The 144,179-nt window shown below is 40.8% G+C and overlaps 8 protein-coding genes across 16 annotated transcripts; 5 read left to right on the top strand and 3 right to left on the bottom strand.

The window, feature by feature from the left end:
• Positions 1-3,845: 3,845 nt before the first annotated feature.
• LOC132707335 (RNA-binding region-containing protein 3) lies at positions 3,846-5,523 on the bottom strand. The gene has a single exon (XM_060679145.1). It carries the CDS (start codon positions 5,375-5,377, stop codon positions 4,109-4,111), a length of 1,269 nt encoding a protein of 422 aa, XP_060535128.1. The 5' UTR covers positions 5,378-5,523; the 3' UTR covers positions 3,846-4,108.
• A 30-nt stretch (positions 5,524-5,553) lies between these two features.
• On the top strand, positions 5,554-6,991 carry LOC132707337 (mitochondrial thiamine pyrophosphate carrier). The gene is made up of 2 exons (XM_060679149.1): positions 5,554-6,067; positions 6,118-6,991. The coding sequence occupies exons 1-2, from the start codon at positions 5,692-5,694 to the stop codon at positions 6,675-6,677; spliced, it is 936 nt and encodes a 311-aa protein (XP_060535132.1). The 5' UTR covers positions 5,554-5,691; the 3' UTR covers positions 6,678-6,991.
• Positions 6,992-8,485: 1,494 nt separating this feature from the next.
• LOC132707338 (uncharacterized protein DDB_G0286299-like) lies at positions 8,486-10,541 on the top strand. Its single transcript, XM_060679151.1, has 3 exons — positions 8,486-8,786; positions 8,966-9,557; positions 9,610-10,541. Exons 1-3 carry the CDS (start codon positions 8,604-8,606, stop codon positions 9,669-9,671), a joined length of 837 nt encoding a protein of 278 aa, XP_060535134.1. The 5' UTR covers positions 8,486-8,603; the 3' UTR covers positions 9,672-10,541.
• A 3,161-nt stretch (positions 10,542-13,702) lies between these two features.
• LOC132707333 (coiled-coil domain-containing protein 66-like) lies at positions 13,703-17,884 on the top strand. Of its 3 annotated transcripts, none has more exons than XM_060679141.1 (4): positions 13,703-13,801; positions 15,984-16,061; positions 16,112-16,505; positions 16,555-17,884. In XM_060679141.1, the coding sequence occupies exons 2-4, from the start codon at positions 15,998-16,000 to the stop codon at positions 17,882-17,884; spliced, it is 1,788 nt and encodes a 595-aa protein (XP_060535124.1). In that variant the 5' UTR covers positions 13,703-13,801; positions 15,984-15,997. The 3 variants fall into 3 exon arrangements, with proteins under 3 accessions (XP_060535124.1, XP_060535125.1, XP_060535123.1); XM_060679142.1 differs by having other exon boundaries at positions 16,115-16,505; XM_060679140.1 differs by lacking the exon at positions 13,703-13,801 and having other exon boundaries at positions 13,808-16,061.
• A 20-nt stretch (positions 17,885-17,904) lies between these two features.
• Positions 17,905-18,853, top strand: LOC132707339 (uncharacterized). The gene is made up of 3 exons (XM_060679152.1): positions 17,905-18,263; positions 18,315-18,469; positions 18,524-18,853. Exons 1-3 carry the CDS (start codon positions 17,905-17,907, stop codon positions 18,724-18,726), a joined length of 717 nt encoding a protein of 238 aa, XP_060535135.1. The 3' UTR covers positions 18,727-18,853.
• Positions 18,854-18,991: 138 nt separating this feature from the next.
• On the bottom strand, positions 18,992-27,607 carry LOC132707334 (protein cueball). 2 transcript variants are annotated; one of them, XM_060679143.1, is made up of 4 exons: positions 27,357-27,607; positions 25,251-25,480; positions 22,272-23,600; positions 18,992-19,818 (listed from the first exon to the last, which is right to left on the bottom strand). In XM_060679143.1, the coding sequence occupies exons 1-4, from the start codon at positions 27,427-27,429 to the stop codon at positions 19,738-19,740; spliced, it is 1,713 nt and encodes a 570-aa protein (XP_060535126.1). In that variant the 5' UTR covers positions 27,430-27,607; the 3' UTR covers positions 18,992-19,737. The 2 variants fall into 2 exon arrangements, with proteins under 2 accessions (XP_060535126.1, XP_060535127.1); XM_060679144.1 differs by lacking the exon at positions 27,357-27,607 and adding an exon at positions 26,530-26,663.
• A 328-nt stretch (positions 27,608-27,935) lies between these two features.
• On the top strand, positions 27,936-99,394 carry LOC132707214 (supervillin-like). 6 transcript variants are annotated; one of them, XM_060678967.1, is made up of 14 exons: positions 27,936-28,056; positions 51,543-54,096; positions 66,092-66,171; positions 66,237-66,413; positions 69,192-69,315; positions 69,848-70,780; positions 70,842-71,457; positions 73,326-74,024; positions 89,735-90,044; positions 91,926-92,259; positions 93,875-94,195; positions 94,961-96,573; positions 97,978-98,299; positions 98,355-99,394. In XM_060678967.1, exons 2-14 carry the CDS (start codon positions 51,612-51,614, stop codon positions 98,885-98,887), a joined length of 8,547 nt encoding a protein of 2,848 aa, XP_060534950.1. In that variant the 5' UTR covers positions 27,936-28,056; positions 51,543-51,611; the 3' UTR covers positions 98,888-99,394. The 6 variants fall into 6 exon arrangements, with proteins under 6 accessions (XP_060534950.1, XP_060534948.1, XP_060534946.1 ...); XM_060678965.1 differs by lacking the exon at positions 27,936-28,056 and adding an exon at positions 28,091-28,260; XM_060678963.1 differs by lacking the exon at positions 27,936-28,056 and adding an exon at positions 31,030-31,254.
• LOC132707215 (juvenile hormone esterase-like) lies at positions 99,318-104,551 on the bottom strand. The gene is made up of 7 exons (XM_060678968.1): positions 104,326-104,551; positions 102,711-102,863; positions 102,482-102,656; positions 102,243-102,428; positions 101,622-102,190; positions 101,280-101,569; positions 99,318-99,657 (listed from the first exon to the last, which is right to left on the bottom strand). Exons 1-7 carry the CDS (start codon positions 104,521-104,523, stop codon positions 99,441-99,443), a joined length of 1,788 nt encoding a protein of 595 aa, XP_060534951.1. The 5' UTR covers positions 104,524-104,551; the 3' UTR covers positions 99,318-99,440.
• Positions 104,552-144,179: the final 39,628 nt, after the last annotated feature.

Here is a 144,179-nt window from a genome sequence, read left to right on the forward strand (position 1 = left end):
ATACATAAATCATTATTTCGACATATGGCAGTAAATCCTGGACTCTAAATCAAATAGAAATAAATAAATTGTTGCTATGGAATCCTAAAATACTACCAAGTAGTCTGTGTAGAGACATAAACACTAATGAATAGAGACGCAGACACAATGAAGAAATGGAGGGATTGTATGGAAGGGAAAATATTGTAAAGGCTAACCGCCTAAGATGGGCAATATGGCAGACTTCAAGAGTAAGAATTCATCTGGCAAATCCTTTTATGGAAAATAGAAACCAGACAAGATTTGGTAAGCTTAATTTTTCAGTTTATAATCATAAATGGTAGGAGATTCACGGTAGGAGAACCACGTCTACTTATACCAATTTCCAACACAATAACAAATAATGAAAGAGAGTATAATCGTAGGAATACATCTATTTTGGGAAAGGTCAGACAGTAGGACGTTCTTGTAAAAAGTGGAAGGATGCAATTGCTGAAGACCTTTGAAAATGAGAAATAGGCAATGGGAGATCAGCGCATTGGATCGTCAATATTGGAAGATTTGTAGTGCTAGAGAAGAAGAAGAAGCAACCAATCTTTAATAGCTCTAAATACTGCTAAATACCCTTGGCTTCCAGGCCAGCAGACTCATTGCATTGTATTGTATTGCATCGAGTATTATCAAGGTGCCATTTGCTACTACTCACTGAAAGACTCCATTCCACTTATGACTGAATGGCTCGTGTCCGGATTGCATCTGTTATGTTCTACTTAAAGCCCCAGTTCATACTACATTCCTAGTAGCGACCAAAAGGACATCCCAACCTCCCTTAGGCCCACCATTCACTTACACTTCATCGGCCGACAAAATATAGCCATACAGCAAGATTTAGTGGGTCTTTCAACGTTTTCCTCCACCTTCACTACTGCAATTCGAAGTCAAATGGCCAGAGCTCAAATACATAGGATCTGCGAGTTAAGCGCAAAGGTTCAACTTGTGGAACGCGCCCCGTATATTCGCGGCCTGCCAGGCTACTATTTTTAAGATTACGGCATAATTTTGTTGCGGCGACTCGGTCGGATTTATTTAATGTGTACACGCCATAAACATTAAACGCGAGGAGTCGTAAACACGCGCCGCCAGAAATATATTCGGCGGCCACGCACAAAATCCCAACGGAAATTATGTCGGTGTGACTTTGTAGACGCTCGGTTTAGGCACACAAATTTGCCTTGCCCACAGAGGTATCCTCAACTCGATTGATTCACTGCGTTGATCACTGGCGACCTTGAAACCCTTAAGCAGGATCAATGGACGTCACTTGATCAGACATTAGACTACTCTAGAAAAGCCTCGTGAATTGACCATCCAGTATTCTGCCAGCGTATAAATTATCATTTTCATGATAGTGGTTTCTTTAAATCGATAGCTCAAAAGCTGTGGCATGTGTTTTCCATTGTAACTTAGCTCTGGCTCATGTGACAGTAGCAACATAGACAGCTTGCTGAATCAGTCGTTCTCTGTCTACGATCTTATCGAGTTCAACGAACTGAGCTTCCAATAGAACTTTCTGATGTTTCGCCAATCATCCTGATGGTTTCTTCAGAGCTTAACTAAAACTGGTTTGCATTCTTCTTCTTTTTCGCTCCATTAAAGACAAAATTGCAGCAGTTGCCGAATACCGAATACCAATATGACAGTCATCCGAGGCAATGTTCTTCTATACACTCTGATCACTTTAGCCGTGAAGTGTGCGCGTGGTACCGAGTCGAATACCCAATTTCCATTACGCTCGTGATTCCCGAACAAATGGCGGGGCAATTATTAATGACAAATAGCCGACAAGCACTGACCAATTAAAAGAAATTACAGAAATTAAACATATAGGTAAAATAAGGATAACGGACACTGGGCCAAACTTAACAGTTTCGTTACTAACGAGGCTTTGAGTAAAATCGCTAAGCTCTGTGGCTATTTGAAGATAAATTTAAACCTAGCCGATACTGTTTTTTATCTAGAAGGCCAAATCTATCGATCGATAGTGACAGCGTCTCGTCTGAAAATGAAAATGAATCAAAAATTTGATGTTTTAATGTTTTAATTCGCCCTGTATATAGTGAAAAAACAACGTGTTCTCAAATACACGCGATATTGTTGCTGGTGGGCGGAGCGACAGGTCACGCCCCACGGGCGCGACCCGAAGGCTCCTCCCCCTAGGTCACGCCCGCGGGCGATGATTTCGTCGCGTCGCCCGGTATAAAACGTCGTAGCGACTCGTCGGGATCGCTCTACGAGCTTCTAAATCTGAATATCCATTTGATTAAGAGGATTTGGACGGCGGCCAGGAGTGCCCCGCTTATTTGTTTAACTTTCGCTAAGAATAAGGCGGCGCTGTCCGCGTTACAATTTCCCCAATTCGCGAGGAATCTCCTCCCGACCCAAAATTTTTAATTTTCGGTCACTTGGACCGAGCGTAAACTTTTCCTATCTCGCTACAACCCAAAAGTGCACAATCGGATATGATCAACACTAAGAATAAGTTTCAGACTGTTCAAATGAGCATATAACATTAAATAGCCACTAAATTATATTTGAAAATCTTCTTTACACGCCACGAACATATTTACAAAAAAACGCCGTGGCTTCATATTAGTAATATGTAGAGATAATTTGAGCTGTCGCACTAAATATATTGATAGGAGTTGACTATGGTATAGCAACTTTCATGGTCTTCCTGGGAGTCTAAGATCGAAGCTAAGATCGACCTTCACCTTAGTGTCAACCGGATGAATTACATTTTATCAATTAAAATAAGTTTCTGTACTTGACATGATATGAGTGAAAAGTATTTACTATACATAATATGCAACACCACAGTAGCTTACCTTTTTTTGGTATACTCTGTTCATAGATATAAGAAAGTGACTAACTGATACGAATTAAGGAAAGACCCGGGCAAGCTGAAGAATGCAATATGGCCGTACTTTGCTTAAAATTTAATTATTTGGGGTTTTCTTAGGAAAGATGCTAAACAATAATTATTTTTATTACCTACTTAAATTACTTAATTTATTCACATAATATATCAGTATCACTATCGCTATCATCTTGCCCCGGATTTTTTAATTTAAATGTCTTACAACTAGCATCTATGCCAAATTTTTTGAGTCAACCTTATACTACATTATTTATAATTAAATTACTTTTATTTTAAGACTAATCACGATGGGTTGACAAAACGGTGCAATTACTAATATCAACTTACCTGTTTGACCACAGCTAGTTTCGTATCGTAGACACAACGGTGTAAGTTAAAAAATCTTTGAGGTTGCCATATCAGGTCATGTTCAGAAACTTATTCTATTTGACAAAACGTTATCTTTATCTTACATTAGACTCCCTCGTATTGGACACAAAAATGCATCTTCTAAAGACTAATACCAGCAAATCGATGATCATTTCGTTTAGTCCAGAAAAAGGAAGGTTAATACTTCTGGTAAATTAAATTAGGACGATAATTTAATAATACTTGGGCACCATCTCAATCACAGCACAAAAAAAATGCCATGTGATTGACGAGTCTGATAATAATGGAAGTACACAGAATTACCAATATTAGTCTGATCTTGATCTTCTGAATTCGTGAACCTAAATTCGCTGTTGTTATTATACTAAACATAGAATGAAACTATCTCAACGATCTTTTGCATACTGCATATCTCGAATTGTAAAAAAATTATATTATTTCTATAATTTACTTTGGTCCTGTAACAGCACCTGCACAAGGATGTGTTCTTGTTTATTTATTGAAACTTTTTTTTTCTTTTCTCGGTTTAATTATTATTATTATAACGACTTTGAGACACGCCGTATAAGCCGGAGGTTGATTGATGGGCGCTATGCGAGACCGCGAATCACAGGTGCGAGTGACGTCAGGACGATGCCGTCGTTTCTGGCGCCTCCGACGACGTCGTGGGAGTAACACGAGTAATTTTGGTTCGGTTATTGGGTTAATTAAATTTAACCGTCGGATAATTTCAAATTTTATCAATAAACGCAACTGGTCACAGTAATTACACATAATCTGAAAGCAAATAACGAATCCTTCTTTGCTCCTCCAGGCCGATTATTATTTCTTCAGGGTGGCCGACTTGCCGAACACCACCACCAAAGGCTTGTCCTTCAGGATGAACCCGTTGGTCTCCTTCACTGCCTTCTGGGCCATCTCGACCGTATCCAGGGTCACGAACGCCTGGCCCTTCATGCGGCCCTCCTGCATCAGCCTGATGTTAAACTCGCTGGGCCTCTCGTCGCCTCCCTCCTCCCGGTACCTGTTGTAGATGTACTCCAGGTCCTGGAGGACGACCGTCTTCGCGCAGTTTTTAATGTACAGCTTGTTGGTGGGCGGGCCGGGGGCGTAATTCTTAAAAATGGGCAGCGCCGCGAGGTCCGTGATCTGATTGGCAGCGAGCTCCTCCAACGAAATGCACGGTTTGTCGTCTTCGGGCGAGGACTGCTCGTCGAGTTCGGGTGCCACCCGACGCTCTTCGACAGCCGGCGCGAGCGACTCCGACGTCACTTTCAGCTCGATTTTTTTGGGCGGCGCCACAGTCGCCGTTTTCTCGAACACGTTTTCCACCCTCTCAGGGGGCGGTTTCGGCGCTTGCCGCACCGCCGCCGGCGCTTTGATAAACTTGGGTCGTTTCACGGGCTTTTTCTCTGGTCCGGGTCGTTTTTCGGGTATAATTTCTTTGGGTTTTCGGGACTCGTCGTCGCTCTCCAGCTCAGATTCCGACGACGACGCTTTCCGCTTTTCGATGGGTTTCTGCGAGACCACCGGATGGTGCTGCTGCAAGGGCGTGATCGTGCGTATCGGCGGTTCCGGGACAGCGAACGGAGGCGGCAGATTCATCTTGTTCATCAGATGCAGCACCTGGACGTAGAACCGAGGCACCGTCGCCAAAGCGTGGGCAATGTTATTGATCGTGGCGCGATTCGCTTTCGGGTAGTTATACTTGAGGTGCGACGGCGGCGGCTGGTGGAACCCGGCCGAGTCGTTGAAAGCGTTGATCTTGTTCAAAAACGTCTTGAAAAACCTTTGGCCGCTAACGTCCGCCTCCTCGACCTTCTTCAGCGCCGGTTTGCCGTGGAGGATGCCGTTTTCGGCGTACTCCACGCACAGGCGCGAGTTCAACACCGAAATCTGATGGAGACGGTGCATCACGCTCCTCGCCATCTCGGGCGATTCGAATTTCGCGTACACGACCGCTTTTTCTTTCGCTTTCGACGTCAACACCTTCACTTTGACGGCGCCGAAGTGCCGTGCGAAATCCTCCTTCTGGTGCTCCGACAACTCCTTTGGAAGGTTTTTGATGCGTAGCGTGTCGGTGATTGCCATCGTGACGAAAAACCCGAATACGGTTTTAAAAATAAACAATTCGCCGATTCGAGGTTAGACGGTGGCGCCTCTTCTTTCGTTATCGTGGTCTTAGCACTTACCACCTGGCCAGAAGTTATTACGTCTTTGGACGAAAAGATGAATCGTCGCACGCTAAGCTAACCTCACTTTCCGCGTCAGTTTCGAGGACGCCTACCGCCCCCGCTTATCGCTCCGACCTGGGCATGTTCGCGTTGCATTCCATCCGTCTACTAAAAATAATTCCGCGACATTGCGTGCGGCGATAACCCTCACAAGGTGACCGATGTTCTCAAATGGTGGGCTGGAGCAAAACAAACGAGAACCTAAGCCAGTTCGACTTTGCGCTGGCCGGGGGCGGTTCCGGGCTCATCACCCGAGCTCTGTGTCAGCCCCTGGACGTGCTCAAAATCCGATTCCAACTGCAAGTGGAACCGATAGCCCACGGATCGGTGTCCAAGTATAGATCATTGTATCAGGCCGTGCGTTTGATACTCCACGAGGAAGGTGTTAAGGCGTTTTGGAAGGGCCACGTGCCCGCCCAGTGGCTTTCCATCAGTTACGGCGTCGCCCAGTTCTGGGCGTTCGAAGTTCTGAGCCGCAACGCCCATCATTTGGGTTTGTCCGGCAAATGGTCGCCCTTGTTGAATTTCGCTTGCGGATCAGTTGGAGGTGAGCTTTAAGGCAATTGATAGGCGCCGCGACGCGCGCTTTTTGTTTAGGGGGCGTCGCTACCGTAGTGTCGTTCCCGTTCGACGTGGTACGCACCAGGCTGGTAGCGCAGAGCGATCACAAAAAAGTGTACCATGGCACTCTGGCGGCGACTCGCGAAATCTGCTTACGCGAAGGGCCCTTGGTACTCTACCGTGGCCTGTGGCCGACCGTGCTCCAAATAGGGCCACACGCGGGCGCCCAGTTCATGTGCTACAAGCTTTTTGATGACTTGTACAAGTACATCATCGGCACCAGCCGTACCACGCTGTCCAGCAGCTTGGTGGCGGGCAGCATGGCAGGACTCTGCGCCAAAACCATCATCTACCCCTTCGATCTGGTCAAGAAGCGGCTCCAGGTCCAGGGGTTCCAAGCGGCCAGGGCGCACTTCGGAAAGCATTTCACCTGCCACGGACTGGTGGATTGTTTTAGGAAAATTTACAAGGTGGAAGGGCTGATGGGGTACTTCAAGGGACTATCGCCCAGCTTGCTGAAGGCCATGTGCTCGACGGCGCTGCACTTTAGCAGTTACGAAATGATCTGCAACCTATTAGCGTACAAGAGTCGATGACGCAAGTTGTCCGGTTAGTTTTAAGGTTACCTGGGGAAAATGTCTAGTCGGATTTATTTATTTGGCCTCGCCTTTATCGAATCTAGTCAATTTCGTTTATTCCATTGTTATACTAAATAAGTAAATAGAAATGTTAAAAACACGGGGGGTTTCATTCACCGACAAACAAGGGGCCCTGCAATAGGCAAAGAAAAAAAATGTTTTCCTTAAATTGCATCACGATACATGGTCATATTTTCCAAAACCTGTAATAAAACGAACACAAGCATTCTGCAACCTTTACACTCGTTATCAATAAAAAAAAACACAGTAGTACATCACAGTAGTTAAGTTGAGAGAATAAGTGACTCACATAATTGTTTCCTTAGTCTAAAATTTAAAATATGCCTGTTACTATATAACATTTTTAGTGAGAAATATGCCTTTTGAAAGATAGTTTTTAAATATTCACGGAATCTTAGATCACAATCTATGATCACCCCCAAATTTTTTGCTGAATCGACAGCGGAAAGTTTAATATTATCTAACATTATATTAATATTTTGTTAAAGTAGCTTAAATTTATTTTTATTTCCAAATATCATTAAATGCGATTTTGATGGGTTTAGCTTTAAATTATGGGCACCAGAGTGTTCACTAATCCTGAAAAGATCTTGATTTATAAATACCTCTGCATCCATGCTACTATTAAAATCCAACCAGTAATACAATTGAGTATCGTAGGCAGATGCATGAACTTTGCAAAAATTTAAAGATATTAAAATGTCAGAAGTGTAAATAAAGGAAAATACCGGCCCTAAAATGGAACCTTGCGGCACCCCAGAGAAAATTTCAATTTCTTTCGAATATCTGCTGTCACAGTACATTTTCTGATGTCGATTTGAAAAATACGATTTACTCGGCGCGCGCGAATTAGAGGAAAAGCCATAGAAATTCAGCTTGGAAATCAATAGGTCATGGTTCACCGCATCGAATGCCTTCAAAAAATCCAAAAGTATTAAGCCACTCATTAGTTTTTTGGCAGTGGCTCGGACAATATCATCAATGACACTTATAAGAGCATTCGCAGCACTTGACTTTCGTTTAAAACCGCACTGACTTTCTGGTACTATTCTATTATCCATTATATAGGTGTACATTTGATTATAAAGAACTTTTTCGTATATTTCCGGGGCATTATTTTTAGCTAATGGTTTTCCAAGTGACATTTTTCAGCTTTTTAGAACATAGTTTACCTCTATGTGAGAATTAATAATGACATAATTGTCATGTAAAAATATATAATTTCGTGAAAATCTAAACTTTTAGTTCTTATTGTTTAGAGTTTAGAGTTATTAAAATTGCACAGTAAATCTAGACATATCCCCTTTTCTCTTCTCATTGTAGACAATTTAAAATTCCTTAGATTTTTATATAAGAGCCAATCGTTATTATTCCTAGTTCTTTTAAATCTTTATATAAGCACAAATATTTTAACATTTTCCGTCAACCAAGGAGCGTTTGGTTTACTTATACGTGATTCTTCAATTGGAGCATGTGCATCAAATAATGTTAACAGTAAATTATTAAGTATAGTACTTTTCTCATCAATATTGTTTTCATAGATGATATTGTCCCACGGTAAGTTGCACATTTCTAGGAGAATCGGCAACAATTCAAAAGTTTGACAGCGCAGTAAGGTGCATGAACTCTATTGACACTTTTTATCTATGGGCCTTGCGTTTAAAAAAGAAGAAGCGACGGGGAGCGTGACCAGGGGCCCTGCGTTCGGAAAAGAAGAAGAAACCAAGAGCGTGACAGATGGCGCCAGCGCGACAAAACGTCACGGACGCGTCATCAAAAAATAATCGGTGGCAAGCGCCAGGGCTAGTGTTTTGACAATAGCGAGTTTTCTGAGTCCGGAACGTGCGAAATCGAGGCGTCGCGATGGAAATCGTCACCGAAATCACCCAGAGCCAGTTCGCTGTGTACGTGCCGATCGCGTTGGCGATCGTGGGGCTCATCGCCGTGTTCGCCTTCGGTTTCGGTACGGCACAGCAGCCCAAGTTCAAGCTGACGTCGCTGGACGACCGGAAAACGGCCGCGAAAAAAAGGAAAACCAAAGACAAGGTAAGCGCGACCGATTTTCGAGACATCGCCGGTAAATCCCGCGGCGTCCCGGGCGTCTTTTGTGTAAACATATGTTTACCATGTTGAGGCTGTTTTTAGGCAATTAGTCGGCAATCGTGGTGCGGTCAAGTCGCGATCCGTGCTATCGAAAAGCTAACCTAGCTTTGTTTTCGGTTCAGAAAGCGCCAGTGAACGGTCACATAGCGTCGGAAAAATCCCCTTCGAAGGATAAGAAGTCGCCTGTCAAGGAAGCGAGTGAAACGAGAAAGGAGAAGAAGTCGGACGCCTCGGCTAAGAAGCCGGAAGAAAAGCGGAAAACCAACGAGCCCCAGGAACAGGCGAAGAAGAGACCGGCCAAAAAGCAAGTCGCCGCTCAGAAACCAGACGATTTTGACGAGGGAGATTGGGAAAAGGTGCTGACGAAAGCGGACAGAAAGAAGAAGAGCGACCAGTCGCCCAGCAAAAAGGAGAAGAAGGTGAAAAAATCGGAAAAGAACGACGCCGAGCCAGAAAAGACGGAAAAAGAGGAGACCCCGGTTGAGGAAAAGATCGAAAGCAAACCGGAACCGGTAAAGGAGAACGCGGAGGAGAAAATCGAAGAGAGCGAGGCGGTCGCGCCCGTCGTCGAAGAAAAGAAGGAGAAAAAGAAGGAGAAGAAGCCCAAAAGGGAGGTGAAGGATGCGGAGGGGCCGGCCATAAGCGAGGTGAACGTCGTCGCCGAAGAGAAATCGGTCGAGGTCCCAGCGGCGCCGGTTTTCGACGAATTGGGAGGTGAGTTTGGGGCTTCTGCTGCATGTGGGGTTTGACAGTCGTTTTTTCGTAGATACCTGGACAGAAACCAAGCAACCCAAGAAAGGAAAGAAAAAGACTAGAAGGGATAATTAAGGGGCCAGGATCCTTGGTGGAAGTGTAGAGCCGAACTCGCGGGGGGCCCCCCGCGCAGAAGGAAGCCATCGGGCCATAGGAATGACATGTGATGGTGATTAGTTGCTGTAAGGGACACGGGGGTGTATAAAGACTTGCGTGTTTGTCGTGATTGGGGTGCATTTTGCATGTTTTTTTTTTTAACTTGGGGTAAGCATTGTAAATAATTCGCATTATTATTGTACATTCCATCTGTAAGGATAAGGATATGTTCCGCTTTTGGAGGTTACTTATTTAAGGTAAAAAAAAATAAAGGGTGTGCCAAAAAAAAGTCCGTCGGTCACGTTTCCGCTTCAAATTTTGCGAAAAAGGACAATAAGGACAAACTGTAGGGTGAAAATCAAACTATGTTATACGAAACTTATCCATTGAACGTGCATGGCCTTAAGTGCATCATCGCGTATGTATATTTTGTAACGATATATATATTATATTTTTTCGACGAATCTAACGCGAATGCAATCGCAGTTTCGAGATCATTGTATTGTGTGTCTTCCAACTGGTCTTAAACGTTTTTTTTTTTTAAACGTTGCTACTTTGTAGTTTTTTTAACTTTCCACGTTTTTGTTATTATTTCGCGTTTACTGTATTTTATTTGGAATTTTATCGCGTTTGAAATTGATATTTAAACGTCGCTCGCGCGGCCCTTAGTTTCTAAGCGTTTTCGATTTTGTAGTTTGTAATCGGTGATTTTGGTAGTTCTTAAAAAGTTGTGATACTCGGCGACACATTAAGACGGACGCTTCCACGGCCGGGTGGATTGTTTTGTATTTTTTTCAGGGGACCATGTTGATAATATATATATTTCGAAAGCAAAATGGCCGCTTCTAATTTACAGATAAAATCCTACCTTAGGGATCAGCTGAGCGGTCATCACACATCATCCACGATATGAAGTCCGTAGTCATTTACACGCTATATCTCACTTTACTCACGCGCACGCAATTTTTGCACTTAATTTTGGCGAAACCTTGTGAAAATTACCGACCCTAACCACGGAACAAAAAGTTTTGGTAAGGTTCCGCCCATGCATAATAAAGGAACTTTCAAAGCCGCCGTGAAAAAAGCCCCGTTCCACATGTTTTCGACCAATAGGACCAGAGATTTCAAAGGAACCAATAACAGCCCGCGACGTTCGACAATCAACACGGCCGCCGAGAGTTTAACAATTCGTTCCGATATGACGCTTCTTCACCCGTGTGTCTTCGAAAAGTGCAACGATCCCGTTAAATTAGTCAGAAAACGGGCGCAAAGTGCAGGTTATTACGTGAACCTTAGGGGGCATGCGCGGAAATGTCATGGCAGTCTAAGACGCGTCAGTTTGCATGCTATTTATTTGATATTTTACATAAAGCCACAAAAAGTAGGAAATTGAATTTTTAAATGGATTTTCTTCAAGTAAAAGCCACCCCAGTTCAATTTTTACAAAAAACTATTTATTATTAAACAAAACACTACTACTACATATATGTTGAAATTACATTGGTGGTAAATATAAAACAAATTCAAAATATCTGCGTTTGCATAATTATGTGCCATCTCGCTTTCTCAAACAAATGCAACTTTTAACTATGAGAAATCCGAATACATCTAGACATGTCAGTTATTTTTTTACAGGAAACGTCACCATGGCCGGTCAGAGCCTACTACCCAGATGGAAAGTGGTTACTTTAGTTCGCTTCTATTGCAATATTTTGTTTTTTTGCTGGTAACTCGAAAACCGGTGAAAATAGATATACCATAGTTTAAATTAAAATTCCCACGTAACATATATTTTCCAATCTTGCCAACCAAAAATTCAAGTGTACCGGTTGCGAAAATAATTATCATTTTATATCGGGTATTTTGTAGCCAAATTTTTAAAAAAACTATTTTTTACCTCTGAAAATGTTCAAGATCGGTATGGCACATGTTACATAAAAAGTTCCAGAATGTTTCGCAGAATCTAAACATGTAATGATATACAGGTGAAAGTTGATATACGTTACGAGTCTATCTGGCAGCACCGCATGGCTAAAAATATTTTACGTAGGTAGCTCACAAGACATACGTTCGCCAAAATTATCGATCGCACGTGGTCGTTTGTGACGTAAGCGAAGTCCTCTAACAGTTTTTGTGTATTCTGTCAATGCATTTGAAGGCGTATTAAACCGTTGTATTTTGTGTTCTTTGAACAATTAAAATAATTTAGATTAGTGAGTATTGTATTTCTGTAAAACAAACTTGGACAAAACAGTGTTTTTAAGCTTTAACATATACTTTAAAATTGTATGTGCTTGAGTGGCGAGAACTGAGAAAAACAGTATTTTTAACCTTAAACAAAAACTAAGTTTTGTGTTCGTGCTGCTTATTAGCAGTTAGTTAGGAGGTAAGCTCAAAATATTACACGTAATAATATAGGTGAAGATAAGAAATACATTTCTTTTACCTTTTTCAGTGGGATAAGTTACATCAAAAAATAGGTAGGTATGCATGGAACGAGATGTGCGATGTATGGGTGGAATAGCAACTATTTTGATGAAAAAGCAAGTTCTCGAAAATGTAGTTTTCATCGCTTTCCCAAAGGGAAAGATCTAGTATCCCGAACTATTCGGAACTAGTGGATAGTTCGATGTAGAAGAGAGGACAAACTTATTCCAGATAAAAGCTATGTCTGTTCAGTTCATTTTACTGAAAATGATTACGAAGGAGACTTACAAAATGAGTTATTAGGTATTTTTTTGTCTTGAGTAACACATTAAATTCACCACAAAATTTAAATTTTACGTTTACCTTTAAAAAAGATTTAAAAAAACTGCTGTTCCCACCCTATTATTATACCAGAAGCTACCAACAGAAGCAGGATTATCTAGATCAAAGAGACTCCATTCCAAAAATGCCAAAAAAGAAGCTCAGCAGGTATTGTCTGAGCTTTTAGCAACAACATCGAATGCCACAAGTGAAATTCCATGCCAGAACCCATCTCCGAACCCCAAATAATAAATTATAATGCTAAGTATATGGATTTGTTGGATGGTTTTAATAATTTAACCAAAAAATATTCTGCAAGTTATCACAGTAGACAGTTGACTAAAACCCCTTCCTCATGTGACACAAAAGCAATACTCCAAAACTACATGTATAATGACGACATTTATTTTCACGAATATTATACCAAAAAGTAATTAATTCAGGTTCTTCAAAGCTTGGACCTACAAAAGGAATACGTTTGCACCAACTAAAATCTGCCATTCTTCGTAACAATGTTTTTCCCCGTGTTAACTCCAATGTCCTCAAACTTATAGAAACCGAAGTTTTTAACATCCCTCCACAAAGTTGGGCAAATTCTGTTAAACATATAGAAAAAGCAGAACAATCGTATAACCATATTGCAAATAATATAGAACAAATAATAATTAGAACAGGCGATGATAGCGATAGTGATACTGATTTAAGTAGGTGATAAAAATAATTTGTAATTTTATTTTAGATTTAAACATAAATACATACATAAATAAATGTTGTTTAGTATCTTTCCTAATAAAACCCTAAATAATTAAATTCTAAGCAAAGTACGGACCTGTTCGGCCATATTTCATTCTTACAGCTTGCCCAGGTCTTTCCTTAATTCGTATGAGTTAGTCACTTTCTTATATCAATGAACAGACTTTAGCTCATATTCCCTTAAATAAGTAACCAACATTTAAGGTTTTTACTGTACATTTATTTATATTATACTTATATTTATTTTTCTCCATACATTGGGCTCATTTTTTTTATCAAATATAATTCAGTCGTAGGGTGTGTTTGTCAACCCATTTTAATTTAATTGGCCCCCGTGGATCGGGGGCTAATAATTACGTCACGTAAGCGCCTTGACCCGGATCCCGGCTTCTGGTTCCGCGAACCGCAAGATCCTCATTTGGGCGTCGTAAAAGGGTGAACAACCCGCATTGTGTATGCTTTCGCGTATCTTGGCAACCGTTTCGATCAAATAAGCGCTGTGGATTTGCGGTCTCTCAGTCAGTCCACCGCGCTCACCCGACGCGGGTCCCGGTGACTGGTTTTCCTCGTCGGGCGAATTTCCCTTCTTGCGTCGCGGTAACCTGCGGGTAAGTATCGTCCATGGCGACGTTACACCTTCCGGTTAAATAATGACAATATTTATATTTACGGGCGACAAACCGATCAATCGTTTAGAATTACGGTCTCCGTCTTTGTATTCCAGCGTGACGTAGCGTTATCGCATAGACCGATAAATCATTCAACACATCGTTCCAGAGAAAAAGTGAGAGAAAACTCCCGCCCGTCGAAAATAATCTGAAACATAATCCAAAACCAATTTCTCAACCTTTTTCGCGTTCCACCTCTGAGACCACCTCAAGGAAAAGCATATTCCTTCAAGTTTCTTGCAAAAAAACTCACCTTAACCAAAATAGGAGAATTACTTTTAAACGTCACTACCAAACTCCCAGCATCATTTTGAACTTCTTTGGAAGTGCCCTTAAAACGATATAGAGCTTTTTTTTGTTGCATCCACAAATACATTTATTTTTTAATTTACTAAACTTTCGTGTATAACTTTAACTGTAAAATCGTATTCCACATATAGAAAGCAATGCTTTGATGTGCACGGCTTCGATTTCGATTTCTTCCGGTGTTCCCCACGGCAGCCATCTCGGGCCTCTATTTTTCAATATACACATAAAAAAAATGAAAATCTCTCCTTTTAACTGCGAAACGCCCCTTTGTTATGGTAATTTTAAAAGCCACTTTAGGATTCACTACTCAGCCGAGAGTCCGATCTTGACAGATTTGTAACTGTCAAAGTGAAAACTTATTCTCAATCTTGGAAAATGTCAAACTGTAGAAACACTACTATAACTTTTGATCCTTAAAAAGCTGTATAATTCGTTACTTTAAAGCAAACCTAGCTTTGGTCCTTCTGTTTTTAACTCGCAATAGCAAAAATACGAGGTGTGTTCGAAAAGTGAAGTGACTTTTGTAATTGGGTCGCAAAATCAAGCGACAAAAAATCACTTTCACTTGAATAACATCAATTGGCGAATTGACGTCTTAAAATGTCGTTTAACAGTTCTACCAACTCATTGAATTTGAAGGTTATGTGTGACGAGTCTCGTTGTTTTGGAACAGTATTTATTTATAATAATTTATAGTGAATTGAAATGGTTAAGCCCCAGCTTGAACTAGTCCGTCTTAGTTAATGAAATGTTTAAAAGACCAGCTTTTTGGGAAAATACAAGTATGGAATGGAAGAAGAACAATTCCTCTTCTCCGGTGGCAACAACTTAACATCATAGAAAAAGAGTTTCTCTACTTGGAAAAACTCTAAACACGAAATTCACACCACAGAAAACCAACTGTATTACATAAACGTTCACAAATAAAAGGCTCGAAGCTATACATACACCGTTTGTCTAATTACGCATTCGAAATCTACATCTCAAGAGTTTTATTTAAGGCACGAACCTCGCAACATCTCATTAATTTTATAAATGGTCATCATTTAACGAACCCTTTTAGCAGTTGATGTTGATGATCACTTATGGAGCCCGTTTCCGAATTTAAAAAATAATAAGCTTGCATCGCGCACGATCCTTTGCTGATAATAATAATAGGAGCCACGTAACCATCATCACTTGTACCACCATCTGCGATTTCATTCTGCTTATAACAACAATAACCTTAAAAGTTTTGAATTTCATACAAGCCTCAACTTTAGTTTTCAAAAAATATACAAAGGCCGTCTTGCTATGATCATCCTTGAGAATCGTAAAATATTTTGTTTCTCTCAATCACTTGACTTTCATAAGGCTATACAAGTCAATGTGTCTCTTGAACCCTTGTTTAGCTCTAAATCTCCTATGCTTTTATTCATTAATTCGAGATCTTTGGATCCTTAGAAGTCCTAACCTCCGGTGCCAAGTTTTGCCTGAGATACCAATTGAACTGCTCAATAAAATTGTATAATTTTGTGTTTTCACATTCCTTATTGAAAATCTTACAACCACCAGGTTCTAATGCACTATATTTCTGGTCGAAGCATACTTAACATGAAGGTTATTTTTAAAATTTAGTTATTTCAATTAACCAATATTATAAGAATGTTAAATTCTCAAATTCGAGATATGTAAATGAAGCTTCGTGTATGTGTAACCCGTGCCAACGATCCATTTTTCCGCAAAATGGCGCCATCGCCCGCATACGCGGTGACGTAACGACGTGTAGTAAAAGTGAAATCGGCCCTGATCACGCACCGACGCTTTGAAACAGGTGGAGGTCGCGATATGACCGCCTCCCGCGCCCTCTCTCTGGTCGAACGGAAGAAGCTCCAATGGGCCAAAGAACGGGGTATAAAGACCGACTCGTAGCCGTCGCGTAGCTTCACGGGTTTGTTTTAGAAGAGCTGGCACGTTTGGGAGCTCCTTGGGGACCCGCCGCGTCCAGACGTGGCAGCCTGCCCCCCCTCCACAAGAACCAGTTCAGCTCGTCGGGGGGCTGCGACGGGGGCGGCGAGACCTCCGGTTACGGCAGCGACAACAACCCCACGCCCGAAACGGGCAGAGGGTACGAGTCCTCGTCGAGTTGTCGCGACGACAGACCCAGGTGGGGCGACAAGGCCAAATTCTGGAGGGCGCCGGACGATCACAAGGCCAGCGAGCCGCCCAATTGGGTCAAGAGGGGTCTCCAAGACGGCGCCATAGTGGTCGCGAATTCTTCGCCCTCCGTTTCGCCGGAACAGAGGTACGAAGAATGCGACAGGCCCGGCACGAGCTCGACCTTCAGCAACCACAGGTATGCGGGTAAAGTTGTAAGAGGAGGCGACGCGGCGAGGGCTTTTCAGGACGTACATCAGGGGTCAGAACATCCCGTTGGACGCGCTCGAGCTGGCGGAACGCGAACGACGCAGGCAGATGGCGCTCGCGCACCAGGAGGCCATCAGGCAGCAGCTGGAGGAGCGCGAAAGGAGACGACGGGAGGAGAGGGAGAGGCGTGAAAAGGAGGAACGCGAGGAGGAGATGAGGATCGAGAGGGAGCGCGAAAACGACCGCCTGCGCAAGCTGGAGGAGGAGAGAGCGCTGCAGGAGAAACTGCAGAGGGAGAGGAAGAGGAAGGAGGCATTGAGCGAGGCCGTCGAGGTGGCCGAGAAGGAGGCGAAGCTAGAAAAGATGAGGCTGAGGTTGCGAAAGATCGAGGACGCAGAGGAGGTGGGGAAAGCGACCGTCGCCGACGTCAAAGAGGAGGACGCGGCGAAACCTGCCAGCCCCGCGGATGAGATCATTAACAACCTCCAAGAGACATCGGATAACGCGTTGGCCAAAAGTTCGCCCCGTCGGAACAGTACGCCCGTGATCTCTACCCCCAGGGTCGACAATAATTTTGCTTTCGTCATGCATCCGTCGCTGGAAAACTTACAGTACGCCCTGCTGATTCCCGCCACCCCCCAGCTACCCATAGCCATCCCCATGAGTATTCCTACGACTGCCAGAACGATAGATACCAGGGTGCTCACCCCCACTAGGTTCAGGACAAAGTGCGACAGCAGTACCCAAACCGACCTCAGCATATCTTCCGCGAGGTCCTCGTCGGAAACGAACGACTGCTGCCGCGAGAAATACCTGCGCGAAAAGTTGACCAACCTCGAGCTCAGCTACGAGAGATCGAGGAAAGGGAGGAGGAGCCGGAGCGAAAGCACAGAGGAGAGGCCCAAGTGGGGGGTGAACCGACCTCCGACGAGGTACCTGAAACAGAGCGAGAAGGACCCGCTCTATCAGCGACGCAAGCTGAGGCAGAAACAGCGTCGGGAGAGCGAGAAGAACTCGAGCGACGAAAGTCAGACGGGAACCCCCAAGTCGTACCGGAAAAAGATCCACGGGAGGGCCAAGTGGAGGACGCGGGAGGAGATGTTCACGAGGAACGTGGAAATGTACCAGCTGGAGGCCGACGGCGATCGGATTTACTACAAGTGTTGCTGCAGGTGCAAGTGTCGGAGGCGCGACTGCGCCGACGTGTTAAAAATCGCGGAGGGTTCCCCCCGCGGGGGTTGCGATGTAGATGCAGACAATAAAGTCGATATCCTGAGCAAGTTGTCTTCTTTGCGTTCCGGCCTCCTGTTGGAGCGGGAGCGGTGGGAGAACTCCCCCAGGTCCCCCGCCGCGACCCACCGAGACTGACGTCGGCGCGTTTCCTCAGAATGGCCAAGCTGGACGACTTCCTCGGCAAAAAGAAGGAGGCCGCCCCCATCCTCGACCTCTCGAAGACGGTGGTCGGTAGCAGCGAGGAGTTCAGACGGCTGCTCGAAAAAGTGCCGGACTTCAAGATAAAACCGGAAAAACCCTCGACGGAGGCGGTCAAACTGCGAGACAAGGGCTGGAGGTTCAAGTCGGGCAAGAAGGACCTGAAGCGTAGCAGGGAGGCGTACGCGTTCGCGAACCCCCTCCCCGTCGAGATGCAGGGTTTGAGACTGGACGACCTCTCCGCGGTGACCATCGACTGGAAGATGCTGACCACGGAAAGGCCCAAGACCAAGACGGAGGAAAACTACTTCTCCAGGTAAGTCTCGGGCGTGGTACGACAAGGTGACGTTGAGGACTGGCGGTTTAGGTTGGTAGAACTGGGCAAGTCGCAGCGCAGGACGAGGGCTCAGGAGAAGCGACAACTTCAAATGGACCCACAGGTGCGCAGGATCAAAAATAAATCAGGGGTGCTCGAGATGAGGGTCGTGTCTTGCGCAGAATGCGGCGAAGACTTTTGCAACGGTAAGATGGCGCTTGTAACCGTCAACCTTTGGAGGTAAAACTCGTGGTTTCCAGGTAAAGTGTGCTGCAAGTTCGGGTACGATTCTTTCGCGAGGACGCCCGAGACGCCGACGACCGCGCAAAAGGCGAAGTCGCCGACCGGTGCGGATAAAGTCAAGCGCAAGATCAAGAGGAAGTCGAGGTCGAAGAGCGGGAAGAAGGGCGGGGCGAGGTCCAAGTCGCCGAGGAAGCGCAGCCCTTCTAAAAAGGGAAAATGAACGGTTTCGCAGTTGATTCCAGGAAATAAAAACGAACCACGAGCTGTAGTCTTTTTTCCCGCGGTTCGCTACATTTTTCAACAACCGGCAACGTCGCTTTGACGAATTCAGTGTTCGGTAAGCACAAGGATACGTGTTGGCATATTTTTCAAACTTTTTAACATTTTCTTAAGATTTTCGAAAAAAAAAATTTTTTTTAACTTTATTTTTAAACATTGAAAAATTGAATTGAATTGGAATTGAAAAAAGTAATAACATATTGTGTGCTCTATTTAAAATAAGCAAGTTGACGTCAACTGCGCACATTACCGGAAGTGTTCCCATCTTCAAAAGGATTTTGAGTAGAGTACGCAATTTTTTGTAGCCCAGCACTAAGTATATTAAAGTTAATCTCTTTTAGTACATTGTTCACAGTCATTTTCTCCTCAATTTCCGCAGACACAAAACAAGTGTAATTGACTGACTGTAATCGCTTTGGATTGGCCAGTTTTGAGGAGACAGGAGTGAGGAAGGGTTTACTAAAACCACCTATTTTGCAAATACGTTTTATAATACCAATATAAAACTATATACAGAGTGTATCAAATCGGCTAGTATTATCACATTTTCGACGTAGATATTGGTAAGCCACATATTTTGCTCGATGCAAAAAAAAAATAAAACGGTAAGTAACTCAGCTAAGCGAACCGTATAAGTACTACTCGAAACTCAAATAAAAATACCCTAAGAAACGAGGGGAGGGGGAAAAACCGAATAAATATCCCTAAAAATTAAGTATAGCTGCGCGACCATAAAACTGGCTTGGGATCGTCTTACTTTTTCCGTTTTCGAAAAAAAACTTTGGCACGAAAAAATCGAGAAAGATGCGGGCGCGGCGCCGACCTCGGATCCGCCTCGAAGGACCGGATAGTCGCCCGAAATCCCGCGGCGTTTAAACACTAACAAACTTAACAACGTTTTTTAATACTATTCACGTCACAGCCTGTCTCTCGGATGGGGAACCCCGGGATCCTAGTAGGCCTCCTCGCCGCCCTCCATGTGAGCGAGGAGCTGCTTCTTGTCGTCCCGCCCCCGTCTTGGCTCGAAGCAGGGCTGCAATGGAGACAGTTTTGGTTGGTTGCGGAACCAGCGAGACAAATTTGCAGTAGTGTGTACAGGGTCTTTTCTAATGTCAATAATTTAGGGGACGATTTTTGGGTCCATTTTTTTAAGGGCGGTAAAAGAATAAAATATATTTTTTTTATATCTGTAATACCACTTTAGATATTTTACTGTGTATTAAGAGGCATTCTTTATACCACAATTTTTTAAAAATAAACCAGTGGCGGGCGCACAGAATTTCACCTGTCTATTTTGGTAGACATTGATGGTATGCCACTGATTTCTCTTAAAATAAAAATTATTCTTAAAAAAAAAACAAAAACCTCCTCTCTGCATGATTATAACAATGCTAATATGAGAGCAAGCAGAGAAATTAGTTTTTATTTTTAAGTCAAAACTGCTCATATGCAAATGCCGTTATTATTTTTAAGGAAATCAGTGGCGTGCCATTGACTGTCTATGAACAGATAATATTTTGGTTAATTAGGTCGCCAAGCAATATCTAGTGTTGAGTTATCAATTAGTGTCTTTCAGGGAAAAAATATTAGAAGACTGTTCATTTTATTTTTACGGTTTTAATGAAATAACATCCTAACGACAAGATAAATAATAAGCGATTCTTATTTTTTAAAAAACACTACCTACTATTAATAATTTTTAACAAAATTGTCCGTTAATAAATTAATGGCAACCTTTTTGAAAAAAAGTGGAACATCGAAACTTGATAACTTGTTGAAAGTGTCCTCCACGCTTCATCTCTTTTCCTCATATTGCCGCGCATTCTTTGAAGTATACCTCCAGTCTCACTCTCACTCGCTCACTTTTTAGATGCCCCCTATAGGAAAAAGTCCAAACCATTTAAATCTGGAGATCTAGGGGGCCCGCCACGACCTACCCATCGGTTATTGAATATGTGGTTTAAATATTTTTTCTTTATTAAATATGGTACTTTTTCTAGTAATATTGGGAAATCCTCTTCTAAAAATCGGCGACAATTATATTATTTCCGGCCATACTGGCAGGAAAAAGGGTCTATTTAATAATTTCTAACAATTCCGGCCAAAGCATTTACCGAAAACTGTACATCGGATTGAAAAAAATCAAGAAATTGCTTTAGGAATGATGTGCCAAAATGGACAGCGGAAATTCCACTTCAAAAAGATGGGTACAATAAATAAATATATAAAAAAAATTTTTTGTTTAATACTTTGACAAGAACGTCACAAGATGTGCCAGAATCCACAGAGAGTAGTTAAGACCCAAAACACAACGATAACTGGGCTGTTTAACTGGAAGAGACGACGAAGGAATTGGCGACTCGCCTAATATCAAGAACGAAGAAGAAGAAGAAAGATCAGAATGTTGTCATATGTCGTGGAAATGGATTTTCTTAGAAGATCGCGAGACGAGATTAGATACCGTACAAATCGATTGCACAGAACAACCAAATTGAAACAAAACAACTCGTACAAATGAAGGAAAATAAATGGGCCGAGAGAAGCTTTTGAATATGCTCCACCAAAATAAAAGAAAACGAGAAAACTGCAGAGATTGGCATGCCTCTGCATAACGGGCGCCACGAAGACGGCACCCACGAGGGCCCTAGGGGCTCTGGTGGGTTTGCCCTCTCCGGCGGATCGGGTGCGGATGGAGGCGGCCAGGACGGATGTCAGGCTAGCGAATTGTGGGCTCTGGAGAGAGGGACCCTTCAAGCGGGGCCCGTACGACATTTTAGAGGGCTGGCCCGGCGATCGCGGTGTCATGGGCATCCCCGAGATGACCTTCTTTGACAAATGGACCTTTGTCTTCCCATCAAGGTAAGACTGGAGAGAGGGCAGACGCACCGGCATATGGGACCGGAGCCCCGCTGGGAAATCGCCCCGTGCGTGAAGCGGGGAGCTCGCGAAGCCGTGGTGGGCTGGAGGGTTGCTCTGGGAATGAGGCAGGCGAGGCTTATGATGGATGGGCCCGCCCTCCCTCGGACCAGGGAGCTGCTTAGACTGACCAGAAGGGAGTGTAGAGCACTAACAGGGGTCTACACAGGACGTTGCATGCTTGCTAGGCATTGGAAACGACCCTGGGTGCAGCTGGTGCATGGAAGGGGAGGACACCCCGTATCATCTGCTCACCCAGTGCCCTGCTTTGACTTGGGCAAGATTTGGAACGGCCCTGATCGATCGAGGGGCGGCATTCTGGACGCCCTCTAGCGCGATCTGGAGGCACAACGGGCCCATCTGGTTAATACCAATTCCAACGCTCCACCAAAATGAAAGAAAACGAGGGAGACCGGTTACCACATGACTGGATGGAGTTAGGACTCTAAGGGGCAGGGCAATAAATGAAGTGGCCCGCGGAATTTATAAGCGGTGTTTTCAAATCGAGCGCCAATATTTCCTGGGGTGATTTTTGCGCAGGTGAATATGTCAGAAACGCGTGGCGCTCACCGTTTCGCAGACGTTCATGTTGCAACAGTTCTCGATGGTGATCTCGCAGTGTTCGGTAGCGGCGGGCCGCGGCCTGTACGTCAACGGCGTCACGTTCTTGTTGACGATGATCCTCTTCTTGATGGTGGGCCGGCGACGCCTGTTCACCGCGATGTAGGCGGCCATCGCGCCGATAATCACCACGCAGAACGCGACGAGCATCAGCAGCGTCGAGTAGGCGGGGTCCTCGACGACTTTCGTCCAAAAGGTGCGCTCGGGCGGCGGGGCTACGATCCGTGCCGAAGTCGCGTTGCATCCGCAGACCGACCCGAAGTCGTCCGAGGTCGAAACGTCGTCGCAATAGGCACGACACAGTTCTGACAGCTCGGCGGAGATCTCGCACCTGGTGCCTGCGAAGCCGCTTCGACACCGGCACTCGGGGCCGCCCCGGGTGTGGACGCACGCGCCGTCGTTGAGACAGTAGGCGGAGCAAGCGTCCGCTTGGCACCTGGCGCCTCCGTAACCGCTCGGGCACCGGCACTGGGGGTAGCCCGTCGGGGACAACCTGCAGGTGCCTCGGATGCAGAAATTGTGGCAGTTCTCGGTCTCGCAGTATCTCCCCGTGTACCCCCTGCGACACTGGCACGTCTTGCCGTCTACCAAGTCGCCGCCGTTGAGGCAACGCGGCGCCTCCTCCGTGCCGGTCTCCACCTCGAACACCTCCGCCTCCGCTTCGCCGCCTTGGCGTTCTATCGCGAGCTCCAGCTCCTTACAGTCGGGGTAGTTCCTGACCTGCAGGTTCTTGGCGACGAGCCCCATCGGTTTCTCGAGGTACTCTCGGATCTTCTCGGGGGCGGCGCCGCGCCGCCTCTTCGCGAACCGCCACAGCGCGTTGTCGTTGACGTCGGTCCAGTAGACGGCGACCTCGTCGACGGCGACGCCGAACGGTTTCGTGTGGGTCCCCTCGTAGACGATTTCGCGGTCGGTGCCGTCCAAGTTAGCGCTGTCTATGCGATAGTAGATGCCTTCCCGCATGTCCGCCCAATAAATCCTGCGCTGTGTGTAGTCGATGGCGATACCGGCGGGCATCCGCAGGTCCGAGTCGACCAGCACCTGGCGAGCGGTGCCGTCGAGTTTCGCGCGCTCTATGGTCGGCCGGTCCAGGTCCGAGTTGGTCCAGTAGACGTAACGGCGGCACACGTCGACCGCGATGTCCTGCGGCGACTGGTCGCCGAAAGCGAACAACAAACGCGGCTCGAACGAAGTGAGGTTAAGTTTGACGGAACTGATGGTGCGGTTTACCGAGTCCGTCCAGTAGAGGACGTCCTCGATGGGGTCGACGGCCAGGCCCTGCGACCAACATTAAAAAAAAATGTCGCAATGCCCTCAGAAGGTACTGGCATTTGGATAATAATCACATTTAATAACTACCGGTGAAGTATGGTTAAGTTTTTTGGGACGCTTTTCTCACGGGGTTGTTGTCTAACTTAAAAGAAAGCCATATCGTTGCAACTCTTTTTTTTAGAAAATTAATTTCATTGCGATTATGTAGGGAGACGCCAGCTCGTGGAAAGATGAGCAATCGCACCTCCCACGCACGATTTGTAGCCCCTTTACTACAATGTGTCAAGAGTTTTTTATTTATTTATTTACATACACCGTTCAACAGGATAAATCCAACTACAGAACAGGGACACCAAAGGGACAAATTAAAAAAAAAAATGCTAATACAACGTAAAATAAAACAAAAATAATTATATGCCATTCCTTAAAAAACATATTTTAACATCATATACAGAAGAGAAAATTTATCAAGGTGGAAACTTGCCGAGCTAATAATAATAATGTTTATTTCCATTGACTTTTAACAAAAGTATCGGATAATGTCAACAAGTAAGAAAAAAAATAGATACTGAGAGATCGGCATTACTACAATCAAAGTATTCTTGGCTTGGGCTTATTTTCGCTGACAATTGACAATTTTAAAAACTTCTTGAGTAATTTTGTGGTAAACTAAAAACGGTTTTGTAACTTTCCATTTCCTTTCCGACCTATTCGGTGCCCTTCGAAGGTGTTGGAAAAGAACTAACTTATTTGTATTTTAGGTTATGTTATGTTACGTTTAAAAAGAGTCATATAGTTACATTTTTTTTCAGAAAATTTATTTAATTGTGATTATGTAAGAAGACGTCAGCTCGTGGAAAGGTACGTTTTGTACGATTTGTAGTCCAGCTCTTTCTGGCGCCTCCAAAATTACTACAAAAAAGGTTTAAATTTGTCTCTACTTTAAAACGGAAAACAAAAAAACGGAAATTATCAATTTGATTTTAAGATATAATCAACATTTGTGAGCATCATTGAGAAATCAATATTTTTGAAAAATATATTTTTTTAAAACAATAAAAATCGTGTGCAAATAAGTGTTCTCTGCCATTTTCTGACAAATAGATTTTTTGAAATATTAAGAGAGACCATATTGTGTGATCCCAGATAATCATGCTTATTGCTAGCTTAAAGATTCTTGCCAAGTAAGGATAACGATCATGTTTGTCCAAATTCAACGTTCTCAAATATCGGTAACGGTGCATTACCAAGTCATTAAATTTTCTTGGGTAATTTTGTCGGTTTTGCTAAAACGGTTTTGCAACTTTCGAGGCATGAATTTGACAGGCGCAGATTTTTATGTATGGAAAAGGAATCAGTAAATTTTGAGGTTATTTAAACAATTCTTGGAGAAAGAATATTGGAATATCAATGTAGCAATCCTTATGAAATGCCAAGGGAGAAATGTATTAATTTATTTATACTTCATACAAGCTCCACAACTAAGATAAAATTCCCCTCCATTGCCAGGAAAACAAAAAGGGCGAAAGCATAATTAGGATACTATTTCATTTCATCGACTTTATCTATTGTAAAACTTCCCTTACTTTTCGTTCAATTTCATCTTTGGATCAAGTGGGCAGTATTACGTCACATAAATGTTTTGTTATGTTGTACCTGAACGTCATCTGGAAGATCCGGTATTATGGGCGTGATTTCAGTCTCCTTGGTCAGTTGCACGGCGAAGATGGTGTCGTTCTCTTGGTCCATGTCGCTCACGACGAACTGGTGACGCACGGCGTCGAACGTCAGCGCCTTGAGTTTGGTGAACTGCTCTGTAGTGGCACCAACCACGGTTCCGTTGGCCTGGAGCAGTTCGATCCGGTCGTTCACCACCACGGCCAACTCTGCGACACGGACGCTCTTTTTACCTTCACGATTATCCGTAAACTTTTATTTATACAGTATATTATAGGATTTCCTGTCTCCTCGTTCCTATGTTTAGCGGTTTTTGAGAAACTAATTGATTTCCCCTATGTTTTGCGCAAAACGTAGAGCACCAATTAAATTAAAGTAATCAACAGGTCACAATCAACCAGCAATTAGCAAATAAAAAAAGAACACGTACACAAAGCTGAACGTGCTACTTTTTAATCATTAATTATAAGTTTTACAAATATGAGCAAATGGCATATGTACGGTCTACTAATACATATACAAAAAATGGCACATGTTTCCGTCTTTTTTAATTACAGTTACCAACAAATGTATATGGATTTTTTAAAGCTAGCTAAGAAATAAGAAAGTCGTATTCATTTCTGAGAAAACAGAGAACTGTAGAAAAAATCTGAGTACGTCACTGCATTTGCTTTAAAAAAAAAGTAATAATGTTTTTAAAAAAGTTACGGGAAATTTTCAAAAGGGCCGAAAACTGAAAAACGCTCTATATCTCGCGGTTGGTAGTGACGCTTTGGACATGCGGTTAAATGTTTCTCAAAAATCGAGGCATTGGCGTTTAAGTCGGTTTTGCACGATCTAGTTCAGAAATAGTTTTTTCCCGTTAAAACACTCCGATTACGACCACCCTGTACATGGTAAGTTACGGTTATTAAAATTTGAAGCTTCGTATATTATTTCAAAAAGTCCTCGCACGCAACAAACTCGATGCTACTTTTTCGACGGAGCGGCAACGTCGCATCGCTGTAAATATGTTAGATCGATATATGAAAGGCCGAATTTTCAGAACATTTACTACGTCCCGTTCACCGAAAATCTCGCCGTTTCCGAATGTCGAGTATTTCATCGTTATTAGTTAATTAAAGACGATGAAAAAGTGAGGTTACGCGCGTCGCCAATCGACCGCGCGCAAAAACTTCTTCAAATCGACAGCGGCGCCGATTTACAATTTTGAATTTTATTATCGGCGAAAAAACCGAATAATCCGCGTCGCACCTACTTATTATTGCAAAGGTCAAGCGTTCCGATTGACGTTTCGCGATCGACGCACACTTTTTACGCAATTCCACTCGAAACGAGCGAGATTATTTTTTAAGTTGTTTGCCGAAGCGACACGCGCATTTATCAAAACGCACTCGCGAGGCCGCCTCGATTTCCTCGACGGTAACGGCTTCTCGGTCCGTGATGCATAAAACACGAATTTTTCACGAATCGCTACCGCGCTACGTCACACCTGTAACCCGCGCGCGTGTTCAAAGCCGCCCGCGATCGATGGGCCACGTGGACCGCGGAGGCCCTTCTGCGTGCCGTTAGTCACGTAGGCCGTACGGCCGAAGAAACTCGACACCTCGCCGCGAGCGTCAAGGCACTTCCGCGTCGGAAACTTCCGGTCGAATAATTAATTAAAACGAAAAAAAAAAAACGCGACTATTTAACCGAGAAACGTCACTTTTTTTTGTTACGCGGACCTTGCAGGGTCAAGCGGCGTGACGTCACCTTGACGCGTCCTTTAATCAAAGCACGACCTGAGCGGGCTTTAATCGGGGCAAAAAATTATTTGCGGTCTGTGTTCGAGGAAAAAAAAACGCCGTACAGTCTTATTCGAAGATTCTGATTTTCTCGCAACTTTTTCCGCGACACCGCTCGTTTATTTTATTCTCAAAACAAACGCGCGCGCCTTATCAAATTGCATTTTCGCGTTACGTAACGTCGATTACGCGAGAAAATCAAAAACGGTCGGACGCGTGTCGCTCGGGGAGCCTACGTGACCAGGATTCCCGGCCGCATGGCGCGCCAATTACACGCTCGCCGACCGGCCAAACTTACCCCAGTCGCTGTACTCTTCGCTGGCGGCGGCAAAACACGCCAAAAACCAAACGGCCGCCACTTTATCAAACATTTTTCCCCGTCGTTAATTATTCGACAAAATACTCGCGAAAAACGGCCAGCGGGTATCGAAAGCACGGCACATGCGATCCGCGCGGCTCCACCAGTCAACAGCACGAGGCGACGGCGCTCTCTCCGATTTTAAAACGGCCCACACCGATAGTTCGGTGTCGTTCCTTTTTTAGCACACGGAGCGTCTCTGTCCGGCGTACGCCAGCGGCGGCGTATTCAGAGCGACGAGGCAAGTGCTCCGGCGCTTATTTAATTATTTACTGAAAATTGACAGCGAGGGCGGACGCACACGTCGAGCGTACCAATATAGTATTCTGTGGTACGAGTCGGCGCTAGTGACGTAAGTGCCCTAGATCTAGCCGATCGGACACGCTCTTGCGTATTTCGGCCCCGCTGACGCCGCCGCCCTAGAAGCCGACGATTTACCTGAAAGTGGAAGCGCCTAACGCGCGCGGTGTGAAGCCGCCTTGCGCGAAACCGTCGACTGTCAAACGCCGCGTGACAGAAGGTTTTCGATTTTTCGGAGTTGTGCGAGAAACGGGATCGTAAGGAACGCGAGTGTTTGGGAGCTTTTCGCGTGCGTTTCGGTGTTTCGTGCGAGTGATTCGGGGCGTCAAAGAACACCCAGGTAAGTGTTTGCGCTGCGAGCGAGTCAAATGCAACACGACGACGTGCGCTACCTGTTGTCGTCGGCATGGTAGGTTAAGCGGTTGTTTGTCGGTACATCAGTGTTGAACTAACGCCCAGTAACCGTGCGAGTTTGTGCCTGTGATAACCGTGATAACACCCAACTAACCACGCACGAGCACCGCCGAGGACGGGATGGGAACAGGTGAGTCAGTAGGATAGTTTTGCCGTGTCGGTTGGGAAACTGGGGGCGGCCGCATGCAAAAGGGCCCGGCGCACGCGGATTATCGCGCTAAAATCCGCTAAAATTTGCTTTAAATTCCGTTAAACGCGTTTTTTTTGACGTCGGGTGCCGAAGGTAGGCAACACAAAATACGCGGCAGTCGCCATCGAAGGTGTGGCGAAGGCGCGGCGCCAAGCGGTCTCTCTCGCATCGGGAGTCTGATGTAAAAACGTTGTTTTGCACATTGACGGTTTGATTTGGGAAGTCTCATTTCATATGTAAACATATAAACATAGGCGGGTATAAGTATTTTTTGTTATTGCGAAAATACTTAACAATTTCTGTTTTCTTTGACGTATGGTATTTATAAGTCTTTGCACAGCAAATTATAATAACAATAATAGTAAATAGTCTTTATTAGCATTACATGGGCGAAATCTGGCATTAAGGCCACTCACATTTAACCCATTTCTAACTACAACTACATATAAATTTCAAGTGATATACATGCTTTCTAAGGGATTATTTTACATTAAGTTCAGTAACTGTTTTTTTAAATGTAATCTAAAATTTGTACATGAATCAAGTAACTTTGATTTGAGGCTGCTATTTCAGGAGTTGAACAAGCTTACAGCGTTATATGTAAAAGAACATCGAATTTTTTTTGTTTTGTGCAATGGCATAGTGAGTGATGATTCAATACATGAATGGATTTCCTAAATACTAATTTGTCATTCAAATATTTTGGATTGTTGGAATTTATTACACGTTTCAAACAGCATAAAAAGTTGTATTTGAAAACATAAGATTGTTGTCAACGTATAATTTCATTTTGGACTTCAAACTGTTTCTTTTCCTCTTAGGTGCAAAAATAATGACACTACACTTTGATGGATTTAAACGTAAATTGTGACCCTCCGCCAAGGTGACTATGTTTTCCTAATCCTTATTTACGCTGTTCACTGTCTCCTCGCAACGGTCGAGTTCGAAACTATGGAACAATTGCGTATCATCGGCAAAAAATTGTACTTGGCAACTACACCGCCCAAATCTGCTGTATAAATCAAAAACCATAATGGACCTAATACTGAACCCTATGGTACCCCTGATGGAATATCTAGAGTAGTTGATAGCCGGTCCTGCAACAGAACTTTTTTACGCCTGTTACGACTCAAAAAAGCTTAACGTTTTGTCATCAAATCCCATATACCGACACTTGGCAATCAACAGTCTATGATTGATAGTATCATTGATAGTAAAATCCAGTAGGACCAGAGCCGTCACCCGCCCTCGGGATTTCATCACACAAGTTTAATAGCGAAGTATCCGTGCTATGCCCTTTCCTAAAACTAGATTGGTGGGCTGCGAGTATGTCCTTTACAGCAACATATTCATTTATCTGCCTGTACACCACTTTTTCTAGAATTTTATTCAAAAGTGGCAACAAGCTTATCGGCCTTAAATCTCCAACTACGGACGGATCAATATTCTTGGGAATAGGAACGACCAATGCCTCCTTCCACGTAGCTGGGAAGTATCCAATTTGAAGACAACAATTCACTAGATCGCAAAAGTATTTATCTGTTGCTGCCATGTACGACCTTACCACCTTCAAGGTGATTCCGTAGACGCCCGTAGTACCTGACTTGATCTCTGATACAATTTCAGTAATATGAGAAATTTCAGTTAATTGAAAAGTAAAATTGTATTCGTTACTAATTTTGTGTGAATTATAAAAATCTACGGTGGATGAACATTTGTAATCACTGTTAAAAAGAGACAAAATAACGATTAATCTCTTCTGGATCGTCTAAATTCGATGGTATGTCCACAGTTACCTTGTTTTTCTGAATCTTTTATTCTTTTATACCTTTGTGAAATAGAGAAGAGCTTTTTTGTCCCAAAAACTCTAAATATGCTCTTTTTTCCTTTTGCACCGCACTTTTTGCAAAATTGCGGGGCTGTCTCTAAAGTTTCCAAGTATCGGGTGTTTTATTTTTTTTATAATTCGATAGTCTCTATCTCTCTGTCTCTCGTCTGTGATAACTATGCAAAAAATGTAGGGCGTAAAATTTTAAGGCGTACCACTGTATATTTAATACCATTGAACATGTTCGGCACCAACTGAAATCTGCCATTCGTCGTAACAATGTTTTCCCCGTGTTAACTCCAATGTCCTCAAACTTCTAGAAACCGAAGTTTTTAACATCCCTCCACAAAGATGGGCAAACAATCCATATAAATATCCATATTGCAAATAATATAGAACAAGTAATAAATAGAACAGGCGATGATAGTCATAGTGATACTGATATATTATGTGAATAATTTTAAGTAATTTAAGTAGGTAATAAAAATAATTTGCAATTTTATTTTAGATTTAAACTTAAATACATACATAAATTAATATTGTATTAAATAGTATCTTTCCTAACAAAACCCCAAATAATTAAATTCTAAGCAAAGTACAGACCTGTTCGGCCATATTTCATTCTTACAGCTTGCTCGGGTCTTTCCTTAATCAGTTAGCCACTTTCTTATATCTATGAACAGACTTTAACGCCTATACGGCGACGTACGAGTGCAATTGCTACAAAAAAAACTTCATGATAAAAAAAAATCGATAGTTTTTAATTTTTTTAAATTAAAATCAAAGTTTGCCCAACACTGAGTGCACAGTGGCGAACAAATGAGGTGTTCGGGACTCTGCTAACTGGCGGATTAAAATAATTCAGTCCCGTAGGCGTCAGTGCGCCCGGACCTTCGACGGCGTCGTCGTCGTCGTCGTCGTCGCCTCCGTAGTCCACGATAGAACGTGGTCGTCGGGCAGTGTTTATACATATTTACGTCACGTCCCAAGTCGGCCGCGGACGTTCGTCTCTTGTTTTTTGTTTCGTGTCGGTTCTTTTGTTTCCATAGTCGCTCCATTCGCGTCGCAATTCGAAGGGCATCATCGCCAAGCGTTCCGGGCGTTACGTAAGTAACTACAAGAGAAAGAAAAGTTGGATTCCTGTTTTCCCGTTGTTTGTTACGTTGAACGTAATTGAATTTTGATTCTGATCGATTCCAAAATTTTCGTCAAAGCGACGATAATAACATCTGGCAACGCCGCACGCGCTTTAAGTCTCGGACATGTGGCGCGTAGGGAACACCACAGAGTGTTTGAATCTCGGCTAGTGAACGGACAAGGATAAATGATACAGTCAAGTAAACTATTTTGAACAATTCAATTTTTTTTTGTAGATGTAAAGAATAATAAATACATATAATAAAAAAATGTTTTGAAAAAAAAAACAAAACAAAAATTACATTTACCCCGACAATTTCGGGGTAATTGTAAACATCTGTATCAAAAACTAGAGGAATTATGGAGATCTTGGGATATATCAGATATCTGGTATGGTTTTCCCTGGACAATTAGATGTGCTCTCATCTTTTTGCAGTGCTACTATTTCAGATGTGGTTAGCGAAATTATTGGTGTTTTCCTTGTTATTGGTGATGTCTTTTCATTTATATAAAGAAGCGTTTGTTCTTGTGAAGCTAATTTTTCAGCATTTATTAGAAGGATTTGGAATGTTGCTTGTTAAAGGAGATTGTCTCGAGTTTTTGTATATATTTCGTTTCTTTTGCAACGATTGTAGCCTTTGATCTTCAACAAATTCACATTTTGGCAACCGCCGAGTTCCCTTGCCCACATTCTTTTTGCCAAAGTTTATCAATTCCTTCTTCCAAAATGTTTTCATTGGACCGAAAACACATTTATCCAACGGCTGTAACATGTCGGTAAGATGGCTAGGAAGTTGAATCAGTGTAATATGGTTAGAGATAGCTGCTTCGATTATTCTAACGCTGATATCACTGGCATGCCCATCATAAATTAGAACACATTATTGGTTTGGTAGAGATTTTTCTTCTCTAATTCTCTAAATGCTTCAGTGAATCATGTGCAAAACTGTGACTCCTACATCCATCCATTTTTAGGTACCGAGTACACAGTACCAAGCTAAGCTTTGCCTGATGTCCAACGGGCACCCTTAAAAACTATAAGTGGTGGCATAAAGAGCCATCTGCTCCAACACATGCTAAAACCTTAGTTGATTCTCGTCCAGATCCTCCAGAGACTCTTACTAATGGTTTGCCTTTTCGTCCCATCGCTTTTAAACGACTGGGATCGCTCTTAAAGCCCGATTCATCGGCATTATAAACAAAACTAAATTTATCTTCAGTATCAAGTTGGAATCGTTCCAGGGTATTTTGGAGATCTTCATCAAAAATTATAAATGATATTGAGTTGCCTCGCATCTTTCCTGGATTTCTATAGATCCTCAGGTCATTAGTGAAAGGAGTTGATATACTTTTGGCCCCAAATCTTCTAGTTCTACAGGAATATTCGATCGCCTCCACCTCTGCATAGAGTTACATACTGAATCGAAGGGAACTGTATTTGGTCCTCCAAGTGTTCATGATTCTGTTGTCCCTTCCTTAAAATGAATACGTCTTTCTCTTCAGCCTTCTCTCATGCTTGATATTGAATATATGTATTAGCCCACAACCCATAAAGAGTGAACTATTGTAAAACATTAAATCAATTTTACCTCGTTTCACTACAATACATAAATTGTTAAGTTAATAAGATAAACTATTTAAAATAAGTATTTATTTATTATTATTATTTATTTAAAAAATTTTCCTCAAAGCAGTGATAATGCGCACCATCTGGCAACGCCGCACGCGGTTTAGGCCGCGGACATGTGGCGCGTATCGCGGATAAAGCCTAACACATTGTCGCTCGCGTTTGGGCGGTGGGGGAAGGTCTGTTTTTTCGACGTTGCCGCTTCGACGACTGTCGGAGAGCTCGGGAAAATCGGAAAATTGAAAAGTGCGCCCCGCGGGAAAGTCTCGTAACGGCTAGTGCCCCGCCGCCGCGTAGTCGTTATAATGGTAGCAGTTAATTAACCCAATTGCGTCGGCCTTTTAAGGTTTAATTAATTTAAATAAACAGTCACGCGGATCTTTGTACCGTATACGCATATTTGTGTAAATTTCAAGGCGTCGGTCGCCATAAATTCACGATAATACGGCGAAATGTGAAATATCGAATAGTGAAACACGTCACTTACTAGTATGTAGGTTATCTAATAAAAGATTACGTAATTATCAATAATAATATTTTTTTGAAACTGTGAAAATGCTTATTTTTTATATGATAATATGTAAGTGAACGGTATATATGAGAGTACGGTTCTAATTTAATCGAAAGTATTTATGTACGGTGTGTCCCATTTTTGATGGTTTCACGGCGTACTTTGGTATAGAACTTAAACTTTTTTTATTGATATACTCTTTTAGTAATATTATGAGGCTTGTTATGAGCTTTAAAAAAAATTAAATGGTGCAATTTGAATGGAATGGAATTAAATATTAATAAATGCAAACTAATGAACTTCTACCGCAGCAGAAACTGCATGCATTATACTTATAACATAAAAGGGTTACCTGTATTGTAGGCCTCCGTAATAAGGGACCTTGGAGTGTTACTCGATATTAAATTGACTTACGCACACCATCTTTTATTTTTTGTATCTAAATCAATTCAGATTTTGGGCTTTATTAAGAGTTGTACAGTGGACTTCAACTTACAACTCTCCAGATTCGTCGCATGCATAGGCATCTTACCATTTTTTACAATCTACTGCACTCAAATTCTCATGGACTTGAGCTTTTACGTAACATTGGTAAGATTGGGGTCGGACTGATTTTAATCAAGTGATTTAAATCACGATTAAAATCATGATTTAACTCAAACTCCTTCTAAAATCTTTTTTTATCGAGACCAACACAAAAAGCACAAAGCCCCACAGAAAGTAGTCTAGCGGTGTTAAATCACAAGATCTTGGAGGCCAATTCACAGGTCCAAAACGTGAAATTAGGCGGGCACCAAACGTGTCTTTCAATAAATCGATGTGTGACATGTTGCGCCGTCTTCTTGAAACCACATCTCCTGGACATCATGGTTATTCAATTCAGGAATGAAGGAGTTAGTAATCATAGCTCTATGCCCATCACCATTGACTGTAACGTCCTGGCCATCATCGTTTTTGAAGAAGTACGGACCAATGATTCCACCAGCCCATAAAGCTCACCAAACAGTCAGTTTTACTGGATGTAACGGTGTTTCGACATACACTTGAGGATTAGCTTCGCTCCAAATGCGACAGTTTTGTTTGTTGACGTAGCCATTCAACCAGAATTGCGCTTCATCGCTAAACAAAATTCGCTTATGAAAATCGGGAACAACGACAATCTCGTTTTGGGCCCATTTGAAAGCGTTGTTCAGGCTTGAGTCTATTCATGATGAATTTCCAAACCAAACTGAGAATAAATCACTTGACAGCTGTTAAATCGGTAGCCATCTTGAACAGTAATGCCAACTTAAAGTTCTATACCTCGAAAATTAGTAGGGAAAATTTGCTTCTCTATTTGTTTGTCACTCTTTTCTTTTTCCCCTGTCGATTAAGGAACTATTCAAATCAGGCTGATTTTCAGTTTTTTTTTCTTTTTCTTTGTTTGGACTTTGCGCAGATTTCTAACGGCCTTACAAATCTGTCGTGAGTGTTGTGGAACTCGAAGCAAATGATGTACTAGCAATAGAGCGCCCGAAAAGAAAATAAAAATATTTAAATGTTAATAAATGATAATCCAGTCTTTCCTAGAGACGGACGCGGTTGTCCAATAAATGTCACAAAAAAGAGATACTTTGTCAGCGGACTAGTTTAAATTATTTTTTACCAGCTCAATCTAAATTTAAAGGCGTCAAAGCTCAGAGCAAATATAAGTTGTATTTACCAGTTAAGATGGATTGATTGTCTAGCGAAAAGAGGGACTCGCAAAGATCGGGACGTGATTTTCAAAATATCGAAGGAAAACCATCTAAATAAATATAAATTTAAAAAAATACAAATTTGTCGTGTCATTTCCACAACTAACTACTACCATCCGAAAGAAGATTTTACCACTTCATCGAAAACGTCCGAATTAATTTTCCAAAGAAACCATCTTTTCATGATATTAACAGCCTTCATTAATCGGCGTCTCATCATAATAGAATGTTTACGTCAGACCTTTTCGGCACTGCTTTATTATCAACGGAATATTGTCATCCTGGCCCAGTTCAACGGTCGCCATTTTATTAATATTCTCGTGATACTGAAAACACTACTGCTTCACAGCAAAAAATACTGATGAATTAATAAACTCTAAACAAATACACTTATAAACCAAAAGTATCATTCTTTTCGCTTTACTGGTCCTAAAGGAGTAGTAAAGGGCACTCATCTGGTAAGATGGTGGTGCAAAATGACATTTCAAAATATTTGTTTTTTCGGTTGATTATAGTTTTGGACACGTGGGATGGATGTTTGCGATCTTAAATCTCACGCTCGGTTTGCGGAATTCCGAATTTTTTACCCGACCGCCGCAAATAGATCGGCATTCAATGTCTCCTATTTTTAAAACGATCGTTCCGTCGGTCGCGGGGGTCGTGGGAGGGGGGGGGCAGGCGTCCCTTGTTTTGACAATTATCTCCGTTGCTCCTCGCTTAACCCATCGTGAAGCGCGTGGAGCCCTTCCGGGAAATCCCTTAGCTTCCATTTTTGTCACCTTACATCATTTTCCTCGGTGTATGCAACCAACTACACGCTTGATAACAGATTGAGAGATTGTGGCAAGATGTTCCAACAGAAATTATTAGTATAGACGTCATCCTGTTAAAACATCGCCTTCGAAGTATGCAACCAAGTTTACGCTTGTGTATTTTGTATAGACATGCTGAGGTTGCGTTTTAGCTCAACACTTCGTTCACTGGTTTTTCCTTATAAAGGTTATGGGTAAGGATTTCCTATTCCCTCAACAATGTTGCATATTCGTTACATTTAAAAGAAACGTATAAAAATTTACGACTTCTTTTGAAGAAAATAAACTACCAAGAACATCAGTGGACCTTGTTGAACCTAGTGGTGACCTTAAAGTGCTCATAGGATAACAGTGGGATAGTCGGGCAAGATATAGACATTGGACCCGAATAGGATGGCCCTCTAGAACAAGCCTTACACCTTAGCACTGCTTAGTTGGCCCCAAAAAAGTTTTACTGCCTCCTCTTCATCTCAAACCTGGTTTGATGAAGCAGTGCGTTAAAGCCGTAGACAAAAATGGACAATATGGACATATCTATAAAAGGTATTTTTGTAAGGCCGCAGATAAGAACATTATGCTAAGAAAAGGATTTTCAAAACACAATGTCCAATGTCGAGAAAAAAGCCAAAGTTTCATTTAAAGCTGCAATTGACGGACAACACAGCTTTCTATCAAAAAGACGAACATTTCACTCAAAATAGTCTGTTAGTTGTTAATTAGGTTTCCACTATTTTCAGAGCTTCAGAGAGTCCGAATATGTTGAGACATTTTTGATCAAGTGGTAAATCTGGTTTTGACGTTATACTTTAGAACTTTTGATATGTGGTCAGTAATGTTTTGAATGTAAGGAAGGACCACAGTGGCAAGTGTGCTTTCGGCCTCATTGCAATTGGAAGGTTGTGGTGAGGTGTATTTTTGAACGGAACGCTCAATATCTTTAATGTGGAAGAGCAGAAGAGCAGAGGTAAGGTGTTTTAATTGTGTTTTCAGTGACTCGGGCTGAGATAGTTTTACAAGAGAGTTGATAACCGATGATTTTTGGGAAGGGTGGTGATGTGACCATGCGTTAAGGTATCGGTCTGTGTGCGTAGGTTTTCTGTAAACACAATGAACCGATGTTAGGTCTGATTTTCTATTGATAAGAATATCTAACAATAGGAGATCTTAGGGTGTATCGAGTTTAAATGTCTAAGAAAATCTGCCTGGGTTTCTGACCTTGAGGCCAAATAACATAAGTATCATTGACGTAGCGTGTCCATAATTTTGGTTTGAGATGGAAGGTGTCGAGAGCTTTCTTTTCAAAAGCTTCCATAGATATATTCCCGATGACTGGTGATAGTGGAGAATCCATAGCTGTTTCCGAAGTTTTAAGCAAAATATGTACCAGACCAGCATTTTTCAATCAAGATTCTCTGATTTTATTATATCTGAAATGATGGTGAACGTTTCGGGAATAGGAACTTTAGTAAAAGAGGGATTCTACGGCGAGACTAACCACAATATCTTGTGTAATGCTTTTTAATTGTTCAATGAAATGAAAGGAATACAGGAAAAAAAATTAAGTATATACTCGTCCGTTTTGTTTACCAAGGGCAAGTCGATCCCGTCGCGTTCGGGAAACGGCCATTAGCGGTTCGTAAGTAAGCCTTTAATGCGTTGCGGGGGTGCGGTGTGTCTCCGCACCAGAAGCGGCAACAGCGCGCGATCCAAAGAATTTCTTTCCACGCCGCGTGTCGTGGCCTCGTTGCACGCCACTTTCAGCGGAGCCAGTCGATTACTAGAGGGCTGTGAGTGAGCGCCGCTTCGTCGGTTACGAAAACAATCGAAAGTATAGTCGCGGATGTTTGGATTTAATTCGGAAAATCGGTGTCGGGAGCGATGCCGCTGAGCGGCGTCTGCGTGAGCGTAAGTACCCTCCGTGGATGATAGCTTTATTAATTAAAACGTCCGTTGATTGATAGCCACCCCCCCTTCCGTCGCGCTACAACGACGGTAACCTCTCGTGCGTAAATTTTAATTAGGCGCTTAATTTTTTAAGTAATTGAAATAAAAATTCACAAAACTAGTATAGCCCACCCTGTCGTTCGATGTAGAGGAATCGGATGGGTTTTGGGCTAGGTTTACGCAAAAGCAAATGTGTGGTCGACGTTTCGCCAGTTTTATTGCCTTCAGGAACGATTTCGATATTAAAATATGCAGCAAAATCGTCTACCATTATATTAGTTAGAGGAAATTTACCAGTTATATAGAATATTCGGATATATAACTATACATATTAATCAGCTTTTCGGGGCAAGAGGGCCCATGGCTTGGTTACACATTTGTCTCCATTTGATTTTATCTTTTGATTTTGTTACAGTTTCTTTAATTTCCGTTCGGTCATTCTGAACAGCTTGAATCCATTTTCTCCGTGGTGTACCTCTACCTCTTCTTCCATTTATCCCCCCAATCAGGATGTGCTCAGAAGGTTGTTCATCTCCCAGTCGTGCTACATGTCCCAGCGACCTTAATCCTGATCCTCTCTTTCATTTTCAAACCTGTTTTAAGATTTTGGATCGCCTCGTCAGTCATTACTCTCGGGGTTGAAATTTGGAGGACCACAGATTTGAATGGGCATGCAGTTGATGTTGATGTTCACAACCCAAAAGTAATTAGGTGTTAACGCGAGTGAAGACGAGAGACGTAAAGTGCACCATTGCAAAGGGGATAACTTTAAAAACTGAACACAATCCATGAATCCATTGTTAATGGTTAGTTTTCGCGGGTATATAATATCGAGACCCAATAATCCGGTAAAATTGGATATTAAAATAGCAATCGAAGAAAAAAGTTTTTTTTTGGACCTTGGGTAGTTGGAATGTCGTTCCAAAAGGACTCACCGATCCCAGGTTTTTCAGCCTAAAAAGCCGGGTAAGAAATTAACTACTTTAACTGTTAAAATCGCTATAATCGAGTTAGTCCCAAGAAAAAAGTATAAGGACCGTTTTTGTAGATAATTTTTTGATCTGCAATTCACGTGTAACGTATTTTTTTCCGTTTTCACGAAAAATGCGAAAACCCGATTTGAAACATCTATTGTGACCGAAATTTGCGAAATTTCTACTGTAGATAAGCGCTATCGTATCGTTCAAGTTTACATATTTCGCGTTGCCCGACTCATTCGCGTTTGCCGTACCAAGTATAAACATTCCGACGATAAAAGCGTAGACAAACATGTCGCGGGGTCTCGTGTTTTTATGAACTACAATGGCGGCGCACCGGACGAACCCACCCGCCTCCGGGACTAGACGTCTGCCTCGACGTCACCGGGGTCGTCTCATTATTTACCGATTTTACGGCTCCGTCCTATTAAAGGGAATCTTGGACAGGTAGATAAATGGTACTTTTAAACCCCAACGAATACAAACCGCAAAAGGAACGAATTAATAAAAAAAAGCGAAACGCCGTCGATAAGCGAAGGTTTCGCGCCAAGCAACCGGTTAGATTTGAATATTCATCCAGTCGGCCGTGCCGCTTTCATACCATATTTGGCGCAAACCGGGACACGTGACCTACAAAAACGCGGCGCCCCGACGCGTTTCCCGCCCGATCTGAATCCGCGCGATTTTTTGCCGGCGCGGCGATTAGGTGAACGTAATTAACGGCGCAAATGACGTATTGTTGTATGGGCGCTAATTGCGATCGATACCACCGACCACGAAAAATAAAATCCCACGGCCGGAACACACTCTCCCGCGCGGTGATTGATGTTTCGGCGGCCATTGTTCTCAGCCGCGGTGCCGAAATAGCGAAAGGTGCGGAATTTAAGAATTTGTTTCGTCGCGATGGAATCTTGCGACGCGAAAGTTGCGAAGCCAAATGTTTGTAACTGCGAAGGGAATTCGAAGCGAAACACGCTTACTATGATGATTACGTGGATAAAGCAGAAATCGAAAAGTTCGTTCCCGCGTTGGAAAATTGCGACGCAACAAAAGCTACTCGGAAACTTTTCTCGTGCTACAGTTGCTAATGGAAGCGTTCCAAATTTGCGACGCGAAAGTTGCGAAGCGCGTGTAATTGGAATTCGAAGCCGAAAAATTCGTACCTGCACACGAAAATTGCGAGGCGATGATTTTCTGCGATTTTGGGCTGTTAGGAAAGGGTGACAAAATTACAACCAAACTTCGGCTGTTCGATAAACGACAGATGTTCGTATATGGAAAAAGCAACGGACCTTGCGACTCGACAATAGCGAAGCGAGCCGCTCGAATTTTCGCGTCGCTTCGATTTTCGTTTCTTAGGGTATTTTCTGGCGAAACGTCCCCCTCCCACCCCCCCACAACGCCTAGCGCGTACAGTGGCGCGCGCGGATTCTCCTATTTTACTATTTTTTGCGTTTATTTTTTGCAAATTGCGAACGCGATCCAAGTCGCGTTTGGTCGGACGGTGTCAGACCCGCGCGGCACGCGGGCCGGATGTATGTTTCGGTCATATTGTAAACAGCGAGTGTAAATTTAGCCGGCCGAGCGTTCGCCGCCATTGAGATAAACACGGCTCAGAGCTCTATTAATAGAAGACACTCGGAAAATCACTTTTTTTTTGCTCGATATTCGGTTTCGGGCGGGCTCGTCCTACCCGGGCGGTCTCCTGGAGCGACGAATCGGCATTTTTCGGTCGTCCGCGGTATCCCGGCGCTCTCGTTGTTCTCGTTACCCCCCTGTGTCCCCCGCGCCGCGGACATTGTCTCGTAATTGTCAAGGTTATATTCATCCCGACTAGTTTCCGAGAACGAAATATACGTAATTATAACGTTATTATTTAAAACGAAACCAGTGTCGTTATCGTTTGGCCGCGTCGCTCTAATACAGGGCGTTTCGTACTTTCGCGGCTGCGCTTTAGGAGGTAAGTCGTCGAGGCGCTAAAATACGGGTGTTTCTGATACTTTGGGCACGGGTTTTCAAGATGTCGGATGTTTTCGATAGATATTACTGGTCTGCAAAAAAAATTTTTTTCTCTCCTTCTTGTTTTCATGCATGAATTCATCTTATTTTATGCTCTAAACACGGAATCTGATATACAAATAAGTACCACACGTAGGTTTTTAATTTAATATTTATTTCATCAAACAACAATATTATTAAAGTATAAATTATTATAAGGAAATAAAAAAATGTGGCGGCTTGAGTTTTACAGTAAAAAATCCTAAATTATATTAACAAAACTCGATTGATGAGAGTGCGCAAAGTTTCATATTGGTTGCGCTGAATGACCAAATTCTGATGGTGGAAGAAACTTTTAATTGGGTTGAGGTCGGTGGAAATTTTGAAATTTTGGTAGCTCCATAATTTTTTTTAGTAAGGTGCGCAAAATTTATCACTGGTTGGGCGGAACTGCCCACAATTCACAGGTATACCACAAGCAGGTTTAATTTATTTGAGATTGGGCAGAAAACTTTCAAATGTTGGATGCTTGAATTTTCTTTTGGGTCGCCCAAAATGTGCGCATTATTTTGATATTGATATATTGTATAGATATCGTATATAATATATATTAAATTGTTAAATTAACTTCCAGCACCTGACAGTCTTTTTTTGTGTGTTTATTGAATTAAAGATCAAGGCGTATTCTACAGGGTGAAACCCTACGGAGCCACTTAAAACGAATTTTATAAATAAGGTATGGTTTGTTCATAGATATAAGAAAGTGGCCAATTGCTTCTAAATGGGATTATCCAAGGATGATCATTAACATACAATGCAACAAGATTATTGCCTACAGTTTCGGAATTGAAATTCAGGTAAAATTGTGGTCCGTAATAGAAAATAATTTTATACTTACCTGTGTTTAATATTCTTTGGTTTGGTATACTACTTAGTCTAAGTAATCATTCTTATTTTGTGTGTAATATAGCGTGTGTTGAATCGTGTGCGAATTATGCAAAATACGTGCGAGTCTAGTGTATCTCAGGAGGTGTTCCCGCCCAAATGTAAAAAACACCATTCTATTGAGACTAAGGAAGTTATAAACAATGTTTATTTGACTCTCATTGAACGTGGTGCCAGCAAGCAAGCATTTTTAGAAGAAACGGCCATATTTACGAAAATTCCAACATCAACTATATGGAAAATTGTGAATAATCTTCAGCGAGGTAAATAAGAAAGATCAAGATATAATACGGCCTAAGATTTACCTTATACGAGGAATAAAGCGTGGCTACGTTAGATATCTTAATTAGGAGGCTTGAAAAAGATGAAACTTGTGTTAAATGTGGCAGAACTACATTATGGAAGTGTATTCAACACATGGGTTTAGATTTAAAAAAATTGACAAAAGGCAAGTTTTAATGGAATCTTTTAGGATTCGGACAAAATTAGGATTTACAGAGAACAACAAAGGCCAATTATTTACTTTGATGAAACCTGGTTCGACAATTATGATACCCGCGTAAAGGGTTTGTTGACTCAACTGATAAGTGTAAAACAAACGCGCCATCAAAAAGAGGTAAAGGAATAACTATTTTGCATGCTGGCTCCAAAGATGGTTGGATTCCAACTGGACTTTCTGCGAAAAATATTAAAGATTCTTCTCTGGATTACCTTGAAGACACCATCGCTGATTTATTTGAAAGCTGGTTTAAAAACAATCTAGTTCCAAACATTCCGCCTAAGAGCGTAACTGTAATGGACATTGCAAGTTATCACAGTAGACAGTTGACTAAAGTCCCTTCCTCATGTGACACAAAAGCAACAATCCAAAACTACATGTATAATAACGACATTTATTTTCACGAAGATTATACCAAAAAGCAATTAATTGAGGTTCTACAAAGCTTGAACCTACAAAAGGAATACGTCTGTGATAGTTATGCAAAAAATCTAGGGCATACAGTTCCACCTTGCCACTGTATATTTAATCCCATTGAACATGTTCGGCACCAAATGAAATCTGCCATTCGTCGTAACAATGTTTTTCCCCGTGTAAACTCCAATGTCCTCAAACTTAGAGAAACCGAAGTTTTTAACATCCCTCCACAAAGTTGGGCAAATTCTGTTAAACATATAGAAAAGCAGAACAATCGTATATCCATATTGCAAATAATATAGAACAAATAATAATTAGAACATTTTAAGTAATTTACAACTGTAATAAAAATAATTTGTAATTTTATTTGATATTTAAACATAAATACATATGTAAATAAATAAAATATTGTTTAGTATCTTTCCTAACAAAACCCCAAATAATTACCTGTTCGGCCATATTTCATTCTTACAGCTTGCCCGGGTCTTTCCTTAATTCGTAAACAGTTAGTCACTTTCTTGTATCTATTACAGAATAAATTAAAGAAGATTAACCCAATACAGCGTAAATTAAAATACAATTCATGGACGCCTTCTATGTAGACGACCTTAATTTCTTTTTTTTTTCTTTTTTCTTTTTCGCCAATGTTTTTCGAAATTTGTCAATGCGTGTTTCTCGTCGGCAAACGATTCGGGACCGGTAATACCCAGATTTGACGGCGCCCCACGCTTCGCATGTCCGAAAACGTCGAGTCAAGGTCGCCCGTCGACGATCTTTTATGGTTTGTTTTGATCGTCGTCCGCGCGCTCAAACATCTTCCTCCCATTGTTCGGCCGGACGAGTTTGGGCCGTCTTCCTCATCGGATTATGTCATCTTCCCACTGTACAGCTGATCGGGCCAAGTTTAACGATTCGCCTCGGGCGTCGACGAGTCATCGCGTTCGATGACTACGAGCCAGACCCGTCTTGTGAGTCGTTACTCAATTCATCATTTTTGGAGGTGTTTTTCTCAAACACCAGGCCGTAACCGTTTCAGCGAATATTATTCCAGTTCGGCAATCGACCTAAAGATGTCCCCGTCAAATTACGCAACGTCGTTTCCGTAACACCCCGTATAAATAAGCGACGACGGCGGCGACGAGTCGGAAATAGTCGAAAGAATTCCAATCGTTCGGCGGTGAAAGTATGGCGCGGGAATTCGGTTCGTGTACGCGGGGGCCACGCCCCTTACTTACGCAAAGCGTTCCTTAACGCGCGTCTCCGCTAGAGCGCGTTGCGACACGTCCGAGCGCGAACAAACTATTTCATGTTTTAATTCTAGTGAATAGGTATTGGTATTTTTAATGTACAGGGTGTTTCGTTATCATTTTAGATTCGCTGAAATTATTTTATTTCTAGTATTCTTGCTAGCTTTAAAAATCTGCGAGAGACCAGATTCTTTTTTTTAATGGAAACCCTGTGTTTTATATTTTGTCGTCTTAATTGTCATTTTTTAAATATTTGAAATACGCTCGTGTTGCATTTCGAGTACGAAAGGTGTTTGGATAGATAAGGCTTAAAAATTAATAATAAAATTATCTATTAAAAGTCGTAAAATAATATTAAACTAAATGTTAAACTGAAGTTAGTAGACAATACATTTTAATATGTTACCATTACCATATTGAAACAATAACCAACAGTAATAAACTTGATATTAATAAAAATAATTAAATTGACATTAATAAACTTTCGAATAAACAATAGTAAACATAAATACACATTTAAGTATAAACAATATTTTTTTTATATTTTCACTTAATGTTTCTTGAAGCATTTTTAAAATAGTTATTACTTGTTGTTGGCAAACACTCGGTTATTCTTTTTTTTAATTTTTCGAAAGATCATCCGACCTATTGGAAGCACTCCTATCTTAACCAATATTTCGCAGTGAATAGTAATGTTCTGAATACTGTGAGGCATATAGTACCAAGGGCGCATCCGCACATAAATCTCGGCAGTCTCCAGGCAGAATTTTTGAAGTTTTTCGGCATCAAACGGGATAGATAAGATAAGGAGTCTTCATTTTCAAATTGTAGTTTGTAGCGTCTTTGTCCTGCAGCTCCATCACATCTCCAGAGTACTTCTGCCTGGCGACATCTTTGTGTCGTAAGAGTTTAGTCAGATGACATTTTTATTGGCAATTTTCTTGTCTTTGTATCGATAATATCTCTTTTCAAACAGGCCACTCGTTTAGGTGATGTTGAGACTTTTTTGATAATTTCCGCTGCATCTCGTTGGCCGATATGTTGAATTTTTTTCCGTTTTGCAAATTCTGGGCACTCCTTTGTAATATGTATTTTATGATAAATTATTATGCTTTTGTGATGTCCAATTTAGCTATCACGGAATATCCGAATATGATACTTAGCGCTTCGGGGAATCCCAATAATAATATCTACCCCATATATAAGTAAATAATATAAGATAAATAATAATAATAATAATAATAATTGGTCTGCAAAAAAAAAATTTTTTTCTCTGCTTCTTGTTTTCATGCATGGATTCATCTTATTATGCAAATAAGTACCACACGTAGGTTTTTAATTCAAGATTTATTTAATCAAAAAACAATATTATTAAAGTATAAAATATTATGAGGAAATAAAAAATGTGACGGCTTGAGTTTTACAGTAAAAAATCCTAAATTATATAAACAAAACTAATAAATATCGTCAGTTATTTCATTATGGAGTGATAGAATTCAAATTATTTTGTAGTTTTCTTCCTCTTCATAGATTCCATTGGAGAAATCTAAATGCGAGTCTAAAAAATGGATCTTGAGTGACATATTGCATCCTAAAGCTTTATAAGCAGAAAGTAGCTCCCGAATGATTTGTTGATAGTTGTCACTTTTTGCGTTCCCAAGAAAGTTATGGCACACCTCCACAAACGCTACCCAAGCTCTTTTTTCTGCTTTGCTCAACTTCGAACCAAAAACCTCATCCTTCATGAGCTCACGTATCTGCGGACCTACAAAAATTCCTTCCTTCAATTTCGCGTCACTGATTCGAGGAAATTTTGTTTTTAAGTATTGAAAACCTGCACCATCTTTATTCATTTTAGCAGGTTTTTGCTTTGTAATGTTTGTCTCTTGCGCGGCTATCCCACTCACAAAGAAAACAGCAAAATTTTGTGTATCCCCCTTGTAGTCCAGTCAGTATAGCGACAACTTTTAAATCAGCACAAATATTCCATAGGTATTGAGAATATTTAATTTTCTCAAGTAATACCTCAAGGTTTGTATAATTTTCTTTCATGCTTGTAGCATGTGCAATGGGGCAGATGGGTATTTATTACCACTATGAAGTAAAACCACTTTCGAGCTTATTTTTGAAGCATCAATAAAAAGTCTCCATTCACTAGAATCTTCTGGAAAACTTAGTTCTTGAAGAAGCCCTGCAGCATCATTACAATATAGCAAATCATCTTCTTTGGAGAAGTAACTTGTAAAACCTTCTTGCCTCGTACGAAAATATGAAACTCTGGTACTTTTAGCCAATAGATTCCACTGTTTTAACCTTGATCCGAGTAACTGTGCCTTAGATTTTGAAAGTCCCAAGTCTTTAACAAGATCATTTAAGTCGCCTTGTTCAAGTAAATGAGGTTCTGTAGATGGACATGAAGATCCAGATAAAGTGTATGAAGATGAAGATGTACTGCCAGAAAGAAAACTCGATTGAGATTGTAGACCTGAAATATTTTTATTTTCAGCCTCCTCATTAACTGGTGGAACACGAGGAATTGCAAATAGGACGTTCGGATAAACAATCTTATCTCTATTTTTTTCGAGAATCCTCGTGTAGATGTCATGCAGAAATAACAATCATTCTCATGATTTTATAAATAATTGGCATTGAAAACGGCATGGATTTGTGACTTTCTTCAAGCCAACCTCTCAACGTTCTTGAGCAGCTATTGCAGCATACTTTTGGCAACCAACTTTTATCTCGCTGTTTTTTTAATATGTATTCCCCACAAATGTAGCAAAAACAATCTGAGGAATTTTTAGAAGTCCGTGGCATTTTGTAACCTAAAATCACATAAAATTAATTTTAAAACAACTTTCAAACTTCTATTTTATATTTATTGGATCTACTTAAAAAAAATACTCAAACTACACATCAAATACTTAATTCCAATGTAGAGAACATGAACTTTATGCAAAACTTCAAAATATTTGATATAAAAGGTAAACAATTAAACGACAAGTTTTCACTGAACTGTTGTAGTGTCACAATGCTTACTACCATAAAAATCACCTTCTGCATTTCCCTCCTTGCAACTCTCTGAAACTCATTTTGTATGTATATTTACTTTTTGTAACGTTGACGAATGAAAAAATTGAAAAAAAAAAACAAATTTTGAAATATAAAAAAAACCATATCGAAAAATCTAGACGTGATAGAAAAAATCGGCAGACGTTTGAATCATATAATTCTTCTTCTTCTTTAAGTGCCGTCTTCGTTGCGAAGGTTGGCAATCATCAGTGCTATTCGTATTCGTGACACAGCCGACAGAAATAGTTGGTTTGTGGTGCACCCGAACCAGTCACGTAAGTTTCTCATCCATGAGTGACGCCTTCTTCCTACACTTCTCTTTCCTTGAATTTTTCCTTGCAATATCAGTTGGAGTAGTTAGTACTTTTCTCCTCTCATGACGTGTCCTGAAGTTTACGCTTTTTTACCGTAATGATAATTTCTTTTTCCTTTTTTATTCTTTTCAGGATTTCCATGTTGGTCACTTTATCGGTCCATTTTACCTTAAGTATTCTACGGTACAACCACATTTCGAACGCCTCCAGTTTCCTTATGTCCAGTCCAAGCCTCTACACCATAGTACAGTACCGACAAAACATAGCATCGCACCATTCTGATTTTTAAATCCAAGCTGAGATCGCTGCCACGGAGCACTCTTTTCATTTTCACAAATGTTGTTCTCGCCTGTCCTATTCTAGTTTTGATTTATTCAGAGCAGTCGTTATTTTTATTTCCAATTGTACCTAAGTATTTATAACTGTCAATTTTTTCTATGGAGTGGTTATTTATATGAATTTGTGAATTGTTTTGTGCTGCTTTTTAATATAATCATAAATTTTGTCTTTTTTACGTTTAGTGACAGTCCGAACTCTTCACTCGACGTATTAACTTTGTCTACTGCAATCTGTAATTCGTTTAGGTTGGTAGCTATCAGGATCGTATCATCCGCACATCTTATATTGTTGATAGGCACTCCGTTAATTTTTAGTCCTTTCGTTTCATCGTCCAATGCTCGTTTCATTAACGCCTCCACGGATTTCTATTTCTTCGGTGTTATTCCCTTCTATTTTTACCACTGCTTTTTGATTAGAATAAAGATTCGTAATAATTTTTATATCTCTGGTGTCTAAGTTCTTCTCTTTCAGAAGCGGGATAAGTTGTTCGTGTCGGACCCTATCGAAGGCTTTGTTGTAATCAATGAAACATATATAAAGATCCTGATTCATATCCATACATCGTTGGGTGAGAACGTTCAAGGCAAATATTGCTTCTCTTGTGCCTAAGCCACCTCGGAAACCGAACTGAGTCTCGCTGATATCTTGTTCTAATGTTTTGTATATCATATGACTCATTAGACTGATTGTTCAAAAGTCTGTGCATTGCCTTGCATTATGTTTTTTTGGGATAGTGACGAACGCTGATAGCAACCATTCCCTGGGTATAATACCTGTTTTGTATATGGTGTTGAACAGATCTGTTAGACTGTGTATGTTTTCCTCTTCTATCAATTTGAGAATTTCAGAGGGTAACTCATCAGGCCCTGCAGCTTTTCCATCTTTTGTGATTTTTATAGCATGGATGACCTCTTCTTTAGTTATTTCCGGTCCACTGTTTTCTTATTATATAATATAATATTATAACATATATAATATAATATTATAACATATAATAATACAATATAAATTTTATGCTTTTTTAAAAATTATTTCGGCCAATTGACACAAAAAAAAATTGACTGGTTCCTAAGTACAATATATTGAAATTCAGTTTTGACAGGCTCGCAATAGGCTTTGTGTTTGCGGATCGGATGGAATTTTCCCCATGTCATGTTAGAACTGTTGGCATATATTTTTTTGTGGGGTTATTTATCCGCGTCAGAAAATCAAAACTGAATTCCGTGCGTCGCCGCGTCCTTGAATTCCCGCGAGTTTCGCCACTGGCGTAAAAATAAGCGTCCCGATTGCCCGATATCGTCCGCGTTCTATTTTATCGACCCCGAACGATTATTACGTTTATAAATACCCGCGTGGTGTGACGGAATCCGAAACGAAGATTTTGAGGGCCCATTTATCAGCCGAAAACTACTCTGTTCTTTCATGTAGACGTGTGTCCTAATTTGCGTGGTTTTAGAGATGCAGGGCGTCCAAATTATTTATGTGGGACGCCACTGATGTTCTGAAGGTTTCATCAAGCGATCAAAAACAAAAAGAAAACGACTTTTAACCTCAAATATTTTTAAAACGTCGATTAGTTTTGATTAGAGAGATGTTTGTTAACTTGTGTCGTTTTCGAGGTGCAGGGTGTAGAAACAAATTGGTTTTTTACTAATTTCTCAAAAACCGATTTTGATAAAACTTGCCACGATCATCTGTCGTCATGAGGGTCTTTCATTTTGTGTAATTGAAATAAAATTTTTCGTGCCAGTGGCGTTCGAGAAACCGATCTAATTGACATTTATAGCTAGGATAGCTGATGTTTCGAAGATTTGATAATTTTAATAGTTCAAGCAGTAAAAATGCAACTGAATATCATTTAAAAAATAAGACTTAATTTAAACATTTCCCCCGGATTAGTATTGACTTCTAACCTTAAAATATTTTGAAAACATTGATTTGTTTTTGTTTTTGTTTTCTGCACACTAGATGTTAGAAGTTTCTAGAAAAAATCGTTTTTTTTTTTATTAATTATTCAAAAATTTTTAAGATGATTTTGACAAAACTTGTCGCATTTTCGAAGACTCGATATTTTTTTTAAATCAATCAACCAAAAATTTAAAAAAATGCGATTGGGATTGTTTTTTAACACGGCCTTTCGATCAGTATTGGCTTCTAACCTAAAATATTTTCAAAGAGTTAATTAGTTTTGGTTATACAGATATGTGTTAACTTGGTTTGTTTTCGAGATACAGGGATTTATACGTTTATAGAAAAAAATTGGTTAGTTTTGGTTAGTTTTATATAAAAATCTTTTAGCTGATTTTGAAAAAACTTGCCACCGTCATCTGTTGTCGTAAGTTCCAACAAAGCAAGCAACCCACTTAGTTCTCGAACTAAGGTGGCTTTTACTTGATGAAAATCCATAAATAAAATAAATAAGAACCAAAAGTTCAGATTTTCACGAAATTATATATTTTTACATGACAATTGTATTATATATACAATAGTAAAAACACTTTTAGTTCTTATTTATTTTGATTTTTACTTAGTCCTTTGTTAGCCAAGATTTTTATGGATTATTTGGAAAATATCATACCAGAACATCCTTTAAGTAAAAGTTTTCTATGATGGTATAGATACGTGGATGATGTCTTTGCTTGCTTTGTTGAAACGGACAGACAATTGAATTCTTTTTTAAATTACACTAACTCATTACATAATCGTATAAAATTCACTATCGAGATTGAACAGGATAACTATATTAATTTTTTAGACTTAACTATTACGGAAACGCCATACAAATTATATTTTGCAGCTCAAAGCAGCCTTATGCACACAAAATGGCTGCATTTCACTCTTTTATACTCAGACCTCTTAATACGCCACTCTCAAAAGAAAATTACAACAAAGAACTTAATATCATTAAACAAAATGCCCTGATCAACGGCTACAATTCGTCCATTATCGATAAAATTATAAATAAAAAACAAATCGAGACAACAATGAACTCTATTTATCCGAAACCTAATACAGAACACGAACAATTTAAAATAATTACATACATAGGAGAAACCAGTGAAAAAGTTTGAAAACATTTGTGAAAATGTGGTTTCAAAATAGTTTTCACAACTAACAACACAATAGGTAAAATTTAAAAAAAGCAATAAAACTAAATATCCAAAATCTCAAAAACCAGGTGTCTACAGGTTGAAATGCCGATCTTGTCCTAAAATTTATATTGGACAAACAGGTAGATCCTTCAAGAAACGCATTAACGAACATAAAAGGGCGTTTAAAAACAACAGTCTAGATTCTAATTATGCTACACACTTGAACACAGAAAAATACATTTTTGATATTTTCCATACAGCCATAAAAAGTAGGAAATAAAATTTATTGGAAGCCACGGAGATTAACAAAATGAGACATTCAAATGTATTTCTTAACGATCAATTAGATTTGAATACCTCTCCATTATTAAACTTAAATTCTCACAACATTAATTAAGGTTTTGTTGTCATTTTTCGGTATATATAGTAGCAGATAGTTTGTAAATATTATTTGTTGTCGAAACAATTGTCATTTCAATTTTAGTTCTTATTTATTTTCTTAATGATGAATATAAAAACAGAATTATATATAAAAGCTGTCTAAATTTTCTATTTCTAATCAGCGCAGAAACGAGAATAATTCTGTTATAATTGATTTCAACGTCAACGTTAACTTCTAACCTCGAATATTTGTAAAGCCTCGATAAGTTTCAGGTTAATTTTGGCCGCCCCCGTCCCCATTCCCGGTGCCGCCCGGCGACTAACGCCGTCCGTTTTGTTTTTTCAGACGTTTGGCGGTCGACCGCGACTCTGGTCCTCCCACTCGAACCTCCGCGTCAAGGACCGCGATGCGGCGATGAGCGGCGAAGACATGGCGACCACGGGCTACTGCTACGATTTCGGCGTCGGCGCCGTCGTCCCCAAAAAGGACAAAAAATGGTCGCTGGGCAGCCTGTTCAGGCGCGGCAAAAAACGCGACGAGAGCGCGAGCAGCAGCGACGAGGAGCGTCGCGGCGGCGGCTTTTTGGGGCGGCGCCGGCGCAAATCGGACGGCAAACGGAAGAAGCCGAAGCCGCTCGTCACTTTCGATCACGTGGTGCATCCCCGGACCGCGTCCTACAACGGCTACCACAACACTCGGCAGCGCGATGACCCGGGCATCTTGTCCGACCCTTCGGGCGGATTCCGCACCTATTCGAGGACGACGCCCGCGCGTGGCGCCTCGCCCGGCTCCTCCGCCGACAGTATAGCGCGCAAGAGCAAAAAAGACTCGACCAAGGCGAGGGCGGCGGCCCGCAGGACCGCCCTCGGCCACGAGAGCAGCTCCGACGAGGCGGACTCGCAACGGTCGACGTCGTCGCTGCGTATCAGGAGCGACGAGAGCCTCGCGGGGAGCTACAGCAGGAAGTCGCGGGCGGCGCGCACCGAGCGTTACCTCAAAAGGCACTCGCGCGACGGCGAGAACCCCCACCACTACCTGAAACTGTCGAAATCGGACGCGGACAAGTCGCCCAGCAGGAGCCCGAACCCGCCTCCGTCCGCCGCGAGGGTGAGCAACTCGACCAGCAACCCCTCATACAAGCCGCCCCTCTCGATGAACGAGTACAACGGCACGGTGCGGAGGACGGGGGAGGAGGAGGAGGAGAACCGCGTGATCCACGTGCGGTTCCCTATCGTTAGGCCGCGGTGCGACCCACCGCCGCAGCCGCCCCCGAGGGACCCGAACCGAAGCGTCGCGGCCGCGAGGCCGACCACGTGTTACTTCGACACGGACCACCCCTCTAAGCCGTTCGGTTACCGTTCCAATTCGGAAATGCACCTGCCGAACGAGGCGACGATCCACGCGGTCCGGCCCGCCTCCGCCACCCCCGAACCGACCAGGCACCGCAACAAGTACCGCTATCTTACGGACAAAAGTCCGAGAAGTCGCAAACCCATACTGATACGGGCGCCCGAAGCGAGGAAAGAGTCGACGCCCACGCAGGACGCGCTCGATTTCTGGAAACGGATCGAGGAGGACGTGAACCGGACCTGCGGTCCGCGCATGTTCACCGGCCAGACGCGCGTCCACTCGCGGGTAATCCTGCCGGACGCGTCGCGACGCGACCCGAGCCCTTTCGAATCCGTCGACGAAGCGAACCGCGCGGAACGCAAATCGTCGAACCTGGAGGACGCGCTCGACGAACTGGAGGCGATCTACAACAGTCTGAGGCTCGGCGACGAGGATCTGCTCGAGCGGGCGGAGCAAAAGGAACGGGAGGCGGCGGAGAGGAGGGCGCGGGAGTCGAGACGCGGGGGCGGCGCGACGAGCGACTCCGGTTTCAGTTACGAGCCGTTCGAGCGGGCGCCGCGGCGCCGACGCGACAAAATGCCCGACACCGAGCACGACGACATGTACAACCGAAAATTGGCGGGCAGGAAAAAATCCGCGACCATAGGCGACCCGCAGTCGGTCATCGCCAGCGTCAGCTACCTGCTCGCCTCGCCGGCGCACCAGGGCGTCGACGAAACCGACGCCATAACGCGCGACGACCTCCTCTATAGGAACGTTAAAAGGTCGCTGAGCAGCCCGAAGACCGTCGAGCCCCAGCCGCCGTTCGGTATACCGCTAGGACCCGTGAGCGCCGCCCCCAACAGCGACTACCTCCACGCGACGCCCGTGAACTTATGTCGGCCGACGCCGCGGCCGATCCCGGACGTCGTCAAGGACGACCTAGCGTTCAGGAACCTGCGCAAGGATCCGAACAAAGAACCCGCGCTGCCCAACAAACTCGACCTCAACTACTTGAAGAAGCGCCGCGCGGTGCGCTCCCTGTCCGCCAACATCGGCACCTTGCTCGGCGTCGAACCGCTGGACATCGCTAAGAAAGTGCTCGAGGAGAAGAGCACCACCAACGGAGACATTTTTAAAGAGAGCCGGCTCCGGTTCTTGGACGGCCTGAAGGGCACCGCCCCGACCTCCCCGTCGTTGGACGACCTGCTCGATTCGCTGGCGATCGAGACCAAAATCACCACCGACCGGATCGCCAAGGAGCTCGAGGAGTTGGAGGAGGGACGTAAACAGATCGAGGCGGTGGAGGAGACGGTCGAACCGATGACGTTGGAGCCGGTGGTGGCGGAGACCGCGAATCTGGTGCAGTCGTGCGTGGTGCCCGACGTCGAGTCGGACCACGACTACGAGAACGTCGAGTCCGATCGGGAGACGAGCAAATGTCGCTCGCCGTTCGAGGAACGCAAGGGGGCGCTGGTGGCCACGTTCCAAGAACTGAAGAGGGACTTGGACGAGATCAGAGTGCCACGTTTCGACAACAAAACCGACTCGGTGTACGACAATTTGGAAGGTGAGCGGCTGCCGTGTGCTCATCCCACTAATCGCGCGCCTAACCCGCCGCCGCTGGAGTCGCCGGAAGGTCTGAAGTCGCCCAAACTGGTCTTGGAGGCGCGTCGCGGCGCCTGCGGCGGCGAGCCCGCCGATTGCGAGGCGCCGCCCCGTTGGTACCGCGACCCCGCCAAGGTGGCGGTCGCGTGTTCTTACGGGCTCGCGTGCGCTCACCAACTCGCGTCGACCGATCCCGTCACCGTGTTGAGCATCCTGCTCGCCGTCATATCGTTCCTCGCGGCGCTCTTTATGTGACGACCCTCCTCGAAGGGTGTGCGGAGGTCACGTCGTTACAGCCCGTTATACTTCGACCAGAAATATAGTGCTTTTACAAGCGACCCCATCGTTAACTTGGAATACTCTTTATTACTTCAATAGTGCACCCTGCTCTTAACCAATCCAAGACCGTCCTACGAATTTATCTTATGTGCTGAGGCAGTTCGTCTTCTAAATTGTCATTAGGTTCGACTACTATATCCACTTCGTCTTCAAATTCTGCGTTGTTTTCCATGTCTTCTTCTAACAGGGGAACATCTGCTTCATTCCACGGTCTCTACATTTTAAAGTGTTAAAAAACAGGAACCTTCAAAAAATGTTCAATTGTAAGATTCTAATAAATGTTTATTTGTATTCTTATTCGAAGAACTATAATAGAAGACCACAGGAAAACAGCCTGTTTGACCCTGACAGGCTCGAGAATCAGGTACATAAATCCTTACTTACTGGAAGGATCATATTCAAGTACCTCCGTAATATATACAAGCATTTTGCAATTTAGATTAAACTCTTAAGAACGATGCATGTTATGTTCGAAAATATCTCGCAGCAAATCAAATTTAAAAGGGTCTATTTACGTTTGCAAATAAAAATTGCAAGTTTCTCCGAATATTCGTTGGGATGGGTTTTGCTGTAAAAGACTTAAAACGTCAAAACAATAAATGCACTCTATTTTTGGTCGTACGATACCCGGTCTATCCCGCTTCTGATTTCACGCGATTTCAGCCTCCGACCCCTTTCGCGGGAACCGCCGCAACGCGTCAGCAGCATGGCCTCAGCTTTGTACGTGTGTGCTCTCTGTATATTAACCGTTCTCTCGAATACATCACGCCAAATAATGATTCCTAAGCTGTAAAAGTATTAATCGATTGTAAATAAAAAAGTAAAACGAATTTTATAATATTTTATTTTACCCCGAGGGGAAGTTTTGCTTTAAAATGCATGACGTGTCATTTTTATGGAACGGACCGCCCTCAGGAATGCATAGATCCGCCCTCGGCGGGCGGGGTTACCGGTTAGACCAATCGGCCCTCGCATCTACGCTCGGATTGGTTTATTTCGCCGTAACCATTCCAAATTACTTGATGGCGTTATGCAGCCAACCTTAAAGTCGGAAGAAGAGCAATTTTCCCGCCATCCTCGTTACTTTTGCGTTGGCTGCAAATCGCTTGGCATTTTACACGTCCTCCTCCATATGTGGTTGGCCGATTCGCATACCCATCCCGCATGGTCAATTCTCCAAAGGCTTTGCGTGTGCTTTAGTGGACGATCTCGGTCCTCCTGTTTTGACCAGTTGATGTTTTGATTGTAGGTTAAGTTGTGGGCGTTACCGTTCCTCCCTGCGGCAACCAATTGACCGACCCTCCCCCCCGATCCGGAGCTTTGCGCCGGCGCCAACCGCCCCTACGTAGTTCCCGTCTTGTTTCGTCGATTTTTCGTGTCGTTGTACTACCGACAAATTAAATCGGCTGAACATAACAAAAAAGAAAATGAAAATCTTACACCTAAGGTGTCTAGAACCTATCAAATCTTAAGACAAAAAGGTGCAAAGTGCGAAAATAAGCCGAGGAGCATCAAAATATTATCTAATAGCAAAACGCTCGCTAACATTCAGCTCGATATTTTTTCCCGATTGTACAGGGTGGGCCTTATTACTGATTTTAGGAAAAAAAAGTTTATACAAAACTTTTATGGTTTAAATTAAATTTTAAAATTATTTATTTTTTATATATACAGGGTGTCCGATAAGTACTGGACCGACACATTAGTAGCTTTAAAATTTAAAGTGGAACACACTATACATTTTGGTATTCTTAGAATCCTTGAAAAAAATAAAGATAACTGTTATGGACTACTTATTCGAATTGTGTGTAGTTTAGACGGAAATTGAGGTTTTTTTTATGCAAAATTTTATTCTTAGTAAATATGGTCTTCCACGGCTGGCGGAATGATTACTTGATCAAATTTCAAGCACATTTTTAGAAGACTTCATTCTAACGAGCGGAGATGACTAAGTAATTTAAATTATACAGGGTGTCTTAAATTGAAGGACATTTTTTAAAAATTTCAACTTGCAGTACTCATTTTTTTTTGTAAGTGAGACGCCCATGTTTTAGATATTTGTTCGCAAAGCGTGTCAAAATACCTATAATTTGAGAATATACCAGAATCCTCCACTCATCGTTGGAGTGGGAGAAATTGTTTAAAATTAAATAAGCAGAAAACATTTAGTTTTTTACCAGTGCAATATCTAGAGGAACGGGACTATGACGCAATATTACACTACTACAATATTTTAATGGACATGCATTTTGCTGATACTGGACAGCTGGGCCGATGAGTCGATTTTTCCTCAATTTTTAATTGGGAAAAACACACATTACTGGAGTGATGAAAATAAGAAAAGGGTATTTTAAGTAAAACGGCTAGGTAGACGATCTGTCAAAGTGTAGTGCAGAATATACCGATCAAAGGTTATAGGGCCAATTTTCTTTAATGAAAACTCTTTTAAATATAATATATATAATATAAAAACAATATGATATATAAAAATAATATATTAATAGTAAATGAAAACGTGCTCAATTAATATGTCAGCAAGATGGCGCTCCGTACCACTGGGGAAACGATATCACTGAATTTTTAAATCAAAATTACAATCCTTGGATAGGACAAAATGGAAACATCTGCTGAGCACCTCGAAGTCCAGATCTCACCCCACTGGATTTTTTTTCATGGGGGATAATTAAAGATACGGTATATAAAAACAGATGCATTATGGTAAATAAACTACAACTGACTAACGTTTCGCCAATCATCCTGTTGGCTTCTTCAGAGCTTGACTGAAACTCACATAGACGTTGCTCATACAACGTGCGCTTTTCAAAATGGTGGACACCACCCGTTGCGAAAATTCTTAAAATTAATTAAAAAATAAAAATGATATGGTTTTTTCAATTTTTTAAAAATAATTAGCATTAGATTTGGTGTTGGTTATTGGTATTTTAAGAACGCTTTCCGAAAAAATATCAAAAACATACTACAAGTTGAAATTAAAAAAAAAACTTCTTTAATTTAAGACACCCTGTATAATTTTAAAATACCTATACATCAAGTATTACTGTCAGCCGTCGAAGACCATATTTACTAAGAACATAATTTTGCATGACAAAACATATGATCTCGAAATTCGAATAAGTAGTCTCTACAAGTTACCTTTATTTTTGGCAAGGATTCTATACGCACACAGATGTCAAACGTTCTATTTGTTGTTTAAAACCCAGCTTTTTTAATGTATAATCTCAAAATCGATCGCGTACAACTAGAAAAGAATTCTACATTCGATATTTTCCTTAAAACGGAATAATTCAAGTCAACTGTTCTTTTCTTAATTTCAATGTTAACGTTACCGTTACCAGGCCCGTTGTTTGTGATGGTCAGCTGATTAACAACCGCTCGCGTTCGGCGACTGTGCCGTTGGTTGCCTAACCCCCGCGCCGCTGCCTCTGAATTGTAGCGCAGGTGTGTTTGGTGTCTTTTCCTTTCTCACTCGTGTAGCGATAATGTTAGACGTTAAGCATATGATTATAATATCAAACGAAACCGAATAAATGTATATTTCCTTATGGTTTTTGTGTCGTCATTTTCTATTTCGGTCGGTTATGTATCGGTGAAAGTCACTTTGCCTAGCGAAAATGGCGTCGTCGCCGTAATCGCGGTGTATTCGAATTTCTTTTGTTTCGCGAGTCGGGCGGCGGCGGCGACGGTCCTTTGTGAATGCTTCCCCCACCCCTCCGTCCGATCGCGGTATCTTATCTGTGTCTCGGTGTAGTTTCGCTTATTCAGGCGGTGTTGCCGGATGTACGCGCCCCGCCGACGACGAAGAGTTTTCCCTCCCTCTCGATAACTTCCACAGGCTGCTGTAATACTTTTTACAAAACTTCTGGATGCCTGCGTCGGTGTTTGCTAGGTCGAACTTTGTCTGAAGAAGCCAGCATGATGATTGGCCAAACGTCAGCCAATTCGACTCAGAAAAAACCGACGCATGAGGAATGCGGATGATATTATGTCCATTTTTAGTTTACCTCTGGCATTTTCCCCCGACTTCCTTGAACGTTCCATATACCCCAAAACATATTCCTTTCTTTAGCATTTTTCTTTTTGGTAATTTGGAATTTTTCGCCTCAACCCCAACCAGGCAGACCAGGTAATTTGTGATCCGAGTTGTCTTCTACTAGCTTTTAATGATCCAACATTAATAACTACAAGGCAGCAGTTTCGCCTGTACTCTCTGACCTTGTTTTTTTAGCAAGGTGTTACTCATCGATCAACTACCTCTTGAAAGAGTTAGAAATGAAAGTATACGGGAACGAATGGAACTTCAAGAGACTGACATCGAAAGAAAACAACTGATCTGGTACGGCCATGTACAGCGTATGAACGAAGACGATTACCTTATCAAACAATGAATTGGTTATCAAAAAGAGGGCGTTCAAAGTTCGCTATATGACTATCACTATATTGATTGATCAGTCCTGCCGGTCTGAGCAGGAATATATTATGGAAATAATTTGTTCTTCCAATGGGAACAACAATTTTGTGGTCTTTAGCTGAAACCAATTGGCCGAGCAAGTCCGGCAAAGAGCCAGCCTTAGTGCACAATGTTATGGAACACTTCTAGACTTAATGCGACTTCCAGTTGCTGGTGATTATAGTCCTCAACATTCAATTTGTATGTGACTGTATTATAGTGATCAAACTCAGTTTAATAGATGTGATGGAAATGTAAACTTGCCATACAACTTCAAGTCAAAGTCTCCAATCTGCTAGCATGATTATAATGGATTATTATTTATGTTAGAAGGTTTTGGCAGATGTTATAAAAGAGAATGATCGCATGCCATCGATAAATGGAAACAGCACGTCACGGAAAAGCGTGGAAAAACGTTGTTTATGTTGTATATATTATGGTTAGAATTGGCATTTTTTCATATTAAAGTCCAAGTCGTTACTAATGCACCATTCATCTAATTGTAGCTGGATGCCCTCACTTAACGCTTCAGATCATCAGTAAAGATAAAAAAGTTACTTATTCAGCACCCCAGAAGGCGATTTCATTTGCTCTCGACACTTAAGAGCGATCTATCGCATATGATTTTAGCCGCTGATATCCAAACGCTCACACTTATAGGTACAAATGTTTGACCTTGTCGAATGCATTGGAAAAGTCCACAAATGATAAAATATTGAGTTCTGTAGACCCTTCCTCAGAGAATAGATCAAGGTCAGACATCTGCCAACATGTGGGTGTGTACTTGAACGGTTGTTTGTTGATATTCGTGGCATTTTTGGTAAACTATAGATTTCCTGTTTTTTTCTATTTCTCTGACGGCCGCTTCAGCTTCGACAGCACCGTTTCTTGGAAGGAAGCTGCGTAAATTACTCTAGTATTGGATATTGTTGACCCTCTCTAAGGCCTAGATGAGTTTTACAAACCTTGAATATGAAATATACGTTGTAATCATTCAATTTGTTTAAAAAAAAAACATCAAAACCTTATCCCCCAGCCTTACGCCGAATTTGTGACAACCTGTATATCCTGTGACCGTTATTTTGCGTACTAAATTTTATTTCGGAAAGACATGGAGTAAAAAAATCTTATTATACTTGAGCCGCGGTAATTGTTCGTTTCCCTGCAATCGCAAATGTTGCAACATAAAGCCGCGAATCCGAGATTCGGGTAATATCGGGCGATGTGGCAACGCGGCGTCGACGCCACAGGTTGTCCGCCGCCGCCTCCACCGCCGCCTCATTGAGATCGACGTGGTGCGCGCGGTCGGAGGCGATTTGCTTTTGTTTTTCGCGAGTGTTTGTGCGTTGGAGGCGACAAGAAGTGCGTGTACAGTGCGTGTCCCTGCTTTCGGCCTTGGAATTCTAAGAACTACGTCCCCGCCCCATTTTCGAATCTGTACGTATCTCATGCAGGGTGTTTTAGATAAGCTAGATAAGACAAAAAGTGTTGGAGGTCTTGGACTAAAAGAAACCAAAACATTAATATAGGTTTTTTCTCTTTTTTCGATGGGTTCAGTGGAATAATCTTCTTTGTTAATCCTTTAACATTCATACGCATAATATAATAAAAAATGTTAAATCTAAGGCAATTAATTATTACTATAATGCAGTTTTGTTGTTTTTTTATAATCCTTTTTATTACACATGTTATTAACGAATGTGTATTGGACTCTTAGTTTTGAAAATCTCAGTTTAGTGGATATCACGCTTTTTTCTAAATTCCTTTTTATCCGATAGAGTTCAACAGGTGTTCTGCAACAATGCGTATTCCGTTTAGTTAGGTGTACCATCTTGGGTCCCTTGACGTGTACAATTCCCAGGTACCTAATAGTAAAAACAAAATTATCGTAAATATGACGCTCCTATACCTTACTAGGACTGTAGGCTCAAGAATCTCGGTCCAAGAATCATATTACAAACAAATTGAGAATCGCATATGGGGATTTAACATTAACAGACTCATAGATATTTTCATCCAATTGCTACAATGAACTTTGTGAATTGTCACATGTACAATAAATAGATTTAAGTTGTACCGTGCTACACTCTATTTGAAGTTAATTAAGTATGAACCTCCCTAATATCTTTTTAACGAAATCACTTTTTGTACAGATGTTCATCACTTAATTCTAAGAAAAATAATTATAATGCGATGTTCGCAACATCGAAAAGGAATGTTTAAACGACCATTTTGTTCTACATACAATAAATAACTTAACCTTTTTCGATTTTTTTCGAAAATTTTAATAACAGGTATAAAAACATAACATAAAAACGGTTTTAGATACCAATTTGGCTGACCTATTAAGACTGTGTGCTAGAATAATTCAAAAATCGCTGTTTTTCGATAAAATAGCAGCGGATCGACCGAACAAATCCAAAAACCTGTTTCCGCAAGTGTGTATCAAATTATTTATGCCTCTCAGTTCAATACGACTTTCCACGTTTTGCAAAGAAAATTTGAGATGTCTTTTCAGAAATATTTTATGTTTTGGAAGCTGCCTAATGTGTCAACGTGTGCCGCTGCTTTTTCCTAAAACAAGAATTATTTTTCAATTCCCCATTCCCCTGTGCAGTCTATTGTAGAGTAATCATCCAACCTGGACTCGGACTAGGCGTTCCTTGAGTGTTATAACCTTCGATATCGTAATATTAGTGGTGATTTTTTAAAATAATTGTAATTTGTTACCCTAATTTAATGAAATTTGCTGTAATTTTCTGACGTGATAAATAAAATCTAGCGTTAAAATCCATCGAAGTGGTTTGATTCCTATCTCTTTAAATTAGAGCTACCGAAAAAAGTGAGGTTAGAAAAAACAAACTTGTCCCGTTTTTTTTTTCTGAAAATTTGAAAAATCTAAAAAAAAATCGATATTTTGAAATAGGACCAAAATAAAAAACAAATTAAGCTGTTGCGTTCTGTTTCTTCGTGTGAGCAAGAACAATATATTAACGTCTTCATCTCATAAAATCCTCTTTACTCATACTGTAACATTGTTCATAATTCGACTATTACTTCGCGCATAAACGCGTAAAAAATACTTTTTGCATTTTCCGCAACATTTTTTTCTATTCGCTAACGTCCGATCGCCCAAAATAAATCTTGCGGGTGCAAAACGTTATTCGTCGGCAACGTCTGCCAGAGAATTCGCGTACACAATCCGATCTAAATATTTACCGAAAAGCCAAAAAAAAAAAAAATGCACCGCACGTTTGTTTTAACGGCTGTCATTGATAAAACGCTTGGAAACTGACAGCCAACGCCTGCTTATAAAATATCAGTTCGAAGTCGTTCATGAAAATTCCCACTCCTGACTATTGTCTTGTACTGCAGTAGGGTCAAAGTGGCAAATGATGAAATTTTACAAGAACCTGTCATATTTGACATATTCACGGTAGTCACCTGGACTTTGGGAATATTCGTTGAATATTCTTCTTCTTCTATATTAGGCACCTCTGCCTGTTTACTTTAATTTTTATCACAACTTGTCGTTCCATCTTCTTCGTGTTTTATCTTTCGCTATCCTCCCTATCCGTTACTCGGATATTCTATCTAAATGTTCATTCCATTCTTGCTTTCTATTTCTGGTCCAGATGTTAATGTTTTCAATTCCACATATGTGTCTTATGTTTTCATTTGTTTCTCTATCCTCCTATTTTCTTTAATGTTTTCATTTCATTTGTTTCCAGGCATTTCTTAGATGTTTCCCCTCTTGTTTCAGCGGTATATGTCATGACTGTCGCATCCTGCTATTCTCTTGGCTTTTTTGTTTTCTTATTTCATCCTCTATGTTATTATCATATGGTAACCTAATTCCCAAAAATTTGATGTTCGTTAACTGCTCTATAATTTGGTTATCAAGTTCCAGCTTACATCTATTTCGTCTATAATTGTTAAATAATGACGCTTAGTGAGTCTCTGTGGGCTGTGAATTTACTCTTTTTTGTATTTTATTTCTTTTCTATATTTTTTCGATTAGTTTTATTACATCAAATGGGATATTTCTGTTATAAAGTATATGTATCACGTCCTGTAGTTGCACTCTATGAAATGCTTTTCCAAAATCTATGAAGCATAAGAACACTGGCCTATTGTACTCAATTGTTTTTTCCAAAATTTATCTAATTACAAATACAACCTCATTACAAGATCCTACACTTCTGAAACTTTGTTGTTCTTCAGGAGTTATTTTGTTGGTAATCTTTTTTGTTGTCAGTTTCTTTTATATATTTTTTTTACCTATTGTACAGGGGTCCCCGATATTCCGCTCTAAATGAGAAATGTGTTAAGTGTCCTAAATTTGCAGATATCAACTTCACATTTAGCAGCGAAGTAAAAGCCCGTGCCCACAAAAAGTATTTTTTTAAAATTTTTGAATTTTTTTTTGCGATGCTTCTAGAAAAATATGTTTTCCTCCATAATCGTTCACCCGATCGGCAACTTTCAGTCAGTTTTTCGATTATATACAGGGTTTTCAAATTATAGGCAAAAATCTAAAAGAATTAAAATATTGTTCTTTTACCGAGTAATTTATTAGCCGCAAATCAAAAATCGTAAAAAATATGGCTAATTTTGGCTAAGTTGCTCGGGATATTTGAAAAAAATCCATATCGAAATTGTTATTTTTGCATGGTTTCAGGAAAAACTTATTTTCTCGAAAACCATGTACTAGGAAGCGTGGAAGATCCAAGGCTGTACTTCGAACATTGTTTGAATCATATACAGGGTGTGTCGTTTATGGGCAAAAACTCAAAGATCCTAAAAATTTCCGTTTTTGTGGCTTAATTATTGGCGATAAATGAAAAACCGTAAAGGATGGGATAATTCTATTTGAACAGTATCGTAAACTGTATCGAGAGAGAGTTTCAGGATTCGTCAATTATACAGGGCGCGAGATATTTGAAAAATCTTTGAAGTTCGACTAGATGTGAAGGACATTTTATACATGGTGCATGCGCAAATAAATTACATCGATTTTGCGAAAGTTCCATAGTGGTACTTTTCTTTTATAATAAAAAGCTGCGTCGTGCTAGGCGCTACGATCTCATTTTTTTATAATTATCGAAGCACTCGATGAAGATTTTCATTAGGCTGCACTTTGTGACGCAATCGACTCTGCCATAATGACCTTGCACGTATCCATAAAACAGCAACTCTACATTCGATGGCCTCTACTTGACTTCTAAAACACCTTTACATATCTCATCTTCCAATAGGTATATTATAAAAAATATAAATTAATACATCAATAAGTAAACAAATAAATACGTACGGGGTGTTTCGCGTGCCTTACATGTTTTGCAAATTTGACTAATTCCTGAAATGGCGATGCTCTAAGATATTTTAGATCATCTTTTAACTCTTCGATAATACTTTTTAATTTTTGAATAGTACCTTTCTATACCTATCTTCAGCGGTTCTCCAAAAAATATATTATTTTTCATTTTTCATAGCTTCAATTAAATTTTTATTTCTGCTACATTGGAGTCAGTAAAAAGTTAAAATTTTAGACGCAGCTTAGGGAGGTACCGTACATTATTTCTTAATGTCGAAATTAGTTCTATATCATACAGAGTTAGTCAAAAGTAATGATTTGTAAGTCGTTTGGTTTCTGAATGAAACGCAAGATCCTCTGAAAATTGGGTTTCTTTGGCATAATTCTTCTTCTTTAGTGTGTAATTGATAATTCTACCGAAGAAAGTAGGAAAAAGCTAGGCGCAATCCAAACGAATTTTCGACTCGGTTCATAATTTTTTTCTTGGCGAGGGCGGAAACTTTTCACCCCACCCTCGTATGCCCAAAATTTTAACCTTCTGGTTCCAGTGTCGTAGTAATACAAATTTAATTGCGGTCGGAAACATGAAGAAAATGTAATAACGGGTTTTCCATTTAAAATTTCAATGTTCATTTTACTTTTTCGAAGGTATTCATCTGACCCAAAAAATAAACATGCTATCCTAAAGGTAATTTAATATGCTTTAGTATGAGTTTAAATTTGTCTAGAGTGCTAATCTTTTGTATACGTAAAAACGAAGTATGTTCATGCAGTAGGTCTAGTGATAGTAACAAACTTATTATAGACTTAAATTGATCGCGTTTGCAACTGGAATTTTCGCATTATTCCTTTTTAATCATACAGCGAGAAGAAGACTGAAGGAATATGACCTGACCCCAAAAACAACTGCAATTGCTCCAAAGCCTACTCCAGTTCATCGACAAGCGCGCCTACGCTTTGCACGAGATCATTTGAATTGGAGATTCACCCAATGGGGTTCCGTTCTGTTCTCAGATGAGACCAAACTATGCCTTTTCGGTAGTGACGACGAAAAAATGTGGACCAAAGACCAAGAGAGTAATTTGCAAAATTCTCCGATGAAGAGCGAAGCCCTTATGGTGGCGGTTCCTGCCTGATATGGGGTGCAATTTCTGGGGACGCACGTTTTTATCCGTAAAGGCGGCAGTGGTCAAGAGCCAGGAGGTTTGACAGGTACTAGGTACAGATCACGTGGTACCAAATGTCGACTACATTATGCACGACAATGCAAGATTACATTACAGAAGTCTGTTTTCGGATTATGGAGTGGCCAGCATGCAGTCCCGACGTCAATCCGATCGAAAACGGAGAATTCGAGTTACACTTCGTAGCCCAACCTCAATCCCAGAGCTTATTGTTGCAGTAGAGGAAGAGTGGCTTAACATTCCACATGAAACAATAGCGAACTTGATTAGATCTATGCCTAATCCAGTAAAAGATGTTATTAGGGCAAGAGGGGATCAAAACCATTATTAAAAAATACTTGTTGAGTTGCTAATTATCATTAACCCTGTTTGTTTTTAGTAATAAAAATAGTTAATTTGACCTAAAAAGCAGAAACAAATTTTAATCAATTTAATCATTAAAGCATATTAAATTGTCTTTCAAACAGCATTTTTTTTATCAGTATTTTCTAAAAAAAAAGAAATTGGAGTCAAAACTATTCACTCAAGTTTATATAAATTTTAATGCGCACGCCCCGCCTCCTCGACAGTCTCCGCCTTACCGCCGGACCAATGAACGTAGCGGCTGGTCCCGCCCACTCTTTCTTACTGCCTTGCGTTTTCGTTGCAGGCGCCGATCGTACGCCACTGCCTCGATGGTCACGCCCCTTATCCTGTCCCGATGAAGCGGTCATGTCGTCGAACCGTAGGGTGAGAACGTTAACAGGGGCGTCGAGCGTCGGGCTTATCGCAGGTTTTTCGTTTGTTTCGCGCAGGATAGTAGCGTGGGCGGCGGGCAGAAGCCCGGACCCGCCCCGCAGCAGGACACACCGACGCGGCGCAGTGGCGGCGCCACCAGCGGCTCGGAGGGTCCGAGGCCCACCCGCGCGTCGAAGTTAAGAGCGCAGGTGGCCCTGGGCCACTACCAGGGGGCGGGGCAGCAGAAAACGGAGGTGAGTGAAATAAAAAATAGGTACCCACGAGCTGCTATAAAGGATAATGATATATAAATAATACTAAATAATAGAAAAATACGCTTGGTTAGCTTATAGTAATTATTAATTTATGAACAATATTGTAACGCCACTGTATTAAGATAAACATCAAATTCAACTGGTGGTTTGTTGCGTAAAGGAGAGCTACAGAATCACCATGTGCCTTGAACTGTGTCTACCAGTCTAGTAGTTTTCCAAAACCCTAGTGATTTAGTGAAATAACAGTCTAAATCTAACCTACCCAAAATTTTGATGGTGATCTTTCAGCTTTGAAAGAAACCTTGGGAACGAGCGAGTACAGAAAATCATTTGTCAATTTTCAATGGCTTGGGTTTACACCAGGAAACGCCAATTTGAATACTGTGATATAGATAGACATTTCAAAAGGCGTAGCCTAGCTTAGGACCTTGCCCGATGCTGTCCAACAGATTTTCAGTTGTTTTTGCTTAATATTATTTATTTTTTAAAGAAACAAAAAAGTAATACCTACAATAATTACAGTAATACTTCAAAATTGGGACACCATGTGGACAAAACAGGTGATTACTAAAGAATTTCATTTTGATTGTTGAACGCTTTTATAATAATATTATAGGTAAAATAAGAAACAAACTCTTCTCTGTTTTCAAAATTATGGATAAATGTGCCAGATATTTAACCAACATTTTTGTTACCACCTCTGATAATATAATTTTGGTAGCTTCAGTGCTTCATGGGCCTAACTCCTAGTTTTCAAAGTGGTTAAAGGTGACAATATATACGGGATTATAGGAATATGGTGGAAATGGGTCTAAATATGCGGAACTGGTCTAAACTTTAATGGTTTGAAAGTTACCTATGCAATCTCATTGAAAAAAAAAAAAACTGGAACGACCTGTATGATTTAAATTTTTTTTTTCCATATTTACGAAAATAGATAGTTTTCTCCATAATTATTTACATTGGTACGGATAAAAAGGACCAATTTTAAGGTCTCGCGGTTTTATTTAAAAAAGGCAAGGAAATCGGAACAGTAAAAGTCCAAAATGAAAGTCGAGGCCGTGTTTTATTACCGTTTCGACCAAAATTAACTGTCAACTTTTACGGTTCCCGTTACCGTCGGTTATGAACAGGCTCGCCGGAGGCGGTACCGGTGGCGGTCGTTTTTTCTTTATTTCGCGTTAAAATCGAAAGCTGACCGGTCGGTGGGCCGCACCTTGTCAATGTGCGCCATTTAACGGTCAACCCATGTGACGTCGACGCAGCACGTGTCGCCCTCGCACGTGCCCGTAAATCCCGCGTTGAAAATCGAAAGTCGGATGCGGCGGACTCGCCGTGTCCATACACGGTGTTCCGCAAGGTCGCGTACTTGGGCCGCGCGCTATGCGTGTCGCCTTTTACGGGCTGCCGGACGGCGTGATTCATGCAAACCGCTCTCATTTTCTCCAAATTTTGCAATTTTCGCGGTCAAAGTTGACGGTTTTTTGAGGGGCGGCGTCTTGTTCCGCCCACGGCCAATAGAAAGCCACGTTTTGCGGTCAATGTGAGTGGAGTGGGCGTGTTTTAAGCCCCGCCAACCGTTGTCTTATTAAGCAACGCCTCTTGGCCAATGAAACGGCGAGCATTTCCTTTGAAGTGGGCGGGAAGGCGGGAAAAAGACGATCTCTTTCATTGGTTTACCGGCGGAACCAGACGTTCTGTTTTTTTTTTAATTGAGTTTTCGAGTCTTGACAAATATTTTGTGCCATGTAACGTAATGATAGAATGATAGTTTGTTTCTGATTGAAAAGTGCAGACACTTTCTCCAATCTCGAGCCATTTCAACACAAGATTTTCATTTGTTTTGACTTTTTTTTATAAAGAATCTAAAACGGTACAAAATTTAATATTCAAAATTTCATCAAAGCGAACACCAAAAAATTTCATTTTGAATGTTGAACTTTTTTATAATTCTCTTTTTAGAAGTAAAACAAGACAAAGAAAAAGAAATCTACAGCACCGTTTGTCGAAACTGAAATTTAATATAAAAACTGTCGTCACCTACGTTATGGTACCATCACCAAATTTTGGTGCAGTGTTATTTCCTTCCTAACTCAGACCAAATCATCTCACTCGGGTTAAATATACAATGGTACGGGGTAATCTAAACATTTCAAGTACGTTTTGTTGTGCTATCGGAATCGGTTTTGTAGTCTTTATTAAAATGATTTATTTTGAATAATTCCAGGAGTTGTTTTATATAAAATTTATATAAATAATTTTCCATTCCATTTACGTTTTCAATAAAAATTTCAAGTTTTTGCAAATATTCGTTACGACCCATCTCAGGCATGACGCAATAAATGCACTATATTTTTGGTCATGTTATATATAAGCACTTGGAAGCGCGTCTAGCGTAGACGGAAAATCTTTCGCGTCCATATTAACCTGACAAAATAGATTGTAACGCGCGTTTAATTATGTATTCGGCCCGCCAGTGGCGTACATGTCGTCGCAAACCGCAGTCAATGTAGTTCGGTTTTATTTTGGCTCGCGCGCCACTGGAAAAGGTACGACCGCCGCCGGCCGGTGCTTAATCTCCACAACTCCGATTGATATTCAAAATGAGTCATAAACATTAAGGATGATGATAAGAAAGTCGGTCTGACTGCATCGTCGTCAGTTGTTTTTCAGTCGTAGTTTCCAATTCGGACGGCTGTCGTCGCGACGCCTCGTTTCGTTTATTTTTTCGCTACATTTTCCTTTGTTTCGATGCAGAAAGGTCCCCCGTCGGAGAGCAGGACGTCCCCCGCCAGTCCCCGCAACAAGGCGGACAAGGACAAGAGCCACAAGCGCAAATCTAATCTCAATCGGTCGCTCACGTCCGAGGAAGTCCCACAAGGTAAGCACTTCGACCCCTTGGCTTGTATATATGTTCCATGTTTTGGAGCGGGAGACACTTTTATGTTCGAAACGAATAGAATGATCGAATATTTTTCGCTAAACGTGCCGCCACTGACCGATAATATCGTTATCGGTCGGAAGCGGTTGTTTCCGGGAACACCACAAATGGTCGGGTTCGGGCGGGGGGGGGGGGTGTTTGTAACAGCCAATCCGCCAACAGCTGGGACGTGACGTATACGTGATCGAGTGACGGAATGTTGAAACTTAAAATTTCTGTTCTGTTCTGTTCTGTCCCTATGAATTTACTACCAAAATTAATTCCTGTTTAAAAACGTAATAAAATGTTAACTTAGTAAGATAAATCATTTACAATAAGTTTTAAATTTGATATCCTTATAAAACTCGCCCGTTCTAAACTAAACATTCTGTGATTCGATGACGTGTAACTTTCTCTGTACTTCACCTCTCAGCTGTTGACGACTCTGCTGCGCCTACAGACGAGTCCGAACGCCGTTCGGGATTTTCGACAGTTTGCTACCATCTCCCGTTTCCGACAGTCACCGCGTCATTTCCAGACGATGCCAAGTCTCTCCGTCGCCGCGCCAGGCGTTTCTTCCCGCCCGAAGTCCTGGACCGGCGCGATCCTACCGACTGCGCCGAAAAAGCGCGCGCCGCTACGTCCGCTGCCTCGTCGTCGTCGTCGTCGTCGCCGCAGAAATCGTCCGCCAAACGTAGCGAATTGTCCGCTCACATGGAGAACGCTAGGAGGGTGGTCGCCAACGCCGCCTCCGACAGGTACCGTCCGTTTTCGAAACGCCCGGTGCCGAGGGGCGACAAGGAGAATCGCGGCGACGCGACCATCTCCAAGTCGGACAACGAGACCAACCGGGACATCGCCCGGCGTATGGAGGAGCTGACCGCCTTCACCAGGGAGACGTTGGCGAGGGTGGAGAGACTCGCCAACCGCAACAAAACCGCCCCCGGTCCGTCGTCGATACTGAAGAAGAAAGCGAAACAGGAGAAACAGGTGGTGGTCGCCACGGAGGCGACGTCCTCGGTCCCCGTATCCATACTCAAACGCAAGGTCGTCCAAGAAGACAAAACCGGCGAGCCGGCGACGTCCACTCCTCCGGTGACGTTCTCTCCCAGCGTCGTCGAACCGGCGACCACGAATCGGAAACAGGGGATCCTGAAGAAGCGTCGCAGCCTGGACGAGTCGACGGTCACGCGTCACCGCAGCTGCAGCCCCGACATCGTCAACCAGGCGAAGAGCTCCGCGGACTCGAAATCGATACTGAAGAACCAGCGCAGGTCTTCGCTGGAGGAGTTGAGGAGGACGAGGTCGCCCGAAACTCACCTCCACGGCATCCTCAAGCGGAAAACGTCCAGGCACGAGGACGAGGACCATTCGTTGAACTCTCCGGCTAGCATATTGAAGAGGAGATCGGGCGCGAGTAGCGCCGGTAAGCACCGTCTCCTCCACGGGTGGTAATCTTCTATCGTCGGGGTCGTTTCTTCCTCCAGGTAGTACGGGGAGCACGCCCCACGTCTCGATAACGACGGCGGTGATTCTGGCGGCCGCGGAAGGCGCCGAGATGGTACTGCAGCAAGCGCCTTCGGCAATGCGGCCGATACTGAAGAAGAAGAGTTCGTCGGACGAGTACGCGGGCGGCGTCGAGACGCCGACGGACGCGACGGCGCCGCGGCCGATCCTCAAGAAGAAGTCGAGCAGCGAGACGGACGACGCGACCACCGAGGACAAGCCCAGGCCTATCCTGAAACAAGAGAGGTCCGACGGTGGGGAAACGAGGCCGATACTGAAGACGTCGCTGAGGTCGGAGTCGCCTCGTCCGAGACTGTCGTTTTGCGGGGAGGCGTCGTCGAGCGTCGACGAGGCGAGACGCGCGAGAACGTCGAGACGCTCGCACACCATCTGCTCCGATTATAACGTCGCATCGAACGCCATGGGTAGGGAGAAGGACGAGGACAGGACGTTGACGCAGGCGAGGCCGCTGTCCGTCCTCGAGCTGGTGCGCTCGTTCGAGAAGACCATTAGCGCACCGAGGCGATCGACTCCCTCCAAGAGGACCGGCGACCGGTACAAGACCCAGCCCATCACGTCGGACGAGTTGGAGCGAAGGTGAGTCAGTCTGGTCACGATTGTGTATTCCGAATGTTTATACCGTCTGAAGCAAAATCCCATCTCCTTAATCCGTCGGATGTTCCATAACTGCTGAAAACCTTGCTCTTTTTCTTCTTCCATATCCACCAAATGGTTTCTTCAGTTTGCCTGAAGATTGGGATTTTAATCTTCCCTTTTTGCGGGAGGCAGCCGGACGTTCCACAACGGACGAATTCCTTCTTGTTCGTCGAAAAACGAATTTTCTATCCATTGTCTTTTCAATTTACGCAACTTTCTTACGCAAAGCATGCAATTTGAATCTTCGCTTCTCTTCTTTGATAGCTGTATATCCACCGGCATTATAATCCACGATGCTGGAGACCTTCTTAGATGGTAGTGTTCTATATCCATCGAAGATCTTTTCTTGTTTTATATTCACCAAAGAACTTTTTTGGTAAGGAATAGGACTTCGAGACAGTAGCAGTATTAGAATAGATACAGAATAGAATAGATATAGATAGAATATGTATTAGAATAGATATAAGATCTTTTTTGGTGAGGAGTGGAATCTTCTCGTTTCTTCCGAGATAACAAATATTCTTAGATGGCATTATTCTATACCAATCCAAGATATTTTTTTGCGAAGGATAGAATCTTTTTCTTGCCACTTCCTCTGATTCCGAAGAAACAGCGTGTTCTACTTTTTATGTGAAGAATAGACTTAATTGTCCTCACTTCGTTAGCGTTGGTCGTTATGTATGGCAGTATTCTGCCAAGAGCATTTTGGCAGAATACTACTTTCGAGGCAGGATACCTTCTTAATCTTAATATATCCTAAGACAGTAGAAATTTTTCTCGGAGTATTCTATATTCACTTTGAATTTGAAGAAAATGGAATCTTCTGCTTTCGAGTCAGAGCACCTTCTATATTCTATATTCACCAAACAACTTTTTCAGTAAAGAATGGGGTTCGGGCTTTCGAGACAGTAGCAGTATTAGAATAGATACAAAATAGAATAGATATAGATATCCACCGAAGATCTTTTTTGGTGAAGAGTGGAATCTTCTCGTGGCTTCCGATACGACAAATATTCTTAGATGGGATTATTCTATACCAATCCTAGATTTTTTTTATTAAGGATAGAATCTTCTTCTTCCCACTTCCGTTTCTTGCGAAGAAACAGCGTGTTCTACTTTTTATGTGAAGAATAGAATCAATTGTCGTCACTTCGTCTTCGCCTCGGATCTTCTTCCGAATCTTCTGTTCAAGAGACTTTATCTTCTCTATCCTTTCTGCCAGAAGTAGGTTTATTTTTGTTAAGCCGACGTCGTAAACGTTCTCGACGGAGGGTCAAAGGGTTCGGCGTACTTTCCTCAAATAGGATTCCACTTCCCGACTCCGGTCGGTATAAATAATAAACGTGACGCGTCTAGATCGATATCTTTAATATTTTATCTTTATCGGCGACTCGGCTCGTTTTGAGTTTGTTGTTTTCCTCGATTCTTGGAACCGTTCCATACGCGCTTTAAGAGGCCGCCGTTGCTAATTTTAGAGGTTTTTCGAATCTCTCGCGTTTTCGGTCGGTCGTCAAACGAACGCGGACGGTCTCGCGATATTCTTCGCGCGTCTCGGTGGTTGTTCTACGGCGACGACGTCCACGTGTCTATTTTTTTTCCGGTTAGGTAAGTGCGAATCTAACTAGAGGCTAATTCGAATTAGTGATTTGAGTTAATCACTTCCGCCCGCGATTGCGTCGCGACGCCTCCGTCGTCGTCCGCAAATAGCGCGGCCGACGCTTAGGCGACGGCGACCATTTTTCTTCGAGTAAACCAACCAGGTCGATCGCAAGCAACTAAATGGTATCTAATGGCCTCCCACGTTGCAGTTTGAACCTGGTGAACCTCGTCGGCGGCAGTCCTAGGCGCGAGAACGTCCACGAAGGAGGCTCGTCCTACCACCCGCACCGCAGCAGCGCCCTCTCGACCAGCTCCCGTTCACTAGACGACAGTTCGCACCCCCTCGTGCCAGACTTTTCGTCGTCGCTCCGCGAAGATGGCGGCGGCCTGACGCGTTTCCTGTCGTCGTCGTCGTCGTTCCAAGCGGACGAGAGCCCGACCCACCACAAGACTTCCTCCGACTCTGCCTTCCAATCGCTTGGAGACGGTTTGGAGTTGGAACGGGAGGAGGCGACGGAGGAGGGCGAGATGTTACGGCCCGACCAGATGAAGGCGATCGCCGAGGAGGCGAAACGTAAGCGGCAAGATTTCGGCGAGAGGCGCGGCATCCTCAAACCGGAGTCGACGTCGTCGTTGCCGAGACGGAGTCGGTCGTTCGCCGCCCCCGGGTCGAAGAAACGCGAGTCAGCGTTCGTCGACTTCGCCGTGGAGGCGGCAGCGGCGGAGAAAGACGACGAGGGCATCTCGTGCAACTTTTCGGGCTCCGATTCCGAAACGTCGGAGGCGAAGGCGAAGCCCGCCACCTCCTCCCGGAGGATCTACGGAGGCGACGACACCGCGTCCGAGGGCGAGTCCTCGGGGGGCCGCGAGGTGCGCAAGATATTCGGCGGCAACGACCTCGGTTTCAGGTGAGCTTTTACGCACGAGGCGTATTTTTTTTTTCGCGGTTAATGAGATTTCGCGCCTACTTCGAGTTGCTATTCGTTCGTTTCTGCTCTCCCGGCCCGCACGGTTACCCGATCCAAGTCCCAGTGACTTTCTTATGTTGCCAATAAAATCACTCTCGTATGTTGTCCGAATTCGGGCCGACGACGCAAATTTGTCGAGGAACGAGCGATTGTTGTCAATAAATTGACAATCCCGTCGTTAAGGAAATTAACAAATAAACTGATCGAGTATTGTCAATAAAGGATCGTTTATTTGAAAATTATTAACAATTCAAAAAGTGTTGCGTGGATATTTTGCAGATCACGTATTTCCAATAAGGCACAATTTGTTGTTGTTGACAATTATTGACATTAATAATATTTGCGTCTATCTTTTCCGTTTCATGTGTACAAATTGGGTGAGATTGGTCCGGAGAACGAAATTAGTCAAGTATTGTCAATACGGGATCATTTATTTGACAATTATTTTCTGATTACAAATATTGTGCGTGGATATTTTCCGTACCGAGGAAATTGGTGTGTGTAAATTTGATGAGATTGGTACAGACAACCAAATTGATCATGTATTTACAATAAGGCACAACTTATTTGACAATTATTGACATTAACCATATTTTGCACCTATATTTTTCGTTTGAAGGAATTAATGTGTGTAAATTCGGTGAGATTGGTCCAGAGAACTAAATTAGACAATTTTTGTTAAAAGGGGATAATTTATTTGACAATTATTGACATTAAAAATATTTCGCTTCTATTTTTTCCGTTTCAAGGAAATTAGTGTGTACAAATTGGGTGAGATTGGTCCAGCAAAAAGCAATTAAACAAGTACTGTTAATAATGTACAATTTATTTTATAATTATTGATATTAAAAATATTTTACTAGTATATTTTGCGTTTAAATTAAATTGATGTGTGCAAATTGGGTGAGGTTGGTCCAGACAGCGAAATTAGTCAAGTCTGGTTAATAAGGGACAATTTATTTGACAATTATTTACATTAAAAATATTTGTCTAGGTAGTGTCAATAAGGGACAATTAACAATGTCTTGCGTTGATATTTTTTAATTTTTCAAACCGATGTTTATAAATTGGCTGCAAATTTCGTAAAAAAGAGAAAACATACGCTTACATTCAAATCCTAATTCGATTTTTGACCTCATCTTAACGAAAACTGTTCGAAAATGTCAATAATCGAAGGGTTGTAAAATAGTTTGGCGCGTTTTTTCATTTTACTTCTGAAATCATCTTCTCCGTGTACTATTTATATTGGCTTTTGTATTTTTTTTATACTGCCGTAAATGTTTTTGTCAATAAAAAAATCATTCCGAAATGGGTATTATTTATAAAATTATGCAGAAAACACAAAAATAAAAATCTCCCGTATCTCAAGTATGGGAAACATAAAATATTGCTGTAAGTTCTCGGACGCTTATTGACTAACATCCTGCATACAGCGTTGCTCTCGATAGATACGCGTTCGTTTGTTTTCGTTTTCTTATTTTTTTAAATCTCGACGCGGTTATCTGGAATCGTATCGCGTATACGCGGCTCGTTTCGCGCGAGGTCGTTCGACCGGCGCGTTTAAGGGACTAACTGCGAGGGGCGACGGCCTTTACGTCGTCCGATCCGGACGATTAAGCAAAAAGAAAAAAAAGACCCGCACGGTGCGTCAGGCGTTGCGTGAAATCGCGGCTATTAGGGTCGCTGACTGATTTTTTTTTAACGTCATCGTCGGTGTCAAACTCCAGCAATACCCAGAGAAATAAAAGGGCGTGGCATGTCATTTTTGGTTAAACAATTGTCAGCTGTTAACCCACTCTAGAATGTTACGTATTCGTTTATTGTCAATTTTGGTTTATTGACAAATTGACGTCCTGACTATTATTATATTATAATAATATTAATTTATATTATATTATATTATTACATTATATTTGGTTATGAAACGTCAGCCTCCTCATATTTCTATTGTGACCCGTTTTTTTTTTAAATTATCATTTATTGACAATAGGTGCAAATGTCGCATATAATTGAAAACAATCTTTCTCTTCTTAAATTCATTTCGTTTTCAATTTTCGTTTATTGACATCACATTGACAAGTAGCTGCTATAAATTGTCATTTGTTGGTCGAAATTTCTTTCTTTGTTCTGCCATTCATTGTGGTTTTGCATGTTTTTATTTTTTTTATTGACAATAAATGGTACTTCATGATTATTATTTGTCATATCGTTATTCAAGATGCTTTCTCGCCTAAATCTTCGGTTCCTGGCGACCCACTAGTTTTTTGTTTTCGATTATTGACAATAAATTGAAATTGATTTTTTTATTTCGAGTTCTATTTCCTAATTTTGCTATTTTGATTGAAATTTCTTTTCCCTAGTTCATCAGTGTCTTACTATATTTTGGCACACGGTGTGACTTTCTTCTTTCAATTTTTTTTAATGAGAAAAAATCGCACACCTAATAAATGGAAACTGTCATTTCATTATTACGCTTGCTATTTAGCATGTATCTTCAGTTCCTGGCCACCTTTTGGTTTTCGATTGTTGACAATAAATTGTCATTTATCAATTGAATTTTTTTTCGTGGTTATGAATCCTAAGTGTCTGGTTTTCTTTTGTCATACACTGCCATACAAAATTGTCACTTCGTGATTAAAATTTCCCTTTCTTTATGAATCTTCTTTGCCCTGCCTTTGATTTATTTCACCCTACATTGCGATCCAACGGTTTTATGTTTTTGATTATTGACAATAAATTGACAACCAATTGCCATAAGTTTTCCATTATTGACTATAAATTTGCAACAAACAGCTACTTGCTTTTTTTTTCAATAAATTGTTATCTAATCTAAATTACAGTATCTTACTTTATTTTGCCACACATTGTGACTTTCTTCTGTCTATTTTTTTTATTGACAAAAAATCGATATCAAATAATTTTAAATTGGCACACTTTTTTTTCTAATATTGACAATAAATTGACAACTAGTAGTCACAAATTATTGACATTTAATGACTGAAATTTCACTGCCCGCGATATATGGAGATTACTGGTTTTTAATTTTCTCTTACACAGCCATAAATTGTCATTTATCAATTGACTTTTTTTCTTCGTTGTGTCTGGTTTTGTTTTTCCATACATTGTGACTACTCGTTTTTATTTTTTTTTTTCATTGGCAATAAATTGATATCTAATTTTAATTACAAAATTGTCATTTCGTGATTAAAATTTCCCTTTCGATATGAATCTTCTTTGCCATTGTCATTTATCGAATGAAATGTCTTATATCTCGCTAATGAAATTTCGGTGGCCGCCCATATATTGCCGTACGCTGTGATCGCTGGTTTCGTTTATTAACTTTAAATTGACAATCAAATATACGAATCGTAATCGGCTACAAAATTGTTGACATTTCTGTACCGCGCCGTCGATCCGGGTGTGATGGCTTGCTTACGCGGCCTTCTAGCCCGTCGGAGCTTCGATCAAATTCCGTCGACGCGTTCGTTCGTATTTCGTCGTCGCTTCGAAGCGCAAGCAAGGATCGCTCGTCGTTTGTTTTTCACGCGCGTTGCATCCTCGTTGTCCTCAGTCGGCCGTGGTCCGCCGCTGAGTATAGGCGACGCGCGCGTTGACGCGGTTAGTTGCGCGCGCACGTCCTCCCCTCCGGTTCCGCGTAAATACGTTTCCCTACGCCGACTTTGATCCGAGAGAGGTAATTACCACGGGGATGATATTCGGTCGTGTGACGTTTTCATTTTATCGATGTTTTGTTTTAGTCGTTTGTTTGTTTTTGATCGGCTTCTCCGTCGTTCGTTCAAGGTCGGATATTTACGCGATAGAAAAAAAACATTGAGCCGAGCGTATCATTGCGAAATCGATTTTTGTGTTAGGCGATCTTTCCGCACCTCCCACCCTCCGTATAGAGGGACGTTGGTGGACGTAAATATCGATTCGGATTTCGGGTCGGGGGAAGGTGAGGGGCGACCGTCTACCACACCGGAGTCTGTGGGGAAGCATCGTTTTTCATGTTGCGCTTTCGCCGGAATAGTTTTTCCGGGCTTTCAAAATGTGTTTTTTTTTCAGTTTTGGTTAGTTTTTTTTATTTTTAATTTAAAAAATATCGTCAAAAATTCCGGTAAAAAAAATTAAAAGAGTTCTTTTTTATATTTACGGGAAACCGGATGCTTAGTTTTGACAGGAAATTTTGCGAATTTTCATGCTGGTTCCAAAATACTTTCTTTTTGTTTATAATTTAATAAATATTTTATTTATTATTTGTTTGTCTAGCATAAAGCTATAACAGAAAACAATCGTATTTACATTTTAACTATACGAGCCAGTAACAAAATAGGAAAATTTAAATAAGTATAAAAGTACACAAGTACAGAACAATTATACAAGAAAAATCAGGTTAAATTTCATACTAGTTCGAAATTTTTTATTTTATTTGTTTTTAAATGTCAATAAAAATTTCTATTAAAAAAAAATTGAAAACAGCTATTCGTTTTATATCTACCATCCCATTCTTAGTTTTGCAAAATTTTTAAAAAAATTTTTTTAAATGTCAATAAAAGTTCCTATTATTTTTTTTTTTAAAAGCTCTTTATATCTACCATCCCACCTAAAACCGGATACTCAGTTTTGCAAACAAATTTTCCGCATTTTCATACTAGTTAAAAAACTTTTTTTGAATTTTTTAAATGTCAGTAAGAAATTCTATTAAAAAAAATTGAAAACAGCCCTTCTTTTTTATATCTACCATCCCATCAAAAACCGGATTCTTAGCTTTGCAAAGAAATTTTCCGCATTTTCATACTAGTTTAATTTTTTTTAAATGTCAATAAAATTCTATTAAAAAAAAATGGAAAACAACACTTCTTTATATCTACTATCCCATCGAAAACCGAATTCTTAGTTTTGCAAACAAATTGTCTGCATTTTCATACTAGTTCGAAAAAATTTTTTTATTTTTTTTTTTGATGTCAGTAAATGTTTCTATTAATAAAAAATTGAAAACAGCCCTTCTTTTTTAAATCTACCATCCCATCGAAAACCGGATACTCAGTTTTGCAAACAAATTTTCCGCATTTTCATACTAGTTAAAAAACTTTTTTTGAATTTTTTAAATGTCAGTAAGAAATTCTATTAAAAAAAAATTGAAAACAGCCCTTCTTTTTTATATCTACCATCCCATCAAAAACCGGATTCTTAGCATTGCAAAGAAATTTTCCGCATTTTCATACTAGTTTAAATTTTTTTTTAATGTCAATAAAATTCTATTAAAAAAAATGGAAAACAACACTTCTTTATATCTACTATCCCATCGAAAACCGAATTCTTAGTTTTGCAAACAAATTGTCTGCATTTTCATACTAGTTCAAAAAAAATTTTTTATTTTTTTTTTTTTATGTCAGTAAATGTTTCTATTAATAAAAAATTGAAAACAGCCCTTCTTTTTTAAATCTACCATCCCATCGAAAACCGGATTCTTAGCTTTGCAAAGAAATTTTCCGCATTTTCATACTAGTTTAAATTTTTTTTTTAAATGTCAATAAAATTCTATTAAAAAAAAAGGAAAACAACACTTCTTTATATCTACTATCCCATCGAAAACCGAATTCTTAGTTTTGCAAACAAATTGTCTGCATTTTCATACTAGTTCAAAAAAAATTTTTTATTTTTTTTTTGATGTCAGTAAATGTTTCTATTAATAAAAAATTGAAAACAGCCCTTCTTTTTTAAATCTACCATCCCATCGAAAACCGGATTCTTAGCTTTGCAAAGAAATTTTCCGCATTTTCATACTAGTTTAAATTTTTTTTTTAAATGTCAATAAAATTCTATTAAAAAAAAAGGAAAACAACACTTCTTTATATCTACTATCCCATCGAAAACCGAATTCTTAGTTTTGCAAACAAATTGTCTGCATTTTCATACTAGTTCAAAAAAATTTTTTTATTTTTTTTTTAATGTCAGTAAATGTTTCTATTAATAAAAAATTGAAAACAGCCCTTCTTTTTTAAATCTGCCATCCCATCGAAAACCGGATTCTTAGTTTTGCAGACAAATTGTCCGCATTTTCATACTAGTTTCTCATCAAAAATCGGATTTTAAGTTTTGCAAAAAAAATGTCTGCATTTTTCGTATCAACCTTTTTTCCAAAACGCTTTTCTTGTATTTTTATTTTTATTTGAGAAAAATTACCAACAAAAAGCTCAATTAGAAAAATTTTAAAAACGCGATTCTTATTTATATCTACTTGGTGTGCCATCAACAACCGAATTATTTTGTTTTTCCAAAAAATTACCGGCGTTTAAAAGCAAAATTTTCTATTAATTTAAACTGGGTGTCTTATGAAAAAACGGCTTCTTATTTTTGAAAAAAAAAATGTCTGCGTCCTTCGTATATATATATATATATATATATATATATATATATATATATATATATATATATATATATATATATATATATATATATATATATATATATATATATATATATATATATATATATATATATATATATATATATATATATATATATATATATATATATATATATATATATATATATATATATATATATATATATATATATATATATATATATATATATATATATATATATATATATATATATATATATATATATATATATATATATATATATATATATATATATAGCCTATGTTTTCTTGAAATAATCTAATATTTCTGTTTTATCGAAAAAGAGTATTTTGGTATTCATACACAACAAAAATAAATAATTAAATTCGTGAAATTATAGCTACAAAAAAAACAATTATTTTTCCCTGATCCGGAGGAAATTTTAGGAGATCTGGCATCTCCGCGTTTAAACGTCTTTGTTTTTGACTGTTTCAAAATGCCGTTTTTCTATCTCGCGCTGTCGCAACGCAACGGTCCGCCGTTGTGATGACGCAATTTTTACGGGCCGCCATTCAAAATCGTGTTTTACGCGTTTCAAAACGAGAGAGATGATGGGGGAACGTGATTCCGCAAGGTTGTTGCGCCCAGAGAATACCATCCTGAGCGTGCCCGTGCGAGATCGCGCTAGTGAAAGTGCGCGGAAGGTATTCCAGGGGTATTCCCGGCGTCGAGGTTATTTTTCGAACTACCGGATTACCTTTTCCGGGTATTCCGCAGTGTAGGTTATATTCGCGCGCTTTAATTAAACCTAACTCGCCGGGCGAATCGGATGGAATACCATCCGACGCGCTCGAATCTTTTCATCGTCAGTGTCGAATTTTAAACCGCGATACCCCTAGGGAGGCCTTTTATTTTAACGTCAACCCACATACGGTCAATTACGTTGTTTTCTGTTGGTCTATTTGCGGACTTCGGGAAGTTTTGATGGTATTCCGACTTCCTGCTTCCACCTTCATCAACAATGTAGATGTTTTTCCACGCATTTTTGCAGTCGTATCTTTTCAGTTAGGCTTAACGTTTACTGTGTTTTGTAGTGTGTCGTTTGTGGCATTCCCACCCGGAACACCATCCTGGACGGTTTATGTAATATGTAATATGTAATGTGTAAAATGTAATAATTACCGCTTTACAAGTGATGGTATATGTTCGGTAAAGTCTTGGTTCTTACCCATCATGAGGGTGGGATACCTTTTCGTCTTTTTACTGCCAAGAAAATTTCATTCGCAGTTCTGATTTGCTTAGTTATTGATTTGTCCGGTTCCTTTAGGATATGACGTAACGTCTAGTTTGGAATGTTACTTCAGTTACTTCATCAAGTGTCGCGACATTTACCACCTTTCGCGCCCAGTGGCGTGGAAACTGACCCGATTTTAATTCCCGGTTGTCGTTTATTCGATAGACTCAAGTGCTCAAGACCTGGTTGCCGTTATCGATCTCTTTTATCCGGTCCGTAAATAGATACGGTGGGGGTAGGAATAGACGAGGCTTGAAAATGTCGACGGAGTTTATTTTCGTAGCTCCACTTCCGATCGTTTTTTTCTTCGTGGTCGCGCGACCTGTCGCGTTTCTCTTTCGGCTCCAATTACGTCATCCGTCCCCGAATGCGTCGATATTTTTTTATGCGGTTCGATTTACGGTACTGGCTCGCCCGCGCTTCTACTTTCACGTCGCAGTTTTTCGAATCTAGGCCGACAAATTCGTTTTAGACTGTTGTTGTGCTTTTTGTTTATCTCGGTCTTGAAAGCAATATAATAATAATAATATTAATAGTTTTTGTTCACGTATTTATATACAATGAAAAGGACACGGTTTAGATGAACAAAATAAGATATGTTGTGCCTCCGTTTTTAAACCTATCCTAAGAAGAGGGTAGCAGCGCTAGGCAGGAAAAATACACATAAAAAAATAAATAAATATCTAGTACGATCTGTGCAAATAGAGGGACTTACACTTTGAAAATAGTATACAGTAGTCATTACTTAAATATTGAATGAGAATAATAATTCACGCAGGTTCGTGGAAAAGATATTGTTTAGCAATACCAAAGAACATTGCTATAGATTTTTTTGGATTTAGATGGAGTCAATGTTCTAGGGACGCCCTGTTAATGATTTCTAGATCATTATTTATGATTTGACAGTTTTCCAAAATTTTATCTCCCGAAAATGAGTAATAAACTTGTGTATCATCTGCATACATTTGGGTTTTGCAATTCCGCATAAAACTAGGAAACGCGGACGTATATATACAGTATAAAATTGGCCTCAGAATGGCTCGCTTGAGGCAACCCAGATATTATAGCACGACAGTCCGATGGGAAGGAGGAAGAATTTTGTATTGGCTAGAACAGGGCTAAATGAAATTCATATGTGGAAAAACCTCAAAGCTTATGAAATGTATGTCGAGACATGTTTGGGATCAAGGAGAGGGATGAAAAATGACGTTCCACACGAAGACGTGGCCAAAACCAAAAACCAAAACCTACGTATGAATTAATCACATCCAAAGGGGCGGAGTCCAAATGACCCACATTCAAAGGGACGGGGACATAACCAACACGCTCAACAGCCTACATATGAATTGTCATACTCAAAGGGGCGGAGCTAAATGCCACACCCAAAGGGGTACTGTAAAATGTTTGGTTGTGGGCAAAGATCTGTACTTTACCAGCGCTGATATAATGATTATGAATTAGACAAGTAGGCTTGAATGCTCTTATTGATTTTTGAAGCGTTCAAATTAGATTTTTAATGCTACATTATAGATTGTTGTTTTTTAAATGCTAATTACCGTTCTGCAGTTAATGTACACCGTTCGGATAAGAGGGAGTCTTTTTTATTTCATTTTTTTGAACTGTGAACTGTGTGTGAAAGTTATTTGCTTGGGTGAATCAGAATAATTACTTTAGACTTGACAAGTATTACGAGGCAAAATCTCGTTATACAGATAGGCTGGCTTTTTGTTTAATACGATTTTATGAAGCATACACCCTGTATGATTGATTTTACAGTCACATAATCTTGTTTTCGGCTGATACCACAAATGAGTCTTAGTTATGAATTTTGCACTACCTGAATTCTCCATTACTTAAATCTTGACAATACTAAAGATTCAAGGACATTTTTTAAAAACATTTGACTTAAATAATGCCGTACCTGATTATTTGTTTCAGATTCATGTATGCCGCCGTGTTAACGCATGTCGTTTAAGTCTCAAAGAGCTGTCAAATGTCAATCCAATTAATAGTACGTAATCGAAACGTTATAATATTATTCGACGTTTCAATATAGGATATAAAATTGTTTATCGAGAGATAATGCGTTATTTGTCGTAGCGTCGTTTGTTTTTGCGTGCATGGCTTTCTGATCCGATACCATTTATTATTGTAAGCGAGCCTTTTTATGTATTTCTTAAAAAGAAATCAAATAAAAAGAAAAATTACAATAGTCTTTATTGAGATATTTTAAATGAATGCTCAAGATTTAGACTAAATTACTAAATACCGAAACAAATCAATATAATTGTATTTTAATATATTGATATATTAATAGATTGATATAAACATGTTCAATGGGATTAAATATACAGTGGTAAGGTGGAAGCCTTAAAACTGCATGCCCTAGATTTTTTATCATAAGTGTCGAACCAGGTTTGATCCAAGTAAATAATTGGCCTTTGTTGTTGTCTGTAAATCCTAATTTTGTCTAGATATTCCAGTCGCCATTTCCGAATTCTAAATGATTCCATTAAAACTTGCCTTTTGTCAATTTTTACTAATAAACTTAATCTAAGTAGTATACCAAACCAAAGAATATTAAACACAGGTAGGTATGAAATTATTTTCAATTACGGACCATAATTTTACCTGAATTTAAATTCCGTATCTTATTGCATTGTATGTTAATGACCACCCTTGGATAATCCCATTCAAAAGCAATTGGTCATTTTTTTATATCTATGAACAGACCATACTTGCATGGTTTTCGCTATTTGATTAACAACCGTCCAAGTATAAAGCACACAAGAAAAGTAATTATCTGGTGCTTTTGTCTAACTTACAGACTCCACAATACATAATAACTAACCCGGCAGTTAGTACGTAAACTTACCAATTTTACGAATCTGGCCGCAAAAAAGATGAATAAATAGTAACAACCTGAAAGTCTGCTTTTATAAGTTTACTAGCAAAAGTCGCAAAATTGGTAGCCCTGCAGCTTAGGCATTTAGTACAAAGGCAAATTTTTACCGCGATCACTCAATGACGTCCAGGTGCACCGTGTTTCCAAACTGTTATAGTTTTTTTGATTTGACCAGGCAATTACACAATATACATCCAATAATGAAATTCACATCCTTTTCACTTTTCTATTTCAGTCTTAACGCAAACAAATGAAATCAAATTTTCAGAGATGTTGTTTATGGGGTAAAAAACGACAACTTCTTAGTATAAGTGGAAAATAAAATTCAATACAAAAAATAAAATTTTAACCACCTACATTCTTGTTGTTTACCTATATATTTTTAAAAGCACATCGAGTTTTATACGCGAAACGGCTATTTTTTCGCGGAAGCGGCAACGTGGATTCATCTCGCGCTGATTATTCAGTTCCGAGATCTCGTCGACCAAAAGAAAAAAAAAACCTTATCTCGCGTGCACATACGACGAGATAACGCGCTTTAAATCGAGCAGCGCGCAGTGGGTCGCGAAAATCGAGTGGGCCGTGCCTCTCACCTGTCGTCGATCGGCGTTTGTTTTTCTTTTTAGCGTTCGATTTCGTTCGCGCGCGCCACTGCCTGGCTGGACGTTCAACTGACCGCGTGGTGCGGGTTGGGGAGGGGGATTCCGTCTTGTTAAAAACGGTCGCTGCTGGGCGGGGTAGTGCGGGGAACTGTAACGTCCTAACGCACGCCAATGCACCGCGATAGTCGGACGATGACGTCGCGAAGTGGCCTCCATTAAACGTCCATTCAGTGGTGACGAGGTCGAAATGATAAACCGGTAACTCTGTTTCGTTTTTTTTTTTATATATATATAATTGCGTCCTCCGGTATAGTTTAGTACAAAATAGACCTCCATCTATCTAAACGTGAGACAAATTTTATAATAGAATAAGACGACTAGTAATGGCGATTTTTGGTTTCTATTGCTCATTTATACAGGGTGTTTCGAAATAAACGCAACCAAGTTTTTACGGCTCAGTGTACGTCTAGAATAAATCCTGGTTTCCGACGAAAAGGTTCCTTTCCAAGATACAGGATGTTGAAATTCTAAAAATGTCGATTTTTTTTATTAATATTTTCAAATCAGTCTAAAATTTTCAACAAATCAAAACTAAAGTGGCTTTTACCTGATGATAATCAATTTGACACAATTAAATTAGAATGAATGTTGTTAATTTTTACAGTTATTTGTTGGTTTATGTTTCGGCAACACCGTGCCTTTATCAAATACAAAAAATGTTAATATTCCGACGTCTGTCCCCCATAAATGGTTGGATCCCCATTTATTTTTGTACCTACCCCTGTATATAGCAAGCACATATATAATTAAAATTTCGAACTTTTGACATAAAAACAGTATGTCAAAATGTCAAAATGACAGAAGTTCGCCATTTTACAACGATTTGAGCCAGGCTTAACACCACTGGAGTTTTTGGTTTTGGGGATATCTAACAAGTAACATTATTGTTACAGAACCAAATTCTTAAAATGGCGCCCTGCTGTCATTTTGGCATATTGTTTTTATGTCATAAATAGATTCTTAATTCCCATTGTAGGTTAATACATTTTAATTTAAAAACGGAGACGCATTTAAAGCCAATTGGTCATTAAGTAATAGATTCGAACATCTCATTTTGTTAATCTCCATAGCTTCCAACAATTTTTTTGCTCTTTGATTCATTATGTAAAATATGAAAAGTATTTTATTTATTACGCCCTTTTAGGCTCGTCAATTATGTATTGTCCGTTATAAAGTGTGGGACATGATTAACTCCGAATTTTTAAGTTTTTCGTGATTCAGTTTTATTGTTTGAAATGGTTGAAAATGGCAGCCATTTTGTGTGTGTAAGGGTGATTTGAGTTATTATTTGTTACTGTGTCCGTGTCCTATGTCTAGAAAGTTTAAAGAGTTATGTATGACATTTTATACTTTGTTAATGAAACTTTCTGCATGTAGTGAATTTCCCATAATTGATCCTTCTTTCTCAATATTAAATTGCCAAAATAATTTTGGTCTAAACAAAGTTTTAAACTTGATTTATCTCTGAGTGGGACTATTGTCTATTATGATTATTACGTCAGTCGGTGGAATATTAGGAAATAGGACGTCAAAGAAAACTATAATTGCCTTAGCAGGAATTTTAATGTTGTTGATTAGTTCGAACGAATTTTGCCTTTTGCCACTTGAAAGCGGCCCACAAAATGGGATTGAAATATACAGAGTGGTTTGAAAATAATAGTAAAGAAATAGTTTTTTCGTAGAATTTCAATGGTTGTAAAATAAAAATAAGTATTTTTCTTGAGATCGAACGCTAGACACAATAATAAGAAAAGTAAAATAGCGGTTTAATTATTCTTATGATGTAAACAAAAGAAAATGTACGAGGTAGGTGTGTTCAAAAGGTGACTTTCCTAAGAAAGAAAGCATTTCCGGGCATATGTATGCAATTAGGGCTTATTTTGGACGCTTAGATTATGCCATAAAAATGAATTGGTCTCATTGTTTTGATTTATGTAATTGATTATGTCAGTACTTCAGAAATTCAGAACATTTGATCTTTTCTAATTTTTTTTGGAATAACAAATTCGTCAGAAAATAGTGGTTCTGTAATTTTAAACATTGAAATGTTAAAGGAAGGAAAAAGATGGCGCATTTTTTCCTACGATGGCACTTTCGAAAAATCGATCTTTTCGAAAAAATACACGCTCCTCACTAAACTCGAGATCTAGGTAACGGTAGGTCCTGTGGGACCCCCATTGGTCCAGAAATAATCAGCGTGGAAAAAAAATTTTTTTTTGTCTGTCCGTTCTCCGTTCTCTGTTCCAGGGGTTTTCGACGATAACTTCCTAACGGTTTGAGCTACACGCTTCAAATTTTGCCCCTTTTTAATCGCCCGCGGGGTGCATAAGATATTTAAAAAATATGTAAAACGCTTTGAAAATTGTTATTTTCCAGAGTAAATTATATTAACCGCAAATCAAAAATGGCAAAAAATATGGCTAATCGGTTTACAAAAAATCAAAACGCGATGACGTCATTTACTGTTACGACGCACCGCATGGCTTCAGAAAACAAGTATTTTCACGCACCTCTATTTTGTACATTGTTTGAATTATATACAGGGTGTGTCGTTTATGAACAAAAAATCTAAAAGATCCTAAAAATTGCCGTTTTCGTGGGTGTAAGTGAAAAACCGTAAATGAAAAACTGTAAAATATGGGATAGATCGATTTAAGCAGTATCGTAAATTGTGTCGAGAGACAGTTTCAGGTTTCGTGTATCATACAGGGTGCGCGAGATATTTGAAAAAATATAATCCGAATTCGAAAATTATTTGTTCAAATTTTAACATTTATCAAAGTTTGCCGTGAGTTTGAAGGTCGGCGGGACGTGAAAGACACTTTATACAGGGAATTTTTCGAAAGTATCTGCGCTATCGCCGTTGGTACAGAAATGATCTGTCCGTTCTCCGTTCTCCGTTCGCGTCTTGTGGTTTTTCCTGAATAACTTTCGAACCGTTGGAGCTACAAAATTGGAATTTGCCTACTTTTTAACCCTCCACGAGGCACATAAGCTTATAAGAAATGGTCCTTATCCGACCCCGGTATCCATCTTTTTTTCGCGATTTTCTACTGGTTTTTGGACCTTGCTATGAAACACGATAAGTGTCCGAAATTTGAAGCAATCGACTTCATATTTGGCACATATATGCAGGTTTGCCCCATGACGAAGCCTATTGAAAATGGGGGTTGGGGTTCGGGAAGTATTCTAAAGAAATAAAAAATCGCTCGTGCGATCAATCAAATTTTACCAAGTATTTTTTAAAAATGTTTGAAATTTTATTTTTTTTTGGTAATTTTAGCTTCCAGAAAAATATGTTTTCTCCCACAATCGTTCATCCGATTGGCATAATTCTTTAATCGGCAGACGCAGTGCAATAACATTTATTTCGGCTATTTTTTTGATTATATACAGGGTTTTCAAATTATAGGCAAAAATGTAAAAAACCTAGAAAATTGTTCTTTTACAGAGTAAATTATTAGTCGCAAATCAAAAATCGTAAAAAAATATAGCTGATTGGTTCAAACGGTGTCATAGGCCGCATCCAGAGCTACAATTTTCGTATTTGTATGTTTTTTTCACACATACATCAAATACGCTGCTCGGGATATTTGAAAAAGTCCATATTGAAATCGTTATTTCGGGGGCTGTCAAGACGCGATGACGTCATTGATTATTACGGCGCACTCGAAAACCATTTACTATTTTCAAAAAATTCTTGAACCAGGACGAGTCGAAAATCCAGGGCTATAACATCTACTTCGAACAATGATTGTATCATATACAGGGTGTGTCGTTTATGGGCAAAAAATCTAAAATATTCTAAAAATTTTCTTTTTTTTTGGGTAAATTATTTGGCGATAAATGAAGAACTGGATAATTTTATTTGAAACGGTATCGTAAACCGTCAGAGTTTCAGGTTTCGTCAATTTTTGTGCAAATTTTTATATTTATCGATGTTTATACAGGGTGCATGCATAATTAAATTACATTGGTTTTGCGAAAGTTCTATAGTGGTCGCAGGAAGATTTTTTTCGAGAGCAATCTTGTTATTAATATAGATGACTGATTATTTTCTAGCAGTAGCAGTTCCAATTTTCATCGCCAAATACAAACTAGATGTGATTTATTTGCTCTTGACAAATTATATTTTATTCGATATTATATGATATATATTTTTTTATATTCCGTTTTTTTTTTGGTGTTGTTTTAATTTTTATTGCATGGACAGAGTTTTAGGCCAATCGTTTATTGAACAAATTATAATATTTTCATGCAGACTCATCTGCTTAAATATTCGCTTATCATTAAGGAACACCCTTACGTCCGCTAACGGTGGTGATACGAGCTTAAAAGGCAATTTCTCGGGATCGAGTTTGTCGAGACAATTTTTTTCCTTCGCAACAATAAAGCAACGTTCGACGTTTCGTCCTCAGGCGGAAGCTAGAGGGCGCCCTATCGACTAGCCGGAGCCACGCGAGCTTCCACGTGGCCGGAGGAGGCGGCGCGAGGTGGGATGCTCCGTCGTCCGCCGAGCACCGCGAAACCAGCACCGGGAAGCCGTCGTCGGCGTCTTCAGGTTTGCGACGCTCTCACACGCACACGGCGGGCGCGATGCCGCGCTCTATCGCCGACCTCAAGGCCAAGCTCCAGGAGCGGGGCGAAAGGGACTGGATGAAACGCGTGCAGGTCAACAACAACAGCTGCGACGAGCTGAAGCTGCTCAAAGAAAAGAACCGCTACAACGTGAGTACCTAATGCTAATAATTTGGTCCTTCGAGCCGGATTCGCGCGCTAACGAATGAAATCGTCGTCGTCGCGCGTTTTCGACGACCTCGAATTCGTCGCGATCGATCGCTTTCGAAACGAGGACGAAGCGGTATAAAAATAAACGTATTTGGCGCGATATTGGCGAACTTCCTTTCTCGACGTTATCGTCGAAAACGGAAACCGTCCGTTTACGTTTTTTTTGTCTTCGCTTCCGCCAGGCGAAATATCGAAGACTACCTTTAATCGTTTTTTTTGAGCCACGCGATCTGCGGCGGACGCGGCCAAGCGGCTAATCAAAAACGTCAGAAATATTAATTCGATAACGCAGTGTCGAGTTGAGTTTTCTTGCGGTCGCTTGGTACCGCCCGGACGCCATGTTTTTTGCTGCGGCGTTCTGTTTTTTTATCGCCCTTTTCGTATGGTTAGGTCTCCGACATAGACGTTCTCTGGATCGTCGGGTCGCAGAACGGTCTTTTGAGGTTAGAATACTCCGGACTTTTACTTACGTCATATCTTGCGTCCACATTAAATATTTTATTTGGGGTATATTTTAGAATGTTTAATTATTTTTCTATATTTGTCTTTTAACAACATTCACCAAACCTAATTTCATTTAACTTGTTTTAAATTGTTTTAAAATGGAGTGGCGTCGTAAGGGTGAAGCACTTCTAAGAAAATTCAGAGTCTGCCAGCCAACAAAAAAGGTTATGGCCACTGTCTTTTGGGATTGTGAAGGAATTCTTTTGATAGATTTTAAGAAACTAATACCCCTGTCAATGGTAAATATTACGCAATAGTATTACATAAATTGCGAGACTGCATACGTGTAAAACGTCGAGGAAAACTGTCCAGAGGCGTGAGTCTTTTGCACGATAATGCACCTGCCCATGCTGCTGGTGTTGCACACGCTGCCATTTTAGAGTGTGAGTTCCAACAGATAGATCATCCTCTCTATAGTCCAGATATGGCCCCCAGCGACTGTTATTTGTTTCGATATTTGGAAAAGGACTTACGTGGACGGCGGTTTAACGACGAAGTTGAGTTAAAAGAGGCTGTTCTAGCTCATTTTTCAGACAAACCAAACGAATATTTTTTTAAATGCATTGAGTTGTTAATAAAGATATATAATAAGTGTATTGAACTTAAGGGGGTTTATATTGAAAAATAATAAAAAAAAAATTACTCTACTTTGCTCTCGTATCTCCTTAAAGAGCCCTTTCGAGAACATCATACGTATGACATAATATCAATTACTAATATTATAAAACGTTTTACACGACGCAGTAGTATTGGACTATTGCAAAACGTTTTGGTTTTGGCGACATACGACATAATACCAACTGCAGATATTATAAAATGTTTTAAATAATATAAGACGTCGACAAGGCTGCTGCATTTCACCTACACTCTTTAACATCTATTTAGGGGGGTGAGGAATACTGAAGTCAGAGATGAAATGGGGATAGATATTGACATCCTGGAAACTATAAAATGTAAAAGGTTGAAATAGTATGGCTACGAAAGGATGAATGATCAGCGATGGCCAACATGACTGTTAGAATGGATCCCCACCAATCGCAGAAAAAGAGGTAGACCAAGAAAATCGCGGAACCAAGAAGTATACTGTGCAAAGGTGGATAGAGACTAGAAGCATATGACGGAAATGATCGTAAGCGTTGGAAGCTAGGATGCCCGAAACGGCGACAGCTGTAAAAAAAACTCGTTATATACCACAGATGGATACTACAGATATTACAAAACATTTGCGCGGTACTATATTATTTACGCGTATTATTACACAACACAAGACTTCAAATTGTTTTCCATAGGAGAACATTATTTACATCTTTTTTGTAGGACGAATTGTCGGAGAAGTCGGTCCTGGCCGCTCGAAAAGACGAGCTCGACGCGGCGTCGCGCCAATGGAAGACGCGCGTCGAAAAGAGCGACGCCGAAAAGTTCTCGGTGGCCGGGAAAATGGGCGTCAAGGTCGACAAGGAGTCGGAGGCGGCGCCGCCCACCATAAACATACCGGCAACGGACAACAAGAAGAGGACGCCGCAGGCGAAAAGGTACAAGGGCAAGGACGATCCCTCGTCGACCCCGTCGTCGCCGGAAAAGAACAAACTGTTCGACTTGACCCGCAGCAAGTCGGCTCTTTATCCCGCCGTGTTCGCCCAAGAGAAAACGGGTAAGCAACAATTTAGTTTTGGTTCCTAAGAAATGCTCGCTAAAGTTTTACGAAAAAAAGCACTAAATGTACCCACAGACAGTATGAACCTGAAAAGAGAAGGTTTTGCACAAATACTTTTATTACGGAACCTTTTATACAATGCAATATCAGGTGCGTATTATACGACGCGAGGTTTAACACTTTTAAATATTACGTAGCATTAGCATTTTACATCGCACAATTTTATTTGCGTATTATACTACACAATATTTTACACAAGATAATATTTTAATATTACGCAAATGTGTAGTTTTAAACTTCACAATATTACTTTTATATATTACGCACATATCAATTAGGTATTGTAATGCTATATATTACGCTACACATACCTCTCGCGTATTATACGCAGTGTAATATACCTTCCATATATTACGCTATATCTATATCTTTTACACGACAAAATATCTCTTACGTATCGTACTACACAATATTTTACAGCACATAATACTTGCGTATTCTTATACTACGCAATGTTTTATACATCATAATATGACATATATATTAATGAACAACTTGCACAACATAATGTTCTACACAGCGTAATATTTAAATATTACGCAAATGTTTACGCCCTAGGCCATCAATTGCATATTATACTACAGAACATTTTAGATACTTCCACCATATATTACGCGACCTTTTAAACGACAAGATATTTCTTTTATGTATTACGCACACGTCACTTGCGAGGTTTTACACACTACTATATATTACGCTTTTGTGTATGAGATGTTTTATACAGCATAATGTTACATACATATTATAACACATGCGTATTAGACTAACCAATGTTTTACACAAAATTTAAATATTACCCAAGTTTTCACACCACGGACCATAGAATATCACTGCGTATTGCACCGTTTTAGATACTATGGTACGCAAGTGACGTATGATTTAAAAAGGAGTATAATATATTAAAGTGATAGGGTAAAAGTGGGATAGATGCCCCACTTTTTGTAAGCTGACTATAACTTTTTTTTTAAAGACTAAACTAGAAAGTCAATTTTCCTACTAAATTAACTAGATAAGTTATTTAAAAAAATCTTACCTATAGCCTAAGTACCTGCGAATAAGTCATAGAGGATATATGCCTCTAAGGGCGTCTATACTCAGTCAATAGTGGGGCCTCTATCCTTTTTAGTAGGGATAGACGCCCCAGCAAATAAATAAAAATACTTAAATAATTAAGTAATTTTATAAACACACCATAAATATAAATGATACATACTATTTAAATAACAATACACACTTAAAACTTAGCTTCGAAAACGAAAGTTCTGAACACGTCAAAATGTCACTGTCACAAGAATCATGCAAGCGCGGTAAAATTTTGCAACGTTTTTTTAACTCAAGCGGCGACACGTGCAGTCCTGTCGCATCGCGTGCGCAGACTGTGCTGTGCGGGGCGAGGTTTGTCCGAGGAACTTGGTACTAGAGCGTGAACTTGGTTTTAAATTATCTTTTTTTAAGGTGCGGCGTCTATCCCACTTTAACCTGGTGTTGTATGCTGTATTATTGTTAAAATTATAAATAGATTAATATTACTATATTTTTAATATTATTAAAGACGCGGATACCACGTCCAAGATATCCAGTCGTGTGGTATCTGTGACGAAGCCGGACGACGAGACTTTCCGCACCTTCTTCGAGAGCGTCGAGTTGAAAACTTGGGGCGACGCTTCCCTGAACGTAGACCCCGCCGATTTCGACGCCGTGGAGCGACACTCGCTATTGGTGGCCAAGAAAAACGTGCGGGTGCAGCGCAGGCGGGGCGCCACCAGGAACCCGATCAAGGCGCTGGCATCGCGCAGCGACATCGCCGATGAGTACACCGAGGTTATCACCGGGGTTGCCGAAAGAGAGAAGAAAAGACTGAACATTGAGAAACGTGAGTAGTTCGTTTGTCCCGCGCCGCATGAAGAATCCTACCAAATATTTACATGGGCTGTAGTAGTTAAAACGCCGATTTAAAACGAGTCGGATAGTAGTTGTACTTAAATTACAGGCTACATTTTTATCGTGTGTTTGATTCAAGTAGCTCGTTTGTTGGTATTTTTTATATGGACTTTTTTTAACAATGCACTGTTTATTATTATGGGTCTTGCGCATCCACCATTTTAGAACTCGACTCGCAATATTCATTTTTGATGAACAATGCTTAAAAATTTGCTTGTCTTTCATACTTTGCCGCCGTTTTTATTAAGGGGCATATTGCAAATTTTTTTGAAAAATTTAGTTGTATTTTATACTTTCTCGAAAACGGTAAGTAGTAAAACCGCAGTAGTTCATTTGTTCCTTGCGTTTCACCAATGAGTAATACGTAATCCGTAAAAGTAGTTCGTTTGTCACCCGCTGTTGCTGCTAATTTTTATATTAGTCTGCGCACTATTTACTTTTTTGACGACGGGGTAATTTATTTTTCGTTTTATTAAGTGGTTTATTTGAGCCGCACATCGAGCATCTTAAAATAAGTAGGTATCGCTAATATTCGTTACGGAAACTACGTTTCGAAGTAGTTCGTTTGTCCCGTTCCCTGTAACGTCGATTTTTAACAAACCGGGAACGATCAATAAAAATGTATGCGTATTTCATGCTCTGCAGTAGTAAAACCTCAGTAGTTCACTTGCCACAACGTCTTCTTGCATTGTTCCAGTCGCCTTAAATTCTAACAAGGCGGTGGAAGCGCTCGCCGGCCTCGCCAGCAACGAGGACTTCAAAGCGGTCGCGTTGAAAAAGGGCTCCGGCCCGACGACCCTGCTTCCGTGGAAGAGCCCGATGCTGTTCCAGATCAAAGGTCGGCGGCACGTGCAGACGCGACTCGTCGAGCCGGCGCCCGGCAGCGTCAACGAGGGCGACTGCTTCGTACTGGTGACTCCCGGCGCCCTCTACAGCTACGTCGGCGCCTACTCGAACGTCATCGAACAGGCGCGCGCATCTGACGTCGCCGCCCACATCCAGAAAACCGGCGACATGGGCTGCAACGTCGCGAAAATCGTCGCGGTGTCCAACAAGTCGCCCGGGCGGCACCTGGAGGCTTTCTGGAGGGCGCTGGGCAGCGATACGGTGCCGGAGACCGTAGGCGCCGGACATCCGGACGAGGACGAGACGTACGAGACGAACATTTTGAACACCAACATGATTTACCGGCTCGAGGGCGACGAGCTGGCGCCCTACGATCGTTACTGGGGCGCCGTGCCCAAAATTCAGATGCTGAAAGAGCAGGAGGTGATCGTATTCGATTTCGGCTCGGAGATGTACGTGTGGAGCGGCAAGAACGCCCCGCTCGAGAAGAAGAGGCTCGCGTTGAAGCTGGCGCGCGACATGTGGGACGAAGGCTACAATTACGTCGACTGCGACGTGTGCCCTTTGAACGTCGCGTCCGTCCTTGGCGACAGGAAACCCGCCGGCGAGCCCGCGCAGAAAGCCTCCAAGCGTCCGGACTGGGCGCTGTTCTGCAGGATAACGCAGCACCGCGAGACCATCCTTTTCACCGAGAAGTTCCTCGATTGGCCGCACTTTTCGCGCGTCATTCGCGCTCGAGGCGCAGACGGCGGCAACAAATCCCGCACGCCGTCCATCGAAATAAAACCGTGCAACGTCGACGAGATGGCGAAGGTCAAAGACTCGGAACCGGACCTGGTGGTCGGCGACGTCCACCTAGGTCGCGGCCACTCCTACTTCGACGACGAGACGAGACGTTTGTTCAGCTACGAAACGCTCGAGATCGTCGCGTGGCGCATCATGGAGAACACGCACGAGCGTCTGGACGCCAACTCGGTCGGTCAGTTTTACGACGGCGACAGTTACATCTACAGTTGGAAGTTCAGGCAGACGGTCAAGGGGCGGGAACTGAACGGCAAACCGTCGAAACACGCGCCCGTCGGCAAGGACAGGTGCATTTTCTTCTGTTGGCACGGCGCCAAGTCGTCGGTGAACGAAAAGTGCCTGGCCGCCTTCCTCACGGTCGAGCTGGACAAGCAGAACGCCCCCCAGGTGCGGGTCACGCAGGGGGCGGAGCCGGCCGCTTTTCTGAGATTGTTCGGCGGCGCGATGGTCATCCACCTCGGCAAGAGGAACGAGGCGGGGCGCGGGAGGCGGCCGCGATTGTTTTTAGTCCGCGGCGAGATGGAGGACGAGATTTACCTGATGGAGGTGCCGGCGGAAACGGACAGTCTGCGCAGCAGGACGTCCTTCGCGCTCTTCGACCTCGAACACGCGACGGTGACGGTGTGGCACGGCGCCAAGGCGAGCGAACAGAAACGGAGGGTGAGAATATAAATACAGGGTGTTGGGGAATTCGTGACAGTGCAGCAACTATGTAAAAAAAAATTGAAAAGCTTCTTTCAACGTGCGCATGCGCGATATTTAAAATTTCGTTTTTAACCATTCTGACGTTGGACCCATAAGACCTTGCGGCTTTCAACAAGCAACATGGCCGCCGGCACATTGTCAATTTTTGGATGCGCTATTTTTATGGCAGTAGGAGTCAAGGTGTGGAAAAATAATGCAGATTCAGTATAATTCTGTAATTAATTCGGCGTTTTTTTTCTACATATGTTTTTCATGTAAGCTATTTTTTTCCGAAATGCATATAGAAATTTTGCCAGTTCTTACCTTTAATTATAATAGTATTTTATATAATGTTGACTCATTTTGACGTTCATAGAAGATAGAGTGCCGAACATTAAAAGAACGAACACAATGTAAAAGTGTAAAGGATTAAATACATGAATTAATAAATAAGACTTTTATTGAATAAAATTTGAAGTTTGAAAAAAATATGCTATTTTATAATATTTGCACAATTTCGCCTCACATAAGATGCTTCGGTGTTACTTTGACTTGAGAAGATTACAACCCTTAAAAATTGCAAAAGAGGATATGAAAGTAATACGGGCAAAACAATTTTCACTTATAATACGTTAAACCATTGTCAATTATTGTCAAAAATTTCACTAACTGTAAATTCAAAACAACATTCAGTTGCACCTTGCTTGCTGACAATATGTTACTGTGCCTTAATTTATTTTTAAAAACTGATGACCGATGGTTATTTTGTCTCAGGCTTCTCTGTAACTTGCTGTTTTGACCACGCCTGAATATAAAAAATCTGCAGGTGTCGGATCTAGTTTTACCTGGGAAAGACGGTTATTATTATGACTTGTCGGAAATAAAGCCCAAGAACGCCCCTCAACTAAAATTTCACTTATGTTCAAGATGGATGGAAAATTTTCACATTAACAAATTATGAGTAGAATTTTTAAAATAGATGGGCGCCTTCTTTTCCTTGCTGTTTTGACTACAAACACGAGTTTTCCAATGGTTGGGCATTTTTCTCACAAAACTCGAAAAAGGGTACGGATATATTGACACCAAAAAATGAAAACAACGATGGTACCGGGCACATGACGATAGTAATTACTTAGCTCGGCGTTGCCAATTCTGTTCGGATTTCAGCGATTGATGTTACGTTCTTATAAGAATTTTCTAGAAAAATTACGGCAATGTCACAACTCAGTCGTTGGGGGTGACGCATGCGCAAAAGATCCACACCTTCCACACCCTATCACTTTTTACCATAGTAGGGCCGATATATTATCTTATAGCTATATGGTTGGAACGTAAAGCATGCACGGTATTGGCGAAAAATTACTCCATGATTTTCGGTAGGTGGCGATGGAGGCGGTACGCAAAATCGTCGACGCCAAACCGTCGGAGTTGTTTCCCGAAGAGTTCCTAGCGGAGGTCGCGGTCACCGAGACCGAGGAGAGTGGCGAGGGTGGGGATTTCCTGGACCGCGTTCCCGGAGGGCGCGAACGCTATCTGTCTCTCGCGAACAGCGACGACTCCTACGACCACACGCCGCGATTGTTCAAAATGTCGAGCACGACCGGCAGCTTCGTCGCCACCGAGGTGTTGTGCCCGCACCGGAGTCGACACGTCAGTCCGTACCCGTTCGTGCAATCCGACCTGTACTCCGCCAGTCAGCCGGGTAAGCTCCCTCTAGCGGCTTTTTTCTTTGCCGCAACGTCTAGATAAAATTTCAGTGTTGTTCCTGTTCGACAACGGCCACGAGCTCTGGCTGTGGCAAGGTTGGTGGCCCGAGACGGAAGAGGAGGCGGACCTCGCCGCCGATCAAACGGGTTCGGGTCGGGTGAGGTGGCAGGCGGAGCGCCGAGCCGCCATGCAAACCGCCGTCGCTTACTGGAAGAAAACGCGCGACGACGATCGTCCGGTGGTCGCGTACCTCGTGTGGGCGGGGCTCGAGCCGACCGACTTCCGGAACCTGTTTCCCGCGTGGGAGGAGCGATGCGACGCCGCGGAGGCGAACACTAGAGACGGACGTACGTTCGGGGAGAAGCCCCGCCTCGAGAGCGTTCTGGCGAGACTCTCGAGGACGACTTACCCGCTAGTCGACATTCTGCGCAGACCGCTCCCCGAAGGAGTCGATCCCACGCAGCTCGAGGTCTACTTATCCAACGCGGACTTCGAGGAGTTGCTGTCGATGTCGCGCGAGGAGTTCCGCGACCTGCCGCCCTGGAAGCGAACCGCCTTGAAGAAGGAGAAGGGTCTGTTTTGACCGGCCACGCCCCCTTTTTGTTTTTAATCACATATCGCCGTCACGAACGAATATTTTTTATAGCAGCGTATTTGCTGCGATAGTACCGCGAAACTGCCATTTTACAGTAGAAACGTACTTAAAAGTCTTGCCCCCCTTCCTTACTTACGGCCGATCGGCTCAGTCCACGCGAGCCCTTATCCCCCCCTTTCCCGAGAGCCCGTTCTCGCTTTTAGTTTGTGATTTTGAAAGTGTCATTAACTGTGATTAGGATATTCGATGTGTATTTGTAACATATTTTATTTGTAAATATAATATCGTACGAGGTGCCTTGCCCCCACTCCCCGCCATATGCAATTTAATAATGTTCTCCGCCCCTCCGCGCTCCTCGCTCCCACCGAAATTCCGCTTTTGTACTAAATTTTAGGGTCAAACGTCGATTGTATAATAATTACGTGTGTAACAGTGTTTCTTTTTTTGTATATTTTTTTCTCATTTCTCTAATAAATATTTTCGATATTACTCCTCGGTATAATGTTTTTTTTAATATGCACGCGGTAAAAATTTCGGCGTCTTAGCGCGTCGTCGCGACGCCTTTGTTCTCGATGATGTCACACCCTGACCAAAGCTTCATCCTCTCCGGGTAGTACCCGCGTTGGGGTTGAAACGCGGGGCCCGTCTCGTAGTTCCCGGTGATGTTGAGCAAGCGGACGTCGTCGGGGGTGACGTCGACGCTCAGCGGCGTCCAGATCGAGCGGTCCAAGACCGGACTCTCTGGCGGATTTGGATCCCTGCGAAAATTAGTATCTGTTTAGTCAGACGTCGCATCTCAAATCGCTACTGGCAAGGCATTGTGTAAGCGACAGTTATATTTTTGATTCTACCCGCTAGGTGTCGTCACTTATAAAGGTGTCTTGGTTGGTCGTCAGATATCAAAGCTACGTGCCTGGTTGTCACCTATAAAAACTGTTTGATTATTTCTCACATATCAGAGATACGTGCCTGGTTGTTACGTGTCAAAACTACTTTCATGGTCGACACGTATCAAAGCTACTTGGTTGGTCGTCACGTATCAAAGCTACAGGCCTGGTTGTTACGTATAAAAACTACTTTCTTAGTCGTCACTTATAAAAAACTCCTTGTTGGTCGTCAAGCATCAAGGCGACGTGCCTGGTTGTCACGTATAAAGACTGTTTGCTTATTTATCACATATCAAAGAAACGTGCCTGGTTGTTACGTATCAAAACTACTTTCTTGGTCGTCATTTATCAAAGCTCCTTGCTTGGTCATCACGTATCAAAGCTACGTGCCTGGTCGTTACGTATGAAAACTACTTGCTTGGTCGTCACGTATAAAAACTGTTTGCTTATTTGTCACATATCAAAGATACGTGTAAAAACTCCTTGCTTGGTCGTCAGGTAACAAGGCGACGTGCCTGGTCGTTACGTATCAAAACTACGTGCCTAGTTATTTATAAAAACTACTTTCTTGGTCGTCACTTACAAAAACTCCTTGCAAGGTGGTCAGGTATCAAGGCGACGTGCCTGGTTGTCACTTATAAAGACTGTTTTCTTATTTATCACGTATCAAAGATACGTGCCTGGTTGTTACACAAAAATTATTTGCTTGGTCTTCACGTATCAAAGCTACTTGCTTGGTTGTCACTTATCAAAGCTACGTGCCTGGTTGTTATAAAAACTACTTTCTTGGTCGTCACTTATAAAAACTCCTTGCATGGTGGTCAGGTATCAAGGCGACGTGCCTGGTTGTCACGTATAAAGACTGTTCGCTTGTTTGTTACGTACGTGCCTGGTTGTTACGTATAAAAACTATTTTCTTGGTCGTCACATATAAAAATAACTTGCTTGTTCCTCACGAATCAAGGCTATGGACCTAGTTGTCACGTATCAAAAACAGCTACGCTACGTGCCCACCTGTCGCATATACAAACCTTTTAGGTGTTTATCACGTATCAAAGCTACGTGCCTAGTTGTTACGTATAAAAACTACTTGCCTGGTTGTCATACATGAACGCTACGCTACGTGCTTGATTGTAACATAAAAACCTGTTACATGTTCATCACGCATTACAGCTAGGTGCTTCGTCATCACGTATCAAGGGTACACGCCTGCTGCAAGGCTACGGGTTTAATCGTCACATGTCTAAACGTGGTTGTTTCGTATAAAAACCGCTTGCTTGTTCATCACGTATCAAAGCTAGGTGATTGGTGTAAACGACAGTTATAAATTTTTGCCACACACGCTAGACTGTTACGTATTTATAACCAAACACTGCTAGGTGATAAAAAATTTGTAAACTTTGGAAAAAGTGAAGGGCATGAAAATATTCTTTTATGTGAACATAAGGAGATTTGGGAGAAAGTCTTTTGAGGTTGGCTCGTCACGTTCTTACCCGTACGTGACGAAGTTGCTCCAAAGGGCGACCATTTTCTCGCTCAAGACGACGTCCTGACCCGTCAGCTTGGGGAACAGGTCGTCAGAGCTAAAGAGGTACAGCAGTTCGTCACAATGCGACGCCCCCCACTCAAAGTCTATATCCTCGTCGGTGGCGGCGAAGTAATCGCCGTACGTGTACCGCCCCCTGTAGTCCAAATTGTACAGATAAATCGGCTTCGTGGCTTTGGAGGCCTGCAGCATCAACGTCTGGTACACCCCGTACACGACGAGGCGGTCGGAATAGAGCTGAAAGTGTCGGCTGATTTCCACTACCAGAACGCCCTTCACTTCCACTTACGTTGAGAAAACCTTGGACGCTCCTCGGATCAGAAACGTTCACGTACTCTTGACCGCTCAGATAGAAATCGATCAACTGCTGGTAGAGACGTCTCGGGTTATCTGGGCTGCTGAGCCCCAATCCCAGGATGTCGATGAGGATCTGGGCGAAGTTGGCGTTTAACGCGTCTCTGATTTCCTTCGGCCTGATTCGGCTCGGCGCTCTGAGGATGCCCTCGTTCTGGACCAGACCCACCATCCAGGGTACGTCCCTAAACTCCCCCGTTTCGATATACTCCGTTGGTGTTTTGGTGATGAACGGGTCGGGATTGTTGATGCTCTCTCGTTCGACTACGGCCGAGAATACAGTCACCGTGTCGCCGTAGAAGGTCCTGAGCAGATCCTGCGACTGCATTATAGTCTGAGCCGGTACCGCCCTCAGACATTGGACGATAGCGGTGGTATTGGTGGTGTTAGGGCATCCCACTGCTAGCGACTGGGCGATAGTTACTTGGAGACGGACCTCGTTCAACGGCGTACCCCAGATCACCAGGCTCGTTGCGCTGTCAGTCACCACCTGGTTAAACAACCCTGGAAGAAAGCAACGTAGACGCGGTACCGGGTACTTCCGCGATGCGTCTACCTTTCGAAGAAGGGCTCAACATGTGGTAGTGGGCGCTCACTGAGCCCGCACTCTGGCCTGAAATCGTGACCCTGTCTTTGTCGCCACCAAATGCCTCGATGTTGTTCCTGATCCATTTGAGAGCCAGTACTTGGTCCTTTAGACCCCAGTTGCCGGGCGCGGCGTCATCGAGGGTCGAGAGGAATCCTGGAACCACCTCTGAGTGTACCGACGCTAACATCCACTTCGGCGGTACTCACCGAAAGGCCCCAGGCGGTAATTGAAAGTCACCAATATAACGTCTTTATCCATCAGATAATCCGGACCCAAGTAGCCGGTGGTACTGCGACCGGCAAAAAACCCGCCCCAATGGATGAAGACGAGTACCGGTAGCAGTGTACCATTACCGGAATCATCTCTGCGGTAAACACCGGTCTGGAAACGCCCTTAAAGTACTCCAAACGCGCGCGTAAACTTGCCGGGTACTACCTTGGGCGCGTAGACGTTGAGATAGAGGCAGTCCTCCTGGCCTTCGATTGGTGGGTTGTTGGAAAACACGTAGTTCCGTTGAATACAAATCGGCGGTTCTTTCGTGGCGTCCAGCGCGAATTCGGGATCCCACGGCTCGACATCTTGCGGAGCCTGAAACGGTGAAAGGTGGTACCCGTTTCACCTTCTTTCGCGTCGGCCGACAAGGTCGCCGGACGTCTAGACGACCGAGGGTCAGGCGATTCTTGATTTACAAAACAAATTTCGCCGAAGCGCGGAAGGAATCGCTTTGGATGACACGCGTTTCGGCGAAACAGTACCCACCGGGTGACCTTTAATTAAGCGATTTTTAACGGCGCCCATGCCAAGGTTGCCTTTTTTAAAAGTATTTCGATATGCACTCAAACTTGTTTTTATCTAATCAACAACACGGACTCCAAGTGCAGTGACGGGAGTGCGATATCCATGTGAAAATGACTGTTTTCGCCTAACGGGTAGTACCGTTCGAGGTCGTTATTGGCAAAAAAGTTTAAAATGTAGTAATAAAGAACCAAATTGAATAATTTAGTTTAATCCATTGAAATAGCAGTAGCGGGTACTACCAAGAATGTGTGATTTCCATGTCACGATAGAACGCGGGGACCCTTAAATCTTAAAATAACCCTAGATTACCAAAAAACAGTAAAATGAACGAAATGAAATAATTAACTAGTAGCACCAAAACTTAAAACAAGTACGAAATACCCGTTAATCCTAAACGTAGACTCCATAGTTCTGAAATGGTACCAAGAACGACTTAAATCAGCGAGCAGTGCCCATGTTGTTACTCAGACCACTAAAGGCACCAGACTCGATTGAAACTTACAAAAAAAAACGCTTCAACCCAAATTATCCATAAAAATCTCGGCTAACAAAGGACTAAGTGGGTTTCCCATAATCAAACCTTCTTTAGAGGTATAAATCTGTCCATTAAATTCAAAATAATTTTGGTCTAAAGATATTATTAAGCAATCTAATAAATCTTGATTCACCAATGGGCTAACCTGTTTCCGAGTTAGGGTGAAATCTACTAAATCTATCACATCCATAGGTGGAATAGTGGGAAATAAGTTTTGTACATCAAAAGTAAATAGTGTTGCGTTAGAAGGGATTTTGATATCTTTATTTTTGTTGATTAATTCAAAATAATTTTTTATTGCAAATTTTAGTTTAAAATCTGTGTGTGTTAACTGCTGGAGCTGTTACATAAGACAGGACTAATAGATTGATAATTGTTAAAAAATATTTTTCTTTGTCGCTAAATAGTGTGAAGGTAGTAATTACTTCCTTGATTTGTTTTTGACATAACTCGGTAGGATCGTGTTTGATAGATATGACTGTCTTCCCATTATCTACAAGTGTAAATATTATGTTATTTTCAGAAGCTTTGTTTTTGATAGTTTTTACTAGTGACATTTGAAAAATTTCTTTGTGTTTGTTGTTATCTATTAATTGAGAGTTTATTATATTCGCTAATACATGTTTGTTTAAATTAGAATCGTTAATGTCCTTAATTGCTAATTCTCTATTAATGTACGAGTGTTCTACTGCGGTACTACCTCCTATCAAAACTTACCGCGAACCTAAGCTCGCCGACCGGCGGTTTCGCGTATGGTATCCCCGTGAAGGAGTCGTACTGTCTACCGCCTCGGGAGTACCTCGTAACACCTCTAACCGACCCGTAGGCGGTACCGGCGACCGGGAATTTGAAGTCGTACGCTTCGACCACGAAGGCGATCGCGACGCAAACGAACACGGACTTGATGACTGCCATTTCACCGACAAATAACTCGCGTCCGGCGCCTCATTTTTATATAAGGCGCCGTCGCGCACGTTGATACAGGGTGGTGCGTCGAAGAGAACCTGGGAAACGCGATGACCTAATTCAGTATTCTGTCATTTGCAAGAGTGATTCGGAATTCGTTTCGTGATCCTTCTGAGTATACGAAACGTTTGCGATATTGCCTTTTTATTGCATCTGTTTGTAGTCCTGTGATTGACTGTCGATCAGGTTATGACTGTTTCGAATTGCAGATCTATACTTTGAGTGAGGTTGATAAAAATCAGTTCACAACAGTGGGTCAGCACTGAAAGCGACCTTAATACCTTTTACAAATCCTAGTTAAAAACAATATACCAAGTTGATGCCAAAGTGATTCTTAAAGTTGCTCATCGCAAATTACGAGCCTTTCAAATCCCAGATTATAGACTTGTGGCTTATGTAACGTCCACAACATTTGGTCAGGACTGAAGGCGACCTTAGCACTTTTTATGGTCCCTGGACGTTCCAGTTCGCTGCCGACGTGACTATTAAAGTTACTCGTTCGAAATCACAGGTGTGACTCCTCCGAATTCCAGATTGTAGACTTGTAACTTCTGTGCTGGTTGACAACAGTTTCTTAGCATTGAAAGCGGCTTTCATACATTTCACTGTCCGAGAAATTTCCAGCTTGTTGTCATCGTAACTCTTAGTCGTCGACTTGCGGCTCATATGAGCACTAGTGAAAACAATTACCCCAAATACCTAACTTGTTGCCAAAGTGACGCTTAAATTTTCTCGTCCGAAATCACAACTATCCTTCATCCGAATTGGTCATCACTGAAGACGGCTTTTACACTTTTTTCGGTCCACAGAGGCTCCAGTTTGCTGGCAACGTTACTTTCGAAGTTGTTCGTTTGAAAACAGTTTATGACTCTTCCGAATTGTAGATTGTGGACCTGCAACTTGTTTGACACTGGTTAAAGTCAGTTTACATCAGCTGGTCATCAATGCTACTTATACTTCTTATAATCCGTCAACCTTCTAGTTTGTTAGCAACGTGACTCTTCCGAAATCACAGTTATGACTCTTTCGAATTCCAGATTATAGACCTGTATCTTGTGAGATGTTAAAATCGATTCAGATGAGGCTGAGGGTAATCTTAATACTTGTTCAGGTGACTCTTAAAGTTACGTCCGAATTCGAATAAGTCACGGCTCTGGGCCGTGGGCTTGCGATTAGCTCCGTAGATTTTTTTGGACGCTCTAGCGCGAAGCCCGGCCCGAAGGAAATCGCCATTTGTCCGCTTGTTTTCGCGAGTCGTTCTTGCCCGACCTAAATGGCAAATTGTCCGTTTTTAATAGTCGATAAGTAAAGCAAAATATATGTCACGCGTTTTATCAGAGTGGTTATCGGTGTTGCGGATCAGAGAGCTTCGTCGACGACCCATTTTGCTCGGTTATTATTTTAATTGCGAACCGGTATTTTTTATAATGAGCGGACCGCCTTGACACGTGCGCATAACGAAGGCCCGGCTGCATTTTCGGCGACGAGTTTCTGAGCCTTTCGCTGACCTATCTTTGCAAAAAAGCTCGTTGCATTATCATAAAATGTCAACAATAGAGTTAATAATTTGTAGAGTTAATACTAAAAAGATTTTGATTCATGTAACAGTTATAATTTTTTTATAAAATTTTTATTGTATATAAATCGCCATATTCACTTTTATACATATTTATACCATGTATATTGATATTGTTCACGAATTTTAAGCATTGATGTGTATCAATAAATGTTATTACTATTATTAATGGGTAAATTGAGACATTTCAATAAAAGTTTTCACAAAAAAAATCTTTCCATTATAGAATGGAAATAAACGCGACCCCATTGGTCGTGACGTCAGCGCTTGTATCTGTATTATCACATTATTAGACCCGACAAATTGTTTCTATTATTATTAAGACAGCAGGTTCTGTTTCGGTTGCGATTGTTGATCAGGAATAAAGAATGTACTTTACTGACGTTCCATCAAACACTTTTAGTGATTAGTACTAATATTTTACTGACTACCAGTTGCAACATTACTTAGTCTGTAAGCTTCTTCTTGCTGCACTGAAGTCCCAAATAATCCAATTTTCTTGTAATTCCGGAATTCTTAATATTTTAGTCAAAGGGACATAATTTATGATTTGACGGGATTTTCAATTGCCTTTCACGATGAAATACCGGATGTTATACTTTTTCATTTGAATTTCGATATTGAACAATTTCAATTATTGTCCATGCTTGCTGTGTGCATCATTATCGTCTCGTAGCAGACTAAATACAGCCATTTTTGTTTTCGTCGCGGAGCAGACGCAGATAATAACAAACGACAACTAGAGAAGCGTCTAATTATAGATCACAAACATCCTAAATCCTTGAAATCGCCAACGTAAACACCAATTATTAGTTCTAACGTTATCTGAAGTCTCGACGAACACCCGGAACGTTCCGGAGCGACCCTCTTCGCCCCCCACCCCCCGCCACCCGGGGGCGGTTATTTTTACACGACGACACTTATTAATTTCCGAGTTATTAAAATGGGATCACGGCGCGTTAACCCTGTCGGAGGACAATATTTTTTTTCCCGAGCCGGAGGATATAATATTGCCTTCCGGGCGTGGGGCGAATATGGCGCGAAAGGCTAATAAAAACGGAGGCCTGATTTATCGGTTCCTTTTGTCGGGGACCGTTTTAATTGCGCCTTCGACTGCCGATAATATCACGAGCGGCGCAGGCGGTAGGATACGAACAAACCGGTTAACGCGCGGAACGCCGCTGGCGCCGGGATTTTTTTTTGTGACGACGCGCTTATCTAAATTTCGACATATTTTCGGATTAACGCTGCAGCGCGGGGCGAACAAAAAAAACAACACGAATCGACGCCATTACAAACTGCTTCGGAAATTTAGTGCCGGTTTAATCTTTTAATATCGATATACGGGTGATTTATTCCGGTCCGCGCGGGGTCGGCCGGGGATCGATAGACGTCACGAGTCGCCCCTGGTCTCTCCTTCGCATTAAATATTGATTGAAAACTACATAAGGCTTTTTTATTAACCGACGGACGCGTTTACGGTTCACTACGGTCGACTACGTTACAAGTTACACGTCGGCCGTACGCATCTACGCTTAGCTACGTAACACTACGATCCGAATTGCGCAAAGACTAAATTCATAGGGGGATTTTATTGTGGTAATGTATTCTACACAACCGCGGCAATTTTAGTCGAAATGAAGTGTAATTATTGATAACTAGTTGAAGTATAATGGTAATCGGAGGTGATTAATGTTTACGAGGTTAGCGCCAAAATTTCCCGGATTGACATAGATGCAGCTCCAGTATCACGTTAAAACTTTGTCTTCTTTTAAATATATATCTTCGTAGGCAGCATTTTAAACAATACGTGTCCGAAAAAATGTCGCAAATAATGCAAATTGGGTATAGAGCAGTCATAAAGTTTTTAACAAAAGAAGGGTTAGTTAAAATTATTAAAGAAAGGCTGGATGGTGTGTACGACCAAAGTTCTCCTTCGTATTCTGCATTGAAAGAATGGGTAAAACGTTTTCGAATGGGGCAGGAGCCCATTGAAGATGATTCAAGAACTGGTCGACCAGTGGAAGTCATAACGGAAGATATTGTTGCGATTGTGGAAGAGGTGGTATTGAGTGATCGACGAGTGATCGGGTTTTTTGGAACTCTGTGGGTCGGAACCGAAACCTGTGACAGAAACTATTGTGACGGGAGATGAAACTATGGTTCTTTATTATGACCCTCTATCGAAAAAAGAATCAATGGAGTGGCGTCGTAAGGGTGAAGCACCTCCAAGAAAATTCAGAGTATGCCAGTCAACAAAAAAGGTGATGGCAACGATCTTTTGGGATTATGAAGAAATTCTTTTGATAAATTTTAAAGAAACACCACTGTCAATGGTAAATATTACGCAACATTATTACATAAATTGCGAGACTGCATACGTGTAAAACGTCGAGGAAAACTGACCAGAGGCGTGCGAAGACACGATCATGCATCTGTCCATACTGCTGGTGTTGCACAAGCTACCATTTTAGAGTGTGGGTTCCAACAGATAGATAATCCTCCCTATAGTCCAGATATGGCAACCAGCGACTATTATTTGTTCGGATATTTGAAAAAGGACTTACGTGGACAGCGGTTTAATGACGAAGTTGAGTTAAAAGAGGCTGTTCTAGCTCATTTTGTAGACAAACCAAAATAATGTATTTTTAAAAGGATTGAGTTGTTAATAAAGAGATGTAATAAGTGTATTGAAGTTAAGGGGGATTATATTGAAAAATAATAAAAAAAAATTACTGTTTCTTTCATATTCAGGCCGGGAAATTTTGGCGCTGCCGGCGTATATCTGTCTAAATAAAAAAATAAGGTCATTGCAATGGTGCAAATAGGGTTGCCTTTTGTGAGCGTTTTAACTTTGCGCAACAAGCGCCTACGCAGCTCTACGGATCCCGGAACGGCTGTATTTAACGCCAAAATCAATCGGCTCTCGTTCGACCCCCCGACCCCCAACCCCGCGTTTGGAAATTGCTCTCTCCTGTATCGAGTTACGCAAAGCAAAGCAAAGGCGAGTCGCCGGCGCTACTGAGAGGGGCGAAAACCTACACCCCGACCCGTTCGTTGTCCGCCTCGTTGATATTTGGAGCCCCCTCCCGCGTTAAAATTCGAAGGGGGGCCCAGGTGGTAGCCGTGGAGCGTCCGCCCCCCGCGGGGTTCTCTTCATCCGGAGTCCGTATCGGATTATTCTCTCGAAAATATTGAGACGACGGCGATACGGCGTCGTAGTCCTCGCCCCTCACCTCCCGACCCGTTATTGAAATGGTAAAAGCTTTCGGAACTTTCCCCGCGAGTGATTCCCGGGGGCTTTTTTACGTCCCGTCGACGGGGGCCCCATAAAACTTTATTCTTTGTCGCGGGGAATTTGTTTTAGACTCCGCTAAGGTCTCGAGTATCAACCCCGCCCCATCGACACCGGTGCTTTACAGCATCACTTTAATATAACGCCAGACCCCTAGAGATCTAATACGAAAAGTCATTTTCTAATTCTAAAATGACGCCCAATTTCTTGCTACAGTTACAAATGATACATACAGCGTGCACGAAAAAACGTATCGTAAAAAATGAAAAACTTCATGTAAGAAACTTAAGAAAATATAAAAAGGAGTAGTAGTAGCAATACATAACTTCTACGCCCGCTGTTCACCAGTAAAGAAAGAGAAAAGAATGAAAGAAAAGTAAGAGATATCTGGAGATTCCTAACCTCAGATTCAGATTTAGTTTGCCTACTCTTGGACAGATGGCGGCATAAACGAAATTACGGACCTCTAACTAACCAAATGCCTACACTCACTCATTACAGATGGTAGGGCAGCTCTCAAGCAAAACAATTTCGCGACTCATACCGACAACAATACAGATTTCTAACCAAAGAACTATGGCCGCTCGCCAAAGAGCTTGGAAAATGGTGAAATATAATTAAAATGACAGACGTCATTTTAAGTATTTTTTAAAAAAATGGTCATGCGATACTTAAAGGTCCTTTGAAGTTCAATTAGCATACCAATTTTGAAAGCATTTTATTTGTCAGTTTTTGCAAGACAGTCAAATGAATCCTTGCAAATGCTTTATTGCTTTTATACTTCTTAACCGGAGCTTAAATAAAAAAATAATTTTATAATACATATTATATAATAAATAATATAATGTATAACAAACTCGTTCCTAACATTATGCAAAGTTTCCGGGGGAATTACACTGCAAACATTTCGAACTCTGTCTTTCAAATCTTCAACTGAATTTGGTTTGGTAACATATATGTTACTTTTTAGATGTAGATTGTGTGTCAAAAAACATGTGGATTTTCGTCGGACCAATATCTTAAAATAAAATGTTGATTCATCACTAAAACATACGTGGAACTTAAATAATTGTTTCACACTGTCCAGATAGCCTACTGACAGCTGATGTACAAAACTTAATTTCTAGGGGTGAAACTTTTGTTTTCTAAGATATCTACAGGTACTTACATACAGTTGTGACAGAGACTTTACATTCCTCAGCTTTATTTTCTGTTGAATTCTGCGACTTGTTATTAACGATAATCTTAACTTTTTTCTCTTCTGAAACTGGTTTGCTGCCGGAACTTACTTTGTTGTTAACAGTGCCAATAGCAAAAAATTTGTTTAGCAGTTTTCTGAAATATTGCAGTGTGATGGGGTTTTCAGTGTATCTTTCATTAAAAAATAAGTCACAATAGTTTTTTGCTCCGATACCCGCGCACAAGTCATTTTGAAAAACACCAGATTCAACTGATGCTAAATATTGAACTTTCTAACGAACTAACGAACTTAAAACTACCGTTAGAAGGTCGGTATATAGATATAACTAAATAGAAATGAATATGAAAAACTAATGGAACTGGAATTATTTTAGAATATTGAAAAAAAGCTGTATATAATGTTTGCAAATCAAAAGTTTTCAAAATTGCTACGCGAATAAAACTTGAGAAGATCTTTAAAAGGAGGTATCACATCACCATTAAAAAAAAAATTAAAATTGCGCCTTTCTGTCATTTTGACATTTTGCGATGTTGTTTTTATGTCAAAAATTAGATGTTTTAGTTTTAGACGTGCATTCCAAAAAACAAGGGTACATAAAATACGTTTTGTAATATTTTATTATACTTTTAGTAACTAATTGTTCTGGCACATCAATAAAGCAGCGGCGGGGTGGGGCGCGACGCGGGGCGCAATGTACACCTCCTTTGTCTCGGGCGTTACGTTACTAATAATGCGAAGCAAATCCTCCGCGTTTCGAGCGGCGTCGAAGGGGCGGAAGGAGATGGGGAGGTCGGTTTTCATTATTACTCGACGCTCAAGGGTTGCCTATAACCGCGGCGACGTGACATAAATACGAAACCCGCATCGCCACCTCCCACTCCCCACCATCAAGTCTGGCGGACCACGGATTGAGCCGCAAAAGTGCAAGTGGAAAATTAAAGAGATCTCGCACGATAAATATGCATCGTCACGCCGCAACCTTCCCTCCCCGCCCCTATTTCGTCGGCGTCTTATTTTTTACGATCCCCCGCCCCCGTATCCAACTTCAGAAACCGCGCGGTTATTAAATTAGGCTCGGCAGAAACGGGAAGTGCAAAGTTTTATTTTTTTTATTGAGCAAAACGTTTCGGTCCTGTTTGCTGCGAACCGTGTTCAGGGAAGAACTCTGGAAGGACTATTTGTACTATTTTCTCGAAATATGTCCGTCTTACTTGAGAGTATCTACAAAAATTATATATCAGGAACTCGATTTAAATTGCTAGAGAGAATGAGTAGTAGGTAATGGTTACTTCTACGGCCTCTGTACTGCAGAGAAATCTTTCTTAACGCTTTTTTGAAGGACTTTATTGCGGGGAGGGACGTGATAGCATAAAGTATTTCATTAAATATTTTAACTGCGTTATAGCTAAAAGATCTGTGGAACGTCACCGAAGTGTATCTAGGAAAGCAGTATCTCAAAAGTTTATCAAACAAGTACGACGGGGTCTTATTGGAGTTTAGTGAAAAAACAAAAGTGACTAACTGAACTTTATAACGGTCCTCCAGCTTGAGCCAATCCGAATCAGAGAGATCTCTCCTTATCTCCTTATCTCGACATAGGATAAAACTAAGATATCACAGAGTTTAAGCTTGACTTTTTTACAGAGAAAATGTTTATGAATATACAATGTCCTCAACTCATAGAAGGATCTTTGTAACACCGAGCCAACATGCTTAGAAAAGCGCAGGTTACCGTAAAACCATAATTCTAAACTTTTACACCCGTCTGAAGAAAGAGAGATAATCTCATCATTTAGCATAATCTTAAAAGAGGCGTTTCTTACAATGTCTTCCCTTTTATTTCCAAGTAATAACATCTGCGTTTTGTTAGTATTCAGTAAGAGGTTATGAGCCGCAGACATTATTTTTAGATCTAAGTTTATTTCAGTAGCAGCATTTGAAGCATCACTGACAATGAAAGATAAATTTAACTGAGTATCATAGGTGTATTGATGAGATTTACAAAATTTAAGAAAATTAGAGAGGTCAGCTGTATAAACTGAGCACAGAATAGGTCCCCGAACACTTCTCTTCAAAGCAATGGCATCTGAATGAGTATTTTCTATAACTACCCTTCGGTCTCTTTGACAAAGAAATTTCTTAAAAAATAAAAGAGCAGTTCCTTTTATCCCGCAGGATTTCAGTTTAGCTAAGAGCAGCAAATGATCCAAGACGTCGAACGCTTTGATGTAGGCCAAGAGTATGAAACAAGAAGCGGAAGTAGTGCTGTGAAGAGGTCGAAAACCAGATTGAGTGCCTGGGAGAATTTTGTTATCGCATAGGAACTGACGAAGTTGTTTCCCTGCAATTTTTTTCAACAACCCTTGAGATGGTTGGCAGCAAACTGATTGGTCTAAAATCGTTAATGCCACTTGGGCACTTTTTGTTTGGTATAACTTTAGCTTGATTCCAAGTCATATGATCGACTAAATACGGAGTAGTCAAAAGAATCATTTTTGTATCAATATTGTACGAGCCCTGAGCTATATAAGGTCATCGCCTACGACGATGGTGACGGAGCCGACCCTGCCCGTTTTGTTATTTCCGGTTCCGCTTATGCGGTTTCGAAAAAAGGGGCAGCTGATACGGGCCGGCGGGGGCGCTCGCGTCGTAAATTTATCAGCCGCACGGTGGCGCTGCGGTCGTAAAGCGGAAGCCGCGCGGATTTTTATTATCTCGTTACCGCCGGGGGGACCGCGATTTATGGACATTATGAAAATCAGGTAGACGACAACAAAATCGCGGACTCCCGACCGTTGTCGAATATGCCAACTGCACTCCTCGCATAAAATTGACGTTTGATATTTATTTACAGTATTACGACCTCATTGAAAAACGTTACGTTATATAACGGAAAACATGCCAAATTGCCTATCGCAGCCCTCGCGTGATAAAAGATGACGACGCTCTGTTTTCTCTCGGAGCGCTGCCGCGTTGTTTCGAGCCCGGCGGTGGGGGAGGGGAAGAGACAATTTGGCTAAAAACAAACCCGGGAAACGTCTGGGGGCGCGGATCGTGCTTTCGTAAAAATACCCCAACTACAGAGAGCCATCCACTCGACTGAACGGCTTAGCGCTGCTTAGTAGTTCGTTCGAGTGGGGGGTGCTTTAATGCCGTGATGCTAATTTGCCTCGTTACGGCAAAACGACCCCCGAACGCAAGGGATTTCGCGTTCATCGGGTTGCAGGGAGTTAAAACGTTTCTTTTTTTCTTAAAGCGCGAAGCCGCAATTCGTATCGGTGGCCAGGGAGACGCCCGAAACGGGGGGGGGGGCGAGCGACGACAACTCTCGTGATAAATCGCGGCGGCCGCAGACTCTTGTTTCGCTTGAGGGCGGTAATTAAAACAAACGACTGTATACCGGAAACCAACCAACCCCCGGCGCTTCCTCGGTCGCCGCCTGGGCTAAGTAATATGTGACGCCTCGCTTTTTCAGCACCTTAATATTATGTATAAGACTGGAGTCTATCTTTATCTTGACTTGGTATTTCAAAAAGGCACAAAATCATAAGAAATTTCCTCAGGATATGGTGCATCCTTGAATATGTCTCACAGGGAGGGAGGTGAACACACAGCCTTCAAGCATCGGAATTCTTTCTCCTCTAGATCAATAGATCAAGTGATTGTAGAGCCTCTAACCTACACCTATGAGGTTAGCGCCAAAATTTCCTGGCCCGTCACAGATGCAGCTCCTTGTGTATCATAATGGGTAGCCCTCTTTTTGCTCTTGCATGTTTTGCAACTCCGCTAAATATATGGACATACTGGTTAATAATTTCTGTGCCACAACCCTTTCTTTTAGTTCAATGTTTCTTTTAGTTCTATATACTATATTCATGTTTAAGGGATTTATTTCTTTGGTGACTTCCTCAGTCTTTCCGTTGATCCCTTATATGTTCCAGGTGCCAATATTCACGGTTAGGCTTTTTGATAAGTATACGTTTTTCTAAGGGACAGGGAACCAGTCTGACGCTTAAACCCCCAGCCTGGAGGACCGGGTAATTTTTATTTAAGGTTTTCTTCCTTTAGGCTGGCCGTCTTTCAGGACTCTGGAGACCAATCTTCCTCTCTAGGTTCTTCCAACTTCGGGATATCTTTGACCTTTTCACCTGTATCCCATTTGGGAGCCCTTAGAGGGTGCTATCATCCGGGCCAGATGAACCCTGGTTTTTTAACGAGGATGCTAGTCCTCCCCCTCCTCCTTCTCCATCTTTTTGTAGATAAAGCTCCAGGCTTGGGACTGGTATAGCGGAGTTGTTGAACTAAAAGTCCATTTTCTTCAAAAGAGTACCCAACGGCTGTTTAACACAACTACTGTTTAAGTCGGTCGGTACTTTTTTAGGCAGCTCTTCTATGGTTAAAACACTATTCATTATTATCAAAATATTGGAGTGTCGCGTCAAATAGTCTTTTATTGACAGCATTTTAAACAAGACGTGTCCGAAATAACTCAAATTGATTATAGAGCAATCATAAAGTTTTTGACAAAAGAAGGGTTAGCACCTAAAATTATTAAAGAAAGGTTGGATGGTGTGTACGGCCAAAGTTCTCCTTCGTATTCCGTAGTGAAAGAATGGGCAAAACGTTTTCGAATGGGGCAGGAGTCCCTTGAAGATGATTCAAGAACTGGTCGACCGGTGGAGGTCATAACGGAAGATATTGTTGCGATTGTGGAAGAGGTGGTATTGAGTGATCGAAGTTTAATGGTCAAGGAAATCTCAGAAATTACTAAGCTTCCGATACAAGTGTTCGCCGAATCCTGCACGATCATTTAGGTATGCATAAGGTTAGTGCAAGATGGGCTATTCAAGAACAACGCTGTGTCGAGTGTGCGCGGCCTTTTTTGGAACTCTGTGGGTCTGAACCGAAGCCTGTGATAGAAACTATTGTGACGGGAGATGAAACTGTGGTTCTCTATTATGACTAACTGAGTGGCGTCGTAAGGGTGAAGCACCTCTTTTGAAAGATTTTAAAGAAGCTAATACCACTGTCAATGGTAAATATTACGCAACATTATGACATAGATTGCAAGAGTCATACGTGTAGACCGTTGAGGAAAACTGACCAAAGGCGTGCGTCTTTTACACGATAATGCACCTGCACTGCTGGTGTTGCACAAGCTACCATTTTAGAGTGTAGGTTCCAACAGATAGATCATCCTCCCTATAGTCCAGATAGGGCCCCCAGCGACTATTATTTGTTCGGATATTTGAAAAACGACTTACGTGGACGGCGGTTTAACGACGAAGTTGAGTTAAAAGAGGCTGTATTAGATCATTTTGCAGGCAAACAAAAAGATTATTTTTTTTAAAGGGATTGAGTTGTTAATGAAGAGATGTAATAAGTATATTGAAGTTAAGGGGGATTCCAACCCTTTTGTCAACGGACTCGTCCATTAACTAAAGGGCCGGGTCCTCGAACTTCCTTAATTTCGTTATGGCGGCGCGTAACGGAGTACGCGCTACGTAAAACTGACAGCGAACCGTCGAAACAAAGAGGGCGCCACTCATACACGCTCTCGACCCTCTCGACGCCCTCTCCTCATCAATTCTAATTTCTATTATTCGACCGAAAAGCATCCGGTCGAATGAATTTTAATTTGAGGCGCGCCGCCCCCCACTCCACGATGATTGATTAAGAGAGAGAGGCGCCTCTTCTTCGGGACTCGCGGCCTCGACACTTATTGCGAATTCCGAGGGCAGGTTCGTTGGGTCTCAACGTCCCTTCGCTCTCCGAACTGACCGCCTCCGGTCATAAATCTGCCTCGCCGCCACGGGCAACTACCGGGTTGCTTTTTCCCGCCGAACTGCGGCTTCTACACACGGTCTTAGACGTAATTACAATGAAAATCGCGTTACGGGCGGGCTGATTTATTTACTCGTTCGACAAGCAACAACGCGCGGAACGTGTAATTTCGGAAGCCGCAGGACGGAGGGCTTGATTGCTTTCGTCGATGCGATTAGACGTTAAGTATCCTCGAGGCGTTTTACAGCGAAGCCGGATTGATTTGTCTTTTGGAAACCAAAAAGAAGAAGAAGAAGCAGAACCGATACGAGGGTACGCACACAACTAGTCGAAGTTGGCGACAAATGGATGGAGTTTCTTATATACCGGCGTTATTGAACTGAGGTGGCTTTTACTTGATGAAAATCCATTTATCAAAATAAATAAGAACTAAAAGTTCAGATTTTCACAAAATTATATATTATGACATGACAATTGTTTCGATAACATCGTGTCTTTATCAGATGTAATATTTAGAAACTACCTGCTACTGTATATATCGAAAAATGACCATAAAACCTTAACTAATGTTGTTGCGAGAACTTAAGTTCAGTAAAGGAGAGGTATTTAAATCTAATTGATCGTTAAGCAATACATTTGAATGTCTCATTTTGTTAATCTAAATGGCTTCCAACAATTTTAATTTTCTAGTTTTTGTGGCTCTATGTAAAATATCAAAATTGTCGTCAAAAATGTGTTTTTCTGTGTTTAAGTGTGTAGCATAATTAGAATCTAGACTATTGTTTTTAAACGCTCTTATATGTTCGTTAATGCGTTTCTTGAAGGTTCTACCTGTTTGTCCAATATAAATTTTAGGACAAGATCCACATTTCAACCTGTAGACACCTGATTTTTGGGATTTTGGACATTTCGATTTATTGTTTTTTAAATATTTTCCTATTGTTTTGTTAGTTCTGAAAGCTATTTTTGAACCTAATTTTGACAGATGTTTTGAAACTTTTTCGCTAGGTTCTCCTATGTATGTAATTGTTTTAAATTGTTCGTGTTCTGTATTTGGTTTCGGATAAATAGAGTTGACTGTTGTCTGTAATTGTTTTTTATTTATAATTTTATCTATAATGGACGGATTGTAGCCGTTGTTCAGTGCTATTTGTTTAATGATATTAAGTTCTTTGTTGTAATTTTCTGTTGAGAGTGGCGTAATAAGAAGTCTGTGTATAAAAGAGTTAAATGCAGCCATTTTGTGTGTATAAGGGTGATTTGAGCTGTTATGTATGTATTGTTTATGATATATTGAAAAATCTAATTTGTTTTGCACTTTCGTAATAGTTAAGTCTAAAAAATTATTATAGTTATCCTGTTCAATCTCGATAGTGAATTTTATACGATTATGTATTGAGTTAATGTAATTTAAAAAATAATTCAATTGTCTGTCCGTTCCAACAAAGCAAGCGAAGACGTCATCCACATATCTATACCACCATAAAAAACTTTTACTTGAAGGATGTTATAGTATGATATTTTCCAAATTATCCATAAAAATCTCGGCTAACAAGGGACTAAGTGGGTTTCCCATAATCAAACCTTCTTTAGAGATATAAATCTATCCATTAAATTCAAAACAATTTTGGTCTAAAGATACTATTAAGCAATCTAATAAATCTTGTTTCATGAATGGGTTAACCTGTTTCCACCATCCATAGGTGGAATACTGGGAAATAAGTTTTGAACATCAATATATTTTTATATCTTGTAAGAGAACGGGGTCCTCTCATGGTGAAGTGGGTAGCACGAAAACACGGAACAGACTTCTTACTATTTTACTGCGATTGCGTGTCTTTAACAATTGCGTGAGATAAAAGAAAAGAATTCGCGTCCGTCGCGTAACGCCGTCGAACAACAACTCCTGTGTCGGAATCCGACTAGTCGTGACGTGCCGGGGTCCGAGCGGGATCAAAGGGTTTTTTGCGTCGGGCCGTCTTAAAGCGTTGCGGTTAAGATAATGGCATCGGTGCAGTGGTGGTTCGTTACAATCCTTAATTTTGTTGATTAATTCAAAAGAATTATTTATTGCAAATTTTGGTTTAAAATCTGTGTGGAACTTTAAAATATTTACTAATTTTGTAGAGAGTTTAACTGCTGGAGTTGTTACATAAGACACCACTGGTCTAATGAGCATATCTTCTTTATGTAATTTAACTAAAGAATATAATTTAGGCGGTTGTGGATTCATAATTGTTAAAATATATTTGTCTTTGTCACTAAATAGTGTGGAGTTATTAATTACATTCTTGACAACTCGTCTTTGATATAACTCAGTTGGATCGTGTTTGATACAAAGGAAAAGTTCTGGTTTAAGAAAATTGTTGGTTTTTGAAATATATTCTGGGAGATCGATAGCTGTGACTGTCTTCCCTTTATCTGCACGTGTAAATATTTTGTTATTTTTAGAAGCTTTGTTTTTGATAGTTTTAACTAGTGACATTTGATAAATTTCTTTGTGTTTGTTGTTATCTATTAATTGAGAGTTTATCATATTCTCTAATACATGTTTGTTTAAATTAGAACCGTTAATGTCCTTAATTGCTAATTTACAATCGATTCCTAAACAGTGTAATTCTCTATTAATGTGCGAGGGTTGTAAGTTAAAGTTAAAACCTATTTCCAGAAATTCAACTTCATTTTTAGAAAATGTTCTGTCTGTTAAGTTTATGAACCTATTTTATGAACCATTGGTCATTTTTCGGTATATATAGTAGCAGGTAGTTTGTAGATACTACATTTGATAAAGACACGGTGTTGTCGAAACAATTGTCATGTCATAATATATAATTTCGTGAAAATCTGAACTTTTAGTTCTTATTTAGTTTTTTACCGGAGTTATTCCTATGCCCTCGCATATTCGCTCCTTTTCTTATAAAAATCGTGTACTTTCCAGGACAGTACAGGAATTTCTTCACATTTGCTCATGAGACCCATACGATTTAGGTGACCTCTTGGATGACTGTTTTCTGTTAGGATTCCTATCAGCTTCCGAAGTGGCGCATAACTGAGACTGAGAGATCACTGTTGCTCCTGAGGAGTACAGGGTCCTTCTCTCGGTAGTAGTAACTTTGAAGACGACCCCATTAAATAGCTCAACTGATAAGAGGCCAAAGTATGACTTAAACGACTTTAATGTTTCCTTGTTTGGTGTTCAACTCTCGGTGAAGTTTCCAAATGCAGAGGGAAATGACTCCCGCGCTGCTCGTTGTTGAGCTTATTTGCTTGTTATTGAGCAGACTGTCTGGGATTCCGATGGAAGGCAAAGTATAATATACAGCGTTGCCAGCGCATCCCGTGCAGGTCTGTCGACCTTATGACCGGGCACCAAGGTCAGCTTGACACTATTCCGAGGAAAAAGCTCGGAGGCGGATGGGGGAGCGATGCTAAATAACATTTTTTATTAGAAACAAAAATAAAACATGTACAAATTATACGATAATTAAACTTGCTGCAGTTTTGGAATAAATATTTAATTTATTTATTTATTTATTTATTTTTATTTATTGCAAAGTTTTTTACATGAAAAAACCAAACAAAACGCAATAAGTTGTTTAAAAATTTGAGGATACATTTCTGTATGATATCGAGCTTATCTAAGCCGCCCCGAACTAGAATCCCGTACCTAATTAGTAATTCAACAACGATTTATAAACAATCACAACAAGTTTTTTGAAATGCTTATCTATCATAATGCCCGAGGATTTTATGTTAGTTTGTCGGTGTAAAACCAATGTTCCAATCCACACTTATTTCTTGTGTTCTAATTGTATTCCAGTTATCACCTCTAAAAACAGGAACAGCGTCATCTGCGTATGACACAGTCAAGGCACTAGCGTTTAAATTAAATTAAGGTATATGTAATGGAAAGTATACGCCCTAAGACCGTGCCTTACGGGACGGCAAATTTTATTTTGAGCTTGTTAATTGTGCAGCCATTTACTTTCACAATCTGATACACTTTTATTTTTGTTTTCGTTCTTTTGGAGTATTTTGTTTACGTATATTTGTTATCTTTGAATAATCTTATAAAGTCGGCGCTGCTTCACCAAAGATTGTCTCTTTCACCAGCGGCGTAGAAATTCCGGAGCGGGAGACCGGAGGAGAGGGTTTATCCGCAGACTAATTTAACCGAGTTGCTTACGTGCGCCCGCGGGTTTGTTACGTGTATACAATGCGATATAGAGAACCGACCGATATTAATCCCTCCCGCAAATGTTTGATCTGCGCCGCCCGAATCGGGGCGTCGTCGCCGCCGCCGTCGTTACGCGCGCAAAAACGCGTCGTCCTTAATCACCGACGTCGCTACCAAACGCGGTTGACGTAGGGCCGGGATTTATCCCCCAATAAATCGACCGGGGATGCGGCGACAACCCCGCCAGATGTCCGCCGCTATGTGACGATTATGTCGCTGTTACTGATGACTTAGGTGGGTAGTTGTATCGTAGTGTCGGTTCCAAGCCGCTTTTGGAGGGAAAATTTTGAATCTGCAGGTATGTGGGCGTTTTCGGGTGCTTTCGGGTATGTTCGGATATATTCGGGACCATTCACGCACCTAATCGAATTTCGTTCTTGGAGGATGGCGACGAAATTGTCGGACAAGAACGAAGGTGGATGGAAGGCTTTACCAAGTCGATACTGAGGCGGCGTTTGTCGGTCGTCAGACGCAGACGAGATAACGCGAGCAATAATAAAATTTTAATAAAAGTTTCCTCGGCCGGGCTTGCGGGGAATTTTAAACCGCCCCTGCAGATGGCCGCCCACATTAACAAGTTCTTTGGGAACGTCAAATAATGAAGCGCCTTAGAAATACCTCGATATTTGAAAATGGCAGTCTTATTACCCAACGAAGTCGATTAAGTGTAATACGATGAGACCGTCTTATAGTAGCTCACAATAATAATAAATATTTTTATTGCAACTTCTAACTCCATATTCTTGTAGATATTATCTGCACAAGGCATGAATACGCTGTTAAAATGTGTTACGTTCGACCTTAGGTCATATTTCCAGTAAAGTACCTGTGTATTTGGGTTTTATTAATTAAATCAAGCTTGTCGTGGTAATTCCATTTTAGTGTGTTTGGTACTTCAAACTAATCGTACTTCATGTTTCTGAATGCTTTCTTTTTTCTCTCTGGGAAGACAAATCAGCCGTTACTTACAGATACTGCTTTTTGCTGGTGATTTTACTTTGCGAATGTTATCCTTTTCCTCTGTATTCGGATGTATAACTATGTAATGTTATAGCGGCAGGATATCGAAAAGACTAATTTCACGTTATTATTGTTTTGCTCTTGTTCAAGCTGTAATGAAATACGGTAGAATCAGCAATTATTCTTGAAGCTTCACTGCCACTTAAAATCAAAATTGCTTGCTGTTTGTTTTAAAGTCAATCTTTGCGAATTAAATAATATTGATCTGACCAAGAGGTTATTTATTCATACGTCAATCAGCCGGTATGCGATCTTCTTCAATGGTTACCGGTACGTCTAGTAGCCAACCAGTAAAGCGCGCTAAGTTTCGCATTTTTGGATGATTTCTTTGCATTCCTTTTTTTTACTAATAATTACATTCTAATCACACAGCAAGGTGTGCAACTAATAACAGCGATTGATGGTACCACCCGATAGGATACTTTGGTTACCTGTAGGGTTGAGCCGTTCGTTGTTTGACCCTGGAGTAGGATCATTCGCCTGACGTTTCGCCAAAATATCACTTGGCATCTTCAGAGACCGCGCGTCCATGTCACTCGTACGTGTCCGCACTTAAACTGAGGTGAAAATGTGCTGTGCGGCGCTTTTTATAATCGCGATCCCCTCCGCCGTAAATTGTATCGCGGCGGGGCGGGGGACACGGTTGCCGCGACTAGCGGTGCTACCTCGCTATTGGTTCGACTTGATTGCGCCGCGGTGGTTGGCGCTTCCTCGCTATTGGTGGAAACAATAGGCTGTGCAATCACGCTGTTAGTGTGGTTTAGTACCACTTTCCAAACTGCAGGGAGGTTCATTCAATTCAATTCCCCAACACAGAAGCTGGAGAAGTATCTAGGTAACATACTGCAACCTATCGTGGAAGCCAAGGCATCTTATGTAAAGAACTCCGAACACTTTTTACAACTGATAAAGGAAATCAACATCGATCCACAAGATGTCTTGGCTAGCTTCGATGTGAAATCTCTGTACCCGAGTATACCTATTGACGAGGCTTTGGACCTGATTGCAATGAACGAAGACATCCCATCACACGTCATACAGCTAGCGGAGCACTGCCCAAAGAACACGTATTTTAGATACGATGGTCAGCTCTGTAGACAGACAGATGGCGCCCCAATGGGGTAATCACGTTCGTCAGCGATAGGAAACCTGTTCATGGCCTATTTCGAAGCTGAAGCGATCCGAGAAAGTCAACTCAAGCCGAAGCTCTGGATCCGATACGTCGACGACATTTTTATCATATGGTCCCACGGGGAGGCTAAGCTAGATCATTTTCTAACTTACTTGAATTCTTTACACGATAAATAATTAAATTCTAAGCAAAGTACGGACCTGTTTGGCCATATTTCATTCTTACAGCTTGCCCGGGTCTTTCCTTAATTCGTATCAGTTAGTCACCTTATATCTACGAACATACTTTACCAGAAAGCACAATAAAAAACATGGAGGATTTGGTAAAGCCAGGGTGTTCCTCGCGGGTTTTCCGCAAAGCCAATATTTTCGGACCAAACGGGACGCCGTAAAATAAACATTTGACAAAATGGCGGCACTCGGCGCGGCGAACGAGACGGACGTTCCGAGTTAAAACGGGAAGCAATTAAAACCAATAAGGCTTCTTCACCTTTCAACTAAACGCTCCGAGTCGCGAAATAAAAAGGCGAATAATTAATTTTTAAATGGCCTCGCGACGAGGATAGAGTCGGAATCGCAAGTCGGTTTCCATTAATTTCCTCCCGTCGCCGGTTCGGCGGCGGGACGAAAAAATCCGGCGGTGGAAACGTACGTCCCCGTTTAAACACCCCCACGGGGGGGATATCGGGCGAGCGATTCCACAAATTCGCACGTTATATTTTGCGCAACGGCACAATAGTCGACCCGTGACGACGTCATTTTATCCCCGATATCCATTACCATGCGGACATAATTTACAGAAAACTGTCCCGGAGGGGGTGATAGTACGTGCGCGGGGTTAACAACGTCCCGTCGCGCCGCCGGGTCGATATGGGGTGTTGATGGTGTCCCGTCGGGTGGTGTGTCTACATCGGCTGCAACATTTGTCGGCAAACATTTGATGTTTGTCGATGACACCCCGATATAGCAGCCATTCTTCCTTATTTAAACCGGAATGGTTTAGATTTGAATGTCAATGTATAGTACGACCAAAAATATACGGCATTTGTTGCTTTGACGTTTTCAGTATTTTACAGTACCTTAACCGCAGACCATGGTAAAACATACCCCAACAGATACGGTATTTAAATTTTAAATCTAATCATCTCCTAGCCCAAAAAAAATCCGTTATAATAGGCCTCGCAGACAGAGCAATAATGTTATCCGATCCAGAATATAGACCAGATGCAATTGAAAAAGCAAAACACGCACTTGTAGAAAATAATTTTTCCCGTAAACTTAATTAATAATATCTTTAATAAACGTACCAACAAATTTTATAATAATGTAAACCAAAACCAACATCAAAATCTTCAAAGAAAATATATACGCAACCATATATATCTGGACTATCAGAAAAACTCCAAACCATTTTATTAAGTTATAATTTACAAAAAAAATATCTCTTCACGAAACTCAAAGCAAAAATTCCAGTTGAAAAAAGAAATAATATAGTGAAATTCCATGCTCTAATTGCGACAGCGTGTATATAGGACAAACGAGCCAATATTTAAAAAATAGAATCAACGGACATAAGTATGACAAAAAATAAAACAGCTCTTCATAACCATTGCGAAAACACCAAACACACAGTTAATTTTCTAAAAGTTCGTACTAACAAAACCTAACACCAAAAAAAGAGAACTTTATGAAAGTATAGAAATCCAAAAAAACAAAAAATCAAAAAACTAAATATATCATTCAAAATATATCATTCAATTTTAAACTAACAAAATTAAATTATGCAATATATTTACTAATAAAAAACATCCGCTTTGCATGTTATTCCAATCCATATATAATATTCGCTGACAAATTATGTTTATTTTTAATATATTACACAACGTCAAATGTCATCAATTGTTATATGTCACCTATACAAAATAAGAATATGGTTGAGTGGAAGATTCCTGATTTTTGTTTGCCAAAAATGTCAAAGATTCAAGTGTGGATTACCATATAATATAACTACAAAATCGATTCGATTGCAGAACAAAAGGAACATGAAATGTTGAGGTTACCGCTGTACCGAATTGAGATGATTTCGTCTGAGTTGAAAGCGCATATAAGAAGAAATAACACTGCATCAAAATTTAGTGATAGTACCACAAACGTAATTCGGCAAGAAGTAGCTAAAAATATTTATCGAAAAAGATTAGTGACGGAGTTGATCGTTGAACTAGGTGACGACAGTAGCGATAGTGACTATTTTTTAAATGACTGATACTTTATTATTATTATATTTAATATTTTGTATATTAATAATGACGCTGTGTAGAAATTTAGTGAAATAGAACGTAATAAATTGTTACTTCGTACTATTTTGCTCGGGGAAAAAGATTGAAAACATACTTAGTTAGTGCAGGTAGATAAATTTCTAGGACGGTCCTGGAATGGTTACGGGTATGCGTCTGCTAGGCAGGGCTGCGGTTTTAAAAGCACTATATTTTTAGTCCAAGTATATCATTTCGTAGAAAAACTTCAACCACATTAAGTTTGGATATAAAATCAATTTCACTCCTTTCCTTTTATTTCCAGATTTAGTGTATATTTATCTCTAACTGTATTTAAAATACCGTACTGTGTCTTTGTTTGTTCATTGGGAAGTATTCTTTTTATAGAGTGACACTGGCAGCATTGGCAAAGCACAGAAAACATTTTGCCGCATTTAGATTGAAAAAGGAATTGCGGTACTAATACCTCGTACTATATCTATGCAGCAAACTAATTGATTCGTATGATAATGACCCGCATTAATTAATTAACAGCGGAATTATCCGAACGGCGAAAAGCATCGCGTAATAAACTCGGCCATTTATTTCAAAGCTTTAATTACTTATATATACGGGGCGTATCTTAAACACGCGGTCCGATGCGCGAATTTCAGATGAAACTTAATGCCGTTCCGCTCCGCTTCTTTTCGAAAAAAAATCGCCGATCCGGGAAAAACTAAATCCCTCCGTCCGGAACGTCCGGTTCTCCGCGTTAAGTGCAAATCGATAACTGACCATTCGGGAGTGCGGGGGGAACTGGGGTGGGGATTCTTCGCGTGTAAATTTGCCGACACACATGTGCCGTCTCCGGGCGTCCCCGTCGCAGGGGGCAGGTGGGCGTTTTATCCGCCCGCGAAAAAGAGTACTTAGATAAAGGGCCCTCCATTTTCCGTATTTACCAATACGGCGTCGAATATATCACACGGGAAACTGTCGGGACCGAAATAGTCGGGGCGGACTTTATGGAAGTGTCCGACGAACACGTCGAATGTTTTAAATTTATGACGGCTTATGCGTGGATTTATGCCCCGGGAAACCTTCGTAGGGCCGTTCCCCTTTTTCCGTGCCAAGACGTATCGTCCGTCTGAGATTATTTACTTTAAATCCGCAAGGTATGCCCGAGCTCACCTGGGGTTCTCCCATCCCCGCTCTGGATATTAGTCACGCGAGAGAGTGCGTTGATTGGGCCGGGAGTAGTCTGCAACGGTACGTATAACTACTAGTGTCTCCCAGTTCCACCGATATTTGACGAGTGCGGTGATATTTACACTTGACAATATTGTTATCCCATCGAAAACGTCTATTAAACCATTCTCGTAGATTCCACAGCCCAGATACATCCGAAATATTAATTATTATTATTAACTATGTGACCCAGCTAGATGATCTCTTGTCTTCTCACCTCCTTTAACATCTCAAATTCATTGTAGGTCCACATCTCAAGTGCCTATATTTTTCCTTCGTACATTCCGTTAAGGGTCCATGCTTCTGAGCCATAGCACAAGACTGGGAATACAATTTTAGGATGCGTATTCCCTTCGCCGACTACATAGAAGTGTTCTTGCGGGGGTTCTTGTTAAAATGATGTATTCGGTTTTTTTTGTTAGGTGTTACACCAAAATATGGACTGGCAGCAATTTTTAGGACACATCCCTGCCTTGAGCTTCGTGTGACTTGGATGGGGTCAGTCGTACTTTGCTGTATTGTAATGTTGGCTGTTGTTCAAAGTAAAGATTATTTAGCCATTGCGTATGGTCCCCGTTTTTATCTGTTCTGTTGAATAGGACTGTTCAATCAGATTCAATACTTGCACAAGTTCTTCGTCTGGACCTTTTCCGCTTGTTCTTCTTTCTATTGGTCGCTTTACCTCTTTTTTTAGAATTGTAGCTCTTGTTTATTTCTTCAGTACCATCTTGTATCTTTATTCTCTTATCATCGTTGATTTTTCTATGGAGGTTACGTAGATCTTGTCGCTATTGTAACTTCTCATTTGCAAGCATTACCCGTGTTTCCCTGTCTTGGCGACATTCATACAGGGTGCTGCAAAAAGGTAGGCAGGATCTCAAATGGTGTCGAGGAGTTTATTAGAAATGGGGAATCTGTAATAGCGACGCAGCGCACCTCTCGTAATCAGTTTGATGTTGGTCGGCACGGCGCGGTTCCGGATGGAAGAACAATTCGTCGGTGGGTTTTACACTTCAGGAAAACAGGTTCTGAGCTTAAGCTATCATTTTGCCGCACCATGTACATTACTTTGGTTTTCAGCTCTCGGTACTTCCTCTGGTCTGAGGCTTTTGCTATCCTCCTTTGTTCCATTAACCCGAAAATCTTGAGAAACATTTAAGCATTCCTAAAATGAGAACCAATGATAGATCGCGACGAATGACCTTGACCTTGTCCAATCTTCCCAAACTCGGACCGAACCGACCGAATATATCTACTGTCGATAATTTTCGGCCGAAGCAAACAGAAATTCGAGGCACGAACTGGCTCGGTGCCGGAGTTAATCGGTTCAGCTTGCGTACGGTTTAGCGGGTAAACTCGCGGAGACGCGTTCAATTATTCAGATGGGACCGCCGCCCGACGGCAATCAAGGCGAGTGAACGTCGATCCGGGCGGCGGCGGCGCTAAAAATACGAACCGATGGTTTGGCACCCGGAAAAGTCCGCCGAAGTTTTAATGAAAAAATAATGGAGAGATGACGACGTCGAATACAGTAGAAATTGTATTAGCAGTCGCCGACGGTGTCGGCCTAATGGTTTTCGTTTAAGCGGACAGTGGCGTTACGGCACTCTACTTTTTAAAATACTACTTGCCTTCGACACGTGGAGGGAGAATAGAGAGGCTCCTGCCTCCGTGGCAGTGACTTTTTTTGAAAATTTAAATTAGAAAATTGGAATATTAAAAAAAACGAAAAATGTATATGAGGAACACTCAGTAAAGCAGCGAGCAGGTCGTAACGGATGTCTAGGTGTGTGCAAATTTATGCCCTAGCTCGCCGACAATCAAAGTAAATTAAATTAACCGGAGAGTAGGGGTGGGGGCCACTGGTCTGCGACGGAATGTACCAGAATTCCCCCTGTGTGGTATGGGGTTTCCGTTATATATGTAGGACAAAGGTCCCAAAAACTTTCAAAAAGGGTTGCAGGGCACAGACGTGACTGCAAAAACGAACTTAACTCAACGAGTTTGAGCAAACACGTGAATGAGACGGGACACAAGGTTTCCTAAGATGAGGTTTCTGTTCTGAACGTACAGTCTAGTTTATTCAGACGTAAATTCCTGAAAACTTTTTATTATTCCTTATGTAACTATAATGTTAATTGTTTCAGGTTGGTAGTGCGATCGGTAGCATTTAATTACTAATCGTTATTCTCTCTACTCATATGTCATTCTTACTTAGAAATGAAATTGTTGTTAACATGCGTTGATATAACTTGTTGTTGTTATATTTTTTATAAAAAATATTTCCTAAGTAACAGAATGTAATAGAATGTTTTTCCATAAATTTATAAATTTTAGTCTTCCTGATGAAGCCTACAATCCTGGGCGAAAGCTTGAAGCATAAGAATAAAGGCTAGTTGTGAAAAAGAGCACTGAAGATCTTTTATTGCTTAACTCTAACCTAAGGGGTATCCCAGTGTTACGTGTTTGACTTGCTTGGTTACCAGTGCCAACGGAAAAAAGCAGCATACAGGTTCCAAATCCCTAAAATAGGTAAAACTTACACAAAACTACGAACCTGTTGCTTGCAGAACCTCGACCAACGGAAACGTGAAGCCAGAAAAACGCGCAATTTTTAGTTAGTTAGATCAAAACAGATAGGGTTGGGCTCTTCAAACGAATCGACATGGCTAATAGAGACTCTATGTAACTGGAAAATTTTACAATAAATTGATGTATCTGGGTAGCAATCGTCGAGATTTTCTACATAAAATTTTAAGAAAGCTGGAAATTTTCTCAGTCGAGATATCGATAGTGCGAATAAAATTGCTAGTCAATGTATGAACACACAATAACGCGTTTTACCACAAACCGAAACTCAATTTTACGAGCGTTTCGCCAACCAAGTTGGCATCTTCAGGAGAAGATTAAAACTAAACGTAATAGAACAAATGTTCTCTATATACAGTGTGTCCAAGATAAGGATGCACAGCATGGGGATCTCGGAAACTATAAGAGATACAGTGTCGGTTAAATTAGACAAAAGTTGCGCATTTTGATACCGAACAAGATCCCGTTTTACAAATTTGAAAATTCCAAGCCGTTCCGGAAATATCCGAGAAAAACCGAAATATTGCGATTTCGTTTTTATTATTTTTTAAAGCTATTTGAAAAGATATGAAAAAACGGAAAACACTTTTCCATTGGCACTTTTTAATCTCTCCAAATTGACGTTAACAAATTTTCATTACAGCGTTTCGATTCCATGGAACCACCATCAACTTTGATTTTTCTTAAGGGACGGAAAAAAAGTACACACAGTATTAGGTTGTGCTTTTCATTGCGAATTCAACGATGTACGATACAATACGGTTACTTATGTTTTTATCCAGAAAAATGGCTTTTTAATACATTTCTAGTATTTTATTGTAGTAGGCCATGAGATCCGAACGATGAAAGGCAAAAGAAAATGGTTGACAAGTTCGAGTTAATGTGTTTATTTATTTACTAACTCTAACTGTTCATTTAACATAACAACTAAATCCAACAAGTTAATGAAAAACAAATTCTATAACAAATGTTCGAATAAATGACCTCCATTTTCTAGGCATAAGTACGCCCGTCTCACGGTAGACTCCAAAACACGACTTAACATTTCAGGAGTAATTTTATTAAACGCTGCTCGTACTGATTGACGTAATTGTTCCTCGTTGTCAAAACATTCTTTGAATACCTCATTTTTTATGTAGCCCCATAAGAAAAAGTCCAAGGGAGTTAAGTCCGGGGACCTTGGAGGCCAAGGTGTTTCACTGTAAGTCCCAATGTATTTTCCATCAAACCGTTCAGTTAAATATTGGCGAACTTCTCTGGAGTTATGGGCTGGGGCACCATCTTGTTGGAACCAGCAGCCTTGCACAGCGCCTAGCGGTAAATCATCTAAGGCATCTTCTAAATCGTGCCTCAAGATGTCAAGGTACCGCTCGGAAGTTAAGGAATTATTATAGAAAATAGGGCCTATAATCTTGCTACCAAAAATCCCACACCAATTATTAAACCCAAAGCGAACTTGATGTCTGGATAGTCTATTAACACGTGGATTTTGTTGCGACCAATAGTGTGTATTGCGCCTGTTATAAATACCGTTATTGGTCACCATATTTTCATCAGACCAAATCACTTTATATGGAAAATTAAAACTCTCATCACACATCCTGGTATACCACTCACAAAAATGTCTACGTCGTTCGTCGTCACCCGGTTTTAATCCTTGGCATATTCTGAAATTGTAAGGCTTAAATTCATTTTTCCTTAAAATAAACTGAGCTGTAGATTTAGCTACCCCATTCTGGTCTTCAATTTCTCTGGTAGAAGTTTGTGGATTTTCGATAACAGATTGTAGAACAATGTATTGGTTTTCTTCATTGGAAGGTTTTTGTCGGGATAATGCAGGCTTCTTAAATGATCCATATTCTTTCAGATTAAATAACAAACGCCGAAAAATACTCTTGTCAGGTTGTCTCCGCTCTGGGTATTTGTTAGAATACATACGCTCGGCTTCCACACAATTTCTTTGGCATCAGATGTAGCAAGACAGAATATCACATTTTTCTTCGTTTGTAAAATTACCTCCCTCCATTGTAGAACAAAATAAATTAGAAAAAGACAACAACAATAAAAATACAAAAACAATAACTAAAGGAATAAACTTATGATCGACTGATAACAAAGACAAATAACATTAATGTGTCATTGAAATTGACTGGATGTCATTTTGTCATGGCCTACTCCATTTAAATGCTGAAATGTATTAAAAATCCATTTTTCTGGATAAAAACATAAGTAACCATATTGTATCGTACATCGTTGAATTCGCAATGAATAGCACAACCTAATACTGTGTGTACTTTTTTTCCGTCCCATAAGAAAAATCAAAGTTGATGGTGGTTCCATGGAATCGAAACGCTGTAATGAAAATTTGTTAACGTCAATTTGGAGAGATTAAAAAGTGCCAATGGAAAAGTGTTTTCCGTTTTTTCATATCTTTTCAAATAGCTTTAAAAAATAATAAAAACGAAATCGCAATATTTCGGTTTTTCTCGGATATTTCCGGAACGGCTTGGAATTTTCAAATTTGTAAAACGGGATCTTGTTCGGTATCAAAATGCGCAACTTTTGTCTAATTTAACCGACACTGTATCTCTTATAGTTTCCGAGATCCCCATGCTGTGCATCCTTATCTTGGACACACTGTATATACACATCGGGAAGTGGGAAGGGGAATTACGCACGGTTCACGCAACCAATCAGCGCGTATAATGAACTAAATGGGATTGGACCTCTGTCCTTGTTCAGTGCCTTATTCCCTCTCTTAACAATTTCTAAGCTTTCGTAGGCATCTAATTTTCTTCTATTATTTACATGTTTAACTAATTTTAAATTACTAATATCTACCTTATGATTATTGTTGAATATATGTTCGGCTACACTTGATTTTTCTAATCTACCAAATTTTAAATGAGCTAAATGTTCCTTAAGTCTAACATTAATTGATCTTTTGGTTTGCCCTACATATGACTTGTCACAATCGTTACAACATATTTCATAAATTCCCGACTTTTCAAGGGTATCTAGTTTATCCTTGGGATTACCCAAGAGATGTTTTAATTTTGATCCGGACTGATAGACACTTCGAAGACCTGCGGGCCCTGAAGACTTTATCAAGTCCACTTGTATATTGGGGAGAGAAAGGAATTGAGACTACTTTTAAATTTTCCTTATCAGCTTGAAAAGTCGTTGATTGACGTATGAATAAATTACCGCTCGGTCAGATCAATATTATTCCATATTATTTACTTCGCAAAGATTGACTTTAAAACTAACAGCCGTACGTAAGTAAGCAATTTTGATTTTAATTGCCAGTGAAGCTTCAAGAATAATTGCTGATTCTACCGTGTTTCATTACAGCTCGAACAACAGCAAAACAATAATAACGTGAAATGAGTCTTTTCGATATCCTGCCGCTATACCATTACATATTTATACATCCGAACACATTTAACTAATAAAACCCAAATACACAGGTAATTCATTACTTTAGCGGTAATATGACCTAAGGTCAAAATTGGAACGTTACAGACTTCTACTGGAATAATAGACAGTGCAGTTGAGGTTCCTAATTTTGAGACCTTCGACGTCTCAGAACGAAAAGTAGGTCCTCAATGTCAGTTGTAGGCCACTACAATGCCGCTAGGAATCGTAAGAGGGTACTTTCATTTAATGTATGCTGTGTTAAGAAGAGGAAGAAACTCCATTTCATCTCCTAACCAACTTCGTACCACTAGGGAACTACTTAAAAGTAAAGGGGACGAAGATGTGTGGTGATAATGGACCGACCAGGACGGTACTTAGCAAACTCCATCCATTTGTCTCCGTTTGGGACTATTAATCTACCTCCCAGTAACATTTTCATTATATAGCGTGTTTCTTTTCGGGTCCCGAAAGACAAATCGATTTGGAGATCAGATCATACTATGCAACATGCATCCATAGAACGCACCTCCATATCATAACTAGTTGCGCACCATTGGGGAGTAGCCTATTAGGAGTACTAGTAAGTAAATCAAATTGCAAATTTTACCAAAGAGACAGCGAAGATATGCGGGTATAATAGAGATGGAATAGGAATATCGTAACCAACGCAACCTACGCGATGGCCATATTAAGTCATAAATCCACGGGTCGCGTAAGCAAATTCCACCCCCAACCCTCGCCCCCCGCGTGTAAATATTTAACGGCATGGCGAACCGTCCCCGCTTAAAAATTATACGTCCGGATGCAGTCGTATCAAAACAAACGCGATTATTCGTGGACGCGAGACTCCGACATAGACGGTTTAATTGAAACCGGACCCCCCTTCCTCGCCTTGCCAAACTCCCGTGCATGACGCGGAGCAGTTTGCGAAAGTATGCGGCCGGCGCTTTGAGCGCGTTTTAATTATCGACGAGTGACGGCCATTACCGAAATGAACATTTGTTCCCGGTTCCGGATAATGTCTCCCTCCTTTGATTTGGCCTTTGTGCGGACACCGGGTAAACAGACCTGAATTAGTTTAATAACGCTTTCAAGGAGCTGAGCTTCGTATGGTTGTAGTGTGCGTTTTCTATCCCTCTTGCATTTCCAGCAACGGGCACTTACGGATTACCATATCCAACGACCAACGATTTTTGGAAAATGGCGATGTCCTCAGGAGAAAGGTGCAGAAATTAAAAGATCTGTGATTTAAAGCAGTAAAGCAAAATGGAGGTTCATGAAATAGGAGTAAGGAATATCAACAAAAGCTACAATCTCTATAGGGAAGGGATAGTGGAAAAAAAAGAATTATAAAAGGAATTACAGGGAAAACTGATGGTTTCGCACTTAATTCCTTTCACTTCATTGGACAATTAAAAAGTGTTTCATTAGATACACAAAATTTTCTGTTTAGTTTCGACGTGGAATCCACCTCTACTAAAGTCCCTATTTCTGAAACTCCCAACATCATTTGAAATACCTTCAACTTAATTGAAAAAACGGTCAAATTTTTGAACAAACGATGGAAACGGCGCTTGGTTCTCCACTATCACTAGTCATCGCGAATATATTTATTGAAGCTTTCGAGAAGAAAGCTTTAAACATTTTCCATTTAAAACCAAAATTATGGAATCGCTACGTCGATAATACTGGTAGATTTTCTTGGACATTTAAACTCTATAACACCCTAACATACGTTTTACTATTGAATTAGAAAATAGTAACAACCTCCAATTCTTAAATATTCTTATCAATAGAAAATCAGACCTAACATTGGGTCATTGTGTTTACAGACCGATACCTTAATGCATGGTCATATCACCATCAGCATCTGGGCCAAAAATCATTGGTTATCGACTCTCCTGTTTACAGAGCTGTAAAACTCTCGCAGTTCCAGTCACTGAACTCAGTAAACACCTTACTTTTGCTCTTCTCTCTAAGAATTTCCACATTAAAGATGTTAAGCGTTCCATCACAAAATATATTTCACCTCAACCTTCCAATAGCAATGAAGCCGAAAGACATTCCACACTTGCCACTGTCGTCCATCATTACATTCAAAACATCAATGACCACATACCAAAAGTTCTAAAGAATAATATCGTCTAAAATTCTCTCAGTAACTTCGATTCTTCAAAGTATTTCGACACATATGCGACAAAGGATACATAGCATTGGAGAGGCCGGACGCAAAATATGAACTAGGCTCAAAGAACATGAAAGAGTCTTAAGACTAAGACAAATAAACTCTACAGCAGTTGCCGAACACAACCACGAAATCGGACATAACATTTTATTCAAAGAGGAAAATCTATTAACAACCAAACAATCTTAACCGCGGCTCAGGTCTTTACCTGACACCAATATGGGAATCAATTATCCGAGACGATGTTTATGCCCCTCATGTAGCTCCGCCCCCTCAAACAATATATAAATAAAATGAAAAACACTGCTAAATCCATTTAAAATTGGAGATAACGTATTCCATAAGCAAGGAATATAGACTCAAGTGTGCATAAAATACTATTAAGAAAATTCACTTTGCAAACCCAGTTACTCACTTGAACAGTTGCACAGTAACAAAGTTTTAATGGTTAGGACTCTGTAATAAGTGCATCAGTGGGTTTTAAAAAATATAAAAACATATTTTACCTTCATACTTTTTTCGTTAAACTTGTACTATTTATAAACCATGTGAGGCTAAAACGGGAGCATTGTATATTTATAGATTCAAACAGATAGTTTTTTTAGAAATAATATCAATTTCTTAAGTTTCTACAAAAATTGCCCCACCTCATGGTTCAGCCTCCACCCTCTTCGACTACACTAGTAGAATAGTAGTGCTGCTTCTAAGCCAATGCTTCGGCAATGGTCGGGATGCGTATGCGCGTATAAATCAAATTACTCTTCGATTACAATTAGCGGCATATTCAAACTTGTTATTGTAAATTTTTTCTATCGCTGTCTCTTATTTGGAATCCTTAGGTCCTGACAAATCGCTTCCGACCTCGTCACCCTGCAATGGTATATACGGCAAACAACGTTTCGTATAAACGCGATCATCGGGGATTCGGAGACGATTAGACGAAAGCTTTATGAAGTTCGCCGTCTCCGCAGATCGGGGTCGGGCTAGTGGGAGTGGGGACGACGGACGAAAAAGACGATCCACGAAATGTAATTTCTATAAGCTCGGGTCTATGGCGGCGGCGTCGGTAAATCTTCCGGCGCGTTCCCGCGCCCCGCGACAATGACGGGTAACAACGCGACGCGGCTCGAGTTTAAATTCGAATCTTCCGAACGTCTTAGTTAAGTAAATTATCCTCGAGGCAGATGCACCCGCTTTATAACCCGCGCTCTGGTGTATAACTTTCGTTTATATTTCGGGGACTGCTCGACACACACAGTTTAATAGTTTCTTAGTTCCGCCCGCTAAAATTTACGCCAACTTTATAAGGGAGCGCGCACACACGCGCGCCCCGCCAGCTTTTCCCTTAAACGAATTTGCAGCCGGGACTTCTAATATGCACCGTCGGATCCAAAGATGGCGCAAAAACTTGGAGTTCGCGGGGTTAAGCATCGTTAGCGTTTCGGGGGGGTTTCTTTTCCCGGACGGCATCCGGATGACGAAGCAAAATTTAACTTTAAATGAACAAAACCGAAACTAGCAACTTGAATATTCTGTACAGGGTGGTCAAGCAAGCGTGCAGTCATGGAGACTAGGTGTGAAAAATATTATCACTAAATTAAATCCTCATCTTGTAAGGGGTTATTCATTATATTTTGACACCCACCTGCAGGGTTAATTTTGAGAGATAGAAAAAAAGTGTAAACACAAAAGTTTGAAGATTTTTGCTCTATTGTCTGCGCAAAATGACAGAAAGAAGAAAGGACAATCGCCAGCAACATCATTTTTTGATTGATCGATTGATTATTTCAAAAACGAATGTTTATAGCCATTTTTGGAGATATTTCAGTGTACAAATAATTTTTATTCGATCTCTGGACAATGGCCATATTGTTTAAATATGGTCAGGATTGCCTTGATAGCAACCATATTATTTATGTTTGCAATTGTTTTAACAGTGTTCTATTTTTGACAACTAATCAAAACTAAAGATCTGCAGCGTAACCCTGTAGGTGGGTGTCAAAATATAATGAATAACCCTATACGTATTAAAATAAATCGCTGATGTTATTTTAGCGAAGCAGTTAGAGCACGCAAGATTATTTATAAAACTAAATTCAACAACACGGAAGTAGTTCAGTGACAACTATCACTAGATATTTTGTTCCTAACCTAAAATAACAATTACAGAAATTTTAATGATCATAACTTTTTATAAAACACAATTACACCAATATGGAACGCAGAATTTTCAAGGCTACAAACTGCCAAAGTTATTTGACCACGGACCACTCAGATCACATAATCTGCCTCCCTTGGATTTTCCACTCCGTAGCTGTAACTAGTGTAAACCTTACGATAAAAAAACTTTAATTTTAAGTAGTAAGAATTCTAACTTCTGCAACACCCGTCTCCAAAAGCAAAAGTGAAGTTTCAATATCGAAAACAAGGTTAAGTGTTGGGCGGCCATTTTCGCCGTCAAAAGTTGGCAACATAACCTATATTTCCCTAACCCCAAACGGCCATAACTGCAAAATTCAAATTGAGACCGCAGATAACACTAATGGTCGGCTCGCAAACTTCTCTAACGCTTCGATCCCGCGTGAAAATCGCCCGACCTTAATCGAAAACTCGCTCGCCTCGTAAACTTCACCCGCCGTATTTGGCAACACGAACGATTTTAAAATTTATGTCGCCATATCGGATCCGAAGAACTTGGAGTAAATAAAAGGAGGATTATGTAGTTCTTCGAATAGCGAAAAAAGGAACGGGTCGCCCCGCTCCCCGCTGATAAATTCCCGTCGATAGCTGTGCGGCTCGATCCTACGGGGGGTCTGGTAGACCTTTTGAAAGTCCATAAAATTCGTCGACAACGTAGTTCGTGTACGAAACGATCATGCAATCAAATTTCTGTTGGAGATAATAATAATAATTTTTAAAGATATGTGTTGGCGGGCTAAGTTATTATATAATACAAATTTGTTGTCCTTTTATTTTGCCATATATTACAGATGTTAACTTTTGCATTACAAAACCAGTATACCCGGAGACTTGGAAGAAAGCCCTTGTGACCCCACTGCTAAAGGTTAAAACCCCGCTTTACTTAAAAGATTTGAAGCCAATTAGTGTATTACCTTGTATGTCAAAAATTGCTGAAAAAATTATTAATCAACAGCTTTCTGTTTATGTGGAACAATGTAAAATCTTGCCCGAAGCCCAGTCGGGTTTTAGGGAAAACCATGGATGTCCTGCTGCGCTAGCCAATGTAAGCGATGACATTTTAAGAGCCGCAGATGACGGAAAAAATACCCTTCTGGCACTACTAGACTATACCAAAACATTCGATACATTAAACCATCAGATTCTGCTTGCAATTCTTCATTATGCTGGTCTTAGCGAGCAAGCGGTATTACTTTTAAAATCCTATTTGGTTGATCGTACGCAGAGAGTCTGCATTGAAAATAAAATTTCCACGGAGGTGACTGTTGTCAGTGGCGTTCCGCAGTTGTTGTAAGCGATATATGCATCATATCTGGATGGTTTGGAGGCTCAAGTTACAATTAACATTGGGGACGCTACCTATAAAAAATAACGTAAAAAACGTGGGAGTCTTCTTCGATTCTGACTTGAGATTTGAGATTCATGTCTCTGAGTGCGTCCGGAGTCGATTTAAAGTTTTTGCTTTCAGATATTTTTTCGAAAAAAAAAAGCACAGTCTATCTGTAACAAACGCAAGCAAAATAATAATAAGTGTGAGAAGAAGTATTTTTTTTTCTGTTATTGTGCTGTCGCCATAAAAAAAGAGTTACTGTTTCTCAATCCGTTGGGTTAAATAGATCAGGATGGCTAACATACTGATGTTATCCGTATCTGGATTTCGCCCATTTTCTGTATGTATATATATACATTCATTTTGTAAAAGAAAACAACAAAACAACGAACTACAACTGGTATTCGCCAGGGCGACAGTCTCAGCCCTCTGCTATTCAACACAATCATGGACCAATTAATAAAAACAGTTAATGCCGATGACGCAGTACTTATTGCAGAGTCAGAGGACGACCTCCAAAGGATGCTACAAGCTTTTAACAGCATGTCAGTAGAATGGGCCCCGACAGAATGGCCATAATAATTCGCAACAACGTACCCCATGGCAGAAGACCTACTGGACGACCACCTAAACGTTGGCGAGATAGTTGGCAGTCAACCTCGCAAGAGTTGCTTAGACGATTAGGAAACCGGAACTAAACAGGCGATACGCCTTCTAAAAGAGGAAGAAAAGAAAACAGTTATTTGTACAAATTATGGTTATACAGAAATAAATAAATATTATTATTATTAAAATAATTATTATTAATTATTTTAAATCACTTCAATTTGGAATCACAAATAATTTGACTCACCAGTTTATTTGGCACGAGCAGAGCGGAGCGCAGTGAAGCGAGTGTTTAATAAACGAGTGACTCGCTCCGTAGCGCTCCGCTCGTGTCAGATAAACTCATAAAGCTATCCGTTCATCGTTCCGATAGGTTCTGCTATTGTGGCCTATTTTTAACTGTGTACATTAGACAGAGAGAGATGTATTATTGGATATATCTTATAAACAACGGAATAAACACAATTTTAAAACGTTATGTTTATTTAACTTTTACATTTGCAAAAAGACTGTAAGGACGTATAAGCAAGAAAAAGCAGGTTCTAACCTTCAAGTTTCTTTTGTTTGGTATAATGGTTCAATTGGTCTTGGCAAGATATGAATATAAAAATTGTAAAAAACAGTAAACTTCACGCGAGCGGTGTGTAAATTTCCTTGGGAAACTTAAATTATAAATGTCACTTTGCTTACCGACTAGTCCGCTAAGTTTTAATTGTAATATTTAAATTGTCTGATATATGTATCGCATAACATTTTTCTGTGTATTAGTGTTTGGGTACATTCTTGCAAAACAACGCGAATACATCCCCTGACATGACCGTCAGACTTGACAAACGTGAAAATTCAAACCGTGCGGTAATATCTCCGAAAATATCCGATTGGTCCCAAAGCCGTACGGTAAAATCCCGGAAATGTCGGATCCGTGGGAAATGAAACTGACGTGGTGAAGTGACGCTTCCCGCACGCTAGATCGGTGTGTAATTAGGTATTTTACAGACGGGAGTAGAAAAACACATTATTTACCACTAGTTTACAACACTATGTCGCAAAATTCTACTTCTGAAGTGTATAAAATTCTGCGAAACCACCTTAAAGACCGTACAATCCTCATTAGACAATCATGTCACACGGCAGCAATGTCTAATTACAAATTACAAGCAGAACTTGGCTGGCGTCGTCATCACGCTGTCCTCCGTCTTAATAAATCTACGTTTTTATAGTCGCTCTCTCTATCCGACGCTACTTTTGCAGCTTTTAAACGAAGGCTCCGAAAGTTATTTCTTTGAAGTCACGTATGCGGGTAAGAGCTTAACGCGGATATTTCTTCGACGCGAGGAATCCGGAAAGTATTACCCTCCGAGGTCCTTTTAAAACCTCCGAGCTCCCAAGAAAATGGCGCATCGTCGGAAACCGCCTCCGTGTCGGCAGAATAATAGCGATTTTATTCAAACGTTAAATGTTAACGGTTAATTTTACAAACAAATTTACAAAACAGTATTCTGTGATGGTAGGGAATTCGGTTAGAACATGCGCTGCTTGTACAGGGTGGGCAACTACTTATTTTATGAAAAACCGGCTTGTGAACGTGCTCAATTGTGCGCTGGGGAAACGATATCACTGAATTTTTAAATCAAAATTATAATCTTTGGATAGGACAAAATGGCAATATCTGGTGGCCACCTCGAAGTCCAGATCTTATCCCACTCGACTTTTTTAATGGGGGACAATTAACGAACTACAAAGGTGTATTAGAGAAACTGTAGTCCCACTAGACAACACCGACTTTGCTATAAATGCTATAAACTATATAGCCGTTGTTTATGCAAAATGGTTGACATGGTGAAAACCTACCGTAGGTTTTTTGTTTTATTTTACCTTAGTTATTACTTTAATTGTTACAGTTACTGTTGTTTATTGCTTTTACTTGTTACTGTTGCTTGTTTTAAATTTTTAAACTGCATCATATTAATACATATTATTTTACATCGTTGACGATATAAAAAATGTTGACGTTTTACCCATAAATCTCTGCACTACTTTACCTATAAAAAAGACCCATTGCAAAAATCCTTAAAATTAATTAAAAAATAAGAATGACATGGTTTTTTTAAATTCTTTAGGTGGCAGTATTTCGAAAGCCTTTAGACCTAGGTATAGGACATATATATAACAAATTAAAAATATTTTGACTCGCTTTGAAAAAAAATATCAAAAACATGAACGTCTCATTTTAAAAAAATGAATACTGCAAGTTGAAAAAATACCATTATCGCAGATCGTTATGTGTTTAAAATTTGATGAAGTTCTCATTACTGCCATGGCAGAACATAATTTTGCATAAAAAAATATATAATTTCAATTCCTGTCGAAACTACATAACATTGGAATAAGTAGTTTGTATGAAAGTTACCATTATTTTCAGCAAGGATTCTAAAAATATCAAAACATATATGGTGCTCCGTTTAAAATTTTAAAACTATGCTCGGTCCAGCATTTATCGGACACCCTGTATATATAATAAAAAATAAATCATTTACAATTATAATTTAAACCATAAAACTTTTGTATAAAGTTTTTTTTTCTTAAATCACAGGTTCCCGAGAAAAAGTACAGACCCCTAATAAAGTGCCCACCCAGCTTCTCAAAACCAATGTCTCACGCCGGTCGACAGCGACTAGAAAAAAAGCTTTTATTTTTAACATCTTCATCTTCACGAATCTCTTGACCAGCGCCAGGTCCCAGCTGCCAGTAATACTTTTTTTAGACCGACGCCAATAAGACTTTTTCATATTTGTAGTCGAAACTCTAGCATATTTTTTTCGACAATGGTCAGCGTCGGTAATGCTTTTTGACAATCGTTCATCCGAAAATTCTCGGCTTAAACTGCCACAAAATTTATTGTCAATAAACGCTTTATATAATTTCTTTTTTTCCAATAAGTTATTCTTGGGTCGAGAAAGTTTGCTCCAAAAGCTTCCAATAGCAATGAGGCCGAAAGCAATCCTACGCTTGCCACTGCGGTCCTTCCTTACATTCGAAACATCACTGACGACATATTAAAACTTCTAAAGAAGTATAACGTCAAAATCAGATTTACCACTTGTCCAAAAATCTTTCAACATCTTCGGTCCCTCAAAGACAAAATTCCATTTGATATGCCAGAGTTTACAGTTTGTCTGTGTTTAAGAAAATTATTAAGATCTTTTTAACTGATAGGTGTGTCTACTTAGTAGATGATTTTTTTTAAATGTATTGCTTAAACACTGTATTCTAATGTGATGTGACGTGCTTAATATACCCATATATGTGTTATATATAGTATCGAAAAGTGAAATAAATATCTATATTTCTATCTATTTGCCACCCGAGTATGGGGAATCAGTGGCCATCCTGTCAACGCTCGGAGTGACGTGTACCGAACAGGAAAAAAAAAGGACCGTCGACGACCAGACACCGTTTAGTCTTCATTAAACCGCACAAAGCGACGGGTTCTGCTCATTTTTTTTTCGGACCCCATTAACGCCGGCGAACGGGCGGAGAATGGAGCCGTTCGATCTTTGTTTGGGGTTCGTTCAATTAGGCCCATTGTCCGCCGCCAAATCCGCTGGAAATATTTGCATCGAAACTAATACACGTTTCCACTTCAAAGTAAATGAAGCATTTCCGCTTTCGGAGCTTTCATCGTGGCCGCTAAGAGCCCCGCGGAAGCATTAGTGCGCTCTTTTATCCAACGGAGACGCGCAATTTGAAAAATTATTTTCATAGAGACGAAGCGGGCTGCGGGGACGACGCCCGCTCGATGTTTAAAAATGGAACTCGACGTTTTCTAAGGCGATGAGTTTTTGTTTACTACGTTCCCGCCCTCTAAAGTTGCACAAAGTTGTAAATATTTACTCGTTTTCGATAGACGCGAGAACAAGTATAATACGACCAAAAATATAGTGCATTTATTGTTTTGACGTTTGCAGTACCTTAACCGCAGACCTTCGACCGTAGTAAAATCCATTCCAACAGATGTTTATTCTGCATTAAGTAGGTCTTGCCTGAGATGGACCGTAACGAATATCCAAATACTTCTTCGAATAAAGAAGAAATTAAACAATGATGTACGATATTTTGAAGAGAGCTACATGAAAAAACAACTATTGATAGTGAAAATATCAGTACAAAGCTGGTCTAACTGTGAATAAAAGAAGAAAATAATTATCGAGGACCACAGTAGCGATAGTGACGATTTTTTAAGTAACTGATACTTTATAATTAATATATTGAATATTTGGAATATTATTAATGATGCTGTATAGAAACATAATGAAACAGAACGTAATAAATGGTTACTTGGTACCAATTTTTGGTATGTTGGCAGAATCTGCATTCATTGTTTTATTCCAGTCCTTTTATTCCTTTCATGGTTTACTAGATCTGTTGTAAATTTGGCGTTTGATGACTTTTAATCCATTGCTTTATTTATCCCCCCTTTGTGTGCTTTTCCATCACTCCATGAATGCCGAATTCTTAATGGCTGTCCGTGCAATGAACTGTTGGGTTGGGTTGGGGAAGACCGACGTTAGTAGTAAAGGAAGGACGGTTTTGGGACAATTTCATAACACATCATCTAACTCAGAAGTGTTTTTTGCATCAACCTGAAGAAGTAGGTAAAGACCGCCTCTGTTACACTACTGACCTTGCCCCATATTAATTCCTCCACCACAATCTTATCGTCGTTTATCAACGAGCTGCGTTTTTTCCAGCATCCGCTACGACCGACTCGATCTCTTTATTTAAAACACCGACGGACTCCGTCGCGTCCCGGGTGTCTCGAAATTATTCCCTCCGCGGAACAAACAAAAACGGAAGCAAACGACGACCGACGTCTGACGAAAATGGGATACGTGATTCCCGGAAACCCCGTTCCTACGCGGGTGGATGATGGGCCGTGAGGTTTGTTTTTTATTATTCAGCCCCAGCTTTCAGCGACGCGTACGTTCTAGACGAGAACGACAATGACAGCGAGAGATCTGACTGCACCTATAATGACGACGATGACGATATAATAAAGGCACTTTATTTTCAAGAGGTAACATGACCCAAATACAGAAAATATTAAATATAAATCATACAATACAGGGGACGTAAAAACTAATCATAAATCTGCTGATCTTATAACTAAAAAAAGAAGCAAAGAAGGAGAAAGAAAAAGAAAAGAAAAAAGACTCGTCGCTACGGATAAGCCCACACCAATAGAAGTGCGATAATAGTTTGCTGAAAAATGATCAACTCCCCTTTCAGGATAGGAACCATCCTCCCTGAACATTGGATACTTCAGGATACTCTACACACTCTACACACTCTCAGTGGACTGAGCGTAGCAGTTATATATTGGTGACCATACCAGCGAGCCATAGTCAGACTTTTTAGTAATGTGAGGTACAAAAAAGAACGTTTGGTCAAATAAAATCCCCAGATCCTTTACTATGGGAGTTTTTGTACGGTGGTGAGAAACAACATTACACTTACTGATGTTAAGATGCAATT

Source organism: Cylas formicarius, unplaced genomic scaffold (assembly GCF_029955315.1).
Source record: "Cylas formicarius isolate icCylForm1 unplaced genomic scaffold, icCylForm1.1 PGA_scaffold_9__14_contigs__length_23061073, whole genome shotgun sequence".
In the NCBI taxonomy this organism is placed as follows: Eukaryota; Metazoa; Arthropoda; class Insecta; order Coleoptera; family Brentidae; genus Cylas; species Cylas formicarius.

Excerpts from the sequence above, each read along its gene's own strand:
- LOC132707334 (XM_060679143.1), bottom strand. The coding sequence starts at position 27,429 with ATGTTTGATAAAGTGGCGGCCGTTTGGTTTTTGGCGTGTTTTGCCGCC. Across the intron at positions 25,481-27,356 it reads CGAAGAGTACAGCGACTGGG|AGTTGGCCGTGGTGGTGAAC; the intron begins GTAAGTTTGGCC and ends TCCGTGTCGCAG. Across the intron at positions 23,601-25,250 it reads ATCTTCCAGATGACGTTCAG|GGCCTGGCCGTCGACCCCAT; the intron begins GTACAACATAAC and ends TGTTGGTCGCAG.
- LOC132707333 (XM_060679141.1), top strand. The coding sequence starts at position 15,998 with ATGACCGCCTCCCGCGCCCTCTCTCTGGTCGAACGGAAGAAGCTCCAA. Across the intron at positions 16,062-16,111 it reads CCAATGGGCCAAAGAACGGG|AAGAGCTGGCACGTTTGGGA; the intron begins GTATAAAGACCG and ends GGTTTGTTTTAG. Across the intron at positions 16,506-16,554 it reads TCGACCTTCAGCAACCACAG|GACGTACATCAGGGGTCAGA; the intron begins GTATGCGGGTAA and ends AGGGCTTTTCAG.
- LOC132707338 (XM_060679151.1), top strand. The coding sequence starts at position 8,604 with ATGGAAATCGTCACCGAAATCACCCAGAGCCAGTTCGCTGTGTACGTG. Across the intron at positions 8,787-8,965 it reads AAAGGAAAACCAAAGACAAG|AAAGCGCCAGTGAACGGTCA; the intron begins GTAAGCGCGACC and ends TTTTCGGTTCAG. Across the intron at positions 9,558-9,609 it reads GGTTTTCGACGAATTGGGAG|ATACCTGGACAGAAACCAAG; the intron begins GTGAGTTTGGGG and ends GTTTTTTCGTAG.
- LOC132707335 (XM_060679145.1), bottom strand. The coding sequence starts at position 5,377 with ATGGCAATCACCGACACGCTACGCATCAAAAACCTTCCAAAGGAGTTG.
- LOC132707337 (XM_060679149.1), top strand. The coding sequence starts at position 5,692 with ATGGTGGGCTGGAGCAAAACAAACGAGAACCTAAGCCAGTTCGACTTT. Across the intron at positions 6,068-6,117 it reads CGCTTGCGGATCAGTTGGAG|GGGGCGTCGCTACCGTAGTG; the intron begins GTGAGCTTTAAG and ends CTTTTTGTTTAG.
- LOC132707215 (XM_060678968.1), bottom strand. The coding sequence starts at position 104,523 with ATGGCAGTCATCAAGTCCGTGTTCGTTTGCGTCGCGATCGCCTTCGTG. Across the intron at positions 102,657-102,710 it reads TCAACGTCTACGCGCCCAAG|ACCGGTGTTTACCGCAGAGA; the intron begins GTAGTACCCGGC and ends GGGCGTTTCCAG. Across the intron at positions 102,191-102,242 it reads GTTGAGCCCTTCTTCGAAAG|GGTTGTTTAACCAGGTGGTG; the intron begins GTAGACGCATCG and ends GCTTTCTTCCAG.
- LOC132707339 (XM_060679152.1), top strand. The coding sequence starts at position 17,905 with ATGGCCAAGCTGGACGACTTCCTCGGCAAAAAGAAGGAGGCCGCCCCC. Across the intron at positions 18,264-18,314 it reads GAGGAAAACTACTTCTCCAG|GTTGGTAGAACTGGGCAAGT; the intron begins GTAAGTCTCGGG and ends CTGGCGGTTTAG. Across the intron at positions 18,470-18,523 it reads CGGCGAAGACTTTTGCAACG|GTAAAGTGTGCTGCAAGTTC; the intron begins GTAAGATGGCGC and ends CGTGGTTTCCAG.
- LOC132707214 (XM_060678961.1), top strand. The coding sequence starts at position 37,850 with ATGCCGCTGAGCGGCGTCTGCGTGAGC. Across the intron at positions 54,097-66,091 it reads GGTGTACGACAATTTGGAAG|GCGCCGATCGTACGCCACTG; the intron begins GTGAGCGGCTGC and ends TTTTCGTTGCAG. Across the intron at positions 66,414-69,191 it reads CGGGGCAGCAGAAAACGGAG|AAAGGTCCCCCGTCGGAGAG; the intron begins GTGAGTGAAATA and ends GTTTCGATGCAG.